This window comes from Protomyctophum bolini (assembly GCF_963924005.1).
Source record: "Protomyctophum bolini genome assembly, chromosome: 7".
In the NCBI taxonomy this organism is placed as follows: domain Eukaryota; kingdom Metazoa; phylum Chordata; class Actinopteri; order Myctophiformes; family Myctophidae; genus Protomyctophum; species Protomyctophum bolini.
In genome coordinates, this window is record NC_137868.1 from 14,971,800 (window position 1) to 15,110,242 (window position 138,443).

General features: G+C 42.3%; 3 protein-coding genes across 5 annotated transcripts; 2 read left to right on the forward strand and 1 right to left on the reverse strand.

Annotated features, from left to right (window-relative positions):
• The first annotated feature begins 32,546 nt into the window (after window positions 1-32,546).
• On the forward strand, window positions 32,547-54,082 carry thrap3a (thyroid hormone receptor associated protein 3a). 3 transcript variants are annotated; one of them, XM_080768858.1, is made up of 11 exons: window positions 32,547-32,847; window positions 40,882-41,018; window positions 44,197-45,111; window positions 45,725-46,405; window positions 46,754-46,926; window positions 47,704-47,815; window positions 48,430-48,514; window positions 49,222-49,403; window positions 49,510-49,687; window positions 49,834-49,986; window positions 51,026-54,082. In XM_080768858.1, the coding sequence occupies exons 2-11, from the start codon at window positions 40,897-40,899 to the stop codon at window positions 51,287-51,289; spliced, it is 2,865 nt and encodes a 954-aa protein (XP_080624984.1). In that variant the 5' UTR covers window positions 32,547-32,847; window positions 40,882-40,896; the 3' UTR covers window positions 51,290-54,082. The 3 variants fall into 3 exon arrangements, with proteins under 3 accessions (XP_080624984.1, XP_080624986.1, XP_080624985.1); XM_080768860.1 differs by lacking the exon at window positions 49,834-49,986; XM_080768859.1 differs by lacking the exons at window positions 32,547-32,847; window positions 40,882-41,018 and adding an exon at window positions 43,104-43,231.
• Window positions 54,083-57,778: 3,696 nt separating this feature from the next.
• On the forward strand, window positions 57,779-74,605 carry sh3d21 (SH3 domain containing 21). Its single transcript, XM_080769121.1, has 17 exons — window positions 57,779-57,972; window positions 58,572-58,729; window positions 58,860-58,917; window positions 59,802-59,911; window positions 60,420-60,510; window positions 60,626-60,681; window positions 60,768-60,816; window positions 61,506-61,594; window positions 62,486-62,584; window positions 63,017-63,068; window positions 67,975-68,025; window positions 68,122-68,245; window positions 69,655-69,811; window positions 71,477-71,524; window positions 72,484-72,665; window positions 73,840-73,903; window positions 74,054-74,605. Exons 1-17 carry the CDS (start codon window positions 57,969-57,971, stop codon window positions 74,084-74,086), a joined length of 1,425 nt encoding a protein of 474 aa, XP_080625247.1. The 5' UTR covers window positions 57,779-57,968; the 3' UTR covers window positions 74,087-74,605.
• A 9,024-nt stretch (window positions 74,606-83,629) lies between these two features.
• eva1ba (eva-1 homolog Ba (C. elegans)) lies at window positions 83,630-99,993 on the reverse strand. Its single transcript, XM_080767781.1, has 4 exons — window positions 99,669-99,993; window positions 87,294-87,456; window positions 85,211-85,306; window positions 83,630-85,088 (listed from the first exon to the last, which is right to left on the reverse strand). Exons 3-4 carry the CDS (start codon window positions 85,275-85,277, stop codon window positions 84,640-84,642), a joined length of 516 nt encoding a protein of 171 aa, XP_080623907.1. The 5' UTR covers window positions 85,278-85,306; window positions 87,294-87,456; window positions 99,669-99,993; the 3' UTR covers window positions 83,630-84,639.
• Between the last annotated feature and the right edge of the window lie 38,450 nt (window positions 99,994-138,443).

A 138,443-nucleotide genomic window follows, 5' to 3' on the forward strand; every position in this document is an offset into this window, starting at 1 on the left:
TCGTTTTTATATATGTAGTATTTCAAAAGTGTCCATGGGCTCCATGATGTCATGGACAATGGGCTCACTTCTTCCCTAGACTACATGTTGTCTCAGTAAGACAGCCCTCCCCTATGCACAAGGAGCAGTGCACCAAAGCATTATGGGAATTGTAGTCTGGGTAGGAAGTGTCCATGAAATCATGGACACATTGAAATACTAAAAACACATAAAAACCTCAGTAAGGTTTTTCACCCAAACATATGTAAAATCATATGTATGACAATGAATGGTCAACTTGACATGTAATGGTGACACTGCCCTCGTTTCTACTACAGCCACATGTAATCCAGGTACATACCATGGGGGGGCTTCCGTCGCTCAGTTGAAGATAGCCGGTATTAATAGAGCCGCGTAGGTTGTATGGCACAATACGTCCCGAGCACCGTACGCCTCGTAATCTCAGGGAGCGTTCGTTGACACCGTTATACGTTTCAGCTCAGCCGAGTAGACACTCTATTATCAATACCAGCCATCTCCTGATGACCCCATCCAAGGTCACACATGACACCAAGGTCACATGATTAACCTGCAAGACATAAATAAAAACAACATTACTCTTTATCCAGATTTCATACATTGTAAAATTCATATAATATTTCACTTTATCGTCTACTCAGGCTTATGTGAACACTGCAGACAGCTTTTAAGTTGCTTGATTCAGTATTTAAATATTCATTTTAGCTTTTTAACTTAAAAACTGTCTGTAGTGTTCACATAAACCCGAGTAGATAATACAATGACAAAAAGTTAGTTTTTTAAAGTGAATTGTCCCTTTAAGATATTGGTAAAAAAAAATCTAAACTTCAAAATCTACATTATATAACTTGAGTCAAAGTTAAAAGGTTTTGGCATCAAAATGTACTTAAACATTTCAAATGGGACAATCTGCATACTTGGTCATTTTGAACAGAAAAAAACCTTTTGAAAATAGCAGATCTAAAAGCTCACAATGTGTCACATCACATTCACAATGCATTGTGAGCTTGTAGATCAGCCATTTTCACAGACAAGACAATGCTTTTGTTGCGATCAAGGCCCAAGGCCTCAGTCACACATAAGCATATGTTCTGGGCTCTGCCTGCATGTGTTTGATTGCCCCCCAAAATCAAACACAAATGTTTGGTCAAAGCATGTGCCTCCCATTGGAAATGCATTGGGGCGGCCATTAAACAGACAAGACAAATGTTTTTTTTGTGTGATCGAGGCCCAAGGCCAAAGAACGAGTCCTATAAAAGGACAAACATTGCTGACATTGTTGTCCATTTAGTGTCACAATAAACAACAGTCTTATAAATACTCTGTTTAAACAATAAACAGTCCTATAAATCATCTTAATGTCTAAACAACAACAGTGCTCAAGGATAAAACCGTGTTTCTCAAACAAACGCTTCTTACCTTGGAACAGACAGCATGACGTGGATCCCAAACCAAACAGCATGCTGGGAAAAAACATGGCCGCTCCTATTTAAATCCAAAGCCCCGCCCACTGGATCCGGTCACCTGTTCAACTAGTCCGTCCGTCATTGGTCCGTTAGTCAGAGTGATTTGTGTTTGTGTAGCAAGTGGCACAATGGGCAGGGGGGGAGAATTGGATTTACCACATTTGTGAAGGGAGGGGGGCGTCGAAGTCCGGGTCGGCTCGCCAGGTTCCGTACCAGCCGGTACGAGAACCATCCAAGTGGGTTTCCTTTTGATGAAACAAAAAAACCTGACCTGCAAGGCCAGGTGTCTACATCAGTCTTATGTTCAGAAAAGTCATTGTTGTACAACTTTAAATAAAACTATTAAATGAATAAAGAGTTCGATTTGATCAGGATCGAATCTTTAATCATTTATCTAATAAGTCTATATCTTTACATGCATGTTTTTAGAAAATAAAATTCAAAGTATTTTATAATATATATAATTATATAACATGATATATATATATATTATAATATAATAAATCAAAATTCAAGGTGTTTCATAATATACAATTATATAACATGACATATATATATATTATAATAGAATACACCAATATTAATTAAACCAAAAGTTCAAACATAACTCATAAATCAAATGCTTTCAAAATATAAATCAAATGTTTTCAAAATAAACAAACAGTTAACCAGTTGATCCAAGTTACAGTTAATGACACCAAGCCTATATGACTCACCGCAGAGTATTCCAAGATTGTCACAGTGAATCTGCCATGCTGCTGCCAAACAATTCGGCCATCTTGTATAGGTGGAAGTGGGAGTGGGGAGTGTAGGACCTGATGTCACTTTTATACTGCCTTGATTGACAGTTGACATGGGTTGCCATTCGTGGGTTGCCATGTTGGCTGGGTTACATTTGGATCATCCACTGTTGATGTAACTGCTGTGTGCACCACACACACACACACACACACACACACACGCACTCATGCACTCACGCACGCACGCACGTGCATTATTTCACCCTTTGGTTGGTTATAAAGGCTTATATTAATAAACACAAGGACGTGTGTGTCTGTGGCTGTCTGTATCAGCCTTTATAGGTTTGTTTATTCCGCCATCTTGTTTGATATTTGTTTGAGTGTCACCACCATCAGCCTTTAACAGGTGTTCAATCAGGCAAATGAGCACCAGCAGCCATCTAGCAGCTGATGCACTCTGGGAGATGTAGTTGTTGAGACTGTAGAAGTTGTCTGAGGTGTCTTGTAAAAGATCCATGCTCCATTTATGAGTTTTAACTCAACAATAACGATTCATTATGAACTAATAACCTATAAGCTCATCAAGTGTGGTAGGACAAGGTGTCAAATCTTGAGGTCCTGCAGAAGTGTGGTCTACCCAGTGTTGAAAGCCTGATCATCAAGGCCCATTTCCGGGCAGTAATGATACTGCCTGTGATACTGACATGATACTGATACGATGTAAAACTTTTCTCAACAATATGACCCGTAATTACATTATTAACTGTGAATTGAGCGGCTACATGTAACACATTATTACATGATTACATTATGCAAAAATCCATTATTATGTTATGCTCTCATGATGTATTACATTGTGACCTTATTAGCCTACATTATGGGCCTTTACTACATTTAGGTTATGACATTATGAACTGTTATTACATTATGAGTTGCTATATTAGACTCAGTATAATTATGATATTCTAACTACCATAACATCCCTGAAACTGGCACTGCTGGGAAGGCAATTCCCAGCTGCCTTTGGTCTAGACCTCTGGGTTTAAGTAGAAGTGTTTATGACTGATTGGACTTGATGGCTCGTGCTGTTCTTTGGTCAAGAACTGGGGGAACCACCTGGAACTCTGTCCTGTAGTGTGAATGCAGTGATAAAATCTTCCCCGTGTCAGGCTAGTTCAGGATAAAATGCAATTATTTCACATAGCCATCTTTGTGTTTCTTTTAATACTCTAAGCTACTGCAATGTTACAGCCGTAACGCTGCCCAAAACAAAAGTATACGCCGAGTTTAACTTATGCATTTACATTTTCGTAACACTATGTCTTCCAGCACTGTAAAATCTAAATGTTGAAAGTCATGCAACAAACATCCAATTTACACAAGAAAGAACAAACACAAATACAAAGAATATAAAATGTAGCCTACAGTCAAGTTTAATATAATACAAAGATGTTGGCATATGACACTGATGTGAACCTGTACTTTATGAACAAAAGCACAACATGTCATAATATACAATGGCTGAAAATGAGATAAGATTACATATTTATATAAAGTGCAATAAAAATAAATGCAACACAGGGATGACCTGAACACTTACTAGACCCCAACGTACAGGGGTCTTCAACAGGGGGCGTCCTCAGGGTGTCAGAAATTCTGGGGGATGGAGTTTTAGACCAACCATCCCGATTCTCGGGGGAACATTGGCAGGGAATAGCAGATCTATAAGAGCAGATTTCAACGTGCGGCGCCATCCATGTTTTGGCCATGTCGTGACGTCATTTATGCATCCTACCTGGGTCAGTCCCCCTCCCCCATTCTGAATTCCCATAGACTTGTTTAATAATTTAATAAATAAGAACTGTATTCCAAATTAAACCAAAGAGCATGGCGGTTTGATTAATATGGATATGAAGTATCAACTGACTGCGAAAAAACACTAACACACTAATATTATTACACACTGTAGGAGCCGATCTACTAATAGGCCATCACATCATGTATGTGCCATCATGCCATGTCTAACACCCCTGTTAGTGTGCTTTGTCACCCCCTACAGACATGGCAGAGAGGACATAAATTACCTGGCCATCAGAGGGCCAGGTGTTGTTGATTGGAGGTTCACAGTTTTTTAGGTCTGGTTTTTGTTCTGCACCTCCTTCTATTCTAAGTTACAGTTTATATGCTAAAAGTATCTTTATTTTTGTTTTCAACTTGGATCAAATAAATCTTTTGAGTTCAACTTTAACTCTTCGCCTGGACATTCCTCATTTCCCTTTTTTGGTTTAAGTTTGCTGCACAAAGCCAGTCAGTTGGAAAAAGGTACTCTCAGTCAACCACCACAAGGACAAAAGGTCTCTACAATTGTAAAAAACTTCCTTTCTAGAGTACAGGACTAAATGGACAACATGGATTCATGGAGTTTGGACGGATTGACTTCTGGATTGGAGAAGAGTGTGACTCAGTTTGGAGTGACATATGGACAACAGCAATGAAAATGTTTGAACAAGCAGCAAAGCATCACAGCCATTGGTGAGAAATACAATCGTATTGTATAGCAGGTTCTTCTCTTCTGTGTATTTGGTTGAATTTGAACACAGTTGAAAGAAGTACTACTGCTGGTCCATTGGGGACTATTGTTTGGATTTTGGCTGGTGTTGTGGGCACCCCTGCTGTGTATTCTTGCTGTGAATTACATGTTGGAAATGGAAAATGAGTGACACAAACGTCACAGACACAAACAGAATGGATCAGGAGGATCTAATGGAGGACACAAGGAGGAGGGTCAAGCTCTCAGCCAAAGCACTGGGTAATAAAATTGAAAAGAATCAGAAGGACCGCCACTCACATGTGAAACAAATGAAAGAGCTCACAAGAGAAATTAAAGGGCTAATGAAAGATGACGCAAATGCAAAGGATGTGCAAAGCACAATGGGGGAACTGATAAATGCGTACGAAAATGCAAAAGCAGTACACGATTCACTAATCCTATCAATTCCACAGGAGGAACTTGAAAATCAGAATGTGTGGTTTTCACGCGTTTCAAAACACCATAAAGATTTCATGGAGGATGTGAAACTGTGGTTTATTAAGCTTGGAATGCCAATGTATGAAATGTCAATGCATGAAATGAGTAATGTGGATGAAACTGGGCCAGTTACTGAATTTATGTATTCACCTGAAGAGGTGGAAATCAATGTTGGACATGTACGGCATATTGAAATACCTGCTAGACAGGAGGTGGAAATAAATGATGGGCAGCAGGAGACAATGCCACCTAATGCTCAAATGCACTCTGATCAGTCACAACAGGTAACTCAATCACAACAGGCAACATCTGAAACAGTTGACTTACAGGAAACGATTCAACCTGGTGACAGTGTATCAAATGCAAGCAAGAAAACAAAAGGTTCTAGTAGAGCTTCAAGTACAGCATCAGCACGATTGAAAGCTCAGGCAGAAATGGCTGGTCTCATTGCTCAGCAAAAAACGATAAAGGATAAACATGCCCTAGAGGTACAAATGGAGCAGCTAAGAAGACAAAAAGAACAGCTGGAGCTGGACACAAACATGGCTGCTAATATGGCAAAAATAAAGGTGCTAGATTCAAGGAGATCTGATGTTTCTATTACATCTAAAGTGACAGATGGGATGAGGTCATACTTTGAGAAGAGACAGCAGGCAGCTGTTTCCACATCACATGCACAACCCACTCCAGGACAGGTCCCCTCACAACCCAGACAGGCACCAGCTCTAATTGCAACACCCACAGGTGGCGCTGTGGCTCCGGTCTATTCACTGACGGCAAACCCAATACCAGAGAGAGATGTTGGGGCATCAGCACCAGCAGGCATTGTCACAGGCAGAGCTGTGGATCCGGCCGTCCGGCCTCGCACTACAGCACCTGTGGCAAGCCAGATGGGTAACAGAGGTCCAGTTGAACAAGGCAACAATATCTATTCCGTCATGGAGAAACAAAACAAAATCACAGCCCTACTCATTCAACAACAATGTCTGTCTTCTATGCCCAAGAAGGAAATTCACATTTTTGATGGTGACCCACTTAAATATCATACCTTTATAAAATCCTTTGAACATAACATCGAAACTAAGAACCCAAATCCCACAGATTGTCTATATTATCTGGAACAGTATACCCAAGGACAACCAAGGGAACTCGTGAGGAGCTGCTTACACATGATGTCAGACAGAGGATACAGGAAGGCTAAGTCTCTACTGAAGGAGCATTTTGGCAACGAGCATAAAATCTCAACAGCCTATGTGGAGAAGGCTCTTTTATGGCCGTCAATAAAACCTGATGACACTACAGCTCTGCAAGCTTACAGTCTTTTCCTACGAGGATGTTGTAATGCCATGGAAGATGTCAACTATATGCACGAGCTTGATATGCCTTCTAATCTGTTGATCATCATTAAGAAGCTGCCTTACCGCCTAAGAGACAAATGGAGAAATATAGTATGTGACTTCCAGGAGAACCACAGCCGAAGAGCAAGCTTTAAGGACATTGTATTTTTTCTTGAAAAACAAGTCAGAATCATTACAGATCCCATCTTTGGTGACATTAAAGACGACCCAGTGAATAAAGACACAAGAAGGTCCAAGTCACAACCACACCCCAAAATAAAAGGAAGTATTTTTGCAACAACCGTGACGGCTGCAAAAGAAAAAGGAACCCAGGAAAAGAAAAGTCAGTTTTCTATAAAGAGATGCTTATTCTGTGAAGGAGAGCATGCACTAGAATTGTGCCCAGAGTTGGAAAAGAGGACACATAACGAAAAATTCACTTTTCTAAAAGAGAATGGAATATGTTTTGGCTGTATGTGCAAAGGACACGTCAGTGCAACATGTAGACGAAGACTAAATTGCAGCATTTGTGGCCTAAGGCACCCCAAAATGCTACATATTTACAGAGACCCATCTGAAATGAAGGAAATCATCAAAGACAAAGCCATGGCGTCCGTGCTGACCAGCGGTCTTACTGGGGCCGGTGAAGACAACTGCAAACTTGCAATAGTGCCGGTTCAAATAAAGGCCAGGAAAGGGAACACAACAGTGTATACTTATGCATTCCTTGACCCAGGCAGCACGGCATCATTTTGTACAGAGGGGCTAATGGCTAGACTCAACCTTCAAGGAAGAAAAACTAACATCTTATTGAGAACTATGGGTCAGAAGAAAGTTATCGAAACACGCATTGTTTCAGGCCTAGAAGTGGCTGGACTGGACACCAATGACTTTTATATTCTTCCAGGCATTTACACACAGAAGGAAATGCCCGTAACTAGAGACAACATCATCAGAAAGGAGGATCTATCCAAATGGCCATATCTGAACAAAGTGCACATCCCTGTCATTGATGCTGAAGTGGAGTTGCTGATTGGAACAGACGCCCCAAAAGTCATGGAACCATTGGAGGTAATTAACAGCAAAGGAGATGGACCGTTTGCTGTGAGAACACATTTGGGGTGGATTGTCAATGGACCGCTTGGACATCATGATGGCACAGACGCAACCTGCCATCCAACTGTCCAATGCAATAGAATTTCAATTGACAAAATAGAGCAGCTCTTGATCAGCCAATATAATCAAGACTTCAGTGAGAAGGCATCTGAGGATAAGCCTGAGATGTCAATGGAAGACAGGAAATTCATTAAATGTGCAAATAATAGTGTAACACTGAAAGATGGACACTATTATCTGGATTTGCCTTTCAGGAGAAACGACCTTATCATGTCAAATAATCGTTCAGTTGCAGAACAGCGCCTCCTAGGGCTGAAAAGGAAATTTGAAAAGAATGAACACTTCAAGAAAGAGTACATTGACTTTGTAGCTGATGTAATTGAAAAGGGCTATGCCGAAGTGATACCATCAGAGCAGCTCAAAAAGACAGACGGGAGAGTTTGGTACATTCCACATCACGGCGTGTATCACCCCAAAAAGAAAACATTAAGAGTTGTATTTGACTGCAGTGCATCCTACCAGGGAAAGTCACTCAACTCTGAGCTGCTGCAAGGCCCTGATTTGACAAACAGCCTAATTGGAGTGCTTCTGAAATTTAGAAAGGAGCCGGTGGCCGTTATGGCAGATATCCGCTCAATGTTCCATCAAGTGAGGGTGTCTGCAAAGGACGTTGACTTTCTAAGATTTCTGTGGTGGCCTAATGGTGATGTCAGTAGAAGCCCAGTCGAACATCGCATGCTCGTTCACCTATTTGGAGCTACTTCGTCACCCAGCTGCTCAAGCTTTGCATTGAAAAGAACAGCAGAGGACAACAAGGCTCATTTCCACCCAGAAATAGAAAGCACCATTAATAATAACTTTTACGTCGATGATTGCCTGAAGTCAATGGCCACAGAACAGGATGCTATACAAATGGTTAAAAACCTGTCAAATGCCTGTCACATGGGAGGATTTCATCTCACAAAGTGGATGAGTAACAGCCGCACTGTGCTCTCCGCTATCCCCGAGGAAGACAGAGCCAAAGAAGTTAAAACATTGGACTTGGATAAAGAGGAGCTCCCCATGGAAAGGGCACTGGGACTACAGTGGAATGTTGAAAATGACACTTTTGTGTTCAAAATTACACTGAAAGAAAAGCCACTCACTCGAAGAGGAATGCTTTCTGTATTAAGTTCGGTTTATGATCCACTTGGATTTTTAGCCCCACTAACCCTTCCTGTAAAAAATATGCTCCAAGAACTATGCAAAGAAAAGTATGGATGGGATGAAAACATTCCACAAGCAACATCTAAAATATGGACCGACTGGACATCTAGTCTGACAAAGCTGACCGATTTTAGCGTGCCTCGCTGCATCAAACCAAAAGACTTTGGCGAATCAACCAGCTCCCAATTACATCACTTTTCAGACTCCAGTGATGATGGATATGGCACCGTGAGCTACCTACGGATGAAAAACAGCAGAGGGGAAGTGTCAGTTTCATTTATGATGGGAAAAGGAAGAGTGGCTCCCTTGAAACAGATCACAGTACCCAGGATGGAGCTCACAGCTGCAGTACTATCAGTAAGAGTGGACAAAATGCTGAGGTCAGAACTACAACTGGAACTCGAGGATTCTGTCTTTTGGACAGATAGTCAGACGGTGTTGAAATACATTTCTAATGAAAAAACACGATTCCACACCTTTGTAGCCAATCGCATAGCTGCGATCCGGGCGAACACCAGGTATGTAAGCACAAATTTCAACCCAGCAGATCTCGCTTCCAGAGGTCTAAATGCAAAGAAGTTTGTCGAATGCAAACGATGGATACAAGGTCCAACGTTTCTCATGAATTCTGAAAATGACTGGCCAGCTAACTACGTTGATTTACAGTTTAACCCAGTGGACGACCAAGAGGTCAAAAGAAAGGTTGTCTCATATACAACCAATGTTCAAAACACACAAAGCCCAACAGACCAGCTGCTATCTCACTTCTCAGACTGGCTGAGACTCAAGAAGGCAGTGGCTTGGTACTAGAAGTTTAAAGATGTTCTGAGAAAACTTGCAAGAAAGAGAAAGGAAATGGAACTCAAGGAAATTGGTGTAACTACACGTTGCCAAAGCAAAAATGTTGCTTCAAAAACGCACCCATTCAACTCCATTGTGAGCGGTCAGAACATCACTGTAGATGACATGGAAGAGGCTGAAAAAGTCATCATTGGAATTAGCCAGAGTCAAACATTCCCTGAAGAATTGGCAAAGTTGCAAATGGCGCCATCTTGTGTGCAAAAAGCAAGCTGCATATTCAAGTTGGATCCAGTGTTGGATAATGGCTTATTAAGAGTTGGTGGACGTCTCAACCGTGCAGCCATGCCCCAACAGGTAAAACATCCCATCATCCTGCACAAAAATCACCCAATCTCTACTCTGATACTACGTCACATACACGAGCGCACAGGCCACAGTGGAAGAAATCACATGATGTCTGAGCTTCGTAAGAAGTACTGGATCACAAATGCAAACTCAGCAGCAAGAAAAGTGATCACCAAGTGCACTGTGTGCAGACGTGTAGCAGGAAGGACCAAAGTACAGAAAATGGCAGACCTGCCCCAAGAACGACTAATCCCTGATCTGCCACCCTTTACAAATGTTGGAATGGATTACTTTGGACCAATCCAAGTAAAAAGAGCAAGAAGCCTTGTCAAGCGGTATGGAGTGATCTTTACCTGTATGACCAGTAGGGCAGTGCATTTAGAGATGGCATACTCCTTAGACACAGACTCTTGTGTACATGCCATTCGGAGATTCATATGTCGGAGAGGTCAAGTATCTCACATCCGTTCAGACAATGGCACTAATCTGGTTGGTGCAAATAAAGAACTACGTGAAGCCCTAATGAATCTGAACCAGGACAAACTGAGGAATTCTTTATTGAAAGATGGCATCAAGTGGACTTTCAACCCCCCATCAGCATCACACCACGGTGGAGTGTGGGAAAGGCTCATCAGAATGGTGAGAAAAGTCCTATTATCAGTTTTACACCAGCAAGTGCTCGATGATGAAGGCCTGTTTACCATCCTGTGTGAGGTAGAAGCGATTCTCAACAGTCGGCCCATCACCACCATGTCATCTGACCCACACGATCTGGAGGCACTGACACCCAGCCACATCCTGACCTTGAGGTCTAAACCCATTCTACCACCGGGGGTCTTTCAAAAGTCTGACATGTACCTCAAACGCCGATGGAGACAAGCTCAGTACATGGCTGACTTGTTTTGGAAAAGGTGGACCCAAGAATACTTGCCATTGTTGCAGGAGCGACAAAAATGGTCAAGTAAGAAGGAAAATATTCAGACGGGTGACATTGTTATGATTGTCGACTCGACAGCACCCCGAGGGTCATGGATTCTGGGAAGAGTGATGGAAACCATGCCAGATGCCAAAGGCCTAGTTCGTTCTGTAAAGATCAAGACCCAAACCAGTGTTCTTGAACGACCCATCACAAAACTATGTCTGCTGCTTGAAGACGACTCCTGTCCCCAGTAGACATTTTTAAGTTAAGTCATTTTCTATTTTTGACACAATATGAAGAATGTGTTGAATATAACTAAACGGCTCCATTCATTATTTTGTATTGATAATTGTATTTAGTTATACACGCCATACAATTGGGGCCGGTGTGTAGGAGCCGATCTACTAATAGGCCATCACATCATGTATGTGCCATCATGCCATGTCTAACACCCCTGTTAGTGTGCTTTGTCACCCCCTACAGACATGGCAGAGAGGACATAAATTACCTGGCCATCAGAGGGCCAGGTGTTGTTGATTGGAGGTTCACAGTTTTTTACGTCTGGTTTTTGTTCTGCACCTCCTTCTATTCTAAGTTACAGTTTATATGCTAAAAGTATCTTTATTTTTGTTTTCAACTTGGATCAAATAAATCTTTTGAGTTCAACTTTAACTCTTCGCCTGGACATTCCTCATTTCCCTTTTTTGGTTTAAGTTTGCTGCACAAAGCCAGTCAGTTGGAAAAAGGTACTCTCAGTCAACCACCACAAGGACAAAAGGTCTCTACACACACCGACAAATTAGTAAACATTTCGCCAGAAACAGACTGTATCAAAAATGAATGACTATCGTAAACGATACAGAGCCACGTACCTGACAATATCGCCAGGACAGTTTATTTTTGGACCACAATTCTTATGAGATGATTCTGAGATGATCCAATTTTATTGACGTCTGGACTTCGGTACTCTATTGGCGTAGCAGAATTGGCTCAAGAGACTAAAAGCCCAATATCTCACCAGACCCGTGGCGGAAATTACCCTTTAGGCTAGTGGATAAGATGCTTCCCAGCGTACGTGGGAGACCTGGGGTTCGAATGCCGGGTGTTGCATAGACGAAAATGGTGTCCAGGCTACTGTGCAACATAGGTACAGAACACACCTCTTCTGCCTACACCAAACTATCAGCTATGCCCTTCCTAAAAAGGTCTGCATATAAAAATAGTAATAAAACCAGTCACCCTTCAGTCTGATTTGTGACAACACCTCTGGATCCCTGTAGATTCTTTCTACAGAAATGTCTTCTTGCGCACACACAACAAAGTCACACCAATGCAAGCCTGACATTAGGAGCTGGCCTTGAACTTGCCAGTAGTAGGCATGCTGTTTCTTCAAGACCGGTGAGCCATTCTTCATGGTCATGTACTTGCAGTCTACATAGCTAGATAAATTGGGACACTTGAACTCTACCAAACCGAAAGGTGGGTACTCAGAAGGATCGAAAACCTTGCCATCAGGAGAGGCTGCCAGCCAGGGAGCATCAGGGTGAATCACAAGGCCACACGGGTGATAATTGATGTTCTTCCTCTTGGCATACTCCATTGCTGCCTCCATCTCCATCGCCAGGCCCCTCTTCATGTCAGCTGTTTGTACGGTGCCCCTCAGAATTCTTGTAGCCAAATTAGTAGCTGAAGTCTGCCCCCTAACATGGCACGCCTCTCGAAACCTGTAGGTAGTGCAACAGTTCATATAATCACAGGGTCATCTTATGAGCTTGTAGATCAGCTGTTTTTGGTATTGTTGTGGTGATTTCATTATACGTCCGTGATTAGACATGGTAACGCCCCGCCTGCCTCTGAGGTGGTGGAAAGCCTGGGTGAGGCGATATTATATAATACAAGAGAATGACAGCTTGGCACGCGCAACAGTAACTTTTATTTTTTTTAGAAGAGGCAAACATTATTGTACTGTAAAAAGGTATCTTTTCCCTTGATCTTTATCTTTTTAGTATTAGTACTATTAGACAGAAATCATTATGATTATTATGATCATCCAAATCAAATCATAGTTGTTCAATCAATTATTAAATCAAAGCAAACTGTACAAACAATATTGGTTTGCCTCTTAGTTACAAGTTACTGTCGCGTAAGTTACTGTCGCGTGGCAGGCAGGCGTTACCATGTCTAATCACGGACGTAGAAAGAAATCACACTTGATTGAGAAAGTATTAAATAGGGCTTAGAAAGAAATATAGTTCTTGGTATTCTAATTTAAAAGTAAAAAAACGTTAAGCGTTAATAAAATATTCAATAGTTTCCATACCTGGAAGAGGTCAGTCTTTGCTTGCGCAGCGTCTTCCACTCCAAACTGGCACTCTGCTCCGTTGTTGCTTCCTCAATTTTCTGAGCTGTAGGAAACGTGACCTGAAGAGACTTGATGTGAAGTTCTTCATGTTCACTTAGGACAAAGTCTGGTCTGGTCTGGTCAAGTCTATAATCATCCAGGGGGAGTGGGGGGAATGGTGGAGCATCTTCGTAAGACTAATGGCCTGGACAGGGGGTCAAAGTTCTTGTATGCCTCATCAACCTTGAGCACAGACAGGTCAATGAGAGGTCCAGCAAGAGCCTTGTAGAGTGTGCTTCTGTAACACAGATGAGTGACACTAGTTGGTCAACACATTTTCTACACTCAATACACAAATAATGAGACAAAAAGGAGATTGATATACAGTGCATCCGGAAAGTATTCACACTCCTTCTAGTTAGGTAAAATTAGCTTAACAAAATAATCTTGTCATTGTTTATGATTGTCAGTAGACGTAAAACAGCAGTACATAATTACATACCGAATTCCTCCTTCCGATGTTCTTGTCTTCGATGGCTTCATGATGGTCATTTGGCCGACTGGACCGGGTTTAAGCCCCTATGAGTTAATTCAGGAGTGCTTAGATTTATGCTAAAAAATGACATAACAAAAATATACAATAAATATATATATACCATATTTAACTCACCATGGTTCTTGGCTTATGCCACTGTTGCTCAGTTTCAGTGCAGCTGTGGACGGGGGGGACAACTTTGGCACCTGTCTCTGAGTAGTGAGCAGACTGCAGCAGGAGTGCAACGATGTGGTTGCAAAGTGCAGTTCCAGCGACACACGAACACTGATGCCGAGTCATTATGACTGGCTTTGAATGTTTCAGGACAATCTGAACATTAAAGGGAGGGAAAAAAAGAGGGAAAATTAAATTAGAAAAAATAGATTGAATTTGAATGTTTCAAATATTTTTTGGTAACACATGAGACAATGATAACCCAGCAGTAACTTACCTGTTGAAGACTGCTTTGATACTTGCATAATAATTGAGAAGACATACCATGTAGAGAGAACACTGCCATGAACAGGCTTTGAACGAAGAACAAGTTAAAGAACATGCAATCAACAGAAAAATAGGCCATGAACGGGCCATTAACAGAAAGCTAGGCTGTGAACGGGCCATAAACGGCAACGCAGGCAGTTGACAAAAGTCAATAACTAACACCACAAGGGCTCCAGAGTGCACCCATTTTGGGGATAACATGCACCCAAAAATCTGTACAGTGCAACTACAAATTTCACTTGGTCACACTAGTGCACCTTACATTCAGCAGGTATGTCTATGTGTAGGTGCATCTTTAACAGGGGGTCCAGGAACCCTAGGGGGGTCCGACTTCTCAGAGTTTCTACATGGGAGCTGTCAAATCTTTGTGCGATAGGAACCTTTAATTTTAATGTATTTTACCCTTGTATTCCCTCTGAGGGGAGCATTAGCTGAAATAGCAGATCTACAGGCTCGATAACACTCGCACCGTGAGATGTTGTGAGCTTGTAGATCAGCTATTTTCAGCAAAGAGGTTTGTTTGTTGTAGGGGGCACAAAAAAGCAGACTAAGAACACGTTTTTGAGGATTTAAGTGGTTAACTGTCTGAAAATATGAATGTTATATTTGTGTAGTGTAGTGCTGTCAAATAAATCTATGAAGCTATCTATGAAAATGTTTAATCTGCAACACAATTTTATACAATACTGTATGTAGTGGGGGCCTCATTGGCCTGAAAAACGTTGAAGACTCCTTAACTAAATGCTGTACTGGTGATGTCTTATGTACATGAAAAAGATGGGTGCACCAGTGCAACCAACTAAAACGTTAGTCTGGAGCCCTAACCCAACACTGCACCATCCCTAGATTTCACCCTACACTTAAACTGTGAGGCTTCTCGTTCTTCTTCAGTGACCTGTAGCAACAGGCTCTGATGCTGACTTCTCCTGTCAGCTTGTCTTTATTTGAAACTGTCAGACATAAAATATGACAAGATAAATAACATAGATTGACCAAGACTCATGTGTTAGTGTTCATTGTATTCTGTCAATGCAACTTGAAAGGGAAAATGAACGTGACTTACCTTCATAGTTGAATACATAACTGGAGACATACAACCTAAACCTTTGTCCAATAACGATGTTGAAGCTTTACTGCTCGCCTTTGCGATTCTGTGGACATCAGTCACTTTCATTTTTGGCAGTTGGTCCAAGCATCTTGTGTAGAAGAACACAGCTGCGGCAGCCATGGCTGAACGAAGTAGTACACCTCAGTAAAACGATGCCTAAACCTAACCCTATTCTTAAACCTACCCCCAGTAAAACTATGCCTAACCTTAGCCTAGCCCCTCTCGGAACCCTACATAAAGCTTTTATGAAATTTGATGGGCGCTTTAACGTAGGGTTCCTGGTCACGCTAAGATTTTTCAATGCGATTGTTGGGACGCGGATATACACAAACTCATCGTTTAGTCGATCGGCGCGGTATTAGGACGCTTTTTATTGTGTTTGTTTACGGATGTGCGAACTATAAGTACCTTACATACCTCTGATAAAATCTCCTGTGTCGCGGAAGCCGTTAAGTATTTTTAATCCATGTTTGATTAAAAATGTCGCTTTGATTTCTTCTTGTTTATTTACCGTTTATTGTACCGCCTCCCGATGTGCGGTTGGCTTTGCGGGCTATGTCCCTGCCTCTGATCTGCTCCGTCATAGCTGTAGCACCACTAGCTAGCCAGATAGGCGGTACAATGAGGTGTCAATAAACAAGGTAGGAAGAAGCGACATTTTTAATCAATCATGGATTAAAAATACTTAACGGCTTCCGCGACACAGGAGATGTGTCGGTATGGTATGTAAGGTACTTATAGTTCGCACATTCGTAAGTCAATACATGAATAAACATGGTAAAAGCGCGCAGAAGTCCGTCTCATGGCGTGTTTACATTGTATTTGTTTGTGCGTAACTGGCGACAGCCCAGCGTGAAGCAGGACCCAATGCAGTAAAGTCATAAAAGTGTCAGAAACTTTACTACATTCGGGTTCTGCTTGCGGGGCTAACCTTAGCCCTGGTCCAGTGCTAACAGCGAGTCTCTGGGTCGGCGGAAAAAAGCTGGGGCGAGATGGAATTGTGGCGACCGGCCGGCACCGGACCTGTTACCCAGTGGTAGCTTGTAGCTGGCTGACTGACTGGCTACGTTACTACACTTAAAACTAAATAACTGAGAAACTGACAAAACAAACGATGAAAACGAACGGTACGTACATTAACAACATAAACACAGACTTGGACAAAAAAAAGTACAACAAAAACGAACAATTTAGCTTAGTTAACAGTATCGGAATAAAGCTATGATTATACTGAAGGAATTCTTCATCTGTTTTGCATAGACGCGGAAGTAAAGCGGAAGCCCCGGCCTGTGTACTTGGCTAGACTCCGCCCCTTACTAGACTTTGTGCAAGAGGAGATATTCTCCACAGTGTGGAGTGTAACAGGTGGTCTGTTGTTGCTACAGCGCCATCGTGTGGTGGTTTAGATACATGCAGTGTGTTACATCCCCCCAACCCCGTTCTGGTAAACCAGGAAGTACCACAATAGTTCCTTAGTTTCTTTGTTGTAATTTACAAGTCCAACAGCAATCACATTCATTACATTTCAACAGTAGTCATTTCACAATTTAAAATTTAGGCAATAATAACAGTAAATAAAAGAATAAATCACAAAGCTAATTGTCAAATTTGCTAAATATGTTTAAATGTACTCTTGGCGACCTCCCACGACAAAATCATTCAAATAATTAGTTTTTCACGATTTCGGAGGATTTGAAAAAAAAGGTGAAAATCACGGAAAGCGAGTAAGCGACAGGCTATAGTCCATCTTCTCGGAGCATAGGGTGCCATTTTTCACGATTTCGGAGGATTTGGAAAAAAGACGAAAATCACTCAGAGACCGACTAAAGCCCATTGTCTCGAGTGATTTTTCAAATCCTTAAAAATTATGAAAAACGGCGTGCTATAGTATGCCATCCGAGATGGGCTATAGCCCAAGGTCACAAATTATGAAAAACGAGGATTTAAAAAAAAGAAGAAAATCACTCCATGACCATGGAATGGGCTATAGCCCATGGTAAAAAATTATGAAAAACAAGGATTTGAAAAAAAGACGAGATCATGGAAGAACACTCACTGCATGTGGTAGACCTATAAGGATGTTTGAGTCTTACAAAGATTATACCACCATTCCAAGTGCTCTTCTGCTCCATGGTGGTTGTAGATGTTGTGGAAACACAAGTTAACCGTGTGGCTAAAAAAGTAAGAAAAACGAACTCACTTGCATAAGAGCTACTCTGCAGCAGAGGTGGAGTTGGCATCTACTGGTGATTAACCTACTTTACTTTGGCTATGAATTATCTACTGAGTGAAGCAAGCCTCTGTTCTATCTTCTGGTTACATCCTGTCCTTATAGTGTAAGCCGGCCACATAAAACGTTGTTATGTTGTCAGCTCCAAAGTAAATTAAACAGAAACAGCAATGAATACTAATGAGGATGGAATAGTGTCAAAATGAACTTGGCTAAGTATTTTGAATGCCCTCTCTGAACAGATGTTTTAATGGGCCTTTTCCAACATAGCCCCCACATTATGGAATGCGCTCCCCCCAATGTCAAACTGGCCCCCTCCATTGAGACCTTTAAATTACGCCTGAAGACCCACCTATACACCTTGGCTTTTAACCCCGGTTGAGTTTCTAAAGTCTATGTTTTGTATCTCCGTTTTGTGTGTTTGCTGTTGTTCTCTTTAGCTACAGTGTATTTAGTTTTATTCTTCTGTATATCACTTTGTAAACTTTGAGTTGTAAATGTGCTTTATAATTAAAGTGGATTGGATTGGATTGGTCAATTTTTGTTTCTTGGTTGGAGCTGTTATTTTGAAATTAACATGCAACTGCATACTCGACTATTAGGCTTTGGTGATTCCCAGTCGACCTTGAGTATAACAGAAAGCGATGCATGGGTTAGTAGCTGAGTAATTTTAAGCCTCTGGAGGGCAATTAAGACCTGCTAGCAAGTGTGCTTTGAGGTCTTCAGCTGCCAATGTAAATGTGGATAGTTTTGCACTGATCAGAACGGCCTGGCTATTATCCATGTAGAAACTGTAGTGTGGATAATTGTGCACCGATAAGAGCTGCTTAATTATCTGTGAATCTGTGTAGAAACTGTTGACGATGGTGTAGCATAAGTCAGTTAGCAGCCTGTAAACGTCTTCAGTGGAGCATTCTTCTCCAGCCACTGGCGATGATAGGCAGAAACACGGCCCTGTGAATTATGAGTCAAAACATTCCATTCAGGCCACAAGTATTATGGTCATTTTGGCCACAGGCTAAAATGGATGCACATACACAACACCTGGGCACTTGAACTGGGCATCAGAAAACTCGCAACGTCTCATATTGTTAGAAACAGATATTCACATTTTGCAGATTTAAAACAGGCCTGAGAAGCATTAGTATAGGACACATCTACAGTTGAATTATTGTCTCTAAAAGTGGTGTTATAGACATAGCTGACTATAAATGATTCATTGTGGTCTGCTGGTCTTCCCAAAACATTCGTCTGGTACCCTGCATGTCCTGAAGGGACCAGCATTATTATTTTTCAAAAAGCCACTATTTTTGTAAAAGGGAGAAACCGCTGGTGCAATGTTTTTTGCTATCACCACCCCAAAAAACATTTTGCAAATGTTGTGTAGGCATATCAGGCGCCATATATGTTGTGCCAATGGCTGTTAAAAGCAGCTGCATTCTATTTGTTGCATTTCTTTTATTGCATGGCAGTTCTTATTTTATGTCTTCTGTTTGTGAGTACCATGCTTTTATCCTAGTCTTTATTTGTGAATTTCCGGCTGCTGATGGGATTTTTGGTAAAGACAAAGCGCCATGGGCATCTGCCTCCACTTATATCAACCAAAGGTTTCCTTTTGATTGATGCTTTTCTAGGACAACATGTTCAGTACAATTCAAAACAGCAGGGATTAAGGTACACCATTGTCAGATGGCGAAAAACAGAGGAAAATGGAACAGGAAATTGTATTGCGTCTAATTTGGTATTAGATGTTGAAGAGAGACATCCGCACAACAAATAGCACAATGCATTTTCCTATTAAGCAACGGCAAACTAAAGACACTATCTTATCATTAGTGCTCCCATCATAAGATGTTTTATTTTATTTTTAGAGTCTTTTTAAATATATTTAGCCTTGAATGTAATATGCAGTGGGTAGAGCTATATCCATATAGCTGTAACCTTGTTTCATAATATATGTCTTTAAGGCCGGTTCACATTTTTAGTATACAGATTCAAACCAAACTATTACAAATTGTCGGGGGGGGGGGGGGGGACCACATTGATTATTGCAAAACAATATTTTGTCTGGAAAACATTACAGATGGCTCAGCGAAAGGACACAATTACGTTATCCATATACTGTACATCAATATTATGATTCACCCATTTGTCTGCAATGATGATCTTCACTGGCCAGAGTGTAATGTGTGGCTGTGAAACATTCCCTTGGACTGGCATACAGTAGCCTATGTACATAAACTATGGTGTCATACATTAATGGCTATGATTAAGTTACAACAGAGGAAATGGTATTTGGAAGAAATGCAGCCCCTTTAAAAAAAATAAAGATCGACAAATAAACATGATTTATCTGACCATTGACAAGTAACAACACACCCTACTGACCCTAGTGTGAGTTTCACAGTTGTTAAAAACGATGGCCAAATTTTTTCTCATCTAGGAATGTATGAGATACTGTTGTGCAGGATCTGTGGTGAAAATCTGTGGTGAAAATCCTTACTGTATATTAAATTTGAACTTTACATGAACCCTATGAGTGGTTACTGTATAAAGCCTGACCCCAGGCATTATATCTTCTCTGCCTTTTGTTGTAAGTAGAGGGAATTGGAGGCAGTGGTTCTCTTGGCTCTAGAGAGAGATCGTCAAAAAAGCCAGAAAGGCCTCTCGGGTGACAGCAGAGGCCATATGTACCTTTTATGATAGATTAGAATCCACTGGTGGGTCCAGCCCTGGCTAGCGTTCTTAGGTTACCAGTGATACACCGGAACACTAACTGTAAGTGAGACCATTAACAGCCTGTACGTCTGACTGACACACAGGGCGTCCAGGGTTAGGCGGATTTGCACGGGCGCTAATTTTACCCATGGTACAAGGAGATAAGGGTTAACATATGCAGCTGTGTTGGGATCCCTCTGTGTGCACAGTCCATGCGTGGTTTGAAAGTGGATGAGGCTTCCCCTGCTGCCAACTCTATGTCTATTTTCACCACGCATGAGCAAAACAGTCCTGTTTACTGTGGTAGAAGAAAAGGTGAGCATGTGATGTTTTGTATCACTTTAACAACTCCCTCCCTGCCGCCCCATACACAAAGAGACGCACGCATGCACACACACACACACACACACACACACACACACACACACACACACACACACACACAAACAAACGTGCACAAACACTCACTAACTCTCACTACGGAATTGAGCTGAGCACGTGGATTGTTCAGTTGAGAATTGAAGTCTCAGCTGCTGTCCGCCCAATAAAGACCATCCTCTGGGTACCAAAGCTGCCCTCAGGGAGACTTCCCTGAGGGCAGGGAGATGAGATTTGCAGCTGGCTTCAAGGCTGAAGTGTTCTCCTTATGCTCCATGCTCTCCCCTGTGTGCCTTCACACAAACACATGTGTGTGTGTGTGTGTGTGTGTGTGTGTGTGTGTGTGTGTGTGTGTGTGTGTGTGTGTGTGTGTGTGTGTGTGACCCCGAGTCAAATATACAGTACGTCTCCTGAGCACACTCTTCTTAGCTGTCTTATCATTAGCACCATGCACACAGTACCTGTAACTGTACATGCTGTGCTTCTCATCCAGAAGATGAAGCTTTTTCCTCGGATCTCACCAAAAGGGCATTTGTTGAAATGCAAAGCTTTGGGGATTTCCAGGTAGATTTGCAAGTAGAAGCACAGTAACATCAGCCACACATTGGGGCCTGGAGGACGGAGGCTGCTGCAGAAGCCTTTTTTACCAATGAAAAAAGTATGCCAGCATCATCCATTCTAATTGGTTGTATTAAAGTTTAATAAATATCAGCTGCAAGATGTTTTTCTCTACCATCCTGCGCTGCAGCATGTCTGTCTTCAGCACATGGATGGAAACTTCATGTGTCAGCTAGCTACAAGGGTGTACTCACATCTGTCCAGTGTTATTCACACATTGTGTGCCAAAATTACCTGTTACCATAGTCACAATGGCCTACTGTATGTAGGCCTCTGTTGTAACGGTCACTTTTGAGTAATGTCGTGTGTGTGTGTGTGTGTGTGTGTGTGTGTGTGTGTGCGTGTCTCAGGGTTTCTCGGTTAGACCCAAATGCAGAAAGATGCTGGCAACGACTTGGAGTGGAAAGGTTTATTTCTTCTGTATTCATAGGCAAACATTCCTAGGTTGGCAAAACAGGCAACAAAAACAGACGATCCAAAAATAACTGAAGGAAACACACAGGTGTGTATACGCAGGGAAACGAACCAGACAGTCAGACACAGTAAACAACACTATAGACAATCAAAACTGGATAGGTTAGGACTAACAGGACACAGCTGGACATTAAGAAAATGCCACAGGGTAGACTAGAGAGACAAGTAAGGCTACAGCTACAGGGTACAACAGGAACCATGCGAGGGCAATACTTTACAGTATACAGATTGTGTGTGTGTGCAAGTGCGTGCGTGCGTGCGTATGTATGCGCATGTGTGCCTGTGTGTGTGGTTACAGTACCTTGCAATGGAAGGCAATCGACAAATATTATCAGGACCCCTGCTTAGTTCACTTTCCGACCATTTATTGGCCATTAGCGGCTGTTTGATTGTTACTGCCAGCTGCTCGAACACAGCCAAGAGCTACAAACATGATACATAATAAATCTAATCACATTAGAATCCAATTACACCCCTCTGGCCTGTCACACATTGACTTTTAGCACAGAGCACTCGCCTCAAAGTCAGGTTAGGTACTGATTCATCAGAACCCCATATAACCCCCCCCCCACACACACACACACACACACCTTCTCCCACACACACACAAATTGATGTAAAGGCTGCTCTTTAATTAACAGTAACTTCACCTGCTACTGCTGCTGCTGAACGTCTGTGAGCAACACGTCATAAAATAGTTCTACTTTTATGACTGGTGCTGTGGCACATCATATGGAGGGTAAGCTATTTAGGTCTGGGCTACTGGCAGAGACCTATAAGTAGGGGCTTACGAACCAACCTCAGATGAGAAAGAGAAGTTTGGCTGGCGTGAACTGATCGTTACACAGTAAAATACTTTGTGTTCATTTAACTCAAAGATTGTGTAAACATTTACCATTATGGCTAAACTAGAGTTTAAGTTAACGCCTAAGGATTTGAGAGAGGACAGAAAATATTTAAAAGTTTGTACTTGTACATACGGTATATCGGCATCTGCAATATGCAGCCAAAAAGGATCAACAATTGCAGATTGACAAGTTCATAATGTGATCATGCATTGTGAGCTCAAGTAAAAGATTATTCATTTTATGTGTGCACTGCATTTCTTTGTTTGCTTGTTCTTTGTATAATGAAATTAATTTTAATACTTGGTTATACAGTATATTTCAGTAATATTTGTATCTAGTACATTTTTGCATCCTAGTCGTTATTTGTGTTTAGTTCTATGTATTTGTTTGCTTAAGTTCAATGTTAAAAGCTTTTAAATTTTAGGTCTAGGAATCGGGATCGGACACAAAAACTGTCATTGATCTGGCTTTAGTTCTACTATGCTATTGTTTTCTGTCATCTTAGAACGTACTAAAATACTTGGCTTGTCAATATGTACAGTACTGTATATTAGAAAGTCATTATCCATTGTGGTGCTTGATGGGAAGCTTGCGCAAGGCTCATGGGTGACTCAGCAATGGGAAAGTTGAACAACTCCCAAGTATTTCTTTTCCAATCATCTATGGTTGTTATGGCAATCAAAATGTGTATCATAATAAGTAACTACTTGCTCCTGTCCTGGCTTCTATGGTCCACTCCAGCTACATCAAGTCAGTCCAGCAAGGAAATGTTGAATGAAATCCTCATCCTATTAAATATCTTGCTGGAATACTGAAAGAAAAAAATTAAGAAAAAAATAATGCAATGGGTAGGTTTTGGAAACACATACTCCTACTCCAACTGTTCCACATGACAGAGACATAATTTATTGAAATCAAAGTTGATATCAAGCCAATGCCATTGAACAATTTATTTCAGAAATAGGTTGCAGAGCAGTACAAATTTCCTTGCTTTTCTTGATAACTTTGATTGATTGATTGAATACTTTAACAAGTTTTCTAAGGCTAAGCTAAAAGGATAACACAAAAAGCCCCAGCGGGGACTGTTTACATTGTGGTCCCTTGTACTCAATTCATCAGGAATACATATACCATAATACATACAATGTGGAAAATATTCAGTCATTCATTCAGTCAGTCATTCTATTCTAGTTTTGAGTTTGGGTAGACGGTAGAGAGTCGACTAGTAACAAAGTCATTATTGACCACATGAACCCTATCGTCCCTATTCTTGGCATGTCATAATAGGTAAACATTTGTTGAAAATAGCTCAACATTCAATTGGAAAATATCCAATCTTATATTCGGATAACTAAGCATCATCATACTCTGGTCTAAGCCACCAAACCTCTGCCCGGAGAACATGTCTGTGTACAGAATCTCTGTACACAGACATTATAGACATAAGTTGGGGAGCGATATACCAAATAGGCCTAGATTTGGGGTATGAGCTTTAGCTCCTTGATGGAACAGCCAAGGGGCTAATCGAGAGGGGCTTATGAGAGGGGCTTGGTGCTAACCGCTCCAACATTTGACCGTGTGTTTGGGTGTCTATTTATTTTATTTATTTATGGAAGATAAACTTCATTTTTCCATTTACTTGAATGGTATAGTTTGAGTTAGTGTCCGCCCTGACTGGGACGTTGGGGGTTCAATCCCCGGCCAAGTCATACCAAAGGCTATAAAATGGTATGCAAAGCTTCCTTGCATAGTATGTTGCTAGTCCCTGCAACATACTAGAGTCATGTCCAGGCCCCAAGGGGGTGTACTTGTACATCAAACTGCTTCAGGAAGGAAGGATGGAAAGGAAGGAAACAGGAGATAGGCTCCTGACTTATGGGCCACATGGCTTCGAGAACCATTGGTTCCCAAGGCTAGATAATTACTTACCTCTGCACAGATGAGGGACCAGAATAAATCAGGCGGCAGGCGAGAGGCTGACGTATTGAAACCAGACACAATATTTTATTTACTAGATGGCAGACAGTTGTGAATTGCAAAGCACATACACTCCCTTTAACAAACACCCAAACCAGAAGTTAAAAACCAATCCCTAAACTCCTGCAGTATCATTTCAAAGGACTCACTTTGTGATCCCCGTTTGTTTGGTTGCAAACTGCAGCTCAGTTGCAAATATTTGGGTCAATTTTAATGACCTTTTCTGTGCCTTTATTCTACTAATCACATTAGGGTACCCATCATCATCAGAGACCTGATCAAACATTGACAGGTGGCACCTTCTAGGGTTTCAACCCATTTCCCCTGAGTGCTGACACAGGCATGGGGTGTGAAAGGGAATGGTGCGCCATGTGGAAACCTCAAGAAGGTGATAATATGGGTCCAGGGTGGGTCACAGAATCCCTCTGGAGTCACGGACAGCTGCCGTACTGACGTTTTCATGTGAGTTTGGGTTCAGCTGTTTTCTCCCACCAACAAAGACGACAAGAGAGACATCCAGCTTGGTGCGGTGTTAAAATAATGACCAGACTTTTATTAGGGTATTAGAAAGGATGGTGCAGATGGTAAACTGCAGTGTGTCACTTTTCATTTGAGAGTCCAACGGCATTTACAAGGTGGGAAAGTTGGATCACAAAGTCTGCGTACTCACATAACCTCACATTAAACTAAAATATATAAATCGTAAATTATGTGTACTTGCTTTAATAAAGACCGGTGATCATGGCGGTGACCTGCCATTTATATTCTATGCACTGATTTCTTTATACATATACAGTGACAATCTCCCACCTTCTCAGAACAATGAAACACTCCGGAAAAGCTATTACCAGTTATTATTGGAGACTATTACTAGTATCGTCTGCTGCAGTCCTCAGACTCCTCACAATACCAGAGGGATTCTCATCTTCTCTTTTTAAGTTGACCTTTGGAGCTTGTGAGTTGCTGCAGGCTCACATAAAAAGGCCTGTAATTGAATATCGGTGCTTTGTAGCCGGTGAAACAGGTGCTGAGGCAGGGTGGCGTAGGAAAGTAAGCAGGGGCTGGATTTGTGATTGACGTCGTACTTGAGGATAGTTTGCATCTTATTTAATACCAATTGTTACCGGGCAGGAAAAAAAGCTAAATTGAGTTCATGTATGTTCTCAAAGTAACTGTAGAGCTATGGGTGGGACGGTGGGTATTGAGGAAAATGCTTTTCGATTTTTGCATACCTTTGGTATATTGTCTGAAGTTATAACCTGATATGCAATTATGCATTGTTGAGGAGTAATGAAATGTATTGTATGTTTTATTAAGAACGCTAATGTTTATTAGCTAACTGTATCTGTAAAGTGAAAGAAGACTGAAATATTTAGAAGCAAAGGCTGCTGAACCCCAAAACGGGGTTGTAGCACTGGGCACCACGAGGGGTTAATCCAGCCCTGAACACAGGGAACATACTAACCTGGGGAACATAGGGATGATGACTGCTAACGCCAGGCCCACTGTTCATCCACTAATACCTTTATCTCTGAGTTTTTGTTTTAAAACTGTGGCAATAGGTCAATTATTTGCGTAATAATCCATTCTCAAATCTCCTCTAATCAAAACCATTCGCCTTTCAGTTACTTTGATTTTTCATTATAGTCTTAAGTTAATATGGTTCACATGGATTCAAAGCAATCCTTAAACAATTACATTCAAATAAAATAAATAAAAAAATAATTATGTGCGCTGTAATGTCTTCAACTTGAAGACTTTATGACTTGACGTGCCTAATTCAATGTCTGTGAGTGAACTAAAAAAGCTAAAATCACTTCATGTGCAGTCAGGAATGTGCCATTCCCATGCTGATGTGTCTGGGGTGGAGCAGATGAGGTGGTTTTGGCGTAGCCTCTCACACAATAGCAAAGAACAAATTAACGCAGACTCTGAAACATATTCATCTGACAGTGGAATCATTGCAAAAAATAGGGCGGCTGGCGGGCATGAACATCCCGGCGCCCTCCAAACTCTGTCTGTAATGACCTGTCACTGAGGAGCGAGACAGTGGCAGAGGGCTCTAACAGGTGGGAAGGATGTAGAGGACTTAAAGCAGGGCTCCAGGCACAAAGGGGAGAACTAGTGTTTTCGAGGGAGGGGTCGGCAAAAATAACTCTAAGTTTGTCTGGGCACCTACAGTATAGTGGCCACACACACACCAGGAGAGCTGACACACGAGCAGTGGACAGCTTATGCTGCATTGTACGACAGTATCCATTGTAAACGTGTAGATCTTTTCAGAGCGCGACACAGTTGTACGGCTAAGTATAAATAATGTTTGAGGGTGATGGTCGGGTCGTATAGGACATGATATGGTACAAGAAGATGTTAAGATCCAGACTACATTGTATTGTATAGCTGTGGAAGCAGATAGCATTACTTTGTTACCACCAACTGTTAAAATGTGTATCCTGCAAACTATGTGCAATGAAGTGCAATTTCTGGTTCTGCACATATCCTACAATATATTATTGACTATGCAATATTTTGACTATGTTGACTCTGTAAATAGGCCTACTCAAGCACACCTGCAAGCCAAAGCACATAGACAGACAGGTCCTTACAGTTTTATAGGAGCGGCAGTGGCTCAGGGGTAGAGTGGCCGGTAGAGCAGCCGGATGGGAACCGATCCCGGGCTCCCCCAGAGTTAGTGTCGAAGTGTCCTTGAGCAAGACTCTGAACTGCTCCTGATGTGCAGGTAGGTACCTTGCATGGTTTCCTCTGCCATCGGTGTGTGAATGGTAGAATGCAATGCACAATTTATGTAAAGCGCCTTGGATAAAGGGCCAAGGCGCTATATAAATGCACAATTTACCATTTATACTAGCATATAACTCGCTCTCTGAGAGCTCTTATTCTGTATTAATATATCGTTTTTTCATCTTAGATATATTGATTATCTGTCTATTTCTTGGTTTGAGTTTTGCAGTGTGAACATAGAGAACCTACCAATTCAAATTACTACATTTAGACCAATCATTGTAGCTACCACTGTATTTTGGCAGGGAGTAAGAACACAATCACGCCTCCAGGTCTTTAGTTTACTCAAGTTAGGGAATAAGACCTCATGGTACTTAAGACACGCGAAATACAGCCCACTGTGCCTAAAATGGTAGCCGTGTGCCTTATGTAATTTTCCTGGAAGCCATAATTTGAATTAAGCAAATATTATTGGATATAATCCCACCCACCCCTCCCCCCGGGACCAAAGATGCCACAAAATACACACCTGTGCCAAGATTCCTACCCCTGTGCAATAGGAAAATAATAAAGACTAAATCATGTCCTTGACCACATCTGCAATGCTAGACCAAATATTAATGTTTTCCTCTTTTACTCCATGCAACCATCTCTAAAAAAGGTTAAAGCCCATTGGCGAGATGTCAATGTATGAGGAGGTTTCCAGTGCATAGCAACCATCTTCTTTGCCGCTGGTACGCCAGCAAAGAAGACACGGATGCGAGTGTTATTTAATGGCAATTGGGATACATAATTTAAAATGAATAAAGATGGAGAGGGTGTAATGTTAATTTGTAAAAGTATTGAAAGTTTAGCAGCAACCATATTCCAAAATGTGAGAACACTTGGACACTCCCAAACCATATGGAAGAATGTACCTATGCTGTTCGAAGTGCAGACAGTGCAGTTGGGATTATTTAAAATCCTCATAGCACATAATCTACGGGGGGTCAAGTACGTTCGATGAACAAAATTTAAATTAATTAGTTGATCAGGATTCCTAGAAGACAGCATAACATTAGACCACACTGTGGCCCAGCTCCAATCTGGATCTAGATTTGGTATGTCATTCTTCCATACAGTATCAACAGGCAAGGTCCCATAATTTGATTCTAATAAAAAAGCATACAGTGTGGAAACAAAACCTCTTGATCTAACATCACAGATAAGAATATGCAAAAGGTGTATTGCATGGGGGGTCTGCCATGGAACCCCATAAGTCCTCATGGCTTTTCTCAGTTGTAAATAGAAAGGAAAAAAAAGAGTTACCAGTCAAATTAAAACTATCACATACATTCTGTAAAGAACGTAACTCATTGTCATCAAATAAATCACCCAAAGTTCCCTTGGAACTCCATCTAGGAAAACGAATAGGACGTTCATCCAAAAGCAAACCATCATTGTTGAACAATGAAGCAGCAGTGTTAGAGAGTAGAGATAGGCAGAAATGTCAATTTGGCCATGACTGACTGACTGACAGACAGACAGACAGACAGACAGACAGACAGACAGACAGACAGACAGACAGACAGACAGACAGACAGACAGACAGGCAGGAAATGGACACCACTCCAAGCTACAGTATTGCATGTATATTTTGTAGGCTACTGTAGAAGATACAATTATTGTTAGTCAACTTGCAAAATGCATACAAGTAGCTGCATTGCTCGCAAGGGGGAAGACTATACATGAGTTCATTGGTTTGATTTGGCCTTGCGAAAATGTAAATGAAAATAAGGCCTCCAAGAATGTTATCACAGTGTAAACATTGTCTTGTCTATGTAAAGATTCATGGCAAACATTGACCACGCAGGGTCACATGCAATGGAATGTCCTCATTACTGCATCCATTTATTTTAACCCCTAAACACCAGGATATTAGATTTCCCAGTATGCTATGCCCCAGAGTGCAGTACATTCTGTTATTGTTTTTACATTGTGTTATCATTTGTATTAGGAATGCATTATAGAGATTGTATTACAGTATGTGTTATTGTGTAATGAGGGTTAATGTGTATAAGCAACTAAAGCAAGCTAATGTTGTTTCTCATGTATCCATTTATGTTGCATGGTGGGTGCCTAGTGCCTACTGCAGCTATACTCAAGTCAGCCAGGGTGTAAGGTGAATAGTCTGAATACAAATCACGATCGCTACACACTGAGTAGCCTCGGAAACCCAGACGTTTTACTGAGTGACAGATAGACCTTAGATAGAGAAATTCTGTTGTCATAAGCATGAAACACAGTAAGCATGAAACACAGATAGGCTACAAGCAATTAAGACAGATGGTGGTAATAAGGTAACACTCATTAAAATAAGGTACAAATGAGAAAGAATGAATATAAAATGAGATTTTTTTTAAAAGAAAACTATATAGTCTTAAAGTCTGGCTTACAGTCTGCACTTGGGCTGGCCTGGTTGCATAATGTTTGAACAATTAGTAGATATAAATAATTATGTTTAATAGCTCGGTTCGACCTTGACCTTGACCGTGACCTTGTATTGCAGTCGCTGTACCGCACCATTGTGACGAAAACAGAGCTGAGCCAGAAGGCAAAGCTCTCTGTCTACAGAGCAATCTTCGTTCCTAGCTTCCTACTCTCACCTATGTTCATGAAGTGTGGGTCATGACTGAAAGAATAAGGTCGCGAATACAAGCGGCCGAAATGGGTTTTCTTCGACGGGTGGCTGGCTTAGAGATAGGGTGAGAAGTTCAGTCACGCGAGATGAGACTCGGAGTAGAGTCGCTGCTTCTTCGCTTGGAAAGGTTAGGTGGTTCGGGCATCTGGTTAGATGATCTCCCTAGGGAGGTCCTCGAGGCACATCCCACTGGGAGGAGACCCCGGGGCAGACCAAGGTGCAGTTGGAGGAATCACATCGACTCACTGGCCATGGAACGCCTCAGGATCCCCCAGGAGGATGTTCCTAATGGTGCTCTGGAGAGGGAAGTCTGGAGCTCTCTGGTGGAGCTGTTGCTCCCACTACCTGACTATGGATAAGCTGAAGTTGAAGATGGATGGATGGATGGATGGATGGTTGCACTGACCTTGTTGGTCATAGTACTTTGAGAGTCTATAGTAAAAGATCACATCTGCTCCTCTCTCCCCAACACCCTGGCTCCACTGCAGTCTGTCTATAATATAGTCTATAATATATAGTCTATAATATAGACAGACTGTGTGACTACAGTGTGTGACTGATCCAGGACTTCCTATCTGACAGACCTGAAGTGTGGAGCAACCACACCACTGCTTGATATTAACTTTTTGAGGCACTTTTCCTCCGGACAAGTACATTTCCAATTCACTGTATTGTCCGAGCACAAAAGTAACTCGTCCGAAGCACGAGCACACACAAATACATGACCCATAAATTTGTGTTTCCCAAAGGAAGTTTTGCTATGTTCAGTCCTGCACTAATTCCATGCCCCTTGTCGGAGAGAATGTTGTCTGTGTGCTGCAGCTTGTGGAAAAGTGGAGATATGAACGAGAGTCGAGGACAATATCTGACTCCAAGTCTTGGGAATTAATTATTGGGCGAGTACCGAGTACACACGCAGCGGTGAGCACACACGCAGCGCACATGTTGTGGGACTGATCTATGGCTGTATATTTGGAATATATGAAAAATTACAGTGTGCTTTTGGGACTAGATCTAGGCTATAGCTTAAATCAGCCTATAAATTCAGACTTAGTGCCAGCTCCAAAATGACATAAAGTTGAGTGATCAACTTTGTGTACTGTACATGTGTGTTAGGCTGCACAGCAGTGACACTCTGCACAACAGTGACACTTGGTGGTGACAATATGCTACTTCCGTGCTCGGACACAGACACAGGGACGGATACACACACACACACACACACACACACACACACACACACACACACAGTGGTTGCACCACTCAAAAAGCCATATAACTGACATGTGAGGCTAATAGCCTACCATATAGTGCTGTATATATATTTTTTAATAAATTAAACATCGTGATAGTAGCCTAATCATAGTTTGTTCAACATCTGTCTCTCGCATCTCTTGGTAGACAGAAATGTCATTTTCAGGTGGAACAACAATTTCATCCAATCAGGAGAGAGAATCCATGTATCGGGTTCAATTATAGCAGTGGTTTTCAACCCTTTTCATATCAAGGTGCATTAATTTTTTGGCCTTTGAACCACGGACCACCATTTGATGAGATTTAGCATTGCAGACCCAAAACTAAAGAAGATTTTGTTATTGTTGAAGATTTTGTCCACATTTCTATTCTGTATTGATGTGGTAGGCCTACCATAGGAGAGAGAACATGCAGGCATACAAAATAAAAATTCTTCTACATTTTCTATAATTGTGTAGACTTCTTCTAAATTAAGTAGGCCTAATACAGATGTTTAACAATAATGTATTTATCTCTTGAGAGCGTAAAATGAAACCAAATTAATGGATCCAAAGGGTCCATTTGGTTTCATTTTACGCTCTCAAGAGTAAAAGATCTATAGACTATAGGAGGGTCCATTTTGTTATATCAACTCTCCTCCATCATTTAGCTGGGGACCACCTGGAACCCACTCAAGGACCACTGTGAAAACCACTGAATTATAGTGTTCCAGTTCTATTGGGCTCCTGTCTCGATTGGATGAAATTGGTATCACGCACGCACGCGCGCGCACACACACACGCACACACACACACACACACACACACACACACACACAGAATAGCCTATCATAAAGGAAACTTTACACGAAAAATAAAAAAAAACCTAATTTTCACACTAGCAACCCAAGTGTAGAATAAACACATTGATTCCAGTTTTGAGCGTTAAAGCAGTTGAAATTATCTTCCAAAAATGATGTCATTTGTTTGGCATCTGTTGTTTGTGTTCTATAATTGAAACAGCCAGCTGTTTGGGGAATAGGGTCTATTATAACAAACGCGCTTCTCCTGTCCTCCTCCATCCAAACCGTGTTTTGACAGTGACAAAGAAGGAAGATAACATTGTCTCCTCTCCTCTCCATACACCGGGCAGACACACCCCATGTGTCAGTGAGAGAAGTAGAACGCACACCAGCAAGCGGACTCCGCGTTTCATTCTTTTATACGTCGGATCATTTGAAGTCTTTCGTAACACATTATTGCGACAAGATTAGTGACCACCATATTGCGAAATCGATGGACATGTTGGCAGGAACATCGGCAGAATTCTTGAAGCTGTCATTATAGCTCAAACTTGGATTTTTGGATGCGAAAAAGAACGAAATATCATATTCAGCAACTAAAGGATTCTTTCCGATATTCACTCGGGGAAGCAGAAGCCGCGTGGTTCAAACCCGTCAGAGGAGCGCAACTTCTTTGGCACTCAAAGGTAAAACATGCCTCCCGTCTCTATCTATTCTACAGCACAATTGTTCTCAGTTTTAGTAGCTTGCATAGAATGCATTAGAAAGATTATGGTGCGTGTAATTCATTGTAGGCTATAGGCTACCGCTATAGGCTATATATATCTAATGAAAAATATCTGTTAAATATTATCCACGCTGTCGCTGAATGACAACGACATAGGGCTGTACTTATAAAGTTCACCAACATGAATGATTGATGATGTATTTATCTCTATCCTGCATGGTCAGAAGATAATTAATCTTATCCGCAGGCTTTGTCCTGTTTAAGGCAGGATCTTGTTTTCATGTGGTCTATCCCCTTTGACAAACACCTGCTGCCCAAAAGTACACAGTGATTAGGTGTGAGCATACTAGCCTAGGCAGAATATTGGCACACTGTACATGCATCATATCATAGCCTACATTTGGATTAGTCCCTTTGCTGTTCATTATGTGCCATTTGACCATGACTATTACTAATATTATCTAATGTCCACATGTATGATCCATGATACTATTGTTTTGTGTAAGAGGGATTTAGGACCTCTTTCCAAATTGAACCCTATGCATGCTGTCTCCAGAGACCTTGTTGAGTTGACTACAATGGATGCATTCAAGTGTTGAACCAGTAAATATTGACCATGTGGAAAGTACACATTCTATGACATTATCATATTTCACTATTTGATTGAGTGCTAATTTGCATGGTTGAGTGCTTCCACAGTATTATTGCGCACATTTGTTGTTTCATGAGTTCATATTTATTCGAATGGATTGGAAAGGGACCACTGTTACTGTAAAGTAACAGTCTCTCTGTCAAGAGTATAGTACGCAAACAAATCAAATAATTAATTAATTAAAGCTGTACCCTCAACTTGATTCTTAGACATTATTGGCTTAATACCAACATGTCCTTAGACAGTGTGGAACTACAGATCTGCGTATAGCTTGCCATTTGCCAGGCGAAACCACGACCAAAATAGAGAGGAACTTTATCTGATGAGTTCCCTCCTGATACCATGAACGCAGTGTTGACAGAAAGTTGAGAGGCATGTCACTGTGAGGTGTGAGGGGCCTTCAGCAACACTTTACGGTTACCCATTTCCAGCTGAATATATAGCCTCATAAACATGATTGGTATAAATTCATGCCTGACAATGGTCCTTATAGCCACACATACTGTATGTTCCCTGCTGGCCTAGGATTGAATAAATCTCGCCATTCACTTCCCTTTCCTACTGTCTACCTATAGAAAATCAAAGGGGACTGACCAAAACAATAAAAAAGCATATATTTCTTTGTTTTTGAGAGGTGCTAGGCGCTAGCCCCTCCTATGTCCAGCTTTGAGTGTTTGTGTAAACACAAACATTATGTAAACCCAAACATTGGTGACAAAAGTGAGGATGCAAATTGTGATTGGCCGGAATGTAAGGAATGATGTATGATGATAAGAGCACCCCTCACTAATTACGTCACCATCAATACCTAGTACCAAGCATACACATTCGTACCAGCACGACCACAATACTTGTGCGCAATGCTTGCGCAAGTAAATATTGCTGCAAGCAGCTATAAGACGGGGTCAAGCCCAAAAAGAAAACATGGTTGACATGGCGTAGGTAGACTGGAGATTTTTTTGATTACGCTGATTGGCTGAAGGGGTTGTTTGTAAACGCTGTAGTCCCGTATTCAGAGTCAGACTGCATGTATGGAAATGCTAAAAAAATGGCAGAAAAGTGGATTGAGCAAATCATAACAATTTACTCATCGATCTAAAGGTCAGAGGTCTTTTGATGAATGATGTGAGCTTCAGTTCCTGAGGGATCCTCACGTGGAAATTGCAGAATTTCGTGAAAAACTATATATTTTCATGAAAACAAAAGGGGTCTACTCTACGCCCTTTGGGCTTGACTTCTAATAATCATCTTTATTTATATGCAACACCTTTCTTTCTAGGTTTAACACTTCTCATGTAGCCTGGAAACCAGACGAATCTGCCAAAGGGAAAAAAGGGAGATTGGTCTGGCACTCCTCAATTGGAATTACATTTAGCTCAACCCAGAGTTGTGGGTGACCAATCAGAGCCCACTATTCAAAGTGAGATTTTTTTGCTGTGACGTTGGAATCTGTTTGTAACCGCCCCTTGGAAATAAATCTCTCCACACCAAAGTCAGGGAACGTTCTTTATTTGCTCAGTAATTTCTGTACCTAACACGTTTGATTGAACAAAGAGTTAGTTGCTGCAAGACTCATTTTAATCGTTAAGCCAGTGGCCAACATAAATATTGAATTGGTTTGTATGCTCATCTGTCGCTATTTCCCAAACTGGTTTATCTGGTACAAATGTGAAGCAATAGTTCTGAGACACACCCAGTGGTGGACAAACTACATTTACTGTACGAGTACTGTAGTATAATTGAGTATTTGCTTTTATGAAAACGTAGGACTTTCACTCCACTAGCCTATATTTCAAAGACAAATACCGGTATTCGTGCTTTTGACTCGGGTACATTTTTACAGTATCATGGTCAGTTACAAGGTTAGTATGTAAGTGCATGCATTGTGAAAACAATACAGTAATGCATTGCATTACAAATAAAATGTCCTTACGTGTGTGTGTGTGTGTGTGTGTGTGTGTGTTAGGGCTTTCACTGCACTGCAGGGGTCAATAAGTCATGCTACAAACCATTCTGTGCTCCAAACAAACAGACAGACAGACCTACACACAAAGCCCCTTATTGTGAGCGCTTAGCACTGCTCAAAAAAGCAATTACTCTAGTACTCAAGTAAAATTCGTACAGAGCAATGAGCAACAACATGTAGTTGATTATTATTGGACCAGAAGTATACTTTGACTGAAGTACTGGGGTTGGGTCCTTTGTCCACCACTGGACACCAGATAAACTACTGTCTTAACTCGATGAACATTTATATAATTGACATTGAGTGAAGCAGGAAGTGCTATAGCCAGTTGTCTTTCATCTGATGAGCCACTGAGGGAGGAAGCCATCTTGCCCTCTACAGCATTGTCAGAGGCTTAGCCACGCATGAACAGCCGGCTGTACAGTATGCGGAACATCTTGAGGGAACTCTCTGACAATGATCCAAATGTGTTCCCCGTTTCAGTGACCAGAACCCATACCATGCAAATGACAGTTGCTGTGGTTATTTGAGCGGCGCACAGGTCTCCTTTTAAAGGGCTATGTGTGTCCCTAGTGTCTGTCTGTCTGTCCCTGGGTGTTTAGTGTAGGACCTTTGACCCTGCTGTTTAGACAGTACGACACATTGACCCCTGCAGATGCTGGGCCATGCATAGCTAATTACATGCACGCACGCACGCACGCACCGCTCAGGTCACACGGATAATTGTGATTTTCTTTTTTTTAATAAAAAAATAAGCTTTTTTACTTACTTTAAAAAAAACTTTTTACTTTTTATTGAATTTTAATCAAAAATACATGTAAACGAAACGACTACTCCGTTTATAATCTCATTCAAGATGGCATCCAGACAGTGTATTACTCATTTAAAACTTAATCAGCACGCTAAAATGTGTATTTGATTACGCTGATTGGCTGAAGGTTAGAAATAAGCCATGTAGTAGCTGCATGCTCTGTATCTGACTTGTAAAGTTTTGTAAACAAAACAACTCCATGGGTCGTTGAGCTAATATGTCCCATAGCCTGAAGAGATGCGACAGGTTCAGATCTGATTGGTTCAGAAGCACACAGCCTTCCGTTTCAGACTGAAAATTCTACATAAAATTCCCCAAAAGCCATTGCACGCCATCTTTAAGGAAAGTGAAGGATGGGGGGGGGGGTTGATGATTGGGTTGATGATTGTGATTCTTACAGTTGCCACAATGGCCAATGGCATCCCACACGGTGAAGTTGATGGAGTGGAATGTGTCTGTTCTGGTTTGGGACATATCAGGTTGCAGGGCGACATTGTTGATCATAGATGCTTTTGTCATTAGGTTGTATGAAATAAACAGGTGATGAGGATTGGGCAACTGTTGCTCCCCTCCCTCCATGGGGACTCAATCCTGTGTGTGTGTGTGTGTGTGTGTGTGTGTGTGTGTGTGTGTGTGTGTGTGTGTGTGCGTGCGTGCGTGCGTGCGTGCGTGCGTGCGTGCGTGCGTGCGTGCGTGCGTGCGTGCGTGTGCGTGCGTGCGTGCGTGCGTGTGTGTGTGTGTGCGCGCGCGCTTGCATGCGTGTGTCTTCATCTGTGACCAAGTAATTGACTGCCCTCGTGTGTGCGACTTGAGGTGTGAATGATTAAAGAACAAACTTGTCACAGTCTTTTTTAGAATCTAAAATCCCAGTGATTAGGGATGAGGAACACTGTCTGACAGCTGCAGCTGGTTATCAATTGAGAGTCAGAATGTGTGTTGAAATGGATCCCACACAGTCAGATCTGGAGTGTTCATTATTTCCACTGGGCTGAAAGGCAGGGAGGCAGAGATTATGCTTTTGCTGTCTGTTGTGTGTCTGTGTGCTAAACGTGGATACTGCTGGACCGATTAGGGTGACATTTTGCATGCACACTCCCAAATGGTTTTCAAGTTGGCCTCATTTGGGGCTACTATAGGCCACGTCACTTCACATGTTGGCCTTCTCTTGAACTTTATCAAACATTTTTTCATTATTTTTTTCTTTGTTTTTGCTAGTATCAATATCAGTCAGATTTGTGATTTGTCATATTAGATTCTGATTTACTAAGATTAGATTTTCTTCCAAATGTTGGAGGAAGGGCCCAAAATTCACGAGGGGTAATTTTTGGGTCTCATCTACAGCGCGCCGCTCAGAACTCTAAGGGAACTGCTATTTTGCCAATTTATTCAGAAATATTACAGAACCTAACCCGACTGAAATTTGGGTTTTTATGGCACTGACAAACTAATAAAGACTAATAAATACAGTTGCTGGCAACAATGGCGTTCTAAGTACATGCAAGTTATAGGCTATTCCACAATGGAATCTAGCAGCTATGTTGCAGCTGACAATAGGAGACAAAATACAAAATGTCATGTATTCACCTCAATGAAGAAGGAATCCAAGATTGATTCCATGGAGTCATAGTTTGATGCGCTCTGTGCCGAAGTCAAAGTCAAAACATTATTCTTGAATGAAATCTGCATTATTATTTTAAGCTACACATGCTATGCTCTTGCTTTCCTCTTCCTTAGTAAAATAAACGAAACTTTCTCTCAGGTGGTCAGCTTGCTCAATACTACCAAGACAGTTAGTAAAGCAATCAGCATACAGTAGTAATCTTAGTAATAGCTACAATACTCTTGCCCCTTTCCCTCTGGTTGTGTATAATTTTGTTTTGTATGCTGTTTAAGGAATCCACTGCCATTTAAGAGTTCTGAGGACTGTATTTTCAGAAAAAAAAGAAAAGAAAGAAAAAACCCCAGAGCAGATGTGTGCATTTACAGCTTTTTCAAATTCAGAAGTTTATCCTCTCTTTATCACAACTCGTGTTTAATACCAGGTCCATTGTTGCATGTATCATAAAGCTGAAAGAGTTGTCATAACATAGGCATTTATTTACTTAAGGGATTTTTGCCCACATGTGGCAAAAGGGGGCACGTTTGAGTTCCTTTCTTGAAATGCGCTCTGTAAGCATAGTCCATCTGTCTCTTCAGGCAGTAGCCTCAGGAAATTGTACTCTGAAAGCCAAAGACAACAAGCCACTTGGAATGAGCAGAACGGGAACTTCATAGAGCAGACAGAGGTGGAGGCGGAGAACACAGATCCATTTCACTACTCTCCAAAATAGTAGCAAGTTAACAGTCTGGGACCACCAGTGTGCTATAGCCAGCGTACACTGTTTTCCAAAATCCCTATGATGTTTAGTCAGCAATTTCCTTTTTATAAAGTCCACAGCGGATGCCTCCTGAAATGAAAAATCAATTTTTGATCCCTGGCAATTACTTTAGGCCAAGGGTCGTATGTCACGTAGAGTGTCTAGAGGACACTGGAATGGGTTAGATGCTTCTGCAGTATCATATTAAAATGTTTTAAGTCCACTAGTTAAGCCTTTGAGGAGAAAGCTCTGGCCTCCTCTGACGTAAGAAATATACTGAGATGCTTGGCACTGATTAGGTCTATCTGATGGGTGCATGGTGTTGCATTACTAAAACCTGTATGCGTATATCAGTCACTGGGGGTCTCCCAAGGGTCTATATGCCCTGCCTAATTGCCTATAGTACTTGACTTAATCCTCTTTACCCCGTCGAGGGGCATAGGGCATCCGCCCTATAGTACATATGGTCTCATCCTTTTTTTCCGTCTACACCAAATCTCTTTGCAGAAATAGCCGACCTACAAGCTCACAACAACACGTAGATCTGCTTTTTATTCCGCCGCCAAATGTTCACCTATCATGACATTCTCAGAATAGAGGTAGCTAGGGTTCTTGTGGTTAAGCAGCTTTGACAAAAATACAAACTAGATGTATTCAGTGAAACTGTTAATGTTGACACTGTGACACTGCATTGATTATTGCTATGTTGTGCGTTTGATAGCAATTAAAAGATTGCAATGTATAGAGGCTCTTCAAATGTATCAGTGATCCCCCCATTAAAAAAGCCCAATAAGCATTATTGGCATGATGTTTGGCATTGCCTTTAAGCAGGGTCATAAACATTTACTTTAAAAGCAGCACCAGTTGTTTACCGACTCTTAAAGCTCCAGTAAAGTATAGTGAATGTGTTTACAGTGGTGGAAAAAAGCCCTTGTGTAAATGATACCCGTTATTACAGTACATGTTCAACTGTGATGAAGACTGTTTTATATTTTACAAACTTTACAAACTGACTTTGGCCCAGTCATGAACACGTTTCTTTTCTATTATTTATTTTCGAATGTGTGATGGGATTGCTGAAATACAATGACGTAGACTAAAGATAATACTAAAATATAACTTTTTGTCTGTTGGCCAAAATGGGTTTTTGTCTTTCTTTGTATTTTTAAGCCAGTCATATACTGTAGAGTTGTCATTAGGGAGTGTAGCACATTTACTTCAGCCATGTATTACAGTGGCAATTAGCAAATGTAAGAATATTCAATTTGAAATTAGCAAAGTATTTAATGTACAAACAATTGGAGAAAAGGCACAATTTACACAACACTAATGATAATGATGTCCAACAAATCTATGAAGCTATCAAAGCTGCAGCATCAAGAGGCAACCCTACTCAGTCACCTACTCACTTCAGCTAAATATAGTAGACAATCAGCTAAATATAGTGAGCTATACTGAGCTTCTTATCAAGTTACATGGAAGGCTTTATATAAAAAAGATAATTTTGCAACATATGCCATTGTCATATGCAACACTATTTTATACAGTATATACTGCCCTACAAACCCAGAGTGCAGTGCAGTACAGTAACTACAGAAAAAAAAGAATTAAATGATAAATGGGTTTAAAAGGGTTTCAAACTGGTAGTAGGTAATTGATATTACACTAATTGTATATCTGTTCTTGAGGTAATTGTTTATCCCTCAAAATCACGAGGGCTAATATAACCTTTGGTAGTGTATATGCAAATAAGTCAGTATGTCCAAAAATTACTGCACTTTGGCTTTGTAGGGCAGTGTAGTGGGGGTCCATTCTTTAGCTCTCTCTCTCTCTCCTTCTCTTAGCCCGGCTAAAAACATTGAAGACTGCTTTATATTCCTGTGGTTTTAACACACAGTAAACGCACACAGGTTAAATCTTAAGTGTGTTGATTGGAATGGGACCGCTTTCTGTGCAAATAATACAAAGAGTGTGTTAGGATGCACCTGTGGTAGAGTGAGATTGCCCTCTTCCCTTTTAGCCGCTGCCGGTGTAGATTAGATTTGACTGCAAATGATCAATGTGGGTTTTCGCTTCTGGTTTCCTCCCATTGCTTGATAATGGTGATTTATTCAGCAATTCAGTGGAGTTCTAGCTGTGCTGTTTCCATTTCTGTGTCTCTCCAAAAGCCTCACCTAAAACCCTAACCCTGACTGTTTGTCTCACAGTGATTATCTACAGTGATGCCTAAATCCATCAAATCGGCATCCAGGTCCCGGTCCCGCTCAAGATCCAGATATAGATCCAGCTCAAGCTCTCATTCCAGAAGTCGTTCCAGATCCCGCTCGAGGAAGCATCGCTACAGGTAAATTCTACGCAAGTACTCTGTGGCGCAGTGTTCAGGCTTGAATAAAACGACAGTGTTATAATTTAATAAATGCCAAGCTGACTTTTATTAGCTGCTTAATTGTGTCCTGTGTTTCCACAAAGAAATGAGTATTTCCTGTGAATGGTAGAGGCATCATCTATTTTAGTTGTGTTATTTCTGTCCTGAAGCTGTGCTGGTGTGTATGGAAAGCAATAAACGCTCGGCACATTGCTCTGCCAGACCTCACAAATTGAAACAAGATAAGGGTTGCTAACAGAGTCCTGACAGGTATGCCACAAGCAGAAGAATACCTCTGGCACAACAAAGGTCCAAAGTATAAAAACCCGGCAAAGGTTGTTGCCAATGTGGAAAAACAAATGTATTGAATTTAAAGACCATGCCATAAGCAATGGTCCCTCCAAACTCTATGCACATGATTTGATTTGTGCTTTCATGTTATGCTATGGTATTATTCAAATTCCAAGACTTTGGTGCTTTGTCATTGTGCTGTTCAGTTAAATTGCATAACGGGGGGGGGGGGGGGGGGGACCCACTGGCCTAGTGGCGCAGCATGCCACATATAGGCTCTGGCCTAACAGCACGTTGTGTGTTCGAGTCCCGTTCATGACGACCTTTGCTGCATGTCTCTCCCCTTTTCTCTCTCCCTCCCTCTTTCCTGTCTGTCTTTACTGTAACTATCAATAAAGGCACAAAAGCATAACAGGGACTAAACTCCAGAGAGAGTACCTACAGTATTATCATTCCAAGGCAGATGCTTTGATTTCTTACTCCAAAATTGTGTATTTCCTGTGCTTTATGAAGTTGATGCTCATATAAACTGACATGGCTGTAGCAGCATGCTAATGGATCCGGGACTGCAGCCCTTTATCCAAAGGAAATTAATGTGTATGAAAAACTTAGCTCTAGGCTACTGTAGGATGTCTGTCACGAGTCAATTTCCATGTAGGATTGTTTATAATACTTTTTGCACAAATTACCACACCACAGTGGCTTCATGGAAATATTCGGTCGATGCATTTGTTGTATTGTTTGGAAGGCGCCAGGGAAATTCCTTGGTCGTGGGGTCATATGTGCTGGCTGTGATAGTGTCCACTTGTGAGGGAGACAGAGTGTGGTTTAAATGTGACGCCACTCCCACATACAACTGGCAAAAATGACTGTGGCAAGGCAGTCGAGAGGCATGGCAACTCGTTTCCTGGCAGATGCACGGTCTGTACGGCTAGTATTTGAAAGAAAAAAAAAGAAAGGCAACAAGAAATGCATGCTCTCGCCTCCAGAACACCATTTGCATACGTGTACATGGCCATGTACATGCATGAACACATGCACACTATTTCACACTCACAGTTTATTTGCATCTACTGTTGAGATATCCCTGGAGCTAATAGTAGCAGCTTTCTTTGCCACATTTGGGCTGATCCAACGGTGGAAAAGTGAGAGGACACAGGGGACCCATGAGAAGGAGATATGCCCTGGCTTCCTGTCCTCGTCTAGTTCCAGCCTTAACCACTCTCTCCCCAAGGGGTCCAAATGAGTCCGAAATTAGTAAAACGTTAACTTTCTCACACACACACACACACACACACACACACACACACACACGGTATCAAGTGATTTAACACAGGGGTAGAAGTTTCAGTGTACCCTACTTGAAAGCGCAACCACTTTAACCCTGGCATCCCAAATTTGGGCATGACATTATAGGATGGGGGGAAAAGATGAAGATATAGAAAAACTTCATCCACCAAGTTATACAACTTTTTTGTGGCTAAGATGAACACAATAAGACTCCAATTTCCACAAACCACTATTTATTGTTGTGTAAAATTGGGTGTTCAACATAGTTGTCATTTTGTTTTTGTATGTAGTACATAAGCTATCAAGTTGGATAGTTTAGAGAATGTTGATCAAGTAGTGCTTAATATAAAATAAGTAGTAGCAGTTGTCTGTCTGAAATGCCATTTTTAACCACAGGTCTCTTTGCTGGCTGGCCAGCCAGTGTAATTGGCAAGCGTAGCTTTGAAGGATTAGAACAGAAATGTTTCCCATATGGCCATGTGACTACTCTCTCTGCACAAGGGCTGGGCATAAGGGATGCAGAGTCTGTAGCTCACACAGTGATTGTGCGGCGCTGCTCGATGCACTGCCTTCTTTAACTAACTCCGTATTCCAATGAAAAAGCACACTAGGTGAGTCCTGTCTGTTTATGTGCTCTGTATATTTTAAAAAGGTTTTTCCAGGATTGCTTTTCCTTGCATCGTGTTGCCTGGAAAGTTTTGTTAAATGGTATTTTTGTATGCTTCTTTTAAACTGGATTTTGTGTGTTTCTCTGAATGGTATAACTTAAGTAGACTTTTTCAGTCTAGTATTTATCTACTTTATCTACAACATGAAGGTGGAAAAATGTGAATGTGACGGAGCAGTTGCTGAATCTTATTATTAGGTAAAAGAAAAGAAAAACGTGCATGGCATGATTGTTTGTCGTAAACCCCTAAATTATTAGTCGATACTTACAAATGTAATAGAATGCATGTGGTGAGTTTATTATTGAACGCTGCAAAAGTGCTGAATATAAAACATCATGTAGCAGCAAGCTATATGATTGTGTTTTTAGAGACTTCCACTGCACCTCTGTCTTCTTGTCTGTGGTGTGTTGTCAGTGGTGCACTACAGCCCCCATGTGTTCACTTTGGGTCTCACAGCTTTGTTCAGAGCCAACAGACATTGTGAAATTGCTCCTTTGTGGACACCTCTCACTGGCGCTGCAGCAGTTAAATATTAACATGTGTTTTCATACTTCCCGTGATGTATTTGGCAGACCCAGCTGCATCTATGTGCAGTTTATTTATGATATTTCTTTGCCAGCTGTTACCCCACGTTGCTTAATTCTTCCTCGTTTTATATTGAAAGTTGAGTCTTTTGTGCAATGAATGGAAATAGGTAATAATATTACATCTTCCCATACACTGCACAAAATAACCGATTACTACTACTATTAATTAATGTCACATATAACATTAATACAAATTCATACATATGTAATGATTGTATTAAGTGTTTTAATACAACAACTGATATTACTAGGCTATGTTGCATTCATATGGTACATACTTTTATTTAAAGTTACACATGGCCTTCCTCTCTGCCCTTACAGCTCTAGGTCTCGCTCAAGGTCACGTTCCAGGTCCCATTCTCCATCTCACAGCCGGGAGAAGAAATATCCACGGAGCTATCAGAACAACCGCGAGTTCCGTGGCTACCACCGCGGCTTCCGGAGGCCCTACCACTTCAGGGGCCGGGGGCGCGGCTACTTCCAACGGGGCCGCTACCAGCGCGGTGGATACAACAATAACAACAACAACAACTTCCGCAACAACTGGAAGAACTACCGACAGTACCCCCAACAATATCAACAACAATATCAGCAGAAGCAGAAGCAGCAGCAACAGCCGCAGCAGCAGCAGAACCATTCACGGGGCCGTTCGCACTCCCCCAAGAAGCGCTCTGGAAGCCCTCACACCAGTCACTCGCACCAGTCCGACCGGTCTTCCTCACCCCGATCCAGGCACTCTCACCAATCTTCCTCTTCTTCGCACTCCTCCTCTCCCAAATGCAGGTCAGCTGTGGGGTTGGCCAGGCAGAATTCCAAGGATGTGAACCAGGAGCCTTTAACCTCCAAGGAGCTCCAGGGAGGAGGAGGAGGAGGAGAGCGATTAGGTGGAGATGAGGAGCAAGTAGAACCTGCAGGGGTTCTGGCAGGAGGCGATGATGGCTCAGCTGGTGTTGGAAAACTCGGGGGTGCCTGGCAGAGCGTGACAGACTACAACAGCAGCCCCAAGAGGGCCAGTCTTCTGACAGGCTCAGCTGACTTTGCTGGCCAGGTCACCCCAACTCATAACCACTCTGATCTGTCACCTAAAAGCACAAATGCCACCAGCAATGGTGCTTCCTCTTGGCAGGTGGTTGGTAAAAGCACCTCAAAGAAAAGCCCCACATCTATGTTTCAGCCCTTCTCCAAAGAGGATGATCTAGATGGAGATACGTCAGCAATGTCCTCTGCCTTTAAAAGGTAAGCACAACATTTCTCCGATGTCTGTATTCTAAGATGTTGTTGTAGTTTTTCTTTTGCTTTGATAAAGTTTTGAATTAATTAATATCCATTTGGTTTCTAATGCAGTCATCAGTGGGTTTGTTATTATTTCAGAAGTCCGTTTTCCTTTCTTTTTTTTACGTATACCACACGATAATTGCCCTTGGTATTTTTCCTTGGCTTATGCGCCGCCTCAGGAAATAGTGGTAGTCATAACAAACCAAAATAAGATGAAAGAGCTTATAGAGCTCTTGTGTTTTCTTGTGTGGAATTCTAACTGCAATGCTTTGCAATGGCATATCTTATGGCCTTACTGTATGCAGAAAAACAGACTGCTTCTGTACCTTGCTTTGGCAAAATAAGTGCAGATAAAGTATTTTTAATTACACTAAATTGACCGGCTTAGACCGTCATGTACACATGATTGTTAACAGATATTGCAAAAATGAATGACTTAACATACAGTTGTAGGCCTACTCATTACACTTGAATTCAACTGTGTGTTGAATTTGTATGTGTGTCTGTATAGTGTTCAATAGTACAGTATGTTCAGTTAGATGCAACTATTAATCATTTCTTTCCCTTTGTTCAGGTTCTTGGAGGAGCAAAACAATAAGAAATCCAAATCTTCCAGGGAAAATGACATGAAAATGATGGCAAATCATATGGATATGGAGGAAGAGAAAACAAATGGAGGCATCTTTGACTCTATGTCAAAAAAGCACAAGGAGGACATTGATGTGTCTTTGACCAGCTTCCTGAAAGCCCCTCCTTTTGAGGAAGAGGAAGGCGAGGTGCCAGCCAAGCCTTTCACAAGGACACTTCGTAAAGAGTGGGACAATGGTGATGAGTATTCTAAACCCAAGATAACGATCACCCGCTCAACCCATGGGCTGTTTGAAGAGCGCTTTGGCAAGTGTCAGAACCTGGCCTACTTGCAGGTAGCCAAAGATGATGATCTTGACCTCGATGCTGCGGCGGAGGAGATATACCGCAGTCGAAAGCAGGACAAAGCGGCCGCCATTGCAGCAGCCCTCACCAAGAGGGAGATAGTAAACATGCTGAGAGAGCTCTCCCCAGAGAGAGGCTGTTTCAAAGGCAGGAGGATGGAGAAATCAATCTCCAGCCTGACTCCCTCCCCTCCATCCTCAAGGAGAAACTCTGAGAGGGAGATGTTCATGGTGAGGGGAGATGACTCACCCCCCAGGGCCTTGAGGAAAAGAGAGGCAAAATGCAATGTCAGAATGGATTTCCTAGGTGATGGCCTGTTGAGGTAAGCTGCACTACTGTATGTAGTGGTCACACTGGTAAAAGTCTCTAATCTCTGTATGTAACTGATTGTTTCTCCTTAATCGGACAGAAACGATAATGCATTCCTTTTTCTAGCCATAGTCTTCATTGTTCAAACAGCAAGCAGCCATGCTGTTTGTAACGTTTCGTGAGAATGAATATGATAAAAACCAAAATTGAAAATGGGAGTTTGTTGAACTAATACTTTCAATTATTTTATCATCTCTTGATAAGGCTGTTCTTTATGTCTTAGCTTCTTTTGTTTCTTTACAGTCAAAAGCTCAAAACAAAGTCAACAATACCATAATTGTTACTTTTGTCTGATTTACAGCTCGTCTGATATTATGGCAGAGGAGCGCCAGTTGTCTCAGGATCTTGTGCAAGCTTCAAAAAAAGAGCAGGAGTTTCGCTCTATCTTTCAGCATGTTAAGGCCACTCAATCAAAGAGGAGCCCCTCTGAGCTTTTCTCTCAACATATTGTGGCCATCGTCCATCACTCAAAAGGTGAATTTTGCCTCTTTCTTCACATTTTCTTGGGAATAAGGATTTGTATCCATGTCATGCAAGGACTGAGAAGCTTCAGTGACCAATATCTGCATTTGTTGTGTTGCACATAAGCCAATGTATTGGCCAAAAAAGTGCATATTTCAGGAATAAGGACAGAATGCCCCTTGTCAAGCTTTGAAATGACATTATAGAGAATGCATTTCTTACTGGTTTCAAGAGTGAGTGCAAGAAACAAACTGCAAATGCATACTTCATGTGAGAGAGTGAGTGCCTAAGTTTTCAGTTGAAGCAAGAAAAACACCATAATTGCAAGCTCAGTGGTTTGTCTCCGACAGCTGTGGTATGTTTTGTTTTCTTTCCTTTTTTTTTCTTGAGGTCAGACATACAGAAACGATCTCAACCTGCTTCTACAAACTCTGATAACATTTGATGTAGCATGAGAACATTTAAATTATATTGTTTAACACACTTAAAATTCACATCTATTAGCTTGTATTGACTAAACAGTATTAATTGTACAGTTGCATTTCATTGCATTCAATATCCAAGTCCAGCACATCTATTTCTTAAATTTCTCTATATTACAATGTATGTACCTATTATGTTATTATTCAGTGACTAATATGTATAACATTTTGAGTAAATTGCTACCCAAATATAAAAGACGCGCCTGCGCCTGCTCGCACTCACCCATGTGCACACCACACACACACACACACACACACACACACACACACTTATCTCAAATGCCATTCTTATTGTCTGTCTCTACAGCTCAGCACTTTCCGCCTCCTGGGATGACTTTAAATGAGCGTTTCTCCATGTACCAAAGAAGAGCAGCCGAAAAGGAAACGATGAAGCCTCGAAAAAGCCCAGAGATACACAGGTAGAGTCGCCTATTGAGTGACCCTCTCCCCCACTCAGTGTGCTGTGGCTTCAGCCTCTTATAACGGCTTTCAGGTATTTCTCTCACCTGTCATGCTACAACGTGCTCCAGTGGTGGTGAAATAATGTCTAGAAATGTTCAATGCTCGATGTTCATAAGGATTCCTGTTTCTTGTTATGAAAGCTGCAATGCAGAACTTATTTCCATGTATAGAATGTTATTTTAACCATTCTGACTCTATGGTATGCGCACTGTATGTAAATACAATATAATAGTGCATCTGCACTGCAGTGGTTCGAAGTGGTCTCCCTACTCGTCCATTGAATAATTTTGACCCTGGTGTTGGGTTCGACACCTGCTTGACAAATTCTGTAGTATCCCCTGGCCAAAGGGCCATTGCCTATTGGCTGAACAGTAGAAATTTTGTCTATCATCCGGGAGACCGGTTTTCAAATCATAAAGGTTATGGATAGTAGCTTTAATCGTTTGTTTGTTTTGTTTTTCAATTTAGCTCCAATCCTGTCTTGCCATTGTGATCTGACTGGCACCTACTTTATGTTGATTCACTGTGAACATTTTAAATCTTTTGTCTTGAATGTGCTTCTCTCTTGTAGGAGAATTGATGTTTCTCCAAGTGCTTTTAAGAAACACGCTCACCTTTTTGAGGCGATGAAAGGCTCTGAGGATGCCAGTTACAAGGTGACCGAACATTTTGCAATATGAGGTGTATTGGGACAGACTCAGAGACAAACAACAGCAAGCACGTGAAGCCAGGCGCCTTTAGACTGCACTCTCTCTGTGAGCCGCTGGCTTCCTTTGAAGGGAGATGCATAAAGTCTAAGAAAGCAAATGCAGAATGTGGCACGTTGAATTTGTTGTTTGTTAAATACCCCCTCCACGTATGGTGCATTGATTAAAGTGTGGGTATGAGCCTGCCCTGGGCCATTGAGTCTAATAATGAGTGAGGGGTATGAAATGGAAGTGGCCAATTGCTCCTGTGCCCAAGCTGTACCAAAGGACTGTCATAGTAAGTATTCTTCTTTGGAAAAATAAGGAACGGAAATAATCAACAGCAAGCTACACTTGTACTAGCTGTGCTCATGCTCATATGTTTAAAACCTCTATTTTGTTTGGAATGAATCTCACAGTATTTCAGTTATGGTTGCGCATGAAATCAGACATAAATGTTTCTCCACAGAAAGGGCAACTACTACTGTACTTCACAGAACTATAAAAATATGTGCTGGCGCACACCTGGAAATATTTTTGTTTTTCTTAATGGAAACATGTTTTGTTTAGTTCCTCTTCTAATGTTTCTGCAAACGACCGTGGCAGACACGTGACAACATCCCTATGCTAATCCCAAGTCTGTCCACGACCTTGTGTTCTGTTTTTTAATTGCTCAGGACGGCACAGAAAAAACGAAGGGTGAATCTATGGACCTTCGAGTGGATATTGAGCGCCGCAAAAAGTACTTGGTGCGTGAGGGAGATTTTAATCAGGATGGGGCAAGAGATATAAGAAAATCCCCACATTCTAGTAGAGAGAGGTCTACGGAGAAGTCCTCCAAGCACCACAAGAAATCAAAGTACGTGCAATTGTTCCATAATTTTCCCAATCATCCACACACACTTTGAAGATAAAAATGTAATTGCACTATAAACCTTCTAACCCTACTCTAACCCTCCTTTTAGAAAAAGTAAGAAGAAGCACTCTCGCTCCAGCTCTTCCTCTTCCTCCTCATCCTCACACAGGGGAGACAACGTCCCCCGCGATGAGTCAGAACCCACAGAGGAAGGTTTTAGCAAGGCTCGACCGGGACCACAAGACCGTGGCGGTCATGTTGACAGAGGAACGTCACGTGGAGGATTTGTAAGTCAAGAGTTTTTTCTTTTTTTCTTGAAGAACGTAAGCCTGTTTCACGTGCAGTATGTGTATTTAACTTGTACGACTGACTGAATATTCGCTCTGCACCAATTTAAAGACCCCATGTCTTATATTACACCAATAAATTACAGCAATTCAGGATTCGAGGGAGGGGCTGGAACAGAGGAAATTACCAGGGAAACAATGCAATACAGGGAGACAGTAACCCTTTGAACGTGCAAGTTCAGCCTAAGAATGAAGACTGGGACCCAGAATACACCCCCAAGAGCAAGAAATACTACTTGGTAGGATTATGCTGTCTCATTCTTTTGCTCAGTGTTTCTCAAACGTTTTTAATTTCATGGATACCCAAATAGCTCTCAGATTTACAGACCTGAAAGGGTGTATTTGGAACCCCCTCAAAGAACCCTGGACCCCACTTTCAGAACCACTTTTTGCTTCTCAACCTTTTTTGGGCCAGCCTCCAGCCCAGTCCCCCCCACCCCCCTCCAATATCCAGGTCCCTTGCTAATCTACAAGTTCACAAGGGGTCATAATGCAACGCCTTGTGAGCTTGTAGACCTGCTATTTTAGAAACAAAATGGTTGATTCAGACCTGCTGAATCCATTGCATTTGTCAACACACTTGAAAATAGTGAGGCGTTTTTGCCCAGCACTGTTAGGACATATGGTCAAACTGATATGAGTATTAAATGGATTGGATACTACTATGAGCAATCTTGTGGAATAAGGAACAAAATATTTTCCCCCCATAATGTTGGCTGCAGCCTGACAAAATATGCTGTTGTGAAGGTGAATTTGGTGACCCTTTGACAACTACGCTACGGGGAAACGAGTGAATAGCTAGCAAATATGCATCATGAACATTGGGTGATTTTAACTTGGAATTTCTTAAAATAGTCCAGTAATACTGGACTATTTAATGTGCAAAGGACACCCAGGATCCAGAATACCTTCCGTTTGGCAACAAGCTATTGAAAATAAGCTTTTTATGAATGGACAAATTTGGGAATTAATTGAGACTGAAACCAGACAGGATATCAGTCTCCCAGATAGGTACTGTATCTACCATAATTATACCAAAAGACACTCAACTAAACACCTACAGCAATGGACTGATAAACCACACCTCACTTAACTGCCGTTTTATATAATGAAAATGTGCAGTCACATTCTCTGAACACCCTTTGAGAATCACTAATCTACATCATAGTGGTGAATGGAAGCACCACTCTGAGTGTGCTTCTTTCTCTGATCATGACATAACACATTATGTCAAACTAATATTTCTTCATCTTGGCTTTGTCTTTATCCCTCTAATAGCATGATGACAGAGATGGGGAAGCAAACAGCAAGGTGTTGGATGGCCGAGGGCGAGGCCGGGGGGGAAGCTTTACGCGTGGCAGAGCATGGTTCATAATACGGAAAGGCCCCGGGGGCCTCAACAACAGCAGCAGCAGCAACAACAGCCCCAAATGGGCCCACGATAAGTTTCATCCCAACGGGGAGCAAGGCGGACAGGAAGACGACAACACACAGCCAGACCACAAACAAGGAGGCAACGACAAAGGCGTTGAGAACACTTGAACGCTCAAATTTCACAGGCATCGGCTGAGAATGGGTGAAAAAACAGCACCAGACGTTTACGTTGGTTACATTGTTGGTTTCATGATGGCATTCTCTCTCTCTCTCTCTCTCTCGCTCCCTCTCTCTCTGACAAGATATTGAACAGATTCAATTCAAAGGACAACAAATCATAGGTAGTAGAAGAAACACTGTTTTAAACAGTAAAGATTTTTTTGTAAACGTTTTTTGAAGGATTCTAAATGCAACATAAGCACTAGGCTAGTTTCACTGTGCAGGGATTACAGTATGTGGTAATTTTCCTCTGTTTTGTCCAGTGAGCTGGTGAATATAAGCCCTCTGCACCTTTGGTGGGGTGTAGTTTGAACTAGCAAAAAGGAAAATCACAGCGTTTGTGGTTCCGGAGTTTGTGCCTTAGAGATCATCATCATAAGCAGGCTATCAAATAAACCGTTAATGTAGGATAGCCTAAATACCACACAAAACATCCGGAAGTGAAGACGAGATTGGGCCATGCATTAAGTGGATTATAGTTGTAGTGATTGTCATGAAGTGCATTTTTCACAATGAACACACTGAGTTGAGTTCAGCCAAGCCATTTGACAACACCTACTCGTTATCTGACAATGGGACCAAACTGTAAAGGGTCATCAGTTATTATTTTATGCAGTCTTGCATAGTGGAACATTTGACCAATCAGTTACAGTGTCTGGCTAATAGACTGTTAACCAAAGTGCTTTTCAACATGTGTGCTTTCATGGACTTTCATTGTGTTCTTTCTTCAGCCTGTTGGTTTTCAGATGTTTATACACGTCACTTAATTAGAGATCTTAGCTGGATCTTACATACTACCTACTGTATGTGTGATGATAATAATTGCAAGGGTGCAATTTGGAAGTCTTTTTTCCCTTCTTTTACATTGTTACATTTGGCCAAATTATTAATATATCATCATCACTGTCGGGTGGAATCCTTGTCCAAAACCGTTACATATCAGGAAATGACCTGTGTTCCTGTGTCACAAGCTCTTATTAAAGGTAGGGTAAGTGATATGTATTGGTTACACAAAAAAGGTCACTATAGTCTGATAGTACTTGTTGCTTTTATATTTTGCTTTTTTATTGATAGATTACATTAGTCTGACAGGAAATTGGGAGAGAGATGGGGGGTGACACAAAGCAATGGTCGTCAGGATCGGGACTCGAACCCGCAGCACACTGCCAGGCCGGACCACCAGCCCAGGTGGCCAGACGGCTACGCCAGCCGGCCGCCAGGGTCGATGTTTGATGTTTGTTCAGTAACAGGCGTATCCTCGTCTCTCCTGATTCATTTTCAGGTGGGTAGCCAATTTCTTTGCCAATCAGGAGAGAGTGTTCCAGTTCACAACAAAGTCTTATGCATAACTGATTAGCTCAGAGACAGGTGTGTAGGCAGGGATCAGACGTATAGAATAAAATAAAGTGACCCACACACCGTCTACACTTGCACAATAAGGACAACTTTATTTAGGCAACGTTTTGGTCAATAGACCTTCAGAGATGCCTGAAGAAGTGTGCCGGTTACTTTATTTTATTCTATAATGTTCCAGTTATAAAACAAATCTCCTCATTTCCTTGTGTCATCACTTCCATTTTCACTTGTTTGTACAATATCCTGTATGAGTTCTCTCTCCTAATTGGATGAAATTTGTATCCCGACCTGAAAATGCATGTTCTATTTAATAAAGAGCTGGAGCGACATGGAGACCCCTGTTACTGAACAAACACTATATCCATGAGCTATCAGAATATAAATCACAGAGGAGATTGTCTATTACCTGTATTTAGACTAGGTGCTGGATGTCAAGGCATCAAGGCAAACATCAAAGAAGAGGAAGAAACAGCCGCACACTAGTTTCTAGAGCTCCCAAGAGACTTACTTTATTAATGGCAAAAATGCAACGTTTTTTTTTGCCTGATGAAGACCTAAAGGGTTGAAACATTAATAAGGTCTCTTTGGAGCGCTAGAAATGAGTGTGCGCATGTTTCTTCCACTTCCTATCAGATTATAAAGACATTTAACACTTATTTTAACAACAAAATATCACTTACCCTATACCATATTCTAATAAATTTAAAAATTCTTTACAAATCTTTCAAACATAGCAGAAATAGAAGATCTACAAGCTCACAATGCATCGTGATGCGACACATTGTGAGCTTGTAAATCACTGTTTTTGCTACTTTTGCACAATGCTGTGACAAAGTATGAGATACTGAGAGGGCAATCACTTACTGTATGTAAAGAAAAACTATGGAGATACAAGGTTTCTGCCTAACAGCGATGAAATTCAATCTTACTGCATATTCATAATTTTGACTATTACTTTGACTATACTATATATTATGTAAAGGTATATAGGCATATATAGATATATATGCAAGCAATTTTAGAATAAATATTTTACTTGCTCTTTGGGAACTTTACTGTAACTGTATGTGTGTTTTTGTTTATTTTTTAATGAATTAAGGCCATGCTCTATTTGTGGCAACATTATTGGATGAGAGGGTTTAAATGTCTGCGTTCTTGGAGGTGGTTAGAGGTTGTGTAGCTGTTTAAATGCTATTTGTTGCACTTATGTGATTTGTAGACCTTGCTGTGGGTGCACCGCTGTTTATTGTACAGTATAGGATAATAGGTTGTGACTATTGTGCTTTAAACACACTTGGCAGAGCAGAGGATAATTGCTTTTTTAAATGGTTCTCATCACTGTTTTTTCTTAGAGATTGTAAATTAAAGAAACTATGGTTACTGGGATTTCGTGGGTGATTTCCTTTTCATATGAATGTTGTCTTTGCATAATCGCTAGGATACTTTGAGGTGGTGGCTGCCTGGTTCAAGTCTGTAAATGTTGAGAAAATCGGAGTCAGGAAAGAAAATATTAAGAGCCGCTCTCTCTCTCACTCTCTCCCCCTGCTTTCAGTAGCCCACACTAACATCATAGTTGTTCTCAGCTATTTTTAGGAGCTGATTGGCCATTATTTGACAATTACAGCAATTATGCAGACGTGTCCCGATTTGTATCCACTTTCATTCTTTCAACCTGGCATGCCTATTTTGGGCGTGTCATTTGATGTAAAAAATTATAGCTCTCAACACATCGCAACGTGATGTGTTGTCATGTGTAGATCAATTATTTTTGAGGTGCTCATTAGCTTATCCTACAATATGATGTAATCATATATGGGTATACTGTACATGCCTGGCATCGTCATGGTAATACATACCCAGTTGGCTAGCATCATCATCATGAGACACATCCAGTAGGAAAGTATAAAAGAAGGTTAAGAAGAGGTCTACATTTAGTTAGCAGCAACTAATACTAGCGACACGGGAGGCTTCAAAGCCGTTCATACGAGACAGAATTTTCAGCCTTACAACCCAGATATTGTAGTGTAATAAGCTTCGGCATCCCGGTTGGGTTTTAACTCGGACAAACAGCACTAGTTTGAGCTAAACATCAGTTAGCGGCATGCAAAGAAAACCGAGCTGCCTTCATCTTAACAAGTTCATCTGTAAGTTAGTTGTCAACACTCATTGACGGTGGCTGCTGTGTGAAATGTGTCACTGGACGATACATCTGGAAGGAGAACATGGGAAGGACCAGGCTGCTGTGGTGGTCAGACACTAGATCTACTGCTTTGGAGGAGACAGAAACCAGAGGAGAAGAGATCACATTGAAGTACACGTCTTCAATGCAGTGTCTTTATGCTGGAGGAAGTTGACTCCAGTGACCCCTGGAACAAGAGAACATCACCTTGAGGTTCCCTCCAGGCATGAGGACCACACAGCTGTGCTGATTGACAACACTGTCTACCTCTGGGGAGGGTTGACTAACCAAGGTTACTGCAACAGACACCCACAGATGGTTCAAACCCAGGGTGTCTGGGACTGTTCCAAAGGAGAGGAGGAACCACTCAGCCACAGGGGAAGGTCATGTTTATCCATGGAGACCATGACACCTACAAGTTGGACACCAGCACAATGGTCTGGTCTTTAATTAACATCAGAGGAACTAAACCATCTCGTGCAGGTGGTCATTCTGCCACCATCATCGGGACAAAGATTTGAGTGTTTGACACAGAATGTTTGACACAGAGACCAACCAATAGATGAAGAACTTCACCTTCTGAACTTCACCTAACGGAGACCACCAGTGGTCCTTTGGGAGGCACAGCGTGCGCGTAATGCACGCACCGGGTTCTCAAAATGCATTTCTTTCTGGGTCCTCAAAGTGCATTTTGTGCTCAAACACGAAGATTTATGTATAATACATTTCTGCACAGTAATGAGCAGGATAATATCTGTCTACCGGTATATAGACATACAAAGATATGCTACTGTACCTTTGACATTAACTAGCATCAACAAACACCACCTGGATACACACACACACACACACACACACACACACACAAACACACACACACACACACACACCCCCCCGGGCCAGCCCCGCCATATGGTGCCAATGGGCTGTCGCCGCCGGGTATTTGACGCCTTCATGCTCTGGCACACCCGGGGGTAAGGGCGTCGGTTAAGTTTGTGGGGGCCAAGTTCGCTTGGCCGGGTCTTAGGAAGGACGTCAAAGGATGGGCCTTCTGTGTGGCGTGCCAGTGGGCCAAGTTGCATCGTCACACTAAGGCCCCCTTGAAGCCGTTTCTCATTCCTGAGAGGCGGTTTGACCATGTCCACGTGGACCTGGTAGGCCCACCTCCCTCGTCTCAGGGTTTCATTCACCTCACTATGGTGGACAGGACCACCAGGTGGCCGGAGGTCATTCCCCTCAGGTCCACCACAGCTGCAGAGGTGGCCCGGGCGTTCATCTCCGGCTGGGTGACCCGGTTTGGTACGTCATTGGACCTGACTTCAGACTGGGGCAGCCAATTCACTTCCTTCCGAGCTGTGGAGCACTGGGAGTGAAACTCCATCGTACCACAGCGCACAACCCGAAGGCAAACGGGATGCGAGTGTTTTCACCGTTCCATGAAGGCTGCTCTCTCTGGACCACACTCACAGACACCGTCTGCGGTGGGTCATGTTGGGCCTGCGCTCTGCCCCTAAAGAAGCGCTGACTGACTGACTGACCGACTATGACTGACTGACGGAAACAATAAACAAAAAATGATACTGACATTCTACTGATGTCAGTATCCTCATTAGTAGAATTACTCAGCATAAGAGATATGGAAAAAGTCACATGGTCAGTTGAGTCTAGCCTCTTTCACGATATAACTTTGATGAATTTTAAATGTATTCATTTGACGACATTTAGCCCTGATCTGATGTGATGTAATGCCAAGCCTTGACTTTTGTCTTATTGTATTGTGATACTTTGTAAAAACCTGTGGAAATTCAATAAAATACTTTAAAATACAAGACACACAGTGACAGACAGTATAGTCTGTTGATTGATTAGGTCAGATAAAGAGCTGTCTCTTTAGTATCTTGATGATACTAAAACAAAGAAAGAGTATACTACTAGATAGATGTTATGATTGTTATAGTAGATAACATAAATACTCCTGAAGCTGTTCCAGAGGTCAGTTGCTTTAGTCAGTGTACTATTATATTAAATGTTTACTTCTCAGAAATATTTGACAGTGTATAGGTTACACCAATTTGTTCTACAAAGCGAAATTGAAGTAACTACAGTATATGTTTTTGGACAAACTGACATATTTGTGTATCCCAATGGTCAAATTGTGATTTTGGGGGATAAACAATTACCTTAAGAACAGATGCCATTTATATGTCATTTATATGTCGTTTTTCATGGTTTTCATCTTTTCTTTTTAAATGATAGAACACCATGAAAAATAAGTTTTTCATGATTTTCATCTTTTTCTTCTATTGTCGAAAGCTACTGTATGAAAAATGACAGCCAGCTATAGGTTTGCCTCCCGGCCCAGAGTAAAGAGAGTGGCGACACTAGCGTTGACTCCCATTGTAACAATGGGATGCGGAAGTGATCATTCCCATCTCAATGGGATAGTTCTAATGTTTGGAACTATAGCCCGGCCCCATAGGCACCTGCTTTGCGGCGAGATCAAAGTGTGTCTGTGTCACCACTCTCTTACTATTCCAATCGGTCCCGGCCGAGGCGACAATAACACTTCACTTATATGTTGATAACCCAATTGGCTGACCAATTGAAATGCTTTTAAACCCTTTTATCAGTTAAATTATTTGCATAGTTACTGCACTTTGGCTTTGTGTAGGGCAGGGCAGGATTAACCCTTTGTGGAACTCTAGCCTTCCATTCACGCACATACGCACGCACACATACTGTATGAATGTTTTGGTTCACTTCAACCATATCATGAGCTCTCTCTCCTTCTGAAACCTGTCTCACCTGTTTTCTCTCACGTCTCGTCTTACTCTGTGTCTGCCTCCTTCTCGTTGACCCATCCTACTCCGTGCTTGTGACTTGCCATGACTGGCTGCAAGAATTGTTGCTCAATGTTAATGTTTGACGAGTTGGAAGAAGGGCCTTGGCTGCCATATCAAGAAGTCTTAGTCTAGGCAACGTTGTTGTACTGTACTTTCAGTTCTCCTTAATTAAGAGCTCTTTGTCTGCACTGTGAGGAAGAGGATTTGGAGGATCTGAAGCAGAGAATAGTTTTACAAAGATTAAGGAATCATGGGTAAGTCAATATCACCACGTGATTCTTTCAGAAACTCACTTCTTAAGGAATGTTTATTTAATTTTGGGGTCAGATTTATGCAAGGACGTTTGCAGGTTTGAATACTAATTTCCAGGTTCAAGGGATATAGGTTATAGACCTTGCATCTGCAAAGATTATATTTGGGCTATAAGTTTAACAATCTGTCCCCACATACTCACCGTAACTACTACCTTATAGTGTACCAGTCCATATTTTGTCTGAGTGCTTATTACTTTCTTAATGTATTAATGAGTAGTACATACATACCCTTAACTGTGTCTTATTATTACCTCAGTGTCATTAAGTCTGTCAAGTTGAGTCTTGAGTATTTCGAGAGCTATGTTCAGACAAGCAGGGAGTCAAGACACTATCCTTCACTGGCAACAATGTTTAGGCTTTGACTATCAACTCCCTTACTGCTCTAAACTACTTAAATCTCTCCACTAGAAAAACCATCACACAACCTGTTAAAACTGATATCGAAGCATATTACTACATATTAATTAATTGCGATAACAGCACTTAGAAGCAAGAGATGTAAAACGATGCAATGCCTCATGTATGAATGAATGCCTCAGAGGTGCTGGTGCTGATGGACTTTGACGGCACCATGAGAGACGAGATGACAGTGAGGACGGGGGACATTGTGAAGAACGTTACCAGGGCTAGCGAGGAAGGATGGCTGGAGGGAGAGCTGAGGGGCAAGAGAGGCATCTTCCCTGCAAACTTTGTCAAGGTCTGTTTGTCCCATTGTTCAACTTGCCAGCTTGGTGTGCCGTAAAATGGTTTGTTTTGGAGGTGATTGTATGTATGTTGACTGTGATTCTACCTCTAAACATGCTTAATTACCCTGGCTTTCTTCACAGGAAGTACCAGTGTATTTGATAAGGGACAACAACCCAGAACCAAGGAGCTTAAGAAAATGTATGTTGTTTTCCGAACTCAGCAATGTTTATGGTGTTCCACAACTTTCTTAAGGCTAATGATGTATTTTCAACTAAAAAGAAAAATCCTTTAGTTGCAAAGCAGAAGCCCAATACAAGTGTCGGCCATGAAGATATGTGCAAATACTTCTTAACATTAGTTTGATCATGCACAGTACCAGTTCAGCCTATATTTAACTCTGAAAATGTAAAACTTACAGGTCTGTTTTTACACTTTCAGAGTTAAACACGGTTTTGCTGTGTAGTTCTGATTTAACACACAAGATAGTGTCAAATGCGCCTCACAGTGATCTCATACTAAATTTCTATTTACTTTTTCCTGGCTCTCATTCTTACTGTATGTTGCAACCCACCCATCTAGTACAGTAGCTCCCAAGTAAACCGAAACAAATTAGTATTTCACAAATGCTATTTGCACATGTCTGCAAATGTTTTGCTGATGTCTGTCAAATATGAATCTTGTTTATGGCACACAAAAAGGAGAAATATCCCAAAAAATTGTGGTCATCATGATGGATACATTTTGTCAGCCAGACAGTGTAACAAGCAATCACAGGCTCAATGTAAATATATATCTTTCTTGACCACATCCTTTCCACAATAAGCTTAATTACAATGTGGACCAGATAAAAACAACCCTGGTCCCTTTGAGGGATTAGATGTGCTACAAACATAAAGGAACTTCCAGTGCTTTGCTGTCTTAGAGAGCTTTCCTGTTGAGACTAGCTTACTGCTGCCTTCCAGCTGGTTAAATGTACTGCGTTAATGTTATCTTTCATCCAACATTAAGATTTCAAATGGGTTTTTTTGTGTGTTTTTCTGTGAATGTATGTGACTGGTGATGCTTTGCCTTTGTCTGTACAGCGAGGATGATGAAGCTGAAGAGGAAATGTGAGGTTGCGTTTGCCTACAGCGCCACGAGTCCCGACGAACTGGAGCTGGTTGTCGGAGAGACTGTTGAGATCCTGAGAGAGGTAGAGTGCTGCTCACGTCATTGACACTGTTAACCTCAGTTTACAATATACAGGACAGGTCAATACTTTCTACCAGTTCATATATAGTCAAACCCGGCCTGACAGCAATGGAGTTCCATGAGTTCCATAATGTACATTGTGTTGTTTGGTTAGGTTGCTTGACACTTTTATGTGCCTGCCAGGCTGACAAAGCGTGTTCCCCAAACACATTCCAGCTACACTGTGATTCACAAGAAGTGGTCCAACTTGTTCATAAGATTTCCCATGTGCCATCAAGCAACAGAAATAACCTACGACTTTGCAAATGTTATTCTTATCCTACTGGCATTTATTTTCAGCAGAGTCCTAAACTAAGGGATTAAATGGTAAAAGTCCATGAGCAAAACATTACTATTTAGTTGAAAATCAGTAAAAAAAAATGCAATTGACATGCAAAAATATAAATTATTGCACACGTTTTCATCTCATGTAATCTCACCATCACTGTTTATTTTCTTATTTTGGATAGATTGAAGATGGATGGTGGATGGGGATAAAAGGGGGTAAAGTGGGAGCATTTCCATCAAATTTCGTCAAAGAAATATTTGTCACTCCAAAAGGTGAGTAAATTCTGAGACAGAGTTAATAAATGTCCCTGTTTGTAAAGAACCTGGACATAAATTGATAAAACAGAACTCAACTAGGTTATTAACTGTCTGTTTGTTATATTAACAGATACCAATGAGGGTAAGACAAGACCCAAACTTGCAGATGCAGTATTCAGACAGGAGGTATGGCATTCAGACGTGTTGTAGTTTGTCTGTGGTCATTTGATTGAATAATACTGTATACATGATTATATTTTGTTTTCGTCCAGACAAAGCAACCAAAAGAAACCATTGTGAGGAACAAAGACAATTGCAATGGTATGCTAAAAATATTCTGTTTCTGCATTCTTATTATCTGCGCCAGTAGGCTACAGTACATCATGCTTTGGCCTGTGCGTGCCTGCGTGCGTTTGCACGCATAAAATGATGTGGTTAGGCTATTATTATGGCATGTCTCCTGGCAGAGATTTGCACTCTACTGAGACACCTTTCCAGTTATACCTGTACACAAAGACGTCCTTGTACCAGTATCATTGAGTCAAAGAAGCAATCAAGGAAGCAAATTCAATACTGCTGCATTAAATCCCTTCCATGTTCAAGAACTCTACAGTATACTGTTTTAACAGGAGGTTCTACTGTATTTTTAGGACAGCACTAGCAATTAGTTTACACAATAGAGACTCATCAGAGGCAGGCAGATATTCCTGTCACCTAACCTAAATAGCTCAGTGGGTGTGGACCTGACCCAAATAGTTAAGTTAGGTAAGATTGACATCATAGAGCGGAGCAGAATATTTATTTTTACAATCTTTCTCAGCACACCCTCTTTGTGATAAGTCACTGCCGTGAATACTTCCTGGCTTCCATACGTGCACAACGGTCATACTCCCATTGTAATAATGATAATGTTAGTAATTATTGTTGAAATCGTTTATTTCTGTTACGATTGGGTAATTTCAAATGTGTCTTAATTCTTTCCCATTCATTTCCTCCTACTGTAGTGTCAGAATGTTGCCAAGTCATGTTTGACTACACAGCCTGCACAGAAGATGAGCTGACTCTGAGAAAAGGAGACACTGTTTCAATAATCAGAAAGGTTTGGGTCTTGATAATGTTCATACGTAGCTACTATGATGTCATGCTGTGGAATACTTGAGAAGTAGCCTGGGAGGCATACCATTTCGGCTTTATGATCTGGTCGGGAGCGGGTGATATGACAATGTCATGTTGTACTGTAGTGATCAGGCTACCCCCAAACCGGAATCACAATTACCCAAAATAATTCCCTGCATCATAATTTTAGGGCCTACCCAATAAAATCCCTGATGTGGCGTATATGAATCCGACAAGTTTCTTCAAGTACTTTATTTGGTCAGAATTTATTGAAAGGATAGCCCCTTGAGATGCAGCATCTCATTTTAGAGGGGGTCCCACTTCTTGGAATAGATAGTTTGGTATATTTTATTACACCTCTTAGCGACTAGCGAGACAAAAAAGCAAACAAGGCGGGGACCATAACTCTGTAGGGGGGACCAAAAATGTATTCTTTGTTATATTATCCGGTCTAGAGTTCTCTAAACCACACCTAGACCAGATCACACAGGCGTGATCAAAGTACTAGTGACAAGTCATGAAATTCCGGTACCATACTGTATATATTTCAACCAGCAAAACGTGTTGTGTAACTTGACTGTGAGTACGTTTTGAAAAACTTGTGCCACAATCCACAACATTATATACCAAAGCCTTACAAAAACAGACTATGCTCCCTGTCCCTGTCCAGTTCATATATATTGTAGTATGGCACCATGGGAAAACAAATACTTTCCCCTTTTTAAGATTACATGATATTCATCACTCTGGGCCAGGCAACAATGTTTTTTCTGACCCTTTCATAACCCCTTACTGTATACAGCAATTTAAGTTCCCAATGGACATTGCAGTGCAGTCTTTGAGGTTCTAATTTTGTTTTAATCTTCTTCTGAAGGAAACAGAAGATGAAGGCTGGTGGGAGGGAGAGGTCAACGGGCGACGTGGTTTCTTCCCTGACAACTTCGTCATGGTGATCCCACCAACGGATCTGCAAGTGAGTTGCCCCTATAGATGTTCTCAGGAACAGCCTGTCCGTATCCCTGTAAGCTGGAACTTCCCCACATTCCACTGGGGTTTGGTAAATGCACTGAGCTGCCATGAGACTTTGGACACGTCTTAAAGTAATTGATATTGGCTATACTTTTTTTTACTTAATAGGTCAAAACACAAAGCCCCATTATCTGTAGTTGGCTGACATAAGACCTCCCCGTCTCCTTGGGCAAGTTTAGCTTTTTCCCCATGTTATTGCTTCTATAACGGGCTATGACTCAGGGTTGTCTTCAATGTCCTCTGTTTTGGAGTTACTCACTGAAAACTTCCTGAGTGGAAAGAGTGTGTATAGCATAGCAATGTCTCAGGAGTACCAGGCAGGGACACATATTTGCCAAAATGTGCTAACTGACTGTTGCTCCTTGTCCTCCCCCAGTCTGGGACAACGAGCCAGCCGCCTGCTCGCCGCAGCTCAGAGAGACACTCAGGTAAGAGAACAGTAACTTCACTCTTCAGCATTGATCAGATCAGCGCAGCACACCAAGATCTGTGACAGGAACAAGTGCTGTATAGTGGATTGGTATTGGTTTTAACCACTTAAACGCTAGAGTAAACTGATACATCAAATAGCAAAAAATAACCGATATGTTATTTTCGTCGAAGTTTTGCCTAATTTCGTCTATCATGACATGCGGGCCAGGAACAGGATTGGCATGTTAGGTTTCATTTGATTAGCTGAGTTGAATGGGAAGACAACTTAATACTGTAGTGGTACTTGTTTAGTCTGGCACAGTGTGGAGGATTAGACTGTTGTTTCAGTGGCTGAAATTATTAGCAGGATCATGTTTTAGTGGTGTTCCACACGGCATGTGTGGTTTAGGGGAGGTGATCAGTGTCAAATATTGTATATTTGTAATATGTCACGATGCCCTTGCAAGATTTATTGAATGGGAAAATTTAGAAAATTATTATACTGTGGTATTGGAAAAGATTTAAAGAATGACTTGAACACTTTTCAACATGATTCCTCATGCAACCCTAATTTAAAGAAAATACTTTTTCATCACTCAAATTGTGAATTATTAGTGTGTAGCATTTGTGAAAGTATGGGTGTGGGTTTGGACTTTGGACTGTGTCTCTGGTATGTCTTCATATGGCATTAGCCTTGCTGCCAGGTTAAAGCTACACATTTGCAGCACATTTATCTGTAGTAGCTCAGGATGTAGCCTATGTAACAGTAGAGTAAACCTAAATGACTGGTTTCTGATGAAAATGCCCCCCAACCCTTGATTATAGTCCTACAGTTGTATATATTTTGTAAAACAAAACTCACAAGAGTAGACCACAGTGTCACGGCAACGAACAGTGACATTTCGTTACTTTAATGACACATAAATTTGCCCTCGACATGTGATTCAAATTTGGGGGAAGTTGATTTGTCGTATTTTCTTTTTCAAAACAGGCCCGTCATGCAAAAATATTGAAGCCAATCATAGCCTAGCTCTGTATGGACCAGAGCTAATCCTATAATCGCAATGGAATAAAACAAATGTGACTGATACATTTTGATCACATAAATCCATAGATATTCACATGGGCCTTTGACAAAATAGAAAATTCGAAAATGTTTAAAAAATAGGGACACCAGTGTTAATGTGGTTAAATCACAGTAAGAGAAGGTTGTCGATTGGTTATAAGAGGTTATGAAGCAATTTCCTTCCCTCATAAACTGTCATTTGAACACACTGACTTAACATGCAGTCTCTGTTAGTGTAGTACTTTGCCTTTGTTTTGAGTTAGCTGGTAAAATGCAGATGCTTTGCAAGTCTATAATATATTTTAATTTTAATGTGTTTTGTTTATGCAAATAATGTGATAAACAGTACACTGTGACACATGTCAGGAATGAGTTACGGAGTAGGACCCAAAAGTAGGCAACCAGATGCAGAGTAGATCTTCAAGGTGCTTATTTAAGCAATATTACACGAGAGGGTGTGGGTTAACGTGATTATTGCCACGACAGTGATGCGGTCAGGAACGAGATGTAGTCACTACGACCACAAATGTCCCAAGAAACTAGCTAGCCTAGCCACCGAGTTTGCTAGCGCTCTGGGAGAACAGAGCAGCTGAATTATTTGTTTTGATTAGGTGGTGAATGGTGCTGGTTTAACCCACGGCTAGAAGGCTGTTTCAATCAACCAATCAGATTAGTCACGGCTCAAATACAAAGGCAGAGGAGTGGGGCGTGATACATAAGGCATTTGCATTCTTAGACTTAGAAAATACGGACATGGATTGGAGGGAGAGAAAACACATGGAATCATTTCGATGGTCTTTGACCACCATTGTGGGGTTGGGGGAGCCCCAGGAGTCCTTGTGGGGGTTCTAGAGGGTCTCCAGCTAAACGATTGAGAGTTAGGAATAGCAACCAAATGGGCCCTTACAGGCATGAAAAAAATGTCCTTGAAGGCGTTCCATTGGGTTTTTTTGGGGGTTCGTGGCATAATGTATACCAAGCGGGTCCTTGAAATTGACAAGTTCAAGAACCACTTGTCTTAGACGAAAGGATGTGAAGGTTTGAGCTTCACTCTGTCAGAGTCACAGAACAGAACACAACAGGATGTGGTTCATGGTCCTACACTCAGGCTGTTCTTTCAGTTCGTCATTCTTCCTCACTTCTTAGATATCTTATCTTTCGTTTCCACCAAAATTGAGGTCAGTGGATGTGTTGACTTAAACACAACTTCAGCAGACATTTTCATTCAATTAGCTATAGCTCAATTGGCAATTTGACATATTGACATTCAATCCAATATATAATGTCTAATAGTAGTATAATAGTACAAAAGCATGCTTTTCATCTATTATTGGCTGACTGAAGGAAATCTCAGCTCTGCCACTCCTCTGATACTCAGGAGTTACAGAATGTTACAGGAAGTTTCAGACTATGGTGTAATGGGGCTGGGGTTGGAGGTGGGGTTGGTAATGTGACATCATTCAGACGTCTTGGAGGAAGCCAGGGGCAGAGGGGGTGGGGGGCCGACTGAGGCGAGTTCTGTCACAGAGACTTTCCCAGCCAACCCAAGAAGTAGCACTGTAATTGCTACAGTGCACACAGTGTGGTTGGTTTTTCTTGAAAAGGATTATTGCATAATGCTCTGATCAGAGAAGGTAGGCTGCTTTTATTTTATTTGTTGATTATACTAGAACATGGTCAGTTTGTACCGTTCTAAACCTTGTGTTGTAATGCTTTCAATGAGACTGGTGTTTGTATTGAACTAGTAGGCTTGTGGGCAGGTTGCTCAAATGTCCTCCAGCTGATTTGCCCATTTGAAATAGCTCATTGCTCCATCCATTACCTCAGTTCAGTGAAACACTTCAGCTGAAGTCAGAATGACCATTAACCATTTATTGCAAAGCTTTTGCATTTAGTATGGCGGTGTGGCTCTGCTCATGTGATATTATATCATCTGATATCATATCACATTTGATATCTCAGATTATCTGTGCACCGAGACACAGCTCTGATATCAACAACTCACCCCAGAGCAGAGCATAATATAAAGTCATTACATAAACAATATAACTTTCAATGGATTCCATATACCACCGATTCTGAACAAACATAGAGGATCATAATACAATCCATAAAACACATTAAATCACAGATACCCATAACATAACTAAATACCACATATAGTACAATCCATAAATTACCTTTCTAATCACAGAATCATCCATTACAGAACTATTGCCACAGGGAGGAGGTGGAGGAATTGTTACGCTGACATCTGAACAACAGAGACACGGAGTCAGCTAGCATGAAGACTGAGGACAGTGTAGTGACCATAGATATTTAAAAAATGGATGCCTCATTGGCCGCTGCAGTTCGTTGGAGCGAGTGTGTAGAAGGAGCGGCGGAAGAATGTACACTGGGAAAGGAAGTACGCCGGAAGTGTGGAAGGCACGTTACGTCACTCTGCCACAATCATTTCCGGGACTTATGAGACCCGAACATGCGCTCTGTGACGCAGGCTCATGCTTCCGCGGTGCTTCGCAAGGAATCTCGGGAAAGTTTTGCCCTCCCTTGAGCACATACGCTCCAGAGCCGGAAAGGACGTCTACCTTTATATGTTTATGGTAGTGACTGCTTAAAAAGAACACCTAATTGAATGTGGGTGTGAGTGAGTTAGCTGGCAGCGAATGAGAGTGAGGGGAGTTGACATGGAGAGACAGCTGATTTAAAGGAACAGAATAGAGCACGGAGGGGAGATTAGATTATAAATCTTCTGCCTTCCGTGTCTCAATGAACTATCGCTGCGCTGGATTTCAGTGAAGTTTCCTAATTCAACCATCTATTCTCGTTTTCTACAAGTCGTGGGCAATGTCTCTCAATGTATTGTACATCCTATCCGTTTAACCAGGGACCTAGTCCTAGACAAAGCTTGGCGGGACCCACGGGAATGCTAGCTGCAATTCAATTGGATACGGCTGTGACCTGGTCCGCTCCACTGAAGAGCAGATCATTGCTTTCACCAATTCCCATGCTGCAGTTCTCAGTTTGGAATTCGTTGAAGGATTGTAAGCACTTCTCAGTGAACCACATTAGACCATAATGCGTACAATGGGTGAAACAAGGGGAAATGTACAATTCCTCAAATTATAAAATAGGATGTTTTGGTATGTGGCTTTAAGGAACTGTATTGTTTCTGCACACAACATGCTTTGTTCGCACAAGTCAGATCGAAGTAAACAATACAGTAGGCGCTGTAGGCCTACATTGATTCATGTGCGAGTAGTAATATCAACTATTAGGTGTCAATGGAAAAAGTGTATCAACATTCATAATTAACAATTAAGTCAATCCTGACTGAGTAATGCACAATTTGTTTGGGTTATAGGCCTACTTTTATTTATTAGCCACTTGAATCCTATAGTGACCCTATCCTGGGAAAAACATTCAACGAAAATAGCCAAACTCAAGCTCACGTCACGAGATCAGCTCTTTCCGGAGATATTTGGTGTAGACTCAGCAAACAAAGGATGGGACCTAGTATAGTCCCCTGGGGGACTCCCCTTCGTCTCAAGTTCTATTTTTTGCAGTTTACAATCATGCAGTCACACAAATCACTCAAAAAAGTGTTTTTCTGTTTGTCACCAAGAAGCTGCACGTTAGTGCCTTGGTCAATGGCAAAGGATTTACTGAGGGAGGATCATTCACAGATCATGCAAATTTTCCCCCCAGTTAGTTAAAGGATTTGAATCAACAACATTGCGGTCAGAGGCCGCACAAATTGTAAAATATGCTCGCTAGACAAAATATTGTCGCAGTACATAATTAAAACAAAAGTCAATATTATGTTATAGTTTCTCATACAGTTAACTCTTTTTCAGTGAAGCCAGACGCTTCTGCCATGGAAAAGGGTGGTCCACCAAAAACAAAAGGTAATAGAGGCATTTTATGGCAATATTACTCTAAATCCCTCATGGCACTATTACTCTAAATCCCTCATAATAGTAATAGTCAATCATGCTTTTCAGACGAAAAACCAGAGGGAAAGGACCTGCGAAGCAATCCTCCAACCAAGGTCAAACTACCGTCCATCAACAAGCTGGCTGGCCCACCTCCACCAGTAAAGGACAAACCAAATAAGGTTCTGCCTAAGTGAGTGACAAGATCACTCAGATTTTCCCTGTCATTGTTATTAGTCACCAATGCCATGCACCAGCACTACAAATCTGCCAAAATCAAACAATAGATAATAACAATAATAATATAATAATATAGTCCCCTTTATTTTATTGTTGTTGTTGGGGTATTTGCTTAAGTCTCCATAATCAAGACCGACAAATAGGGCACTCAAAGTGAGACTTTTCTAGTTACTCATTTAACCCCTATAATGATAAAGGCAGAAGCTCTGTAGAAAATGTCAAGAGCACTTTCCTCTTGTGTGTCTGCTGGCACTGGGAGTGAGGCTGTGGTTGGTGCAGCAGGTTTCCATGGCACTCTTAAATGTGAATGCCAGGATGGGCAACCTTTAGTAAAGCAGTGGAAACTCCTCAAGATGAGTCAAATCAGGCTTAAACAGACGAGAGCAGCCCATTTCCTGTTTCCTGAACACACACAGTCACACACACACACACACACACACACACACACACACACACACACACACACACTCACACAAATGAGAAAACTAAAAAACGCCCTGTCTTTAGGACTATGCTCGTGGAGAAAATGCTTTTCTAACAGTTCTTTCCAAATGGATATGCTTAAGAGAGGCTCATTTTCCAACTTCTTAAAGAGTCATTTGCAGTCTTCAAGGTGTTCGCCTCAGGGGTGGTTATTTATTTGTGAGAGATTAAATAAACATAATGAGAGGGGGTGCTGCCGATGGGCCAAGTGGTTAAACTGTACAAGGCTTTGATGCCTGACGTTACAGTAGGTTGCATTATGTGTGCTTGTAAGTTCTGTATTTAGACAGTGTCCTAAGCAGATTACAATGCATCTACTTAGCCTTATAAGTATTAAATGCTTCATAATGTGTTGTGGTGGTTAAAAAACATGATGGGTATTTATAAGTGCTTATCAAGCTACACTAATCCAAGACGATTGCCATGGAGTTCGAGACAGCTTTGTTCTCATGTCTCACAGCACACGCAAGGTCAAATGACTCCACATTTTACACCAAAAAAAAGTTACGCAAAGGATGAGGATTCCTCACCATTAATGCAATTGCACAATCTACAGTTAATATAAAACTCTATGACACTATGTTATTGGCGTGGCGCTCTAGGCCCTAGCCTAGAGCTTAACCTGACTCTGCCAGATTGCGGCAGTATTGAGTTTACAAGTGGAGGAACTCACTGCTGCCGCCATCTGGCGGAGACAGGTTAGCTAGAGCTTCTAGTAAAAGCAGATTATAAGTGATACGTTGATGTCGCCTTTAACCTGTAGAGGCCAGTGTAGCGCTAGTTTTCTTCATTGTGACTTTAGGTGAAGTTAAAAACGTTTTCTGTTTGAAATGCCTATGTCACTATTCTGAGACTGAGACTGTTTTTCTTTTTGTTCAGAACCAATGGTGATGCTGTGCCTGTCTCACCAAAAAAGGAGAATGAATCTGGCCAGTTTGATGGAGTGGATGTGAACACAGAGAAGCTGAACCATCCCACAGCAAACAGAGCCAAGCCTCCACAGAGGAGACCTCCGTCTGGTCTGGTTACACCAGCAGTAAGTCACACAAATAATGTAAATTACAAATTACAAATTACCTCACTACTAGAACATGCCACATTTTGTCCAGTGATTCCGAGTACAGATTGTTGTCTGTGAACCCACACCACACATGAACACAAGAACACAACACATATTAAAAACAATACAGCTACTGTAGGGGTGCAAACTACAATATCAATATCTTGATACATGTCTGTCCGTTCCTGCAATGTCATATTCATGCAATGCAATGCAAAAGTCAATCAACCAGTTGAGCCTCACAGGCAGAGCAAGTTAGCATTTAGCGTCGGAGACTGCAGGCTTTTCGTTTTCAGCATTTGGTCCGAAAGAAACGGTTGTAGGTACCCATCACATACTGTAGGCCTACGTGTTTTTTTATCAGTGACTTTCTGAGCAATGAAAATGTGAAAGCTACCCTCTATGTTTGTCTCCTATCCACGAGTGCTGGGGAAGGGGGGGGGGGTCACGAGGGGGGCCAGATATTACAGTTTTAGAATTTTGGTGATAACATCTACAGTAAAGCCTATGACTATTGTTTGGGCCTAATCTTTTCATCCAATCATAAACGACCATTATCATAATGGTTTACCAACTCAACCACCTGCTTTTCCTGCACTTCCACAATGCAGTTGATTGAGTTGGACATGAATGAGGTACAGAAAAGACTTCGGGAGTGACAGGCAAACCCAGCTAATGCTTTGGGAGACTAGGGGTAAAACTGCAGCCTCGTGTAGTACTCAAAAAGCTTTTCTTAAGTAAAAGTATCAATACTGCAATGTAAGTCCAGAATTTAAAATATACTTGAGTGAAAGTACAAAAGTATTAGAATCAAAATGTACTTAAAGTACACCAGTGGTTTCCAAGGTGTCCGGGAGTTCCAGGGGGTCCCCAGCTAAATGATAATTAGGAACCAAATGGAGCCTTTGGTTCCATTTAAATTAACATTTAAATTAACATTTGGTTCCAGTTAAATTAACTTCGATTTTTCAATATACATTGGTGTCCCAGAGATAGAAATGCCATTAAATGGTGGACCGTAGCTTCATTCAGGTCAAACCTGGGGTCCTTGAAATGAAACTGGTTGAGAATCACTGCTAGAGCCGTAAAAATCTTCTCTTATGGGGGTCCTTGGTGTATATTTTCTAATGGGGGTCCGCAGGCTAATGAGTGTCAATTTGGGGGTCCTTGGCGTATATTTTCTAATGGGGGTCCGCAGGCTAATGAGTGTCAATTTGGGGGTCCTTGACATGAAAAAGTTTGGGAACCACTCACCAATGCTGATTGACATCCAGCCTGGCAGCAGCACACCGTGTCAGGGTCCTCCTCCTCGTCATGGTCCTTCTTAGATTACATGCCTCGGGATCTTCCTGGAATGTGAATTAAACTGTGTGAAGTCATCCTTTAAAGATGGCGTGCCGTGATTTCTTTCCACACTTAAACATGATCATCAGGTGTAGTTAGGTGTATATGAGGTATAATTTTTTCAAAAAAGTGTACAGTATTTGTTAAAATTATGGTTTTATGTGGACACACCCACCAGTTCATTAGGTATGCGTGAGTTTAGACACATGAAAAGCTGGAAAAATACAAAAATTGTGGCACTCCATCTTTAAGTAACAGGATCATCATTAAAGACACGGCTGGTGTTTTTATCTACAGAGTCCAAGTGTCACCGAGCAGACTGAGACAGATTCATCACCGGCAAAGGTTTGTGTACTTTTGTTCTCCTTTTGTTCAGTACTGTAGTATAATTGATATTTATTGTTGTGAAAAACTTAGGTTAGGTGATAGTTTTGTGGAATGCAACAGTAAAAACATACATTAACATTTTAAATTTGATTTCTAAGATAAAGCTGCTTTACACGTTACTTGTAGGTTAACACCACACCTTAATGTGAAATGATAAATAATGCAATTATGTACCTTCTGTGAAGGTTGGCCAGATGGTCAAGGCTCCAAATAGTCTACTAATGCTTGCAGTTTTTTTGTATTACTGTTACGCCCCCTAGTCTAGGGTTAGGTGAAGCACAAACATAAGAAACACAAATCAAAAACAGAACTCAAAACATATCCCAAATAAAGAACTGGACAGAATGGTCGCAGGTTCTGGTGAGCGGACAGGGGGACCCTGCTGCCTTGAAGCTGACAGTCCTCTGATTAAGAGTAGCTTCTGATTAAGAGTAGCTTGTGAGTGAGCTTTATAGTAGATCGGGTGTGGCCACCACCCAATCCACTGCTGGTATCATAGGGCTCATCAGAGCCGGCCAATCTGTGGAGAGGAGCAATTCCCCACAGCAGCCAATAGGCACTCTCCAGTAATCAGTCTCATGATAGCACAGGTCTCCTCCACTTCTCATCAACTCTCCACCTCAGAACACAGGAAACAACAGATAATACCAAATATAAAATAACCTAATTACGGCTGGCCGTAACAATTACTATATTATTTACTTTATTTTAGAATGAGTTTAACACCATTATGCCCACAATGTTTAAGTCTACAGAATAGGCCATTATAATAATCACCATATTAATTAAATAAGTGTTCAATATATTGAATGTGTATATATTTGTGTTTGCTGAACCAGGTTATTGCAAAATGTAACTATTATTATTTTAGCTTGAGAAATGATTACCAGTCTTTATCCTTTAAATATACATTTTAGGTCGCAGAAAATGTCACGCCTTCACCCGCTAAACCTGAGCATCCATCCAAGACCTCTCCGCCTACGAGACCAGCGCTACCCGGAAGAGCTACCACCCAGAAAGAAGAGGCTTCCTTGGATGGCCTGCAGGCTGAGATCAAGGAGCTGAGAATGGCTCTGGAGCTCCTTCAGACACAACACAAGTGAGTAGCATTGGCCTCAGTTAATGCACAAAATGTATTCAGAATGAATTAATTCATGCCGAACAGAGATTCATACCCAACTGTTTACATGGAACCTGAATACAAGTATTCCTATTCCTCAATTGTTTACATGACCAAAGCATTCATTCGGAAAATAACTATAACTACTATAACTACCGGTACTATAGAGATGGCCGACCCATAACCGTTATCCCTTAAGAAATGAATAACCGACAAACACTAACAGCTGATCAAATCAAATCAAAATATATTTTGAAGCGCAGTCCCTGCAACCATACTCCACCCAAAACAACCCAGAACTAAAAAAAAACACAGCATCCAACACCCATACACTGCAATTGGCAATGGCACTGTAATTCGCAGATGGGTTTGTAAATAGCTCCTTTTATTATGGGGGGAAAAAAACTGGTGTATTTGTATTTTTCGAATGGGTAAAATAGCGCATTTCTGCCACCCCTGCTTGGACATGAGCATAAAGCACTATAAGGGTAAAATATGTATTCCAAACTCCCAGTAGCATTCGGAATAAAGTGTTTATATGGTGATCTATACCAATTCAAACGGTATATACCACCCCTCCAGACCGGAATGAATATTCATTCGGAATGGGATATTCTATTCCAATTGAGGTGTTTAAATGAGCATTTTTATTCTGATGACAGGAATGAATCTCTGCATGTAAATGGGGCCATTGTTCTCCAAAGAGAGACCACTGGAATCTTGAGCCAGTTGAGTTTAAAATGTATTATTAATCAATCTTAATCTTGATTTTATTTTCCCCCATTGCTATGATTTGGTTAGAATCACAGTAGTATCATGGCCAGTATGATGTTCGTATCCTGGTCAGTATTATGTCACAGACTCACTGGGCTGTGACAGGGCCTGGATATTGGATAGGGGGGCAGGGTACTGAGGTTGAGAAACACTGCAAACAGCCCCAAATAACTTCATTCATGATCATTATCACTACAGCATGCGCACCATACAGTAAATCTGTGGTTGTTTAAATGCAAGTTATGATAATTAGCTACTTCAGAAGCATTCCATAATGACTTCCTATTTTGGGAAATAATGTTTTTTATGTGAAATACACTTAAAACTTGGACTATAATGGCCTTAAAAACAGACTGTTTATGTTGTTGTTTTCGTTCAGACGAGACATGCAGGAAATGAAAGAAGAACTGAGAGAGGAGAGAAACAAACGGACGACATTGCAGGTCAGTGAAGCGTGTTTGGTATTTTGTTTGTTGTATTTTCCAACGTCAGCTTTGGGGCCCTGCCTCATCTGCCACAACAAAGCATGCGAGAAGCATGTAGGATGGGAGACTGCAGTTTAACCATCAATAAAAATGTTCCTTCCTGCATAGGAGGAGGTAGCGAGTCTGAGGACGAAACATTAATCCCTTCTGACACCGTGGCTGCTTGTCTGAGATGGTGCTGGCTGGGTCCGCGGAACAGCAATGAAGGCTTCTCTACAACTCTTGAATCTATGAAGAACATTTTCCTGACATGAGTGCAACTGGGGGAGGGGGGCAGACAGTGACCCCTCCTGCTGTGGACACAGAACCGAGGACTGTCTGCAATAGACAACTTAAACAACTGGACACAGCACCGAGCTAATCTTGCACAAGATGGAACTACGTAATCATTGACATTTTACATTCAATAACTTGTATACTTATATGGTTGTACATTATTTGAATGCTGGTCACAATAACTGGGGTTAAGTGGGTTGTATTTTGTCTTGTACTTCTATTTAAGGGCTTGTGTTTTCTTATTTTTATGGCATGATATTTTATGATGAAGAACCATGGTTCAAGGATAATATATAATATGCAATTGTACATAGGCAGAAATATTTTTATGTCATTTTTTACAAATAAAATACCGGTAGATAAATATGATTTTAGGAGCTCTAATCAAGAGGTTTGACCTATAATTGCAATGTTAATAGCTGAAGTTAAGTATTATTGCAAGTTCACTAGACCAGTGGTTCAAAGTGGGGTCCGGGGACCCCCAGGCGTACCTGAGGGAGTTCCAGGGGTCCCCAGCTAAATGATAGTTTGGAATCAAATGGACCCTTATGGGTCTGTAACTGTGTACAGATGGAACCAAACAGACCCGTTAGGATAGGTTAAAATAACATTGATTTAACAACATAAATTGGGGTCTCAGAGATAGAAATGCCATTAAATGGGGGGTCCGTAGACATGTCAAACTGGAGGGGTCCTTGAAATTAAAATGCTTGAGAATCACTACTAGAGCCGTTAAAAATCTTCTCTTATGAGGGTCCCTGGCATATCTCTACAAATGGGGGTCCGCGGGGCTAATTGCGAACGCAGTGAGCACTTACCATGAGACCTAGCAGATCATGTCTGTGTGTCTGTCTGTCCTGCTTTTGTGCCCATATATGGAGCTGTCCCGCTGTTACGTCACCATGACTCAGCCATAACCATATAAGGAGTCCCCAAAGCAGCTATACGTCTAAAACCCAAATATGTACGAGCTGCGTTCGCTTCCCGCGTTTGCGCGTCTTACTGGTTAGTGTCTATTTGGGGGTCCTTGACATGAAAAGATTTGGTAACCAATGCACTAGACTAATTGGCAATTTTCCATTAATCCACTAGGGGGCATTCTATGTCTACACTTGTGTGTATGGTTGAGCAACAACCTGTGTGCCATTGACTTTACATGCTGGGCTGATAGTAATCTCTAGCGCAGAAGAATGTTGGGGAGTCAACTTGGAAAACTTGCAAATAGGGGGAAATGTGTTTTCTTCACTTTAATTAATGTATTGTAAAATGCACAAACTGTTTCAATCTTTGAAACCCCAATTTAAACCCACACCCGGCCTAAGAAGGTACCAAAGTCTGATTTAATAACTGAAGTAGAAAGAAACAGGATTGTGACACTGGAAAAACATGACTCATTATGAAACTGAAAACATAGTGACTCACCTCGATGGAAATAGAGAATGTGGGAAGGAAATTAATGAGACATTCCGCCCTTCATGAAGCCTTTTTATTTTAGAAATGTTGGACCCTACATTCTCCCAAACATGTTGTCTATAGATTTCTTTGCTGGTGCAAAGGTTGGTGACATTCTGTCTTGCCCTAGCAGTGCTGCACACTGTTGAGCACATCTGGTCAGCATCTGGAGCTCATTAGAGTTAGGGGGCTTCTGAAAGTGCCATGGGAACAGGCTATTTTTAAAAACTGCATGGACTATGCCTTATGGAGGGCATAATTCCTCTTGGACAGCAGTGAGGTGAAATAAATGAAAGTAAATACCGTAAATACAGTCAGTTGACATTGTAGCATATTCAGCACTTTTTGAAAGTTACATTAAAAAATAATTCTTTACCGCAAAGGCTCTGCAAACAAGAGAGCATTTCACTTACTTTTCTTTTTACATTTGAACTGGTTGTCAATCACATTGATGGTCACAGTTGCTTACAATGCATTCTCTTTAAATTATTATTATATAAGTTCAACCTGTCATTTTTGACTTATTGGGCGAATGAGCCGTAATTCTTTGTTGGGAGGACAGCAGACAACAGAGCACTGTACAGAGGAGGAATGTAAAGAAGTGGGTTGGCACTTTCGGGAGGGCAGAGAGCCAAAAAATGAAGGATGTAGGAAGTGAGAGGTCAGATTGCTGTAAGAAATAGCTAAAATTAGAAATAATGAGAACAGAACTGGGGGGTAGGCAGTTGGCTTCTGTCTTAGAAAATAGGTGGAAATGCAAAGTTAGATTGCATGGTTGACCTTTGACCAAATGGAAACGCGTCTCTAATTTTATATCCTACACAGATAAAGAGCCTATACAAGACTTGGTTGGTTGGTGTGCTAATAGCTATTCAGCTATTATAGCTAGCGGCTCTTGCCTGAACCTTGCAAGCTTAAAACCTGATTTATACTTCATCTGAGCCATGTAGTCCATAAGTAAGGAGCCTATCTCCTGTGTCTGTAGCGTTATAGGCAGCTTGATGTACAGTACAAGTATACCCCTGGACATGCTAGCATGTCGCAGGGATTTACCCCCAATACAACCTTTGGCTTTGATGGGTACAATTTTTGAGGGGCCTCTCCTTCTCCCTGTGATGTCATGTGGCAGCCAAGTCTATGGACCTTTTATGTTTGCCTTTGTGTGTCCCCCGCCTGTGACATCATGTGGCAGCCAAGTCTATGGACCTTTTATGTTTGCCTTTGTGTGTCCCCCGCCTGTGACATCATGTGGCAGCCAAGTCTATGGACATTTTACTATGATGTATAGGTGACCCTCACGAGTGTAGTTTCTATCATCTTTGGTATGATATATAGGCTTACCATACGTCCTCTTTTGCCCGGACAAGTCCTCTTTTGGGGGGCTGTCCGGGCAGTCCGGGGGGGTTTTATAAATTCCTTCAAATGTCCGGGGTTTTACAATTATCGCCTGTTACCTATATGTATCGCTGCTCACAGACCATTCAGACCAATGTGTATTACAATGCACGTTCAATGGTTCGTAGTGGAAAGACACTGTGAGAGGTGGATTTTCAGCCCGAACCCCGGAATGTGTATTATTCATAAATCTGCATGCGCTGCGCGCTGAGTCTGACAGCACTGGTCCCGACCGCAGAGCAGAGCAGAGAAAGGCTCGCTGGCTGCTCTGCTGTCTGCAGATAGACTGTTGTGCTCTCCGTGAGGAAAGCTTGACATGCCAAAGAACTATATCATCATCATTGACATGCAGAAAAAGTAGGCTACTGTTTTCTTAGCTTTGTGACTGACCAATGAGAAGCAGATTGTATTGTCTGCAAAGGAAAATGTGTCTGTCACAAATAAAAGTTCTGTCCTGCAAGCCCATGTCATGTCAACAACACAGACAAGGCAGCTGTGCGCGAGGTGAGTCCTGCAAATTAAATTGACCCAATATTATTTTGTACGACCTAGCAAAGCATAAGATAATGGTTTGGAGAATAGGCTGGTCTCTCTTTTTACAAGAGATAAGCCATTGCATACAGGTTCTTAAACTTTTTAATTTCAAGGACCCCCATAACTCTGAGAGTAAAACCAGATGGACCCATAAGAGTCCCATTTGATTCCATTTGTACAGTATCAGAGTTAAAAGTTATAAAAGGGTCCATTTGGTTCCATTTGTACTAGTACACTCTCGGTTACAGACCTGTAAGGGTCCATTTGGGTCTATGTGTTACACTCTCAGAGTTACAGACCTGTAAGGGTCCATTTGGGTCCATATGTTACACTCTCAGAGTTACAGACCTGTAAGGGTCCATTTGGGTCCATGTGTTACACTCTCAGAGTTACAGACCTGTAAGGGTCCATTTGGGTCCATATGTTACACTCTCAGAGTTGCAGACCTGTAAGGGTCCATTTGGGTCCATGTGTTACACTCTCAGAGTTACAGACCTATAATGGGTCCATTTGGAACCCCCTCAAGGAACCATGAGGGTCCCTGGATCACACCTTTGAGAGCCACTGCTTTAAATAAATACATAACTAACTAACTCATCTTGACAGCTTGTTTACAAATGTTTGTAAACAAAATACAAATAGTTTATAAACAAATCCCAAATGTTTATAAACAAATACCAAAATGTTTATAAACAAATACCAACATGTTTATAAACAAATACCATAATGTTTATAAACAAATATCAAATGTTTATAAACAAATATCAAATGTTTATAAATAAATACAAAAATGTTTATAAACAAATCTACTACTACCCCCCCAGTCGGGGGGGTAGTACCACCCCCAGTCGGGGGGGTAGTACCGACCCCAGTCGGGGGGGTAGTACCTAATAAACGAATCCCAAATGTTTATAAACAAATCCCAAATGTTTGTAAACAAATCCCAAATGTTTGTAAACAAATCTCAAATGTTTGTAAACAAATCTCACATGTTTGTAAACAAACACTGAAATGTTTGTAAACAAACACCAAATGTTTGTAAACAAACACTGCAATGTTTTGTAAACACATCCTTGAACGTTGGTGGTGATAACGTGTCCAGGACTTGCCTCAGACTTCTCCTCAGGAGACTTGGGTCAGATCTGAAGCCATGTTATCTGCATGCGCTGCGCGCTGAGTCTGACAGCACTGGTCCCGACCGCAGAGCAGAGCAGAGAAAGGCTCGCTGGCTGCTCTGCTGTCTGCAGATAGACTGTTGTGCTCTCCGTGAGGAAAGCTTGACATGCCAAAGAACTATATCATCATCATTGACATGCAGAAAAAGTAGGCTACTGTTTTCTTAGCTTTGTGACTGACCAATGAGAAGCAGATTGTATTGTCTGCAAAGGAAAATGTGTCTGTCACAAATAAAAGTTCTGTCCTGCAAGCCCATGTCATGTCAACAACACAGACAAGGCAGCTGTGCGCGAGGTGAGTCCTGCAAATTAAATTGACCCAATATTATTTTGTACGACCTAGCAAAGCATAAGATAATGGTTTGGAGAATAGGCTGGTCTCTCTTTTTACAAGAGATAAGCCATTGCATACAGGTTCTTAAACTTTTTAATTTCAAGGACCCCCATAACTCTGAGAGTAAAACCAGATGGACCCATAAGAGTCCCATTTGATTCCATTTGTACAGTATCAGAGTTAAAAGTTATAAAAGGGTCCATTTGGTTCCATTTGTACTAGTACACTCTCGGTTACAGACCTGTAAGGGTCCATTTGGGTCTATGTGTTACACTCTCAGAGTTACAGACCTGTAAGGGTCCATTTGGGTCCATATGTTACACTCTCAGAGTTACAGACCTGTAAGGGTCCATTTGGGTCCATGTGTTACACTCTCAGAGTTACAGACCTGTAAGGGTCCATTTGGGTCCATATGTTACACTCTCAGAGTTGCAGACCTGTAAGGGTCCATTTGGGTCCATGTGTTACACTCTCAGAGTTACAGACCTATAATGGGTCCATTTGGAACCCCCTCAAGGAACCATGAGGGTCCCTGGATCACACCTTTGAGAGCCACTGCTTTAAATAAATACATAACTAACTAACTCATCTTGACAGCTTGTTTACAAATGTTTGTAAACAAAATACAAATAGTTTATAAACAAATCCCAAATGTTTATAAACAAATACCAAAATGTTTATAAACAAATACCAACATGTTTATAAACAAATACCATAATGTTTATAAACAAATATCAAATGTTTATAAACAAATATCAAATGTTTATAAATAAATACAAAAATGTTTATAAACAAATCTACTACTACCCCCCCAGTCGGGGGGGTAGTACCACCCCCAGTCGGGGGGGTAGTACCGACCCCAGTCGGGGGGGTAGTACCTAATAAACGAATCCCAAATGTTTATAAACAAATCCCAAATGTTTGTAAACAAATCCCAAATGTTTGTAAACAAATCTCAAATGTTTGTAAACAAATCTCACATGTTTGTAAACAAACACTGAAATGTTTGTAAACAAACACCAAATGTTTGTAAACAAACACTGCAATGTTTTGTAAACACATCCTTGAACGTTGGTGGTGATAACGTGTCCAGGACTTGCCTCAGACTTCTCCTCAGGAGACTTGGGTCAGATCTGAAGCCATGTTATTTGGCGTTAGGAACCCGTTGTGACAGCATGCCCTTGCTGACGTCCACGATACCCCATCTGAAGATATTTAAGGCCCTATTTTGAAACAAAAACATTTTTGAATAGTTCAACTAGCCGATTTACAAGCTCACGTGTGGATGTAGATCAGCCCCCTCAAGGAACCATGAGGGTCCCTGGATCACACCTTTGAGAGCCACTGCTTTAAATAAATACAAATAATTACAAAAACTAATATAGAGCATATTTGATCAAATTTAGGAGCCAAACTTTTTTGACAAATTAATTTAATTCAAACGCGCACGGCATGCACGTGCACATGCATGCGCACATGCACGCGCGCATGTGTCCTCTTTTTGGTCATTCAGAATATGCGTATGCCTAATGATATACCCCTTGGCCAGGGCTATTCCCACCTCCCCATGTCAGGGCAGACACTAACCACACTGAGCTGGTATACCTAATCGTAGAACAAAATACTACAATAGTTCAATAGTTGCGTACCCCAGGGCTCTATACTTCTGCTAATTTTCCCCCTCTATGTCAATTATCTTTGCCAAAAATTGCAGAGCAAAGCTTGTAGATCTGCTATTTCCGTTGAATGTTCACCCCAGAATATGCTACCCAGAATTAGCCTGTCGCTAAGTCCCACCCAAGCCCGTTGTTGGCCAATACCACATTAGCAACGGTTACTATAGGTTAGGATACTCGGTCAAGCTTGCAATGCTGGTCAAAATGGTTAAGCAGTGTCAATACATATATTTGCTGTACAGCATGTGTGGGTTTGTTTTCTTACCTTATGAGCAAATTAGTCCATTCCATGAATTATTTCGCTCCGTTGTGCAGTTTAATAGTATCTATAAAATGTAGGCTCTCATTGACTTCCATTGTAACGGGAAACAGCTCTCAAAATCAGTCAGTTAGCACATAAGCGAACACAACAAAAGCTGATTCTGACAGTTTATGACATCAGGAAAACTCATGCCGTCTTATTTTCGTCTTTTGATAGATTTATAAAGTAACTATTGGTTGGAGATATACAGTGAAGCGGTTCTGGTGTTCCTCGTTTGTAAACAAGTCGCCATGCTGTTTGAGATGCACCCAGCTGCAGTCCCAGACATTTCTCCTAAAGCGTCTCCCTCAAACACGTCCAAAATTGTGTATGGTGTAATTGCGACAAGTGGACGAGATCAAATGCATTTGTTTACATCCTACTGAGGCTACTTCAGGAGTGTGTGTACAGATTTGGACCAATCAGATCGTTTTGTAGGCAAACATGAACTTCCTTCCACGCAAACTTGACAGGGTTGCCAAGTCTGCTTATTTCCCGCTACTTTTGGCTTAAGGCTAATAATTAGTACTGTAATACATTACCAAAACATTAATTATCATAGACATAGGCCTACATAGTATTTATAATGATAAATGCATACAATATCTTTATTAGGATTATATATGGTCATATTATTGTGTTTGTTTTGGCTTGTTTTTCTTGATTTGGCTTTAAGAGTTGGCTTGTTTTTGGACTTTGGAGGTGGGTTGGCTTATATCTCTCACACAATGTGGCAACACCGAAGTCAAAACAAAAACATTACAAAGTTGATTTTTATTAAAAATAAAACCGCATGAGTTTTCCTGATGTTATAAACGGTCATAATCAGCTTAGTGTTCTAAAAGAGTGAGTTTGAGAGTCGTTTCCCTGTTACAATGGAAGTCAATGAGAGCCTATTTTTATTTCTAATATGTAGGGCCTACATATTAGAAATAAAAATAGGCTCTCATTGACTTCTACATTGTAGGCTACTATTAAACTGAGCGAAATAATTCATGGAATGGACTAGTTTGCTCATAAGGTAAGAAAACAAACCCACACATGCTGTACAGCAAATATATACTTGACACTGCTTAACCATTTTGACCAGCATTGCAAGCTTGACCGAGTATCCTAACCTATACCTATATTAGTAACCATTGCTAATGTGGTATTGGCCAACAACGGGCTTGGGTGGGTGGGACTTAGCGACAGGCTAATTGGGATGCTAGGGTTCATATGGCTAGGCATTATCTCCCTTTGCTGGGAGATTAAACTGGTTGAATCCAGGTCATTACACTTCCAAATGAAGTTCCTTGTTTTCTATCCCCAAACTGGAATCCTGAAGATTTCTTTTGGATGGTGTCATTTTATAATTCCAGTTTGGGTTTAATTGCAGATTTTCCTACATTAATCAACAGAATTCCATGTTGTTGGGTGTGCATTCTAAAGGGGGAGACCAGTGCAGTGGTTGAATAGGTTGGCTGTAGCTATAATTATTTATGAAGTGGTGTTTTCCCAAATCAACCAGAGAACCACAAATTACAGTTTTACCCCCATCTATGATGTTGGATGTTGGTAGTGGAAACCTTTCCCACGCTGCGTTGTGGTACTCAAGTACGGCTTCCCTTAATTGGAATTTCCTGATGTCAATGTTCTTGTGGCCTCGCTTGTGTATTATTTGATAGTTGCATAATTATTGAGTCAAACATATGTCACTTAACTGCCTTGATTACATTCTGCAAATGACAAGGATGTTCAAATATTGAATAGAGGACATAATGAAATGCATAGAATTTTCTAGACACCATTTGGAAGAGGGTTATACTGTACAAATATAGTTACATGGCTTTTTCAAAGAGTCTGACCCATCAACACTGCTGATTTGTCAAAGCCAACATAACCACATGAGGGGAGGGAGGGTTTTCTAGCTTAGACCTCAAAAGAAGATTTCATAGAAGCCTCTGTCTTAAAACGGACCAGGGCCCAAGGCAAACCTAAACGCTGTCTGCTTCACCAGCAGTGCTGGTGGCTTTGAGGCTTTGAGGACTCAGAAATCTCACAGAGATTCAGATTCGTGACCTTCCTCCTCTCCAAGCAAGTCCTTCCTCTCTGCAGTCATAACACTAAGGGTGTCAGATTAGATTTTCTGGCTTCCGCGAAGGACAAAGGACAGCATAAATAGACACAAGCCTTTGGTGAGTGTATATTTGCTTCCTTTGTATGGCTTTATTGAAGTGCCAAGACTTTATTCTTTTACAACTCTGCAGAGCAGAGGAACACCATAACACTGCACCATTGACTGACGTGTGATCACATCCAATACAAACAGTGCCCAAATTGAGCAATTCATCAAGGTTCTACAGTAACATGTCTCGGTTGGCAGCCAAATGTTGAATCTGAACCTTTTCTTCCCCCTACAGCAGGGAAGGAAATTAGTTTCTTTATGAGTTACACCAGCCACTGTGTTATCTAGACATTTGCATCATATCTTCCTTTTATGGCCCTGCAGACAGCATCCAGTTGGGGTTTGTAAAAACATTTATCAAAAGAACCCAGATAGAATTTCCAGAAATTTTATTATAAAACAATATCTCTTTAACCTTTCAAGGCACACCTGGCAGTGATTGACCATGAATGACAATTAACAATGGGTGACCTTTACATTAGGTCATTATTTGCCATTATGTTCTATTGTACATACGGTAAGCATCTTATTAAAAATCTTGTATCCAGATGATCCAAATTCACGGCCTTAGGATAGAAGAAGCTCTGTTGTGTGCATTTTCTTGAGAGGCCAGTATCAGGAAGGGAAACATCCATAAATTACTTTTAGTTTAATACTTTAATTCAGTCATTTCCCTCAGTGGAATTTTCTTCTCCGAAAATAGAACCAATGTATCCTCAACGTAGAGAATCCAATTTTAAATGTCATGAAGTTACGAGAAAGATGACCCCATAAATATGTCACTATTTCCGTGCATAAGCAATCTAATTTTCTTCATGGACCCCTAAGGGGTTTTATGCTGGTGAAATTGCTTGTGTATTAGAGATACAGTAAATCCCCTTTGTAGAATCACAAGCGATGAGAATAATCTCTAATACAAAGGGAATGACTTTCCACAGAAAAATACTTGGTCCCCATTACTGAACTTCTGCTACAGTACATAATAAATTCTCTGTCTTTGTGCTTCTTTCATTAAGCGCATACATTCTACCTACCATATCCTCGCTTTGAACATAATCAAAGCCACACATTCATACTGCATCTTTACCACAGGAGCAAACTTACAGTTCTTGGTGTGGTGTTGTTCCCTTCAGTCAGGAAAAGCAACAAATTGCTGCTTTGGAAGTGCAATATCACACAGTTCAGTTCTGTCGTAGACAAGCAATTATCAGGTATTTCCTGTTTGCAATGCTACTGCATTTTATTTGACACATGTTCAAGTCTGCCTGTCACACTTCAAGGCACACTGGACCCACCTAAAAGGTCATTGCGGGGGTCTCATAGGGTCACAGTGCTTAATGTCCATACAGTGGTGCCCAGATACTGTATCTTCCATTAGTTTGTATTAGTAGTAATGCACTCGTCCAATTGTCCCTGTTCCACTCCCCAAAATATCAGGCTGGCCGTTTCTCCAGATCTCACGTATGATTCGCTCCCTCTCCTCCAATCGTTGGGCTCGCTCCAGCTCCTCGGCCGATGTGAACACATTGACACTCAACGTCCCGTCTGATTGGCTGTGGTGGTTGCCGACGGGTATCTCCGTGCTGGTGGTGGTGGTGTTGGTGGTCGTCAGGGGAGCGGGCGCTTCAACATCGTTCCCCTCTTCATCGTCATCGTCCTCGCTCTCATCGTCATCGTCCTCGCTGATGTCCTTTAGGTGTTTCTTCTCTGGAGTGGGTGGGGCAAGGATGGTGCGTGGTTTGCAGGAAATGCGAATGACCAGCAGGCATAGGGTCAGCACCAGGCCGAAACACACACCGATCACAAAGTAAAGGCCAAAGCTTTCTGGATTGGCTACAAGGAAGAAGAGAGTGAAACTTAACTGTAAATGTGTCAGTTACTGTGTCATTCAGCTTAATTTGGTTCACCAATACAGATCAATACACATGATGATGTACATGCTGCACATGACTGACCTTTGATGTGTGCATATGCAGCAATGCTGTTGCTCAAAAGGTCCATCTCTTGCCTCTTAACATCCATGTTGGCTGCTGACTTCTCCTCTCTCACGCCTAGAAAAACAAGACACCAGCTCAGATCTGGACACAAACACTGCGCAAGGGTCTAACAGGCTAGCGCGGAGTAAACGTCAAGCAAGTCAACAACAGAGATTATGGTAACAAAAGACAAGAACTTCAACCAGTGTGCTAGCAGGTGTTGTATGCTCCCTGGCTCTTCACCATGCGGTTCAAGTGTTCTATGGCTGCCCCACTCTGTGCTGCTCTTGCGTGCCAAACCCACTGACCACAGCACTTCTTCATATGCCTTTGGCTGGGTGGGATGTGGCCTTCTAATGTCAAACAAAAGCTTCTCTGTGTCCTCCTTAGACACCAGTTCCAACTGGGATCATCATTACACAGTTGGCACATGGCACCCGCACTCGCCTTCTCTCTCTCCCCTGAACCACGACAGGACTCGCCAGAGGTCAGAAAGGTCAAACTCTCCCGGTAATCAATGAGGAGTGCTTCCTGCATGATGAGGAGGATCCCAGACCAAATGGCTAAAGTCCAGAGGCAAGGGACACTGTGTTGTGTACTACCTGTATGTGTTGTTTACACTATATGTCACTCACGTCTAGTCAGTCGTAGACCTACGTGGGTTCAACACTGGTGACGCAGGTTTGAATCCTTCCTTACTTGCTTCCTGTACTTCCGTGTTACTATTGTGTTGCCGACCTCGTCATGACTTCTCAAGACTCCTGAGGAAGTCTCACATTTCCCTGCGAGAAAAATAAAAGACCCTGCACAGCCACACCCCAGATGGGGGACACAGCCACACCCCAGATGGGACACGCAGACAGCTGGATCTTTCAACATTTCCAGTCTGTCTTTTGTTTTCAGACAATTTTGTTTAAGCAAGCCCCTATGTTACATCCCTGCTACCACATGCGGTAGCTTTCGTCCCCCCGGGGAGCCAAGCTGTTTCCAATCTGAGTGAAGGGTTCATTGGATTTGCCTGCGTGGAACACTCCAGCCAAGGGTCACAGTGGTCCTGGTTGGTCTTTACTGTGTTGCACTTCCTTCCTTCGCTACCCACCACCACCCTCGTCAGCCTCACAGCCTTTTCCTGCTGACTCTGGCTTTTCTAGGCTGTTTTGCAATTGTTTTTCCTGCACTCCCTCACTCCTCCCTGCCTGGCTTGATGACATCATGGTATGGCCACATGGCTTGAGGGCACATGTGAGTGTTGATAGCAACACAGCCGGGGTCCAACACATAAAGGAGGGACCTTGAACTCGTCTAATGTGTATGCTGTGTCAGCGCCAATTTTAAGCTCAATATTAAACATGTGCTTTGTGTTACACTCCTCCTCAGTGGGGGGATGATAAAAAAAAAACTAAAAACAAAACTAAAAAACTTTTTTGTTCAACTGGGAATAGATGATCAACTCTGAAGCAGTCTTGTTTCTAACCTGTGCATTGCTCTCATGATAAGTCGAACCACATGTTTCGATGCCTGCACGTATATCATATGGATACCCTCAAATTGCACAAACCACATGTTTACGTTACCATTTACTTCAAAATTGCACCCACTGATAACCTCAGTCTCTCCGATTTCTATCCTGACGCAAATGCCGCCTTATTAATAAGCACTTATCATGTGTATTTGTTGATGCAGCATTTGCCAAATCTCACATCTAGATCCACACACATGCAAGCCATATGCAGTAAAGAGGCTCACTGAATAAGCCTTAAAAGCAAAGCCAACATTCTACTCCTGTAAAATAAACCAATGTATACTAAGACATATATATACTGTAGCTATATACATGTTTAACCACTTTAACCCTAATGTCCTTACTCTGGCAATGTCATAATACAGTAGGTGAACATTCAGAAAATCTCACAATGCGTCACAATCCAACGCTGTGTAAGCTTGTAGATTGGCCACGTTTTGCTAAAAGATTTGCTGTAGAGGAAAAAGAGGTATAGACTATTAGGGGTACCGGGACAGGAAGTATCTATACATAGGGCTTGCTTTAAGTTGTTCAACTTACCAGGAAATTAAGATGTGTAATCAAGCTCCTCAGTTCCAGTTCATAGTGCTATGAAAGGTTGTAGATGGATGATGAAGCTTGTCTCTTTATCTCTCACTCACTGTCTCTTTGGATCAATTCCTGTGAGCTTTGGTCCTCAGACCAAACAGTTCATTTCGCCACCCTAAGACAAGAGCAAACACACACACACACACACACACACACACACACACACACACACACACACACACACACACACACACACACACACACACACACACACACACACACACACACACACACACACACACACACACACACACACACACACACACACACACACACAGAGAGAGAGAGAGAGAGAGAAAGAGGGAGACACAGACACACACAAAGACGTCAGGCTACATTAGATCCAAACCCAGTGAGGCGTTTGTTATGCAAACAATGACAGGCCTTTTGCAGTTGCCGCTGGATACACTTTTGAGCAGGAGACTGGAGGAAGGATTTCAGCTTTCAGCAGTTTAACAGTCCTGTCTTGCATATGTAGATACTATATAAATACAGACGTGTCTGAACAATGTGTATAGCACTATCAAAAAGTGAGAATAATATCCCATCATTCACTGTATCTGGCCATTGTTAACACTGGTACAAAAGCATGAGAAATTAACAGAAACAAATGGTGACATTTCCACGTAGATGCAAAATACGTTGCGTATATCTGACTTGATAGGTTGTTTGTGACACATGACACATTGTATACAATATAGTTATAAGAGATAGCCCATACTTTGTCTCCCCCATTTATATTGGCGGCAGCCCTCAGGGGGGCCACCAGGGGGCACAATTTTAAAGGAGAAGGAACAATTTATTACATTTTAAATCAATCAATACATACTATTTATTATACACTATCTATCTTACTCTATCTATCTATCTTACTCTATCTATCTATCTATCTTTCTTCACAATACAAGGAGGCCAGAGGATATGTCTATCTGGGGGTCCTTGGCATGGAAAAGTTTGGGAACAGTGCGCTAAACCAGAGCTTCTCTTCTTGCTGAAAGTTAGCACATTACATGCCAGGTGGGGATCGAGGGCAGTTGAAAAATGCTGTGCTGCGTGATTCGCTAATTCTCCCCCTGTTTAGGAAAAAGCCCCTGTGCCAGCTTGAGTTGGTTTAGCAGAGCCCCTGTGCTTTCCAGTGCAGATTTTGATCTTGCTGACTTTTGGCAGACCCTATGTACACTACACTGGACATACAGTGCCGGACTACCACTGGGGGGGGGGGGGGGGGGGGTGACAGAGCTGTCGCTATGGAGACAGCTTTCCAGACCCCCCCCAGTCCAGTCCAGTCCAGTCCCCCACCCCCCCCCACCCCCCATGGGAGAGAGATGACAGCTCTTTTGTTTCTGGTCATTGCGACAGGGGATGCGTCTATACACTGTCTTCCTGTTGAGCTTCCTTCCTTCCTTTTCAATTATGGACATGGTCATCTCCTCCGTGCCACGGTGCCAAATCTTGTCATATCCAAGCACTGCAGCGTGAAGGAGCACGGACGCTTTCAATGAGATATTTAGTTTTTGTCTCCAGGGTAATAAAGTGAAAGGCTCGGATGACCACAGTTCTCCAAGCCAAGGTCAAAGCTAATGATTGGACAACTAACTGGTCTTTTCTCAGACTGGAATGCAGCAAACCTGAGCTCGTCATGACTCAGGCATCCGTTGCTGGTGGTTAATGTCAACTGGAGACCTGTTTAAGGCCTATGTAAACACTAATTAGCCTGGCCTGTTGTTTTGTTGTGTTTTTGTTGTACCTCATGGAGGAAATTATTAGCAGACCTCCTCGACCACAGCCACGCACAATCCCATGACTCAACCTTCAGCTCTTTTCTCCAAGTTACTCACTTTGCTTGCTTTGTTGAACTACACCCCCCATTTACAAAAGTCTAAGATATTTAATTTAAAAGATTTTGATTAATCCTATTGCCCAACCATATTAATTTTTATATGGTTAAATAACATTTAATAAACATTAACATTAAATAAATGTTTTGAATGCAGGCAGAGGCAGATAGTGTACTCTTACTGTATGCTCAGCAGTGGGAGTGATCATGTACAGTACGCAGCAAACCTTAAGTCACGGTTGCTTGGCTCCAAAAATGGACACGTCTTTCAAAACAAGTGTATAGCAGAGTAAGCAGACCATGCAGATTATGTCCAGCACCTTGATAAACATAAAAACAAAACTAAACCTCCTAATCTGCAGTCAGTCAGAGACCCCCCCCCCCCCTTTTGCCAAAATCAATAGTCCCTGTACGTCAATGCCAACACATACATTTGAGGAGTCTGTAGACACAGACACATTTCCTATGATACACATGGAGTCATCCAGCGTTTCTTTTCATATTTCTTCATATCTGACAGTAAGGAGTTTCACAGGGAAGGTGTAACACTTGCAGAGGAATATGCTATCCCTCCCAGTTCCTCCCTGCTGAACAGTCAGGTACTTCACTAGTGTAGCAATGGAGAACATCCTCCTCTGCTGGCATTCCACCAGCGAACACGGACAACTGTGTTATCCCTTATCCCTAAACTAATTTGCCATTTTTTACTATTTTGAAAATGATAAAATAGTTCAACTAGCCAATCTACATCTACATGTTGTGAGCTTGTAGATCAGCTATTTGAACTATTTTAAAAGGAGTTTAATAGGAAAAATTGGCAAATAAGTTTAGGGATAAGGGGTAAGATATAGCCCATAGTGTCTATTTTACGTCATGATGATGTACGATGATAAGAGTGCCCCTCACTTCACACAGGTGTGATTTCTTAACATAATTTAGTAATCCCCTGAAATAAGGTATGCCATATAGTTTTTGAGCTATACACAGGTTTAATGTTTGTCTTTAGTTCAAAGTTTATTTAGTAAACGCATTGACAATAAAGTCAATAAGTATATTATATTAATTTCTGTCAGGACATTGAGGACAACTCATGAAACTATAAAGGACAACTCATGAAGGGACTCCGAATCCCCAGTACATCAAAGAAAATCCTAAATGACAGGTGGTAGCTGAGTGGAGGGTGAGCAGCAACTTTAAAGCAGAAGCAGCAGCAAGCGTCAACACTGCATAGACGCAGTAGGCAGCTGCTAAAGGCAAGCAAGGAATGAGCAATGCCATTTAAATGGGGTGTTCTATAATGAAGTGAGTATGTAATTGGTTGAGAATAGTTCAAGCATGGAGCTGAGACCGACCGATGGTTGGCCAGCAGAAACGGCACAGAGTTCCCTGACAGAACTTGCTCTGTGCATGTATGCACCAAGCATGACGCTCATAAGCCTCTATTTCTATGTACTGCTGGCCCATGGATACATTCTGCAGACCTGGCGGGCCCAGGTGTCAATCTGTATCTTATATAAGCCTAATATTGTTACACTAACTCTACTAGTGTAGTTACTTATTCTGTACTTCTTCGGTCTCTACCCTTTCCTGTATTTCTTTTGTTTCATGCATACTTTGGTATACTGCTATGAAAACTGAATTTGTCTGTCTGTGTGTGTAAATGACCATCATGACTTTTCACAGCCATTTGTGTCACATGTCACATGACAGTGCCTGTCATCTACGTAAGCAAAGAGATTGACGTAAGGAAGGCATGGGGAAGCCATTTGTGTCACATGTCACATGACAGCGCCTGTCAGCTACTTAAGGAAGGACCAGTGAGATTACCACCAGAGCTTGTAGATTGTCTATTTTCTTCAATTTGGCACAACACAGTAATTCGACAAAGTATATAAAATATGACATTAATGTATGAAAAATGGTCAGATATAAGGTACAATGTTTCTGCTCGATAGCAGTGATGTGAAAGGGCAGAGTCGGAATTGTAATCTCATTGATGCCAGGATAAACACAGCATGGTGTCATGTGGCCTGAGAAGAGGACAGGCACTATTTCTGACTGAGTATTGTTTGCTTTGGTTTGGAGGAGTGGAGCCAAATGTGGAGCAGAAACCCCAAACTATCACGTTGTGTTGATATTTCTGTTGTCATCCACTTGAAGAAGACCACAATGGCCCTTCCTTTCCACAAAGGTTTGTCCCTTTCCGCAATGGACAGTCTTTTAGTCGCCAGCTCCATGCCGACGCCCTTATACAAGTAAAGATGCATTATTATCAGAGTTGCCTGGAATAGGCATACCATTATCATCTCATAAGCAAAGATGACTGAATTGTCTGCTGTCTGTGGAGCCTACTTGTAGTAGCTGATTTATCAACCGCATACTGACAGGGGCCAACCTCTGAATCAAGAGCAACCACGGGTCGTCACTGAACAGAAGCCCTTATTTTCCCGCAATGCTTGCTGGGTGGCAGTAATAAATGTTGTCTAAACGATCTCAACCACACGACTCCTCATCCAGACTGAAGGAATAAGTTGCAACGCGTGAGAAGACTTTATTTCAAGACTTAAGACATACCGTAGTTAAGTTACGGAACTTAAGATGAAAAAGACAGATTACACAAGGGAGCGAGTCAGCCTTATTTACTTATTGTAATGACATACATTGAACCACAGAGAGGAAGGAATATTTTTGATACCTAGAATTTCAATGCAGCCACAAGAATTTCTGGCACACTGGACTGTCGTTCTGCGGTGTGCCTGGCACACGGCTTCAGAGAACAAAAAAAGGGCCAGATTTGGATTTAATCACATTTCATTGTTTTTATACACAGCTCTGGTGAGGGAGATCACAGAGCCCGTTCCTTACACTGAAAAATAAGGACAATTTATAGAATGTATCAACTCTGCTCTTAACTATGTTCATTAAAATGTTACCGTTTCCTCTGATTTTGTTTCTGCTAACTGAGAGAAAATCTTAATGACGCATGACATCAAAAAAGCCAATCTGGGTAATGTATCAGTATCACTATTTGCAGCCTACCGCGTTCGTTCTAAAACTCAACATGTTCCAGTTGAATAAATATTCTTTCAAATTAGTTACTGAAATCTCCTTTTTCACAGAAATGGTTTCTATGGCATTCTCTCAGTAGCTGAAGAAAAGCCTAATGGCTACTCCCAATGGTGATTGTAACAGATTTTTGTATTTCAATCTGTATCACATACGTGCAGTATCCCTAGCAGTACAATTTTTGATTTAAAGGTTTCTACAAGAACATTTTTGACCATTCAGCTATAACCAAGCCAAAATATGGTCTCCTGGGCATTTTACCGGCCAGCCGCGATCACCTGACCACCAGCCCAGGCAGAACAGTGTAAGGTTCAGGCCAAAGGGAAAAAAAAGGTTGATGGAACTTCAAGCTCTCCCCAAACCCACAGAGGTGCACGCGGTAACTTTCCACCCGATAAACACTGACACTTTTCCAAAGTTCTCTGTTCGTGGTGCCTGTGAAAGCATTCAGGGGGGTTGCATCTGGTTAAGGTATTTTCTCCTATACGGCACAACAGGCACTCTTGCCTTCTAAATGTTGGAAAGGGCTTTAATTTAGAGAAAAGAGTGCATTTCTTCTGTGTTTCTCTTCCACATGAGATCCCAGGGATCAAGCTGTGCTCAAGTGTTAGTGTTGCTTTCCCTTTGTCAAGGTCTGCCAGGGTCTCCGACTGAGAGGGTACTTGTTGCATTTGGAGGGGGCCCAGTCAGACATGTGGTTGCCATCAGGTTTAGTGACACGGTGCATCAGGTAAAGATGACCCCAGATCAAGTACGGTAGTATATTGTCACTGTTGGGTGGAAACCTTGTACGTCCAACGGTTTACTTTTCAGGAAATATTATGGAAAAATAGACCCTGTGTTCCAAAGTATGTTATGATCACACAATCATGCAGTGTACAGTATGTTATTTGCCCACATATTTTTTTTTTTTAAACCCAGACTTATTACTTTCACTTTAAAACTGAAACGAAAATAGCCGATCTGTTGCAAGCTTGCACTAATTTCACTACTATTGCATGACACCAAGTTGGGTTAAAAGTTAAAACATGAAGATACAAGGTTTCTGCCCGACAACGGTATTGTACTAATAAACCTTTCAAGGGTTGTTTTTGTTTTAGCACAAAAGGTTAGACAGTAAGAGGTATTGGGCCAGGATAGCACTCTGTGGCATTCCACATGCTGCACTGCACGATAATGCAGTTCCCTTCCACCTTGCTTGTTACTCCCAGCAGATTCAAACAAATGTGAATGGCATTGAATTATTTGTTGTGCCAGTCAGAGTTATCTTCCAGCTTGAAGTACTCCATTAACGTTACAAAACAGTGTTCATACTTCAAAAACCAACTACCACGTAGCTGTCTTCAGAAAACAGCTCACATGAAAAATAATGTTTTTATACCTCTGCTTTGATTAAACTTTGTTTCACACATTGGTCAAACTTTGACATTCTCATTCCATTAAGGCTAACGATATAATCTTATCCAAACTCACAGTCTTGCATATTTTTCAGTTGAAAGACAAAAAGCTTTCTTTTCCATGAACCTTTACATGATCTGTTTAGCTTTAGGCATAGACTATTTGACAGAGAGACAATGAACAACAGGTTTACTGCATCGCAGCACTCAACAATACCAGGAGTGAGCGCAAAACACTCATAAATCAAATCACATGTGCATTCACCACTGACTATTTCACTTTAAACCTTACACTTTTCACAAAAATAGAAGTTATGATGTCACAATGATATGGTATCCGTCCTGACGCCAGCCTGATTCAACAGAGCCTCCATGCTTTTTAAGGGCATGTAACTGCAACCCATGACCAAATAAAATGGGTATCCTTGTGCCATAAAAAATGCAAACTAGAGAGACTTGTCCCATGAGAAGCACTTTTTGTGGGTTATGGTAGGTAATGGGAGGGTAATGGAGATAGCGGACTGAGCTTTGGGGTGGGAGGGACGGGTAATAGTGCCCAGATGTGTACTGATGTGAGACAGAGAATGCTTTAGTATGTAAATCAACAAAAGATAGCACATGTCGTTTCCTCATATAGACTTTATCACACACGGTTTATCCGATTGTCCATTTAGAAGCAACACCCCGGGCAGCAGGGACAGGAATGGGAACAAAAGTTCATGTGTGTTGACCTTTATTAGTTTTGTGTAGCCAGATGTATTGGAGGTCCCCACCTACCCAGGACATCTGGTGACATCTACAACGGCAGGGAAAAAGGCTGCTCGGGTGGTGCAGTGGTAAAGTAACTGCACACCACCGCGGAGGTTGTGGGTTCAAATCTACCGTGGTGGACCCGGCTTTGGACCCGGGTGTCACTGCATCTATTCCTACGGGCTGGGGTTGGCACCTATGTCAGCAGGGGCGGCTGGGCGGGGGGGGGGGGGGGGATAGGACGAAGGCCCTGTGTCCTCCCGGTGGGGGCTCCTCACTGGTAGGTGAGTCAATAAGATACAACAGCAGTGAAAACACAGAAATGTGTGTGGGGAGAGAATCAATTGGCATGACAAAGAAAAAGGGGAAAAAGCAACAAAAGAAAGGCTGCTAACAAACTGATGCCATTCCAATATGAGGGACCTGCAATAGTTATTTTTCAAATCTCTGTATTCTTTCCATGCAGTTTTAGCCCCTAAATAGAGGGTATGCGAGTGACATCGTCAAACCAGGAAGTTATGCAGGAACGCCTACCTACTGAGTGTCAAAAAACTACTTTCTGGCCTTGACAACCCATGCATCCAAACAGAAAAGTCCTGTCTGATTGCATTAAACCATGTTAAACTCACTTTGCATGTTGCTTTGCCACTCGATGTGCCATTCACTTTAAGCATGTGCATACCCTCTATTGATGTCACCAGACGTATACTAATCAGATCACCAGAATTTCTACACAGCGGAAAGCTTGGTTTTAGTTCCAAATTGACCAGTGTGAGAGTCCAATCCAATAATTTGCATACACAAATGCATGCACTGTTCCATGTATCTACTAAGAGAGTGTCAGACCCTGACCGGATTAGCAACCTGCAAAGTGACTTGATCAGAGTCTACGCGAGACTGGATATTTATTGGTGATCAAGTGTGTGCAAACTGTGCATGTGGCTTCATTGGTGTCATTCTGTTTGTGCCTCTGTGTGTGTGTGCCTCTGTGTGTGTCTGTGTGTGCATGTGCGTGTGTGTGTTTGCGTGTGTGTCTGCGTGTGTGCACGCTGTGAGTGAGAGATATTCTGCATAGCACAGTTATACAGAACAGATGATCCTGAACACCAAAGTACAAGAATAGAGCAGTGATGTCATCTCCGTCAGATCAACCTGGGCCTGGCACACACCACATACTGTATTCATTACTCAAACACTGCTGATTACTCTGTGACATAAAACACATGTTTGACATTTGCATGGTTGGGTGGGCAGCATCACCGCTGTCCCATTCACAGACTGTGTTACCTCTGTCAGATGAAGGCTTTCCAGAAACCACTATGGGTTGATGTGAATGGAGTGTACTCAGTGAACATATCCACAGTCAAAGGTTTGTCAAAGTGTTTCCACTTGAAGCCAGATTTAGATTTCATCGTACGATCATGACATTCGTCGAGAATAGCCGATCTATAAGCTCACAACACCTCACATCACGACACGCCGAGAGCTTGTAGATTGGCTATTTTTTTGCCAAGTGACAACAGAATATAAATGATTACTGTCCTATCCCACAACCAACAGCAGTGAGTGCCTAACAAAACTACAGTACACCACAAAAATTCTGTGGGTCTATTTTTATACTCGCAAATTTAAATGAATACTTTTTTGTGTTGCAGTGTGGAGCTCTCCAGTGCTAGTGGTTGTTGTGGGTCTCTGTCTCTATGGTACTATTGTTACCAGTCTGTAGGCCTATTTATAACTTTAAAGATGGAGTGCCACAATTATTTTATTTTTCCAGTTTTTCATGTGTCTATGAGGTGACAGTACTTCATTAGACACCCTGGAGTTGTTTTTATGTGCAATGGTGTATTAACTTTGTATTTAGGCTGAACCCTTGACAGTCAAACGGGCCAATGAAATAAACAGTAATATAGTGACATCACATTATCAGCCACTCCCCTAACCCCTCCCCCTTTATCATACAACTACAGATGTGGGTGCGGCTTCAGTTCAGGTGGATCAACACCCATCACCAAACCAGGCATACCTAATGAACTGGTTGGCGTGTCCACATAAAAGCATGATTTTAACAAATACTGAACACTTTTTGGAAAGAGTTCTTCCTCCTTATATTATAATAATACCTGATGATCATGTTTTAGGGTGGAAACAAATCGTGGCACTCCATCTTTAATGCCGTCTAGTTAAATTTGGAAATAAATCACAGTTCTTGTTTTTCCTAACTTAATAGAGAACCAAATGGGCACATTTTATCATATCTGGAAATTTTAGATATACTTTCAGGTAAGTCAACCACTTACTACAGTAATACTCTCCTGTCACTCTAAACTCACTGGCACAACGTTGTATTGTATTGGTCCCACGTGTGACACCCCACCCATGTGGTGTGGTGCCTAAGTAAGCTAAAACAAACCCTGATAAGTATTTTGCAAAGACTATTTGACCCCGCTTTGTTGCATTCTTTTGTTGGATTTTATTTCCCAATAGCCTAGCTGCCATGTGTAAATAGCCATGCAGAGTTTAAACAAATTCAAGACCAATTCAAAGTCCAGTCCATTCTGTAGCTTATGTTATGTTCTTGGAAGCTTTTGAAGGTCTGAATATGTGTATATTTGTGTACGCTTGAGTGTGTGAGTGTGTGTGTGTGTGTGTGTGTGTGTGTGTGTGTGTGTGTGTGTGTGTGTGCATGCACACCCGTGCGTGTGCCCAGGGAAAGAAGAGAAGCTTATTCAAACCCTTCAGACTTAGCATGTCAAACATCATCCAAAGCCAGTAGAGTCGAGTTCCTGGGCCATTCAGAGCCCCTACTAGACGGCAGTAAGCTGTAAGTCCAGTAAGACTGTGGTGGTTTGTGAGAGTCTTGCTAAACACAATTCCATAGACATATCACTCAACCCTCCCCGTTTCTCAAATGACTATAAAACCCTGTTGCTTGCGTTATGCTGTGGGAGATTACAGCAGTCGAAGGCAGCTCACAACCTTTTGTCTATCCAAACACTAATATGTAGACCTACTCTACAGTATTTCTAGTCTTCAATGGTAGAGAAACCAAATTACTACAGTACAGAGTACAGACCCCGCCCTACATGAAGGTCAGACTGTGTTGAGGTGTTTTAACGCGAAACATAGATTTTTCCCCAAGGGCAAACTCTTTTTTCCGCACTGTGGCCCATCTGGAGAACTATATTCAGGTGTCCAACACAAAAGACTTGTAAAAGTGTCTAATGAATACAGTGCAATGCAACAAAGAGGGTGAACTTTATATTCACACAACATGCATAGATTAAGGGTGTGTATGACTTGAGTTCTGTATCTCCCTTGGTTTGGCAACATTTGACAGTGATTCCCAGAGGAGGCTCCAGTGCATTGTTCATAAGGGTTACAAGATTACAGGTTGCTCTCTCTCCCCACTGGAAACCACATCTACACCTTAAAAAGAGCTCACTAACCACTCCCATCAACCTTTCTTGTTGCTGCATTATAAATCTCAGGCTACTTTTTTGTCTAAAATGTAACTGCTAATTTATAGGCTACATATTATGTAGACCATAAGACCTGACTACCATTTCTTGCATGAGCTTGTGAAGGTGTTAATATACTATGTGCTGGTCTGTCCTGTATGAAGCAGAGTTTACATGTTGTATTGAAAGTTGCATAGTTGTAGTCTGTTCCATAGGAGTTTAGGGAAGCGTTTCAAATCGGGGATTGGCCTATGACCCAACGGGTACAGAGGGTTTGTAAACCAACATCCCCAGGACAGATAAGGCAGGCCCACTGATAAACGTGGCGGTGGGGCTTGGGGGAGAAAAGAAAGTTTGCTCGGGTATGAATAGCCAGGAGAGGTCATACACAAGTCAACTGTCCCCAAACAGCCTTGAAGGGATAAGTTACAAAAGCCTTCACACTTATCCTGCTATCTGGGGTTTTATCTGACTGACTGGTGAGGCAGCTAAAGAGCCTTCCCACTCCAATAATGTTAATTAAAGGAGACCCCTGGGCCATATCTCTCTCTCCCTCTCTATCTGATAAGATGTGTTTACCACAGCAGCCCGGTGAAGAGCCATGGGAGCTGAAGCATATGGTTAATTGGGTTCTAGTGTGAAGGTGTGAATTAGTCATTGCATGCGTGCGTGTGTCCATGCACACATGCGCGTGCGAGACATACACAGACGCAGAGGGAAAGACAAATAGAGAGGGAACCTTTGTTGCATGCTGATGATTTGTATGCATGCCTACTGTATAAATGTGTTCTTTTAGGATAATGTGTTGTTCTTGCCTCCACTAATAGAACTGCTGGATGTATACTGTATATACTCATGCTGGGGGAAAAAAAACAATGATCATCAAAGCGTGTCACCCCCTGTCCTGATTCTCTTGTGACAACTGTTGACTATTCCTGTAAAAAAACTACAGAATGCAACAGGATGTTTGCTTTTATTGCAACAGCCTATTAATCATTGCAAGGTTAGCCAACATACAGCTGCACAGGAAGACTGGACCTAGGCTGACCCCCCACCCCACTCAACTGCATGTGCTGTATCTCCTCTCTGGCACTGGTTCATCATATACATACTGTACAGAACATGCTACACACTCTGCACAGATGTCCCGTTAATGTTTGGATGATTAAGAACAGAAAGTTCAGTTTGGAACCATGGCCCATTAAAAACACTTGCAAAGGTGTTGGGAAATTAAACACTTTGTAAAACTGTATCAAGGAGTGAAGAGAGAACTCCACGAGCAGCCTATCCTCCAGCAAGTATCACCATGGTTCGTCTCTTTCCTATGTCAATTGTGTCCTTTAGATGGGATGTAAACACACTCTTTTAAGCGAGTGGAAACACAAGCTTGGTTCTCATATAAAACAAATAAAATAAGAGCCCCTCATATTTCACGTAAATGGACGTCAACTTCAATGGACAAGACTACACCATCTGCTACAGTTGTGTGGATGGATGCCAGCATTTTTTGTAATTTACAGCACTCCATGGATAGCCCCAAGGAACCAGCAAGTCATTTCAAATGCACGCAACCTAAATCAGATGCAATCCTTCAAAGTTTTCATAAGTGCATCAACTGCAAAACATGAAAACTTCAGACGGTTTTGGCATTGAATGTAATCCATTGTAACAATACTTGACTATTCTATGGTAAAGTAATAGACCCCTACCTCCCCCAAACACAATGTACATTGACAGAAATATATAAAGCAGCACTTTAAACACATTTTCCTTAGTGTCAGTTCACTGATGCAAAGTTGCAAACCATCACACTCACCAGGCAGTTGAGGAGGTCCCTCCAAAGACTACTCATTCCCCCTCAGTGACATCCAAGCTGCACTGCACGTTTCAGTCAAAACACTCCTCTTCGTTCCCTCCAAAAAACAACATTACAAGCAATCCTGACCGTTTCTGTTGGTTCCCTGCTGCCGGCCGTGTTCAGGTCCTGAGGAGTGTTTTTGCGCGTGTGAGAGAGAGTGTGTGTGTATGTGTGAGTTTGCACACAGAGCCTGGGGAAGAGGTGGCAACTTCCTCTCAGAGTTGGAGTGAGTAACAGAGTTCTCTCTATCTCTCTCTCCCAGCCCCACTACACTAGAAGCAGGAAAGGCTGTCATACTATCCCCTTCCCAGACGGAAAACAGAGGAACAGCCTAAAATGGGCAGGCTTGGGGACGAGGGGAGGGAGGAAGGGAGGGAGTGGTGGTGGTGGTAGGAGGGGGGAGCTTTCCCCTCTGTCGTTAAGGAAACAGGGAGAAAAAAAAGCCAACTCTGTAGCTATAGGGGGGAGGCAAATTAGCTCACCAAGATTTTCCAACATGGAATCCAATGGGATGACAAACAACGCAAACAAATATGAACATCACAGTGATGGATATTTAGTAGATGTTCTCACCAAATTGAAGAAAATATTGTGTGTGTGTGTGTGTGTGTGTGTGTGTGTGTGTGTGTGTGTGTGTGTGTGTGTGTGTCCTAACACAGTATAACAATATAATATGGCATAGCAGAGGTTCTCAAACCTTTTAATTCCAATTCTCCATAACTTTGATGGAGTACAAATGGACCATTGTTGTTCCATTTGGAATGGATCAGTGTTGCAGATCTGTAAGGGTTCCCCCTCAAGGAGGAGTCCCACTTTGAGAACCATTGCTGTATACAGTAAGGGGATTTCTTTCAATGACATTGATGCAAAGGCACGCTACGCTACCATCACCAAAACAACACACAGAGCATAGTAGTATGCCCTGGCATACTGTGCCGAGGAACAGTGCAAGAATTATAATAGACCGCAGACTCCACTTTTGAGCCCACACAAACATTGGACAATCAATCACTATGTGTACTCAGAAAAGATGGCACACACTATGGTTAGCCCGTGACTTATTTATAGAGGCATATATTAATCATGTCATATTATAGATTTACAATGTGTTTTAGAGTATTTCCTTTCTGTCCAAAACTATGCATTTCAACTATGATGGGAAAATCTTTTTCCAGAGGAGAGCAGTCCCACACAAAACATGGTAAACATGTAATCACAATAATATGTCAACTCCCTGTAAGGAACTTGCTAATTGCTAACAGTTGCGAGCTCCGCTCAGAAACACACAGCCAACGATTATGGCACACATCTTATTTTAGCCTTATGTGACATTACACACGATTCAGACACAGCCAAAGTGCCAATGTTCTTCCATGTTTGTGCTGTTCATGTTCAAGTTCTCAGCACACTCTCCCAAGCTTGCGCCTGTCGTGTTTTGCAACCAACAGTTTTATTGCCAGGGCGCCCTCGACCATCTGAACAGGCTCAGCTGTAAATCGTCTGGGCCACCAAGCTGAGCCTTGACCAGATTTGATTGAAGCCATACGCCTGGGCAAGCATTGTGACATTCCCCATCAATGTATGATGAGGCAAAGTTTTCACAATAATAACGGAGAAGAACAACTAAGCGCCATGGAACCAGTACTGAAAAGCTCCATTGGCTTAGTGCGTCACTGGGTTCATTTTATCCTTCCAAAGGGTCAGCATCAGTGCCAGAGCTGTTATTGTGCTACACCCTGCTGAGGCTGGAAAGGACACCTTGGTCTCCGGCCCACATATTTCACTCATTAACCAGCCCACTAGAGGGAAAACTTGAGCACCCATGAAGGACTACAAAATATTTTGGAGGTGGACACGGTTCAATTGGATTTCACTTGATTATTCCTTCCAGTGGGTCTTCTCATCGCTCCAGCTCAAACATTTTCTTTTGACAAATTTTAACTTTTCCCCAGAACGAAAATACATCGCATGGATGCAAACAATGTTGGATGCAAAACGAGAGTCATAGGAATGCGGAATCTCTCCAGTGATCCACTCTCTATCACTGTCAGTTCAATCAATGGTGCTGGAACAGAGGGTCCAGAGAATCCCAGATCCAGTTCCAGGATATGAGCTTTTTGTCAGGAGAGTTGCATCACTCATCGCATTCCTGCCTTGGATCTATTCATGGTTGGCAGATGTCCACCTGTCATTGAGGCTGATTTATATTCTGCAACCCTGTGCTGGAAGGAAGGTGGGTTAGAGAAAGAAGGAAGGCAGAGAAAGTAAAACTAGAAAAAAGTGCTTCTCAGAGCACAGGTCTCCACAAGGTCAGGTAGGTTATTGTGGGCAAGCAATGTTCGGAATTCAGTCATTACAGAGGTGAGTCGAATCTGTAGAAGTTAGGGGATTTATGTTGATGAAGTTATTGCAAAGAAGACACAAAGTTGATTTGTGGGATGTTCGTGCAAAGTTTAAAGGCAATCGAACGCTGCATTCAGACCCACATTCAGACCCAAAGGAACATGGCCAAGGTACCGGCCCGGTTCCAGCGAGCCGCCCCGCGTCTGAAACGGTCGAGAAATGACAGAGTTACCGTGTGGGGGTCTCCAGGGGGTCCCTCTACTGTACCCATTCTACAAACTGAATAACATTTTCCAATCAGTCAATCAATAACATTTGCAGCAGCAGTTTACACAGGGGCCCGCCGGCTCACAACACACAACTACAGTAGGCATTTGCAGTTCAGTTGGCACAGCGGCTCAACGTTATATTAAATACTGTATAATATACAGTATTAACTTAGGGTGGACCATCATCAGAACAGTACGCAATGCTAAATACCTGCATGCGCGTTGTTGTTGTCCTTATCCAAGTTCCTCCTCCTCCGATGACAACTCAATAATCCTACTACTACTTAATTCTGTACTAGTACTTTTTTATTTCAGGCCCACCAAAGCAAGCGTTATGATATTCGATTCTGATCGAGCCATGTTGTAAAGACAGGTGTCTTTGCGAGATTTGGCAATTTAACCAGTCAGTTTTCTGTTCATAGGAACTCACCATTTTGTATTGAAAACTAAACGCATGCCGTCCCCAAGGCTATAAACTATGAACTTTATTGTGCTATTTTGTCAACAAAAAAATAAGTATGAACGTTCCATATTCGTACTGGAAATTGAAGTAGCTATGACGAGGCCTAGTTGACTTGGAAATGAAAATAATAATAGAGTTGTATTGAATATTGTAATGTGCATTTGGGGTGGCGGAGCGCCCTCTACAGCTACCGGAGCTGCTACTACAGGTACAGGTGCAGGTACCGCTATCATTAAAACTATCATAAAATAAACTATCTATAAAAACTATAAAAAACATCTGCCCTTTGGTGGCGCTATAGCAGGCCAATGTGAAAACTTTGGGGCAGAGGACGGTTCTGCTCTGGCATCCAGGACTGGGCCAACGGTGCCGGAGATTAGCTGTTCACAGATGGACAGACGGATGGACGGGGGGGTCAAAACATAGTCTCACCAACATCGCCAACGCCGCCAGACAATGAGGGAGTCCATAAGCAAGACAAAGAGAAAGAGACAGGCAAAGAGAGAGAAACTGAAAGAGAAAGGGAGACTGAGGTGAGAGAGTAGTTTTACAACAAAAAAAACTAAAATGGTTATTCCGAAGCACCATTGGTTTTTCGGACTAATGGTGGAATAATGGGCTGTCAAACCAATAGGCAGGCCTCCAAAAATTGTGCCTGAGAGAAAGAAAGTGACAGAAAGTGAGAGATGGTCAGAGAAGGGAGTAAAATGAAGAGTGAAGAGATGCTGTCAGGAGACACATCACACTATGCTCTCAATGAAGACATGTTGGACAACAAAGTTATGAAAAGATTTAACTGAACTATTGATAATGCCTCAAGCTGAAATGGGCCACTGGAAGTGGAAGGTACCGGTAGACATTTTATAATTCATAGAAAGTGACAGGGGCCTTTCTCAGTAGGAGCGCCAGTGGAAAAGGATGCAACATGCTGTGAAGGGGCCGTGTGTGTGTGTGTGTGTGTGTGTGTGTGTGTGTGTGTGTGTGTGTGTGTGTGTGTGTGTGTGTGTGTGTGTGTGTGTGTGTGTGCTTGTGTATATACCAAGCACACTGCCAGGGTGAGTTAAGGTAATGCACTCCGAACGTGTCTCCAAAGAATAAAAGGAATGAAAGCCATGTTCTGTAACCTACATTAATATTTGCAGTGCGTTCAGTTTGAGAAGGCATCGCCCACACATTTTCAAAAGCATTAGCAAAGAGATCCTTTGTTGTTGATCTGCACTGCGTGGGCGGGTGGATGTAAGACACTTGAAAAGGCTGTGGCAGGCCAGTTAGGACGCTTCACACCATGCAAGACATCACACCACCATTCCAGCTGTAGAGAAACAAATCTAGTTCTACATTCATGCCCAACAGAGACAGAAATATGCAACATTTCCCACGTCGTGGACATGCAAACACGAAATGTGCTCATCATATTAAAATGTACAGTCCCCCCTCCCCCTCCAAAGACTGGGACTAATCTGATAATTGACTTGGCTAATGCAGTCAGTCAAGCTTCAACTCCCATTCGCAAACCCTGGAGAAAAGCAAGACACCAAAATCCATCTGACTAACAAAAAAAAAGCACCATGCCCAGATGAATTAGTCATGTGTATAAAATAGTACACAGAAATGGATATCACTGGAAGGATTCCTGAGGGGGGGGACTAAGCTTTTTCTTAAATCAGAAACACACTGAGATTTCAAACTCCAAACACGTGGTGTTAACATCTCTGATTACTCAGCTCCAGCGAAAAAAGAAAAACAGTGAGCAACATGGAAAGAATGGACTGAAGAATGGACTAGGGAGGCGCAGGAGAGGAAGGGTTGTAAAAATCACAGTATTACTTGCACGTTATCAAGTCCCATTCGTCTCTCCAACTATCGCACACATTGGTGCTTGAGAGATACTCATTAAAACTTCAGGTCCAGGCTAGAAACTATGCTTTCAGGTGAAGTCCACACCCTTTCCCTCTCTGACTGTTACACAAAAACACACTCTCTCTACCCCCCACCTCCACTCCCAATAAAAAAAAACACACTGGAGGCATCTGCCAGCAGTAGCCTCTTTATGACACAGCTGGGATTCCATGGCTGGAGCTTCTGTGTATGAGGCTTGTTTTGTGATCAGGAGGCTGATCTCCTTCCTGCCCATATTTTTCCGTTCTATCTGAATTCTGAATACACGCACGATAATGAGACGCACACATGGATGCTCACGCACGTGCAAGCACACATCCCTTGAAATATAACAACATTTATTACCAGCAAAGTAATACATTTAAAGCACAGACATTTCCTTTCATAGAAACACTGGGCTTCCATGTAAAACACAGAAAAGGAATTTATCAATCCACAGGGACCTTGGCTGGCTTGTTCAATATGAATATGCGTAGTTATTGGCATCCATACATAGCAAAAAATGTCTAAACCAGCAAATAATGCTTCATCCTGAAATCTGCCTATTAGATTACGAAATGTCTTGTATGTAAAACTGACATTTTGGCCTGAGGGTGGCAATTGAGACAAAGTCCTGGGGTCACTCAAATGGTTAGGGTTCTGGTTCATAATTGTGCTAAGCGAGTTTAATGGCAATACGCCAATTAGAGTTTTTTATATTACACGGATTGGTTTAATGCTTGATCGTCTGCGTGTTATTTGTGCTCAATAACAGACCGCTGTCTAATCAAAGTCACCTGCTACACTGCTTGATTTTTACCGTACCCAATGGCATCCATAAACAAACACACAATGTAATTTACAGCCAAACGCTCTCAAGAATGTTTTTGAAAACATTTGAAGCGAGAAATAGCTGTTTTCTGAGGCGACACGTTGCACTGAACACACTGTGACCTGGCATAAATTACTGGAATACTTTTGTTAATGTAAGGCAAGCAATGAAACCTTCATTGTTACTTTTGGGCCAGTTTATTAATTGCTGACATAACCAACGTTACAGAAACAAACACAGAAGGGATCCGGAAACTAAAAAAACTAAATACATTTCAGCCACTGAAGGTCGTCTTTGCAATTGCTCTGAAGAAGACCACGTCTGAAAATGAGTTTAAAATGAGCCTTACAGTACGTTAAATATTGTAAAATCGCTAACTACGTGGATAGAAAATGATGAATCAACCAGGTGGTTAAAAGTTCCAGGGGTGGAGTTTGCTACGCCTGAGGTTTGTCCACCAGTTCTTTTCCTCCAATCAGTCAGAAACGAGTTTAATCTGCCCAGAACTGATTTTTAAAGATACCTCCAACTAAGACACTATTTACAAAGACTCGAACATTCGAGTTTGGAATCTCTTTTTATGGACATACAAAAGCCAAAGTAATTTCTATCTGATATCAAACTCTGCTAGAAATGGTTCCCAATAATTCTCTTTATATAAAAGCCAAGTGGGAGGTAGAAATACAACAAGAGATTTCACAAGAAGAATGGCTAGACGCCTGCACTGAAGTGCATAAAGTAACAAACTCTAACTCTTGGTAGAATATCAATGGAAAATTGTAAGCAGATTTTTTAAGACTCCATTATTGACTGGTAGAGCAGGCACTACTCCTACAACTGAGTGCTGGCGGGAATGTGGTGAACAGATCGGTAACCATGCGCATATCTTTTGGACATGTCCTAAGTTACAGCAATTCTGGAATAATGTTTTTAATGACATTAACAGAGTGTTTGACACTCAGATACCACAATATTTCAAGACAGCTATTCTAGGAGTGGTGCCGACTGGGTTTGAAGGTAGGAAAAAGGTGTACCTCCTACAGATTTATCATGAGTACTGCCCTGTACATAGTCAATCAGTACATACACTGATTCACTTTGACCCTTGATCCGTTTAATAACTACCAGTACTTCCTCAAAGTATAGGAAAGGGAATATCCAATTGCACTCATGCACATCCATGACTCCAGGTAGGAGGTGCTCGTCAAGGCAAGGAAACATAGGCAAGGAAAAAAGTAAGGGACTGCACAGTGCACACTCAAAAATACACTATGGTCTTATTGTACAACACGTTTTACATCATGCTTCGTCATAAGGGAATAGCCCCTGAGTCCGATTCTACAAATGCCTTCTAAATCACTAGTTCTCAAACTACTACTCAACAATTTCAAGATTTTTCAATAAAATAAATGAATAGAAGATGTAAGCTCACACTGTGAGCATATATCTTCTATATAAAACAGACACAATACAGTCACAGTGCAGGGGTTCATATATAACACCAGTAAGACACCTGAGGGCAAGGTCGCGTGCACGCATCCGCCTGGGTGACAGCAGACTGCTGCGCGAGCGCTGGTGCTTTGGCATTTTGGCTGGTGCTTTGGTAGGATCTTAATTTTCGGGCCTGTTGAGAACTCTAGTTTTTGCTGCCGGCCGGGCGCGGCTGCACTATTAATTTTGGGGCAGGCCTGTCTAGAGTTTAAATGGACAGTCAGGTATCAGTCAAAAGGGAGACATTGAAGATGAAGGATGGATGGGGAAGAATCAACAAATGAAATGTCAGAACAGGTCAGCTCTATATATGGAGATTAAGGGTTTGAGGTCAGATGTAGAGTTGCTGGCCAATATTGATGACATCAGGGATCTCCATATATGTGCTTAATATTGATGACATCAGGGATCTCCATGCCTGATGATGCCAAGTGATGTCACATGATCCATCACTGATGATGTCACGTGATGTGTCCTAACAACCAACACAGTCACTCACTAATGACCTGGTGATGGCAGCTGATAACAGTTCCCCCTCCCTCCTCATCCTCCTGGACTTGTCAGCCACATTTGACACAGTAGACCAGTGAAGACCACACCATTCTCCTCTCCATTCCACCATAGGACTCACCGACACTGCACTCAACTGGTTCACCACATACCTCACAGACAGAACAGAGCACGTCTCCCTGGGAGGTGTCCTCACCCATCAGTGCATCCACAGCAACGGATTATCTAAAAGAACTCATTGAACCCCCAAACCCAACATCCACCCGCTCCCTCCGCTCTGGTAATTGAAACACTCAAATGAAAAAAGACCAATCTCCGCACTATGGGGGACCGGGCCTTCTGCTCAGCTGCTCCTCGGCTGTGGAATGCCCTCCCAGACCAACAGAGAGCACCACAATCCGTGGACGCTTTTAAAAGGGGAGTTGGACTTTTAAGATGCCCTGTGTGCTTTTAACCTTTTAAATGTATACTACCACGAAATGCATGAATTGTCCTTATTTTAGTTTTTTTATATACTTTATTTTTCTTCTCTTGATGTAGCACTTTGAGATTTGTTTCAAATGTCAAGTGCGTTATAAATAAAATGTATTATTATTATTATTGACACACTGATGGGAAATGCACGATTCCATAGTTAACTGCGATCTTCGGTCACAATCAAGCATCATTCCAGTCCATTCATGAATGTCCTTCATTGAGTTGTGTTGTCTTGTTGGGTTCTATATTCAGTCTATTTTTGCAGATTGACTTTTCAATCAGTTGAATCCCCTTGCCTTTACCTTTTCTTAAAAGTCAATTGATTCTAACGTGAATTCACAAGTTGAAGTATTTCAGTTTCCTTGGCCCAGTACTTCTGCATCAAGAAATGGTTCCGGCACATCCATGCAGTGGGGTTGAATAGAGGAGAGGCAGAAGGAGAGGTCTGTTTGGTATTAGGCGGGAAGCCTGAGACAGGAAATCGTTCAGAGGAGAGTGCGAGACCAAGGCGGTCCCTCCACGTGGTAGGCAGTGGTCTCACAGCCCTCAGGGCCGTGCATGGAGGCTGGGATAAAGACCAAGGCGGTCCCTCCACGTGGTAGGCAGTAGTCTCACAGCCCTCAGGGCCGTGCGTGGAGGCTGGGATAAAGCCTTAGTGTTCCTTTCCCTCCATCCCTCTCCTTTACTCTCCACAGAGGAGGTCGACAGAGTTTAAACTGGCACTTCGGCTCAGGCGTTGGGGAACGGAGAGATCGGACACAGCAGAGGGTGGGCACAGCAGAGTGGGATTACATAAACATCTCAACACCCTGGCACGCTGACATTGCACTCTCTCTCTCATCCAATTTTTTTTTACTCTCCCTCCCTCCTTGTAGCTTTCCACTCCTTGACACTCTGTGCCAAAAAGTCCTTGGGTCTCGAAGAGGATCTGAGCACATTAGTGCACAGCACTAGCATTCCTCAATTTGTCAGCTTGGTGATGATGCTGAGGTGAGGATGTATCAAGAGGTCAAATGACAAACCGGCATAAGTCATTCATAATGTTGAGGAGGCATACTCCTATCAGTATCTACAATCAGCATTCTTAAGAAATAATGTTAAGGGAGACATCCTAGGCTACGATTACAACAGCATATACTGTACATTTTTTAAACTCTCCATCACCTCAAGCAAGTGCATTGTCTAGTTTTGACCACAAACTGTTGTTTTGAATGCAAAATCTAAATCAGTTTTTACAGCCATTTTATCATGATCATGTACGCCAACTAAATGTCTAAAATGTAATGTAGATGCCTCTAGACTCTAGAGGGTATGATATTTGTGGATATTATGGGATACTTATGTAATCTTATAATCATCTAATCGAGTTAAGAGAGGGCAGCAATCCCATTTAAATAAGGTATTTCTACAGACATCTGAACAGTATTATAGCACACAACGAACACTGTATCTCACAAAAACGACCACATTTGAACATACGATCTTACAGACTCTATTTGCATACTCAAGAATAGTTCTTTGTGAGTCTTGTGCTTGCATACAGCTGTGCACTGTATGAAAGTATATTACAGTATGCCTATTGCCTAATGTGTTACATGAGCCAGCCTGAAGGCGTTCGGTTCCCTGTGGACTCTTCCATACACCATTTTCAGCTTTTACAGTACACTTGAACTTTAAAGTGTTTTTTTACAGGTCACTTTCCTGCATTTCCCATAATATCGTTCCAATTCTCAAAAATCTAATCATATCCTGTAACACCAAATAAAAAACAATGGTGACAAACGTTTTCAGGCTGTAGCGGCCAAACTTTGGAATGCTCTTCCAACAGCCCTGAGATTTGCACCCTCTGTGGACATTTTTAAGAACGTTCCTCTTTGAACAAGCATTTGTGGACGGTTCAACCTGAATTTCCTGATTTATCTTATATTTATTGATTCATCATGCTTGTAGTCATTTTGTTTTAGTTGAATTGTACAGCAATTTGTATCTGCTTTGTGTTCTTTGTCTTGTATAATGCGACACGAGACAGTATCACGCTAAAGGTTCACAACGTTTATTACACAAATAGGAACATAATATAGTTCTGGATCATAATGACGTGACAATAAGATATGAGACAAAGTACCGTGACTAATGCAGCAAGGCTGACCTTGAAGTACACAGACTTAGATGTACATGGACAACTCATAACATAAATACATTTGGCAATTATATATCTCAGAATAAGGTAAAGCAATCTCCTGGACTGTGTATTCACGCACAAGCCTTGTTTATTTTTCTACTTCAGGTTGAAGTGCAGAGATATCTGAGCAGTTTAAAATGAATCCATTATCCACATCGATCACGGTTCACCCCTTCAGGCGTGCAGAAATCACATTTTTTCACTTCCCTGATGCTGTCACACTCAATGCATGTGTGACTCACGTGGGCGATCTGTGGGTCGAGTGATGACATCAGTTCTTATATGTAGGCATGAAATCGGCCTTGAAATGTTCACAATTGTTCACTGCAAAACTTGTCATTTGTGGCATCTCTCATGCTGCATAGCGGTTTTCTTTTTTCGGTAGCAATGTTTGGACGTCATGGAAATGAAACGTTGCATTGCCAAGGCATCACAGTTTCAGCCAAAATGTCTCTAAGATTATAGCTGGGCTTTGACTGGACAACATTTAATGTTATGAGGCATATCCCCATGGCCACTAACACTTAGGCAGTATAAATGTTGAGGCTGACACTAAATCCCACCAAGGGTGGTGATTTTGGTTTGATAAGGCCTCAGGCCCAGAGCAGACTGGAGCCATTTAGCACGCGCACACGCACACACGCACACGCGCACGCACACACACACACGCACGCACGCACGCACGCACGCACACACACACACACACACACAGTCAACATTGGTCACTTCAGTCTGTCATATACAGACAATACTGGGGAAGAATCATGGGGCAGATTGAACAGTACAGTATGGTGCAAGCTGCTTTGCCTTACACTTGGACAACAACATAATCCTCAAGCCTCTGACCACCAGCGTGGACATAGCCTAAGATGCCAAATATAAAAACAATGAGCTGACACGTATAGCCAGATGTATAAGGGCTTGTACAAATGGTTGATATTTTAATTGTTTATAGTAAGGAAAGCTTCCTCCAAACTTGAATCATAAGCACAGCCAACTTCCAATAGAAAAACCTCTCTTCTACCGCTGTTCTACATTTCTGGTTTCACACAGGAATTTTTGTAAAACACAACAGAGGAATCAAACATGGGTGACACATCTTTGGCAATAATGTCAACAATTCTGTCAATGCCATTACAACCGTTTAATATGGGACATAGACTCTATGGTCTGATGACACACACACACACGCGCGTGCGTGCGTGCACGATACTATTGATAGATTTACAGATGGACGGACGGACGCACGACATTAAGCTGAAGAAAAAACGAAGAGCAAGACAAAATGGTTGTCTCTCGTAAAGGCAGTAGTTTGGCGGCCAGCACATCAAGAACATTCCGATCCGTAGACCCCGGTTTGACCTCCCTCCTTCCACCGCCACCCCTCTGACCTGGCGACTCCAACTCCAGCCTGGCCTCATGCTTATCTTGACCGCTGCAGAACAGACACTTTCCAAACACTTGACTGATTGGCCGCTTCCCCCGCCTTGAGACAAATATAGGGACAGCACAGTGACAAATCTCCCCAAGGAGCCTCCGTGTCGACTGACCATGCAACGAAAAACAGAGAAAGGAAGACAAATGAAGGTGACCTGTGAGAGCTGCATGTTTTGACCTGTGTGACACACATACATTCACATGACACCGAGATGACACTGGAATCTGGTCATTTGTCTGCCATGCAGATCACTATTTTGTATTTCTGTATAGTTCTCAAATTCGGCCCGAACCGGCGTATTTTGGGCCGGGCCAGGTCTAAAATGTATGAGAATTAGCAGGGCTGGGCCAGGCCAGGCCAGGCCTCGGGCTTTATGAAAAAGATATAGCCCAACCAGATGTTTTAGGGCCGGGTCTAAAATGTATGCGAATTACTAGGGGTGCACGATTATGAAATTATGACCAATATCCGATATCCGATTATTTGCAGGGTCATATCTGCCGATACCGATTCTGAATGATTCCGATATTATACAGAGGACCACAATGGAAACAAGCCCCTAGGGCTTGGCCCAAAGCCTGTTAATAAAGTATCCAATTAATCAATAAATAGCATAATACTTTTCCAAGTGTCTGTTTTCACAACTGAATGACTACTGAATGAGATGAGTACACAAATTAAATATATATATATTTTTTGCTGGTGGTGTGTGTGTGTGTGTGTGTGTGTGTGTGTGTGTGTGTGTGTGTGTGTGTGTGTGTGTGTGTGTGTGTGTGTGTGTGTGTGTGGGGCTAATCTTAGAAACAGTGATCAGTGTTTCTGCACACTAACAGTAAGGAAGTACCACCACATCCTGAGGTGAGATGACTGACGTCATGACCACATGAAGTCCAAAATCCACATAGAAGCCTCGTTATTACTTCAACACCGTCGGCTGAGTTCATACGTCAGTGTCTATAAACCATGCGTCTGTCTTGTGCACTGTGTCCCATTTATTATTTTCACTCTGGGGCTGCCTGTACTACAAGATAAACCACCTAGTTTATATACTGTGTTAGCATACAGTACATCCATGTGCACACATACTGTACATTATGCGTGATGACATTGCATACATTGAGCCTCTTTTAAATCACAAGACTACCCTTCAGACAGAAGCCCACCCAAGACCCCAGACTATGTTGTGGGCTTTACATCCAACTGAAGAAAAAAAACAGAAGAAGCTAAAAGCATTTACATCATCAATGCATTCACATAATGTCGTCCACTGATGCCCACTGCACCATCAAGAGAAAGGGCCAACTATTCCAGTCTGGAAACCCCCAAGAGCGTTGCGGGTGCCTTGTGGCACTCTGAGGCTGCAATTTGGTTTACGCATAAACAATCCATGCCTGCCAGCAGGAAATTATTCACAGTCTCTGTTTTACATTCCAAACTACTCCTTGGGCACAGTAAAAAGCTTCAGAATAATGACAGATTTAACCGATATAACACCAAAAAACTTGTGTGAAGTGAGGGGCGCTAATATATTAAAGACTAACTATTGTTGATTAGGTGATGTAATGGTGATATAAAACAAACATTAAATTATCTTTATTGTTAATGACATTTCATGTTTGTGTTAGGGACAAAATGACGTAAACTTTCCCTTCATTGTCAATGGCGTTTTTAAAACAAACATTGAACTAAAAACAAACGTTAAATCTGTATATAGCGCCCCTCAAAAATGTGTACTGTAATTTTGTTGTTTACTGTTATCTTTACAGCCTGCATTGTGGTTTATCCAAGGGCTAGCATTAGGTGAGGTGCGTGAGCACTCTAATTTATCAGCAAATGGGTTCCTAGTTGATAGAGCTCATTGGAGACAAAGAGTCCCCTGCTCAAAGAGTTCTATGAAAAGCTATAATAGTTAATAAAGGACAATGCTAAAAGCCTTTAAGAAGAAAAAAGGAAGAAAATACGCCTTGTGAGGCTTGCCCAATTAAAGAGTCACTTGTTTAAATATTGGTAATAATCCCTTGTGACTGTATGGCCTACAGGCGTGTGCATTGCATTCAATCTGGCTGAGGTGGTCTTGTGACGATGCAGAGCAATAAGAAACATAATTCTTATTGACTTTGCCTGCATCTGTGTCATGGGGGGGAAAAGAAGATTCAGAGTTTGGGGGATTGCTCATGTATAAGGAGGTCATTCAGTTCTTTTAGAAGAACTCATCCAAAGAAGAAAGAATAGTGGGCAGAGAGACTGCTAAACATCTGGCCACCAAGTCAACAGACAATATTTCTAATCCTGCCCCACTTTACCCTGCCAATCTCTCTACACCGGCCAATAATAACCCCCTTGGGACTCCACCTGCCAATCAGGTGCCACATAAATCCACAGGGTCCCACCCCCTGTGTGCCTTTGCGATGTACTTCCTGGAGCCATAGGTTTCCCCAGTGGGTGCTGGGCCTCAGAGCCTGCATCCTCTTTGTGAAAACACATGCTTTCCCCCATCCCATACGCATGCTCCAAGATAGGCTTGCTGAATGGGAACTTGAACTATCCCACAGATGTGAACTAAAATGACTGACCCTTGATACCTCAGTTGTGAGCATTATTTATGTCTGTCCTGAGAACAAGTCAGAGTGAAATGCCAACCAGAGATGTGGGGTAGGCGGCGTAGGCCCTTTTTTTGCTACTACCACAAACAATTGCACAGGCCTGAGAGTGCAGCAGTCTCTAAGTCCACTTAATGACATAGAAAACTATATGACAACAAATAGTCTGTTTCCATTTGTCCTTTTCCCACAGCTTCAAGTCCAAGAATGTCTATGTTGCTTCAGAGTGTCGGGTTTGAATATTGAGATACCACACACCAGCATGCAGTGCATGAGGTCTGTGCAGAATAAAAAAAATGTGTGGCAATAATAACTCCATTTTCCATGCTGGAAGTGCATAAATGGCATATGTACAAACATGAATGTACTAGCAGAGCATCTACCAATGCAAAACTGCATGTGTGCCAAGTTGCATCTGTAAATGTGTTTGCATGTGTTAGTTAGTTGTTATTGTTATGTGTCATGCACGTACGCGCGAGTGTGTGTGTCATTGTAATGTGCAAGTGAGTTTCTATGGATCTGTGTCTGTGTGTCATGCGTGTGCGTGTGCGTGTGTGCGTGCGGGCTATCTGAAGCCCTCTCTCCCTTCTTATTAAGGTGGAGCCAGGAGGAGTGTGCCGGAGGAGTATAATCAGGGTAATAACAGGCTGACACACACAGCTGCTGATAGGGCCTGGAGAGCATGGCCAGGTTGGCAGCCAGGGCCACGGTACTGCAGGCAGGCTGCAGGTTGCTAGCACCAGGTTCACTCACTGCACACATTCACATTCTAGGGGCAGGATCCAACAAGCCAGACAGGAGACGGAGGACGGATGGCCCATTTAAGAGTTCTGTTACAAACATGACAATGTGTACAGAAAATGTCTGCTGTAGCTGTCGCTACATCGTTAAATGGCACAGATTCAAGAAGAAATGTGTGGTCCTTTTAAATGAATATTACGTGACTTACGTAAGTCTTTGCTAGATTAAATTGCACAGGCTGGATTGTCAAGACTCAAGATGACATCATATCAGTTATGAACGTCTTTTTGGACTTTGTTAGTTTCGGAATGGATGAAGAGGTGTGAAGATAGATAGCCACACACTTTCTATAAGGCTATATGCCTTATAGAAATGTGTGTGGACATACTGTGCACAAACACCAACACAAACACCAACACCAACTTACACACATGCACACACACACACACACACACACAGAGCACTTACAGTATATCTCCACCCCATCTCTTAGCACCCCACCACTTATATAGCCTCTGAAGTCTGAATCGCTCAGGCATCCTCTTCCTGTTCGCTCCTCTGCAGAAGCTTAAACTCCATGAAATCCTTCAACGCCGGGTCACTTCCCATCCTCCTATCCCTCCATCTAACCCCCCCCCTTCCTCTGCTGGTAAATGTTGACTCACAGTTCATTAAAACAAGCAGTTTAGGGCTGGAGGCATCCTTCTGGACTGTGGTCACTGCCGCGGCCTTTCGGTCGTTTACCCTTTTTACCGAACATATGACCCCTGTAGCTGTGATCAACACATGCAGATTACCAGAGATAACAAGGCTGAGTGAACTGAATGCTTCATTTGAAACGCATGTGATTCCATCTAACAATCAACAGAACAAAACGCTGGAGGAAGAAACTGCACTGACGGAAACTTTAGTCTGTCACAGGGTCTTGTTCTTGAGCTCCGAGCGTGTTTTAGAAAACAAATGACTATTCATATACTATTATTTTACAGAACTTTAGTCTGGCTTACATATGCACAATCCTAATGGGACTTTGCCTCCCGGTGAAAAAAGAACAATGGAAAGTTAATTTGGTCGCAAACCAACACATATGCAATGTACAGTATGTCATAGTGCAGCCTTTCCCCATTTCCCACACCATCACCAACTATCCAACATGTGGTCTTGATCTTTACTGCATGCACGGGCACTTCTCCAATATCCATTAATAAGAGCATTACTCTCTCCACCTGCACTACAGTATGAGGTCCTACAGCAAGAACTGACATGTACAGCCCAGCTCTGATCCTCTAGTCTAGTGTGTGTGTACGCTCAACCCTGTATTAAAGAATTATAGCACTGTAAGCTTTAGGCACAGCCAGGAACAGATAGGGCCTTCTCATTACCATCCATCAAACATGCACATCCTGAGATCATGGCTCATTTGAAGTGCTCAAAGAATAGCAGCACATACATACAACTAAATTATATGGGAAGATACAGTATAACAGAGCCAGTCGGGATTCATCTCCAAGGCTAAGACGTGAACCTACACAATTTAATTGAAAACAGCAATACAATTTAATCAGCGCAAAGCCCTGTGGCTTCAGACAAATCTCTCTCATAGCACAAGCAGTGCACACTGCCAAATTGGTGGGGAGTATAAATCACCCCCCCCCCCCCCCACCAATTCTTTATGAGGATTGTGTGTACTGTACAGAGCCATTTCTTTCGATAGCAGCTCCCCTTTAGCACACAGAATATATCAAGGCCTGCGAGCACAGACAGCGTAGTATGTGAGAACTGAAAGCTGATAATTTGGAGGCTGCCGGTGCATGTCTATGTCTGTGCCTGCATGTATTATTGCTATGCGTATGCATTCTCGCATTGAGTCGCATGCATGTATACTTATTACTTGTGTGTGTGTGTGTGTGTGTGTGTGTGTGTGTGTGTGTGTGCTGGCTTGCATTTTCTTAGCTCTCCCGTGACAGGGGAATGTGAAAACATGACTCCCTTGGAGTGGAAACCATCTGCCTCACTTGTAATCAGCTTGTGCAGTGTCAGGGTGTTTACATTATGGCTGCATGGTTTTGGAAGAAAACCCACAAGACTTCATAAATAAGCTTCCTGTTTAAGGCTCCAGTGCATACAGTATGCAGCCCCCATCACTGTAAGATACCCATCACTGACCTCTCCACTGGAATATAGGTTGGAGAGTTTCGCCAAGACATTGAAGCTATGGTGATTTACTTGTTGGTTTATGGGTCTCGATAGCTTTCATGGCTTTCAGATCACATCACCCATGACATAACTTGTGTTGGTGGGTGTGTAATGCTATCATGGATGATACTGTAGCGTAAACCTGAATCCACTCCTAACTCATTACAGTATGTTGTTGCAATGAATCTACCATGTGCAATTCGCAATATGCCTGTGAAGGTTCACACAACATCTTGACAGGTTTCAAAGATGTTTGGAACTTTCAGTAGTGATTCCAGATACCGGGTGCAGAGCTCTTGTGGGTCGGAGAGCGTCTCCAGTAAACGTGATAAACTTTGGCCAATTCAATGAATCACTGAAGAATGCCAGACCGCCGTGATGCAAAGTCTGTGAACTCCATTCACTGAACCCATTGGCATTCACAGAGGTGCCATCCATCCATGGCATATCTCCCTTTTTGCTCCACTGGGTGAAACGCAATAAACATCTCCCCTTACATTGCAAATTCCAGCGCTGCAGCTGTGTACAACAACTACAAAGAAGCACAGAGCAAGGCTGTGGGACGCATGTGCTGCCCCTCCTACACCCCCAGATGGTTCACCTCCTTAATAGCACGTAGCACACTCCATATGTCCCCCATCACCTGTAGCCTGCATGTCTTCTGGGTCTAATATGTGTGGGGGTAATAATGGATAGCTGCAATGTACAAGCGATCATGAAGCACATTAAATGATAAATTGTACGGTGATACTGAAATGTGTTTCCGGACAAAGTCTAGGATCAGCCCTGGATGTAGGTTGAGTCTACCAAGAAGACAAACGCTTCCAGAACCGTGCAGTTCTGGATTTTAGTTTTTAAGACCTGGGATGATACTGTAGGTCATAGGATTAATGTGTAGAGGAGTATCATTCATTCCAAAGAGCCAAACCCGGACATAAGACCTTACATGGACATCTAAATCAAATGTTCGGCCTGAGTTCCACGTTCCACTGGCTGGTGGACATTGATAGATCTTGTCAAACATACAGTTTGATCTCCCCGAGAGATCATGCAGCCGTGCAATGTCTCTCCTAAACATCTAAAGAGATCCGTGGAACTTTTTCGGGGGTCATAATGAGTCATTGTCACGTCACACTCCAGGAATAGAACCAGCGGCTCATGTTTGGCTGGACCTGCGTGGGGGTTAATGTTTAGGCAAGAGGCTTAGTAATGCACTAACGCCAGACCTGCAATCTGGTAAAGCAGGGGTGCCGAGTTCACCCCAGGACACAGGGTGTGGAGAAAATAAACTATTACAGGCACACAAATTATTGCCTTGAAACGATGAACAGTGATACGTGTGTGTGTGTGTGTGTGTGTGTGTGTGTGTGTATGTGTAAGTGAATGAGCCTGTGTGTGTAATCTGTGTAAGTGTGTGTGTGTATATGTGTGTGTGTGTGTGTGTGTGTGTGTGTGTGTGTGTGTGTGTGTGTGTGTGTGTGTGTGTGTGTGTGTGTGTGTGTGTGTGTGTCTGTCTGTCTGTCTACAGATGTGTTTCTGTGCGTGTGTTTGTGTGTGTGTGTTGAAACATTGTCAAACAGAGGGGGGGGGGGGGGGGGGGGGCACTATTGGATCTGGAAGGCGAGAACAGGCTGAAAATGAAAATCACCAGTTTGTTGTTCATCACAACTACACAGCATTCACTATTTATTTACATATCAACACAAACACACATCCAGACACATACAGTACCAGACGCCTATGCAATGGTATGCATGCACAAACATTCAGAAATGTGCGGCAACAGAACCACTCAAACAAGCTACACACTAGTAGTGTGTGTTAGTTAGTACACACTAACTAACACACACACACACACACACACACACACGCACACAGGCATGCACACGCGCACGCACACAGTCACGCATGCACTAACATCCCCAAAGCTGCCGTGAGGGTCCATTTCCACACTCAGACTAAAATTAACACTCAGGATTTTACAGCTCACACAAAGCCAAAGGGCTAGTATTCACCTGACTGACCTTTGAGACGGTATGTGTCTGACAGACATGGATGGATCCTCCACACACTTGCCCTCTCTGTTATTTCTGCTGCCCCCACTCTTTGACTGGAACTCCCTCACTCTCCCTTGGCATTAAACTCTCCTCAGTCTGAAGCACCTTTTCGTCTGCCTGCCCTGGATCCCTGCTGCTGTCGTGGCTGGCCCAGCTGTTCCTCACTGACCCAGGTGTAGTGCTTAACAGGCTCTGTAAAAGCCTCCTTAACCACATGAACCCTAGCATCCCTATCCTGACCATGTCAAAACAAGCGAACAATTTGTTGAAAATTGCAAAAAATACAAGCGAACAATGTAAAGCATTCTGAGCTTGTAGACTGGATATTTTCAATCAGTGAAGAGATTTGGTGTAGAGGGAAGAAATAAATAATAATATATTAGTATAGCACTTTTTAAACAATGTTACAACAATTAAAAGCCATAATCAACGATGCAAGATTAACTGTCTATTACATAACAATGACAAACAGGTGTCACAGATTGAATATGGACTGGGACATTTGCTTACTAATCTTTCTAGTTTTAAAGAGAGATTTAAAACGAGTTAATGATCTGGTTAACCAGAGGTCCTCTACCCTGTTCCAGAGTCTGGAGGCCATGATGGAAAAGGCCCGATCTCCTTTGGTCACCAACCTAGCCTTATGAACCCTACCAGAGTGTCTACTCTAAGTAAGCCTTTAGAGTTAGACCATCTAGACCAGGGGTTTTCAACTGATTTTGATCCAGGGACCACCATCTTGACTAAGAGCATCATAGACCTACCGGACACAATGGTGGTGAGGGTTCATGCACCATTCTATGGGTGTTAAGATTAGAAAGAAAATCTATAGTTTTCGAAGACAACATTTTTGTTGGATACAGCCACATTTGAATGCATCAATAATGTAAGTATTTTTCCCCGGACCAAACGGGATACCCAAAGAAAGAAAGAAAGAATAGGCAGACATAGAGACATTCTTTGCCACCATGCCAGTCATGAACCAATACAGCCACGCTGTCACAATAACTCACAACGAACCTCAGCAACCACAACAAGCAGCAGCAGAAAAGGAGCCCTACCTTGAGCTGACTTCATCAGTTGTGTAAGACTAAGTGATGCCAGGGTCCGGCTCTCTCTCTAGTTCATGATGAGCCCTCCAGCGGCGTCTCCAGTCATCTCCATCCATCTGGTTAGCTGGCCAGTACTTTCCTTCCTGTATCAATGGCACCAGCCAGCCTCAATCTCCTAGCTGCCATCTTCTACTCAGCCTTAGATGTAGCATTCTGCACATAGCATTCTGGTGTAGTATACTGTAGTGGTCACTGGTCAGGCATTTAGATTAGACTCTAGGGTCCAGCATTCACAGCATGTCACAGGAGAATGGACTCAGGGCTGAGAAGAAGTCGAGCTTGCGGGTCTGGGGGTCATCATCCTGACTCGTGTACCTGTGCAGGTTGAGAGAGACACCATAAGCTTTGAGTATAAGTAAGTAAGGTAGAACGAAAGAAAGTGAGCTGACCAAGAGCCACATGTACACTGTACACTGCGCTATATAAATTCAAGTTATTACTTGCGCGAGCAGAGCGCAAGTACTGTTTTCGGCTGCGTATGTCGGTGGTCCCATTGGCCAATCAGGGATTGCATCCTTCTGGTTGCAACATATACAGCCTAGTAGTATACAATACATACAGTATAGCCCATTATCCTGTCACTACACAGCCTAGTATACGTAGGTGTACATAATATATGTAATGTTAGTTTTATATCGGATAACTCATACATTTTAGGAAGGAATCTGTGGGGACTTTGGACATGCCTGGACTAGCCTTGAAATAAATTGAGAGAATTCAGGTTGAAAAAATCGTAAATTATGGTGTGTGTGGTGTGAAATGTGAGCTTTAGTCATATTCCAACTGCTTTTGGAGAGAAATGAGTCACTTTCAGTAGTATAGCACTGTCTAGGACTATAGGGGAGCTGTGTGTGTCTGTGACAAAATATCTTTTGTTTAAAATCGTATCCTGAACCTCATATCGTGATACAAATCGTATAGTGAGTTGAGTGAATCGTTACATGCCTAGTAAACAGTTAAGAATGAAGTTTCATACAAGGATTTGGTGCTGTGACACACCAAACAAAACTGTCTGCATATGTATTATTTGAATGTAGGCTATATAGGACTCATGCACACAGCACTTCAAGCACCTTTATGTTTGTTTGTTCATCACACACACACACACACACACACACACACACACACACACACACACACACACACACACACACACACACACACACACACACACTAATGCTTAGCATATGTAGCTAACTCACCTGCAGAATAAAGACAGATCAAACAAGCAGTTATTATGAAGACTTCTCTTTCAAACTGTCACACACTTCAGCAGTTTTCACTTCCTAACAACCCAGACTACTCCACTCAACTTCCATGAGGTGTAAAGTTACTTTATAAGTTGTTTATTTCACTAGCCTTTTACTACCAAACCTAAGTGTCTGTCTGTTTGCAGCAGGTGTGTGGACTGTGGAGGGGAAAGGGGCGTGGCTACCGGAGTATTTTAAAGGGGGAATGACACGCCCCTCAGGCTACCGTAATAGGAGAGATAGCATGCAAACATTGATCAAAATAACAATTCTTCTACATTCTCTAATTGTGTAGACCGTTGTAAATTAAGTATGGAGATGTTTTTTTATTTAACTCTTGAGAGCGTAAAAAGAAAACAAATGGACCCGTAAGGGCAAAGATTTCATGTTATCCTCTCAAACGTTAAAGATCTATAAAGGGTCCATTTGGTTACCAACTCCAACTGTCCATCAGGGACCACCCGGAACCCCCTCTGACCACTGATGGTCCCGGACCATTGATAACCACTGATCTAGAGTACGCACTGGCACATCTTCAAGATAGAAAGCTATAGGTGCTAGACCATGACGAGCTTTAAAAGTTAAAAGGAGGGGCCCACTGCAGACTCCTGGGGAACCCCGGTGAACTGAAGTATATACAGGTTGAAGTGGTTAACCCAACGTCAGGAGAATAGTGGGACGACGAGACAGGAGAGCGATTGCTAGGGGCCTTGTAAATAACAGAACCGCTTTCTACTGCCTTTTAAAGCCATTTTCTGCACTGTGGGACGCCTTTTTCAATGCTTACTGTACAGTTAAAAAAAAAGCAATATAGGGGCCTGGATGCCGAGTTTCCAAATCCCATCCACAGATGTAGGAGGAAAGGAGATGTTATACTGTTGAGGTGAACAACAGGAGTCCAGCTTTCTTTATTGCTGTTCTGAGAGAGATTAAGCGCTTCAAATCGTATTTCAGTTGATGTATAGCATTCCAGTGCTGCGTTCCCCCCCCCCCCCCCCTGCATTTCATCTTCTTAACATGATGAAATTGAATGTGTTTACGGCTCGAGCGGCACCATTCTTCTGCTGAGCAAATTAGTGATTAAGGCTGTAATTAACTGAGATTGCGTCCAAATCAAACACAGAAAGAATGAAAGCAGAGGAAGGTTTGAAATGTTCCCAGAGCAGAAATGGCTTCTCGGTAGCTGAATTAAATTAACACAGGAAGAGATCATATCTATGTAATATTCGGGGCCTCTGAAACAGTTCCTTTATCCATGTTATTTCAGTGTTCTTAACACGAAACAGTCTGCGTCACTTCCAGAGAAAATAGAATGGTATGGCTTGGCCACTGCATTTTTCAAATACATACATTATCTCCAGGAAAATGATAGCCTTTCAGAAGTTTAAGTCACCACAGCCTGTTAAAAACAGAGCAGCCCTTTGCAAAAAAAAGCAACTGCGATAAGCATAGAAAGAAAGAATGAAAAAGAAATACAGAATTAAATTGTGTGTCATAAAGTGACAGTTCATTTTCTTAAGTCCAAATAAGGCATGTGGAATACAGCCTGCATGTGCATGTTCAGTTTGATATACAGCTGCTGTAGCTGTCAGGTGGTTTTCCAACACCATGACCATGTACGCGTGTCCAGGTTTGGATGTGATTTTGGAGTGAAAAGAAAAGCTCTCATGAATAATACAATTTTACACAGCACTGACAGCAGTGACATCATCAGAAACTATAGTGATCATCTGATCAAGCAGAGATCCAGCAGATTGCAAGGCTTGATGATGCATATCACACTTCACTGTCCTTTGAGATACTGGAGTTTACACAGCTACCAAGTGCATAGATAAACAAACTGCTAACCAGTGTGGAGAGACGAGGACATGCTATTATGCAGACCAGAAAAGATCCCTTCACAATCCAGCGATTCCAGCCAAACCTTGTGGATGACTGACAGCAACCACATGACCTGAAAGCTAAACATTGTGCTGTGTAAGCAGCAGCAGCACCAGCAGGTGACCCTCCCAGCTGAGGCTCCAAACATGGGCATACTTCAGCCAGACCTCAGCAGGCTCCAGTTCAGTCTACTATGGCCTGGAACAGGGGTTCGGGTTCCCAAACCGTTCCATGCCAAGGACCCACACATAGTGTCTGTCTGTACCGCAGCACTCCATTGCAATATTGCCAATCTGCAAGCTCACATGTTGCACAGCGACTCATTGTGTGCTTTGAGCTATTTTCGCTACTTTTAAAATATTTTGAAATATGTTGAAATAATGGCCAAAATAGAGCCGTCGGGTTGAATAATGTTTTTATGAATTGAATTAGAATATAAATGTATAGGACTATACTGTAGATTTTCAAATGCATTGCATTTTATTTATTTTCCTATCCAATTGACCGCCCCCCTGCTCCCACATTGAAAACCTATGTCCTACTACCACAGTTCCCCTGCAAAGACCTGGAGAGACAACCCGAACCAACCGCCAGTATACAGAGTCAGACCCCAAACCAAACCCTGGTGGAATTCACATCTGGGCCAGAACACTGGGATGCACTCAAACCTGACATGTCTCAGCATCGTGGGTGCCTGCCTGCCTGGCACGGAGCAGGATATCCTGGCAGTAGAGGTTTTAGTTAAGTGGCACTCCACCCATGCCTCAGTGAGGCGAAGGGAGCTCGCCGCAAGAATTACACCCTGTGTGATTGTTTGTCACCCAGATTATTTTTCTCAGAACCACCCTCCCTCCACCATCTTCATCCAGACTGGGCTAGAATAGACATGGCCGGTCGTTAAAGCGTTACCCTAGAAAAGCCTATAATGACTACCTATATCTGCATTTGATTCTCTGTGGGGAGAGTTATGGTTCAGACAGAGAGAACGTGCCAGTTAAAAATATGACCTCCAGGCACAGTGCTATGTGGGTTATTGCAAACCTCCTCTTGCTCTCTTTATGTGTTTCCTCCTCCTTTTGTTCCCAGGGCAAACAACTGAAACAAGTGAAGTGGGCCAAACTGGATGTCACAAAAAGAAGATATTCTGACTTTTAAGAGAAGTTCTCTCTTCTGACAGAATAAGACTGCATTTGGTGACTGACAGAGAGGAAACTATAACTAGTGAAATAATGAGCATTATGAGAATGCATTGATGGTCTGTGAATTAGGGAATTTGTCAGAATTACCTAGCACAGAACTTTTGTACCTGTGAACTAAGCATTATATGTCAAACGACACAATCTTTTGCCTTGCTTACAAGGCTTGAGCTAGGTCTGTGAATTAGATCTCTTTTCCTCACCACACACATCATAAGAACCAACTACACCAAGACGTGCACTGTCTCTCGCTCAACTCATTTGTCTCATCCTGTGCCTTGATGAGTGCCTTTAGTGATGGGCTTATGGAGATTAGGCCAGGCTCTGAAGTAGGTCTCTTTGATTATATAAACTATTCACTAGAGAGAGAGAGAGAGAGAGAGAGAGAGAGAGAGAGAGAGAGAGAGAGAAGAGAGAATCACACACGCACACAAACGCACACCAATAAGCCACCACCACCCACACCAAAGCCAGCGTTTGAAGAGACAGATTGAAACCAAGGAAGTTTCCCATCACAAGATGGAGGATGCACACAGAGTAGAAGAGGAGGGGGGTCTTAGATGCGTCCCTGTATCTTTTTATATTTTTCCAAAAAGAATACAAACAGCCAATAGCATATTACAAGTTATGAATCTTGAACCTAAGGCAACTAAAACAATTATTAAATGTTGTTTGCTGTAGTAGTGTAGTACATAAGGCAGTGTGTTTATCTGCATACAGGGCTCTCACCTTGCCTGTATGTTCTCATATTTCAAGAGAAAACTTCTAGCATCTGTAAATGATTGATCTGTTTGAGACAGCCACAAATCTGCTGCCAAAACCTGCTGTTTCATGCAGTGGCATTTATGAATTCAAGAAACACAACAAAGCCTACTGAAAAGTGTTAAATCAATTCAGCAGCCTCTCATCTATTCTGCTCTCCTTAATATGGTTATACTGTACTTCAAGGTGAAAGAGCTTGTTGATGTTGTGCTATAAGGGTGTCAAAAGCAATGGGTGGATATCAAATTACAAATCCTGAGGCAAAAGAAGGCCTTTTCTGCAAAGCTTCACAGAGAAGCAAAGGCCGTTTGCAGCTCAGGCAGACAAGGGGTCTTACTTTGCAGGCCATGTATGTTAGTAACATGTCTAAAGCATTCTGGCAGTAACAAAACATGACCATGTTGATTGCGGTCACCCATTGCTGCCCCGATTTATCATAATGTCCACATAGCCCCAATGGAGACATTACATTGCATCCCTCTGCACTCGTAAAGCAGCCGCAGCCAAAGTACAGTAACTGAATTACGACTAATAGTGTGTGAATGGTGATTTCTCTCTTTCTGTGACAACAGAAGAATGTGGCACGAACCCAAACATCATTAGGAATGGCGAGGTGCAGAAAGACAGCTGTGTTTTGCAGTTAGGCAGTGTGAGCTCTCAATGCTCCTGGACGTCTCTCCCTTCGCTGAGAGTATTGTGTACGTACGCTGACTACAGTATGTGAGAGGGGACAGCTGTTAGAGTCGTAATCACCAGTGGACGGCAGCTCCAATACCCAGCAGACACTCCTTTTCCCCCACAATCGGCCGCTGCTTAACCTCTGTGGGACTGGCAAAGTGTGCATAGCATACCACACAAATTCTGGGTTTCTGGGCATTTTTGTTTGCGTTTGAAATTTGTATTTAATATGTGCTCATGTCACATGAGAATTCCTATGATTGATAGTCATTCCAATATTATTTTTCTTGTTTTGCACTTGGATCTATCGTCCAGGAAGACAGTTCACAGAACATTGAGTAAGGATTTAAGACTGAATGGCACCGAAATGTTTTCCTTGTCAAACAGACTGGAGGCAAGGGCCTGATAACATATTTCAACATTTGGTATTTGGATATCAAGCTGCTAATGAGCAGCTTGATTCTAGTGGTTTTAAGTTTATGTCAGATGCTATCCATTACATTCCAGCTTGAGTGTGCCTGTTCAAGGGGAGCTGAATGAGAATTCAACGAAAACCGATTTCTGCAAAAAAGGCAGGCAGTTGAAATGAATCACACAATCCCTAGGCTCAACTAGAGTTTGAATATGTGATTGGCTGTAGGTAATTCCAGATGGAGGTGTTTCAGGCCTTTCTGGAAATGTCTTTTCAGAGAGTGTGTGCATTGTCAAGCTGAAAGGGGGAGTATATGGACAGAAACAGGGTGACCATAAACCAATATAAATGAGATTAGTCACTTAAAACCCACAAACATCTTAAATGAGTATGGATAACAAAAATACATTTACATGAACTAGGCCCTAGTTCATAGGTATATAGCCTGTGCCCAATAGCTAGCATATACATCATTCCAATACATACACTGACAGTCCATGTATGCATATGCAGTTATGCACACACATACACGTACACACACCTTTGCCTCCTTGTTCATCTTGTGGTAGGCTGCTCCCCTGGCGTTGACAGGACAAACAAGGGCTCCCATTGACAGGGTCACCCTCATCCCCCCTCCGGACCAGATGTTCAGAGTTAGGGGGCAGTTTGAAAATGACAGATCCACTCCCGCGCCATTTTACATTTCCTCCACATCCACTGACACATGCTGTGTGAGGAGGTGATGAGAGGCGAAGACAGAAGACAGATGGGGTAGAGGCTATAAGAACAACAGCCTATACAAGTATTGAAAAAAAAATCTCACATTAATTTATAATATAACATTTGTTTGAGGTACATACTGTACAGTAAACATACATAACTCATTCTTGTCGGGATTCAGAAACTGGACCCAAGCACAGGAATAAGGAGGCAGTCATTGAAATGTGTGGAGTAAAAGAGTTTTAGAAATAGTACATTAACATGACAGTGTGTGATGTTTGGTGGCACTCTAATAAGCCAATGTGAAAAGGGTGCCATTTCTTCTTACGCCTTTGATGATTTTAGGCATTTTGTTCCATAAATGTGTTTTGCAAAAATCCACCTGTTGGTGGCGCTATAACAGGCCAATGTGAAAAGGGTGGGATTTATTCCTCAGCCTAGTAGGAAAGTGCGGGAAATTGCACAGGTGAGGGGATTTAGGCTGATTAGGCCCACTGGCAGAGCCTTTTGTGGTGTTCTGGAGAACCGTGGGTCCGACTGACTCGATACCGGGCACTGCACTCACTGCGGGGGTGTGGAACGTGTGTGTCGAATATGAAGTCGGTGGGGCAAACGGTTCTCGAGTTACGTGCATTACAACCGTACACACACGGAGGCAGACCGGACGCGACCTCACCCTAAAGGGCGAGGTTGTGTGCCGCCTCATTGACGGCAGATTGCTAGGCGAGCGATGGCACTTTGGCATGGGGGGTCAGATCAACATGGAATGAATTCTGTACTTCCCATATAAGGAGCATGTCTTGAGTCTACAGGGTTTGATGAGGTAAGATCAACATATGGAATGTCAGAACAGGTCAGCTCCATACAGTAAGTATATGGAAATCTAAGGGTGGCAGCGGGGACATTCTCTTTAATGTACAGGGTTTGATGAGGGCCCAGATGGCCGGGCCTTAATGTTCAGGACTGTTGAGAACTTTAGTTTTCGCCCTTTTGACTTATACCTGTCCATTCAAACTCGGAATGAAGCTCCGACGGTCCTGCCCCAAAGTTATTAGCATCCCCACCCGTCGAAAACTAGAGTTCTCAACAGGCCCGAAAATTAAGGCCCGGCCCTACCTGGGCCTAACCTGACGCTGCCAGATGGGGGCGGTATTGGGCATGTTCCCCAACACAGCTTCCATCTGGGATTTCTCAGGGAGTTCAGCTAACACCAATCCGTTCCGTACCGAACCAATCAGCGTGAGCTAAGGGCGGGATATGTGCGAAACCGGATGTGAAGCTATATAGACACGTCAATATGATTGGTTGTGTTTGCACGCCCACACGGTGATAGACAGACGGTCCCATCCAATCATCTACCAAGTATCTTGAAAAAAAGGAATCGAATTTGCTTCCGCGATCCCAGATCCCAATAAGCTGTGAAACAAATTTGTGTAGCAAGCTTCTTGGATCTGGCAGCGTCAGGTTAACCTGGGCCCTCATCTTGTCCCTAACACCGGGGCTCCACCGGGCGCGTCAGCGTCGCATCTCCGTCACCGTCAGGGAATGTTCCCTTTTTAATCAATGAAGGGTGGCTCCACTGCCCGGGTTGCGTTATGTGACTGCATTAAAATTGCCCCGGTTAGTTTTTTGGCGCACACGCCGGAGACGCAACACGCCCGGTGGAGCCCTGCCGTAACACAAACATCAACAATAAAGAGAATTTAATGTTTGTTTTGACACCGTTTGTTTTACATCATCAATACATCACCTAATCATAGCAACATGAGTTAGACTTTAATATATTAGCGCCCCTCACTTCACATAAAAGAATGCGAAAATAATAAAATAATGCGAAATAAGGAATCAGGAAGGTGCTTCCTTCTTCCGACTAATCCCTGGACCACTCTATAGACTTAAATGTAGCATTTCATACTGCTCTTAGATTGAAATAGTTTCATGATTTTTTATATATACAATATTGTAAAAATAATGTGAAACAAGGTAGCTGTGCTGAAAGCGAGGCCTTGAGACTTGTGAGGCATGCCAAAGTGAGCGCTCAGACAAATGAGTTCCCCCACATAGCAGCAGATGGCTTTGATGTGACACATCAACCTGAACAAAACCAGCACCCTACCATCCCTGACATACATAACTTATGAACTGAACTGAATGAACTACACAGTATTTATTGCAAAAAGAAAGGACTATGCATGCTATTTTTAGGACACTGAGCTCATCTGGCAAGAGCCAGATTATGCATACTTTTGTCCTTGTTAATTCATTCATTAAAGGTAAACACAGAACTCCCAATTTCAGCCAACATGGCAGCCAAATGGCAGTGATTGTTTATCATAATTTGACAAAGAAAGTGGTGAATAAATGCCAACATTCTGTGTTTAGTATAAAAAGTAAACTTCAGCAATAAATCATAACATTTTTTATGAGCAGATTTCAATTGATTTGTTATTTTAATGCAAATAATAAGGTTGTGTTTGTATGTGTCACGATTTGCAGTGAAGGACTGAACCCAAGTGCAGAGCCAAACACAGAATAGTCTTAAGTTAAAGTATTTATTAAAGCAGAGAAGCATACAGCCAAAGTAAATAGTCAATGCAAAAATGTAATTCCAAAAAAGGCAAAACTTCAGTAGCAAAAATGCAAAAACACAGAAGTCCAAAAATGCATACTTTCAAAGCATAACTGCATAAACCAGAAGTCACACAAAGCATATGCAATCCAAGATACCTTTTAGGAGACCAAACATAGCAACCAGAAGTCCAAGGGAGATCACTGGAACAACAATGTATGTCCTGACAGTGTGTTTGTGTAATGAGTCCAGTTTTATAGGGAGCAGGGTGATTGCAGAAGTGTTCTCAGGTGTGAAAGGGGCATGGCACTGTTGGGCTGAAGAGGGGATGGAAATAGGTGTGTGACAGGGACTGACAGGGGGAATGGAGAGTGGGAGTGGCTGATGTGGAGACATGGTCTGTAGAGCGACAGACCATGACAGTACCTCCCCCTTAAGGGACGGCTTCCAGACGTCCCACCATGCTGGCCCGGAACACAGAGCAGGGTGGGTGGAGGGGGTCTGGTGGAAGGGAACTGATGCTGAGCAGATGACGTCAGGTGGGCGGCCAGGATGCTGGGACGAGGGGTCAGGTGGACGGCCTGGGGGCTGGGACGAGACGGTCAAGTTGTCGTCGGGCGGACGACCAGGAGGCCGAGACGAGGTCAGGTTGTCGTCGGGCGGACGACCAGGAGGCCGAGACGAGGTCAGGTTGTCGTCGGGCGGACGACCAGGAGGCAGAGACGAGGAGGTCAGGTTGTCGTCGGGCGGACGACCAGGAGGCCGAGACGAGGAGGTCAGGTTGTCGTCGGGCGGACGACCAGGAGGCCGAGACGAGGAGGTCAGGTTGTCGTCGGGCGGACGACCAGGAGGCCGAGACGAGGAGGTCAAGTTGTCGTCGGGCGGACGACCAGGAGGCCGAGACGAGGTCAGGTTGTCGTCGGGCGGACGACCAGGAGGCCGAGACGAGGTCAGGTTGTCGTCGGGCGGACGACCAGGAGGCAGAGACGAGGAGGTCAGGTTGTCGTCGGGCGGACGACCAGGAGGCCGAGACGAGGAGGTCAGGTTGTCGTCGGGCGGACGACCAGGAGGCCGAGACGAGGAGGTCAGGTTGTCGTCGGGCGGACGACCAGGAGGCCGAGACGAGGAGGTCAAGTTGTCGTCGGGCGGACGACCAGGAGGCCGAGACGAGGCGAAGGACGGATCTGGAGGTCGGCCAGGAGGCGGCGCCGAGATGTAGAACTTGGGAGGAGCCGCCAGGGATGCCGCAGAGGCTGGAGGCGACGCCAGGGATGCCACAGGCAGAGGCGACGCCACCGGAGAGGCTGCAGGCAGAGGCGACCCCACAGGAGGAGCTGCAGGCTCTGGAGCCAGAGCTGCCGGTGTCAGGGCTGCAGGAGCCATAGCTGCAGACTCAGGAGGGAGGGCTGCAGGCGGAGCTGCAGGCTCAGGAGGTGGGGCCGGAGGTGCTGCAGGCAGAGCTGCACACCAAGGAGACATGGAGGGTGCTGCACACCGAGGAGACATGGAGGGTGCTGCACACCGAGGAGACATGGAGGGTGCTGCACACCGAGGAGACATGGAGGGTGCTGCACACCCAGGAGACATGGAGGGTGCTGCACACCCAGGAGAGGGTGCTGCACACCCAGGAGAGGATGCTGCACACCCAGGGGAGGATGCTGCACACCCAGGGGAGGAGGATGCTGCACACCCAGGAGAGGAGGATGCTGCACACCCAGGAGAGGAGGATGCTGCACACCCAGGCGAGGAGGAGGATGCTGCAGACGGGACCCCAGAGGACACTGCACACCCAGGAGAGGAGGATGCTGCAGATTCTGGGGCCTGGACTGCAGGTACAGGAGGTGGTGGAGCGCTGGGCAGGCTGGGCAGCGGAGAGCCGGGCAGCGAAGAGCCAGGCAGACTGGGCGGCGGAGAGCCGGGCAGCGAAGAGCCAGGCAGGCTGGGCGGCGGTGTGCTGGGCAGAAGGGTGGTCTGGACACCAGGCAGCGAAGTGCAGGGCAGTGACGACCGCTGGGGATGTAGAGGGCCATGGTGACCACGCCTTCCCCTAGCAGGCCCACGGTTCCCCACACAAAAGGCTAGGCGCGACCCCTCATATGGGTCCTGGACTTGAACCGGCTCAGAGTACACAGGTATTTTCACATGTTTACAAAAATATGAAAATAAGTCCACGGGTTGGTTCCTTTGTTGGTCTGGAACAGGGCAGGCTGATTGCAGACTCACTACTCCAAGCCTAATGGAGTTGGGAGCTGGCTGAGAAACATGTGGTATTGAGGCGTCTTCAAAGTCCTTAAGCCTCCCCCGCACCACATCCAGGTGGGGGACAAAATGGCTTACCCATGGTCTCTCCTTGAACCAATGCTGCTGTATTGATATCTCCACTTGGAGTTCAGTACGCAGTTTAGGTGGAGAGGCCAAGAGACGAGAAACCACATTTTCTAATTCAGCCACCTTTCTATGAAAAAGTTTTAGCTCTGCTGGGTTCATTATGGTCAGGACATACTGTCACGATTTGCAGTGAAGGACTGAACCCAAGTGCAGAGCCAAACACAGAATAGTCTTAAGTTAAAGTATTTATTAAAGCAGAGAAGCATACAGCCAAAGTAAATAGTCAATGCAAAAATGTAATTCCAAAAAAGGCAAAACTTCAGTAGCAAAAATGCAAAAACACAGAAGTCCAAAAATGCATACTTTCAAAGCATAACTGCATAAACCAGAAGTCACACAAAGCATATGCAATCCAAGATACCTTTTAGGAGACCAAACATAGCAACCAGAAGTCCAAGGGAGATCACTGGAACAACAATGTATGTCCTGACAGTGTGTTTGTGTAATGAGTCCAGTTTTATAGGGAGCAGGGTGATTGCAGAAGTGTTCTCAGGTGTGAAAGGGGCATGGCACTGTTGGGCTGAAGAGGGGATGGAAATAGGTGTGTGACAGGGACTGACAGGGGGAATGGAGAGTGGGAGTGGCTGATGTGGAGACATGGTCTGTAGAGCGACAGACCATGACAGTATGATGTAGTTTCGAAAGCTTGGGGAAATATTGCAGTTATTACAAACACAAATAGCCATGTTTTATAAATGGATTCTTTATACAAAGAATGTTGATTTATTTATGTAAATCACATGAGCAATCAATACTTTAACACTTTTTGTACCTTTTTCTCAGTCAAATTATTGTCAGATTTCCAAGCACATTTGTGCTGCCGTAGCAGAGTACTACACTCACTACTGAGTGCTTCTTTATGTAAATTCTCAATTGTCATTCCAGAACACTTTTATCATCAGTTGGACTCAGCCTTTGCACTCTGGAGAATTATGCAAGAATTATGCTCTGTCTCCACACAGAATGAAAGCCTTGTCTAAAGATAAGTGTGCATGGACTGGATGTCCCTCTACCATGCAACATGTCAAACACATACTTTTATTCGCATAGAACAGCGATTCCCAACCTGTGGGCCGGAAGTGGGACCCACTGGTGGAATATTTGGCAAAACACTAAGATTTTAAATGATAATATAACATTATAACATTCTGATCACAATCGATTGTTTGATGTTTAAAATAAACCGACCTGACTACTTAACAAGGCACCAACGCTTTGGTGGGGAAGTGTTGGGAACCGCCTGGCATAGAATGTAAAGGTCTCTATGCTTTCATGAGAAGACAATATCCAGCTGTGCATCACTCTTCTACCAGAAGATGACATGGTCAGAGAGAGAGGTTGAAATACTACTAGACAGAAAGAATGATACAGACCAACTGAGACTGAAATAGACAATGAGAAAGACAGGAAGAGTGAGTGGTACAGAGAGACAGAGATAATACGACGAGAGAGGCAGCAGCTGAAAGTAATCTTCTGCAATGGGGAGAGCCGGGTCACTGATGTGTTTCAGATGATTGGTGACGGGGGGTTATACTGCATGGTCTCTGGGAAGGTTTAGTAATAATACACTCAGACTGCAAAATCCTGAGTATAGTAATGTATCATTATGGATGGGCCCATGGTTAAATTAACACTTACTGTGTACCTTCTAACACCATAATACCAGACCCTGTCATGATAAAAGATTCCAATGAAAAGATAGATGCAAATAACTCCACTTTATGGTGACATACTGTTTGTGTTTTGGATGGGGGTTTTCTTAATTAGGAAATTATAAATGGGAAAATAAATCTAATTTACAACTACTTCTGGCTGTGAAATGCAGAAACATTTGAACAATTAATAACAGGAAACCCTCTATTACAGTAATTTGTGCTACCATCTTGAGCAGTGAACTGAGATGCCCCCCCCCCCCCTCAAAGGTGCCACAACAAAGCCCCTGGTTTGTACTGGCACCAGCTTTACAACTGTCTCAAGTCACTGAAATTGCTTTGCCCCTTTCTTGTGGGGAGAACTTCAAGTCTTGTGGTCCTGAAAGCCAAGCTCATCTGTTTTTATTGGACTAATTTTAGACAGACCTCCAGTGGTGTTTTCATGTTCAGTGAGAAATTAATTGGGTCACGAACATGGACTTCTGTCTCAGAGTCAGCTCAAATCAACTTAAGTGGATCGTGGTTGCAGTTATTTTTTATAGCTCTAAATCGGATTACTACACAAACTGAAACAAAGACATCAGGAAGAGTCAGGACACTTCAAACATCTTTGTATAAGCTTCAAAAACAAAATCACGCTGTGGTCAACAACTTCTTTATTGGAGTTTAATCTTCTTTCAGATGTTTGAGTTTATTTTTCATTTCCAAAACACACACACACACGTTCTTTTTAACGTTTATTCCCAACAGGACCAGAAATAAATGTATTTTGGTGTAATACTGAAATGCATTTGTTCTTTGGTCTTTTTGTTGTTGCCTCACTTTGTTTTCTGACAAGGCGACTAGTATTGGATTTCATTTTTTGGTGCGATCAGCTGATGTGTGACACACAGGTCCAAAAAGTTCAGACACAGCTGGAGCCAATCATTTATGTTTTGTAGAACAGGGGTTCTCAACGTTTTTGGCTGCGGACCCCCGGGAAATGCTTTGGCCATGTATCGCGACCCCTCTCCGCCCCCCTCCCCACTCCCACTCCCAATACAAATTGACTGCTACACTAACCTTAATAATAGCGAAAATATAATCCAGATATAATCATTAAGGAAAGTTTATGAATGCACTGAATGTGTACTATGTAAACTCTTAATTTACATTATCAGTGGCGACCCGCCGGGGGGGAGGGGGGGTTGAGAACTGCACACCTGACGCAAGCAAACAACGTGCGCACACACACACACACAAGCTGCTGCTGGCAGGCACTCGCTTCACCATTTAATTCACATACATATTTCACAGCTAAACATTCTGTTACAAAATACAAATACAATATACAGACACACGCTATGATAATGCAGTCACATACACACATCTGGAAGCATGCGTCCCAGTTTATCCCATGTTAGCGATATCCAGATGGGTAGATATGGCCTATTTCTCTCGACCGAAAACTGCATAATCCTCTAAGGTACATGAGGATATCACAGAACAATGACATAGTCTCGTATGCATCTTCCCCTCTGTGAATGAAACACATGAGTCCTGGATGAGCTCTCAAGGACCAGCTGGTCAACGTTTATGAGAACATTACATTCTGAGGAGCTCACCCCTAAGGCCACCAGACTCCCTTGAGGCCGAGGTCATAGAGGCTCTAGACTCTAGCAGAGGTGGCTCAGTACCATTTAACTATGACATTCTCTGGGTGGTCTCGGAGCAGTGGGCACAGCTATTTGGCATGTCAACCCTCTCTATATCATGTCAACGTTGCAACATTGCATTTGACTGATGCCTTTGGGCATTTGGCTGATGTGGCCTGCAGTGAGTGCAGCAACAGAATGTGCTACAATTCCTAAATCACAAATAGTCTGAGGCTGTGGATAAAGACAGAACGCTTGCAATACATGCAAAGAGGAGATATTAATTCAGCTGTGACTGCTGAAAGATCTTCCAGGATAGTTTTGATTTAATCATACAGCATTGAAACCAAAGGTGTGTGAGTTCATGGTTCATCCATGTAGGCCTATGGTGGTCCAAAACCAACAGATATAAATGGTTCACATATCACTTACATTTGTCTAATTAATATAGTGTATGTGAAACCACATTGCAGAGGCTTATATGGAAAAGTACATTACCACGGTGCGTTAGGTGAATTAGGTGTCTGCAGAGTGCAGACATCTGATGAACCTTTCATGCTCGTGTGTGTATTGGCAGATGCAACGGTGTCTAATGGAATTAATGCCCCACTCAAGAGGGTGTGTTTGTGTTCCGAGGGCTGAGGTGAGGCGGGGGAGCTGCCCACAGGGTCTTGCTGTGCTGTTGGAGTCAGCAGGCGGCTGGTCCAAAAAAACACCCCTCAAGGCTATACTATAAATACAGGGCCAATTCAATCTACATCCTGTTCTTATTCATATGATCTTCTCTAGTCTTAATATGACATTGTTCATGTCATATTAAGCACATATACACCAACCGCCTAAAAGTTCTGGCAACTTTTCCACCCACCCATTTATGGAAACATGTCAACAGTCATTAACTCAAACTCTTGTAGAGTTCTTGTAGAACTTTTTGCTTCATTTTCTAAGAAAGTGCTCCACCTACTGGCCAATGTTGGAATTAAGCACAATGTCATTTTCAAGTCCTATAAAGACACAAAGTAATTGTTTCCATATCAAAGTTTATTGCTGACATGCATGTAGATTTCTGATGAAGTACAAAAATATGTCTTTTATACAAACGTGTTTATCATCTGTACAATTACCCAGTTTCATTTTTTTGTATTTAGATGCCCATTGTTCAACCAAGCAGCTTACAACACATTATCCCATTGGGTTTCAATGATCTACCACCACATCATGTCATATCCTACATGATCTAGTTTCCAGTTGAAATAGTCAACAAGTCCAATACATTGTTTACATAGTGAAGTGGATCTCTCCATTGGAAAATTGGGTGAACAATCCAAAAGACAATTTTGATGCATTAGAAACTAAATATTGGATCAGTCTTCTTAAGAATTATATTGTTTCAAGATTTTAGGGTAGGACCACCCAAAAAAAGAAAAAAAAAAAGGTTTTTACACGGTTGTTGTCGTACAGCTCACAAGTTCATTTCAAATATCATGCAATGAATCACGTCTTATACAAAGAGTTTCACCACACACTACGTCCATGCTTTTCAGTCCACAGAACATTGCAGTCCATCAATACAACTCCGTCAAAATAAAATGAAAAGAAATATCGACTGCGGTCAAAAGAATCCACCAGCTAGAATGTGAAATATTTTATCTTTGAATGAGGGACAGATAATACATCAACTGTCTATTGAACCTCTAGTTTACAATTCAATAGTTGGGTAATATTCTATGGGGCCTCACGGAATATGGCATTGATAGACATTCGCTACAGATGATCACTATGTCAGCGTTCAACAAACATGAGTGTGTTCATAAAAAGAAAACAAAACAAGAAAAACACCCATTTCTGATTAACAATCTAGGCTACTACAATACTGCTTTATACCCATGGGAATTCACATTGAGGTGGGAGAAAGCTGTCCTTTTCTACGATATCCTGAATGTGGTGGCTTGGTGGTGTTTGGCTATGCTCTAATGCAGGGGTGGTCAAAATGGGGTTCAAGGGTCCCTCAGGGTCCATTGAGGGTGTTCAAATGGACTATTACAGGTCAGTAACTGAGTGTGTGCAAACAAATGGAACCAAATGGAGACCGGCCCATTCGGCCCCATGTCAACACGATCAGAGTTCGGGAGGTCCTTGAAATTATGGATTTCGAGAACCACTGCTCTAACGCATGCCAATCGATGTGCTGAAACAAGAATTGGTGTCGTTTCAATAGAGGGCACTACGTACAGTGGGACTGGCGCAGTTGCGATGATACATATTTACATACTGGCCAGAGCGTGCAGCCTTGTATGGGTCAAGAGGGTGGGGGTGACAGCAGTACAAACCACTAAAAATCACTCCCATCAAAATGAAGATGTGCGGTATAATTTTTTTTTTTGTAAAAAATAGAACTCTGCAGAGTCAGTCTCATTAGTGTAGCTTAAATTGACCACAGAATCCGTGGCAAAATGACAAAAAAAAAAAAAAAGGAAAACCATAGACATTTCTTCCATGAAGGTAGCTTAAAAAAAAACTATGGCTAAGGTTGAAATACGTCGCAAGTACTTTGCTTAAAGCTGTGAGAGAAGAGATGTTTTGGACTGGGTTCACAGGCACAAACCAAGAGTAGTCCAGGACAAAGAGGTTGTTCTCAAGTGTGATTTATACCGGGACCGCTTGCGTGCTGGTTCCGTGCAACGAAAATAGCCCATCTATATACTCGCACACATTGGCACGTTGTGAGCTTGTATTTTCGGTGCACGACACCACACAACAAAATACATCAAGCCATTCATGGTCATCTCCATTAGGAGATTAGTAATGTTTTGCCCTGGGGTAGGCTTGGTCCATGTCTGGAATACCTGTCACAATGTCTGGGAAAAGAACAACAGAAACGGTCTACACTAGTGAATAAATAACAAATCAACTTACATGAAATTACCGAGAAGCAAAAGAGGCAGTAGTAAGAAGACAGCGGCTCTACTCATGCAATCAAATTTGGATATAAATAGGAAGAA

What these genes read in the sequence shown, in the direction of transcription:
- eva1ba (XM_080767781.1), bottom strand. Translation starts at nt 85,277, where the DNA reads ATGGATGTTAAGAGGCAAGAGATGGACCTTTTGAGCAACAGCATTGCT. An exon ending in TGCATATGCACACATCAAAG is followed by an intron (nt 85,089 to 85,210) that starts GTCAGTCATGTG and finishes TCTTCCTTGTAG; the next exon opens with CCAATCCAGAAAGCTTTGGC.
- thrap3a (XM_080768858.1), top strand. Translation starts at nt 40,897, where the DNA reads ATGCCTAAATCCATCAAATCGGCATCCAGGTCCCGGTCCCGCTCAAGA. An exon ending in AAAAGCCCAGAGATACACAG is followed by an intron (nt 47,816 to 48,429) that starts GTAGAGTCGCCT and finishes TCTCTCTTGTAG; the next exon opens with GAGAATTGATGTTTCTCCAA. An exon ending in AGAGCAAGAAATACTACTTG is followed by an intron (nt 49,987 to 51,025) that starts GTAGGATTATGC and finishes TCCCTCTAATAG; the next exon opens with CATGATGACAGAGATGGGGA.
- sh3d21 (XM_080769121.1), top strand. An exon ending in CCAAATAAGGTTCTGCCTAA is followed by an intron (nt 68,246 to 69,654) that starts GTGAGTGACAAG and finishes CTTTTTGTTCAG; the next exon opens with AACCAATGGTGATGCTGTGC. An exon ending in CTCCTTCAGACACAACACAA is followed by an intron (nt 72,666 to 73,839) that starts GTGAGTAGCATT and finishes GTTTTCGTTCAG; the next exon opens with ACGAGACATGCAGGAAATGA.